Raw genomic sequence first — 133,713 nt, forward strand, 5'->3', positions numbered from 1 at the left:
TTGCCCATTCTGAGCCCATGCACTAATTTCCCAATAGTGAGCCACCTGTAGGACCCACATGGGTAGCCCACTTGGGGAGCCTATGTGGGACCTACTTAGTTGACCCAAGTTCTGCCCCAGATAAGATTCCCATTTTGGGCCTATACCCACTTGGAACCCAGGTACCCCCATCATAACCCATGTTGGTCCCACATAACCATGTTGGCTGCGGTGTGACCTGTTACATAACACAAAACATCTTTCGTTTTGGATCAAATGCTGACAGTCACCTTCCAGAGATTGTGCACGTGATATCTTTAATCTGTCTCGTGCTGTCACTCAAAATAACAGTTATGTAAAAGGGCTCACGTTTTAGGTCCGATGGCAGCACCACAAGTATTGTTGGGAATTTGCATTCAGGCATATTGCCAACTTGTGTCCACTGAGAAATTTTGTTCAGTCTCCTGATCGTGATGAAACGAGGAGAAACGACTCAACAGCGTTCCTGTCACCTAATTCATGCTATGTGTCACTATAATGTTTGTACATATTTATACATTCACAATTGTTTAGGAAAAATATGTTTTGTGTGTTTATTCATTCAAATTTGATGAAATCACATTGTGTAATAATTTATGACACAATTTCAATGCTTTTATCAATTCTTGTTGTTTATTGACTTACATGTCCTTTTTAGGTTGTACAGATTTTTAGGAATATGAAGCATTTGAAGATACTATAAGAAATAACATCAAAATAAACCACCAATGTAGGCACTGGTGGACTATTTCTATCGAGTTCAAAGGGTTAAATACTCAGGCAGACAGTATGAGAAAAATAATGTATTTTTTTTAACATTAAAGCATGTAAACATATTCTAGTAGAAACCCAAAATATAAGTATGAACCTGAAAATGAGCATGATATGACCCCTTTAAGGTGTAAAAATGGTGGCCCTTCATTTCCCTTCTTTAATTGTGACTGGCATTTTCACTAAAACAATAAATTGTCAAAACTATTCCTTTACCATCCATTTACTTAATTTTGACTGTTAACACACGAAAACAGGACAACACGCATTGTAAATCAAACATGAAATTAAAACAGAGAAAAAAAGCACAGCGGTAAACATGAATTAGTTATGATTTACAAATGAATGCAGGGTGAAATGCACAAGATTTCACGGGTGTGGTGAGATCCTTTCCTTTGACTGAATGTAGATAGAAATGCTGGCTAGTCCTATTTACTGATGATAGCAGAAGATAAGCACAGTTGAACGCCACCGAGACAACAACAGAAACAACCAGATTAAAGGTAGCCAATGTCTGTCAGGGATTTTATATTCAGAAGCTAATAAGTCTTCAGTGGTTATTTTTTTTATTAATAGAAAAAAAACAGAATATAAAAGACATATATAACAAGAGTCAATAAAAAAATATGATTTGAATATATACATTTAAGAAGCAGCCGTCAACATTGTTTTTTATGCTGATGTAAAAAAAAAAGTCAGAGTGAGTGTCTTCAGGGTATTTTCATAAATATGTGGCATATTGATGTGTGTTCTCTTCAAATTTCATTGTTTTCATTAATGTTGTTGTTAATAGAAGTTCTTACATTGTTATTATTAGACAAATTGTTTGGGATACTTTCAATAAGGACGTCAGCAAGACAAGCTATTTCTTCCCAGTTCATATTTACACGTAACTTTTCCTTGTCCTCAGTTTTTTCCACCTCCTCAGTAGTTGTTGTGGAAGGCGTTGCAGTGGTTGTAGTGGTGGACAGAGAGTCCAGTGATTTTGTCACTGACTGTGCAGCAACTTTTTCCATCTCCTTCCACACAATGAGTTCTGTTTGCTCCAGTATGGCCTCTTCAAACGCAGCCCTGAATTGATTTCTCTTCGTGCAACAGGTGCTCCACGGAAAGACCAAAACTAACGAGGACACAGCCGTCAGCAGGATGCAGATTAAGCCGATGATCTGCCAAACATATCAAGAGTTCATTTAAAAAACACTTTCCGTGATGCACTGTTTAGTTTATAGCTGACTTTGACCTCTAGAACAGATGTTGTTGTGAGGCAGGAGAAGCTTCTACTCACCATCGATTGGTTTTTCAGGGTCACTTTTCTCGCCTTCTCAACTGGACCGATCTCACTCTCCTTCATACAAGATAAGGTCCTAAAATCTTCTGAGTTGTCGCTCATACAGCACACATACCAGTCTCCGTCGACGAGCACTGACCCACACCAAAGAAATGCAGATGATGCAGCCTGAAGCATGTATACGAAGAACTCAAGGCAGAATTTCCCCGTACAGTTTAATTTTCCCCTTTTAACTGACGAGTGGTAGCAGGTGAATCTGAAGATTCTCCCAATCCGCTTGTCATTCCACATAATCACGCTGGTTATGATGAGAGATGGCAGCACCATGTAGCTGTAGCAGTGAAGTAAGTTCTTGTTTGAGCTGCACGGACATGCAAAGTCAATTTGAAACCAAAGGTGGTAACACAAAAACACCATCACAAGTATAACCTGACGGCCGGCACTCTGCGTAACATAATCTGCACTTGGTAGGTAACCGTAAATTCTCAGGTCACTGTTCCAGGCCATGTTGCTGCACTGACTGGAGGCATCTGATGCAGCGGCAGATACCGTGCAGCATTTATCAGTTTCCATCCAAAAGCAGACATTCCTCCCCTGTTACAGTTCCTCCTACTGCGACACTCAGCACAGAATACAGGCATAGAAATAGAAATAGTGGCAGGTTGTTGTTGTTATGTCAGAGAGTTATCTATTTAGTATGTCTTCAGTGACGCTGTAGTGTAATTTTATTACATGTTCTCTCTGCCATATGAGTAAATGAAGTGGGCAAAACAGTACCAAAATCTTAAAGATCTATAAAGATAACACAACTCCAGCAGTTAAACACACAGCTAGCAGCCCCTAGAGGTCATTTAAGTGCCTACACCAAACAGAAACTAAATATGTCTATGACTAAATGCATTTGCTCATTTAGGTAACTAGAGGACAGAAACAGGTTCCAGGAGGCTTCATGTAGTCAGTCACAAATTAAGATAAATGGATACCTCTCTAACTCTCAGTGGTCACACAGCCTTCTCTCTGAAGCTGTCCTGGTGCAGATCACTTAAAACTGGCCAAACATTGGGGGGTGCCCTGCATGGGAAGACACAGTGTTGGTCTCTAGAGGGAGACAGACGCCCTTTCACTGCGTCATAAAAGTGTGCTCACAGGCGATCAGAGCTGAGTAGACCCACAGCTGATGAGTCAGAGATGCTGTGTGTGAGACTGTAACATTTATAGGCTTACAGCAGGCCGCATATAGTACAGTTACAGTAATAAGACCGTCTGCTCGTTTGTGAAATTTCCTGTTAAATCAGGGTGGGGAGGGCCATGACCTGAGGTGAAGTCAAACATATAACCAAATGAAATATCAGAAAGACTGTTAATTGTGCAAGTATCTGAAGTAATGTGAGTAGAAGTTCCCTGAAACCACTGCAGAATAAATTTATTTGATTATAAAACAGTTTAAACTCTTCATGACTATATATATATACATATATATATATATAAATATATACTGGAAAAACAAAGTTTGGAAACTTGTGTTTGGTGGATTATTTCTCTGTTGTTACAATGCTAATTGGCATTGTATTTTACATCGTTGGAAAGCCTGTTTATTTACCTTCGCAATGATGTCCAACTTGTAAGGATCATGCATTTGTGGGATGAGCAGCACAGCTGATTATGTGGGTAGCGCCCAAGAAAAATTTGCCAAAATGCTCCGTCAATGGTAAACAGTGTATTCTCCTGTTGGTGTTGACTCTTGTTTTGAGTTGTTTGGTGGATTGGATGATTGAACTCTCTATCAGTAACAAGGAACAAACAAGACATATTGGCAATTTGACACTTTATTCATTTAATACAATATGTCAGGAGCCTCAGTAGCGGTGGAAGATCCATACGCAGCCACAACAGCCTGGCACCTCCTCCTCATGCTGGTCACCAACCTGGTCACACGTTGCTGTGGGATGGCGTTCCATTCCTCAACCAGGATTCGTTGCAGGTCAGCCTTCGTGGTTGTGTTGGTCACTCTAACACGTACAGCACGCCCAAGCTGATCCCACAATTGGGTTGAGGTCTGGATTCTTGGCAGGCCGTTCTCTTCTCTCTACTCCCACATTGTGGAGGTAGTCTGTGATAACCCTGGCTCTGTGGGGGCGAGCGTTGTTTCTTGGAGGATGAAGTTAGGTGCCAGATTGTGGAGATATGGGATCGCCACTGGCTGCAGAATCGCATCCCGATATCTCCCTGCATTGAGATGGCCTTCAATGATGACAAGCCTTGTTTTGCCAGTGAGGGAGATGCCACCCCACACCATGACACTGCCCCCACCAAAAGCTGTTACTCGATCGGTTCAACAATCAGCATAGCGTTCTCCACGTCGTCTCCATACTTTGACCCTGCCATCCAAATTTGGCAGACAGAACCTGGACTCATCACTGAACATGACATTCCCCCACATGTTCAGGTTCCATTGTCTGTGTTGTCGACACCAGCGCAAACGGGCCCGACGGTGAAGGGCAGTCATTGCAGGCTTCCTGGTAGCCTTATGACAATACACTGTTTACCATTGGCAGAGCATTTTGGCAAATTTTTCTTGGGCGCTACCCACATAATCAGCTGTGCTGCTCATCCCACAAATGCATGATCCTTACAAGTTGGACATCATTGCGAAGGTAAATAAACAGGCTTTCCAACGATGTAAAATACAATGATCATTAGCATTGTAATAACAGAGAAATAATCCACCAAACACAAGTTTCCAAACTTTGTTTTTCCAGTTTATATATACTGTATATACACACACACACACACAGAAAGATCAGCTGTGTTTGAGTACTCTCTCGAGTCTATCGTTGAACTTGTGGAATTTACATTGTCCCTTTGACTGTTTTATTTGTTCTGTATTGTGATATCAGCAACAAAATATCAATGGAGTTTGTAGAAGGAAGCAGAGGAATCCACAGACCCATCTGGGAAAGTGTGAGTTCTTTTCTTTTTTTTCTTTTTTAGACTTTAACATTACTTTTACATTACATTACAGACTAAACATTTTCAGATGTGTTTAAAAAAAGAGACTAAAACTAAAAGTAACATATCTCATTCTCTTCTAAGGTGCTGTTTGATACACCCATATACACTCTAAAGAATGATTCATGGGGTTAGTAGATAACCCTTAAAGGGACTGTTTGTAACTTTTTACACGTATAAATCTATCGGGTCTGTTTCCTATGCGCGTTCGCATATGCGCGCTCGCGTGTGGCTACACTGGCTACCGCAAAGTTATATCTAGTGAAGCCCGTCTTGCAAAACAGGGTCAACTCTTCCTGCTCCAGCCCCCCGACCACGGTCAGAAGACACAGGGGAGACGGTAGCTTTGGTCTCCAGGGCCGGAGTCGATGCTTAGACAGACCTTCGTCTGGTCAGCTGACATTTCTGCCAAGCAGGTGAAATATAGCGTGATATTGTGGTTTTAGTTGACATGTGTCGCCTCACTGTTTTGAGCGATGCTCGTACATGTCTATTTAGAGCGAGCAAGCGCGAACCCGACGCTGACTTTCGTTGATTTAACAGCCACAGGTGTCGCTGTTAACAAGCATTTCTGAAAGTTACAAACAGTCCCTTTAAAATAAATGTTTTTCAGCATAAAAAATTAAGTTTGTAACATGCACTTGTTTTAGTCAGTTGAAGACTTACTAAAATAAGTCCGTCAAACTGAAAAATGAACAACATTGTCTTTACTTAAAAATATATTAATTTAGAATAAATACTAAGTCAATGTAACTTGTATCTAGTGAGTTAAGACACTCCAGGTTGGACGTGGTTAGGGATAGGACAAAGAGGTCATGTTAATGTTCAAACTAGCCAATCAGAGCACAGTAGGGCAGGACAAGGCGGAAGATTCTCGGAGAGATGCTCCCACTTGTTATTTGCTGCCAGACCGCATTTATCAACGAGGGGGAGCAACAGGAGTTTTACCTGAATATCAGTCGGGTTACTTGAAATTAATTAATTTTGCTTTGTTTCATTCACAACAGCTGCTTAATGCATCAGCACACATAGGTAGTCGTTTTAATGCTGCACTGAAGGGAAGAACAAAGTCCTATTAGCTAACGTTAGCTAGCAGTGTCTTCAAAGTAGTCTTCTATTTTCAAATTTTAGCACATTGTTAGTTGTAACCCTGCAAAGGTAAAGGGATGGGTTTACTTTTGTTCAAATTTAAAGTAGGCACTGAGTTGATAAAGGTTTGGTCGGTTGAGCCGCAGCTAAAAATGCAATAATGGCGTCTGGGAGGCGGACACCACTTTGTGGAAACGCCATACAAGCAGGGCTTGACATTAGCACAATTCAGCGGTGGCTAACGTCAAGAGAGTCACTCTTACTAGCCACTTTGGCAGGCGGCATATTAAAGCTACAGTATATGCACGCGGCCGCATGCAGAATGCACGGTATGTAGATTGATGCACCTATGCGGAAGTTCCGCGCGGAAACTTTTAGCTGTCACCCGTCAGCAGCATGTGCTGAGGTTAACACAACAAGCGGATCAGCGTGCGAGAGAACGGGGCGGTGTGTCGGCGTTGCTTTGGGAAAGTGTTCAGTGTTCTACAGTGTACAGAAGTGTTTGAAATGTGAGTGTTGAAAGAGGAGATCCCGTTTTGTTCATAGTCTCAATGAGTGAATGAAAATGTAAAACCTCAGAAAGAAAGAGAATAAGCATGGGTCTGTTTCTCAAAATGTTTAACTATTAAATGTATACAGTAGCTTATTTAATTTTTATATGCGTTGAATCACACTTTTAAATGTTATTTTTAGGTTCTGAAAAAATAAAATGATTTATATTACAAAATGTTGATTTGAACATAAAGAAAGTTAGTCTTAAAAACATTGATATTCTGATTTGGTGTGAGAGACCTTGAAAGGGAAGCAACTGAGTTGATGCTGGAGATTATTTAAGAGTGAAGTTTCAAAGCTGACAGTTTACAGCTGAGCTGTCTGAACAGCCATGCAGGGTTCAGCATGTGTGTGTTTGTGTGTACAAAGCAGATATATACTTGAACAAACTTGTGTGCTAATGTCAGGCTGTTAATATACAGTCTCTGCTCTGTACACACCTAAAGCCTATATTGTAAATGTTAGAGGTGAACACATTTGTTGTACAGATACTGATATCTGTATCTAATATCAGACATGGACAAAGCCAGCCCGAAGGAAATGTCCCTAAAAAATTAACTGCTGTCCTAAAAAACGTCAAAAAGCAGACAGCTGTCCTCAAATTCAGCAGGAAAATGTAACTTATGTAAACTTTTGTTAACATACAGCTTGCCTACATCAGCACTGGATATTCACGCTGGATGCTAGATATTTGTTGACGCTAAGTGGCCAGTTTATTGGGTCTACCTAGCTAAAAGTAATGCAGCTTTACAGTGGTGCTAATTACACTCTATGATCATTTTGGAGGATGTTTGTGATGTTGAACTGATATTGTGTTATACTGAGGTGTTTCTTATACTCAGTCTACCTTCACTGAGATAAATGGCGTGGACACAACATTAGAACCACCTCAGTATAATGCAATACAATTTTACAAGCACAAAATACAGCCTACAGTGACCATGATGTTGAATCAACACTTCTCTGACCATGATTAACCTTCATGAAGGGTGGATTTATTGGAGGACTGTTGTGATAAACTGCATTAGTTTAAGCCAGGTGTATCCAATAAACTGGTAATTGAGTGTATGCTGTTTACATTCAGTTCTGATGTTTGTATTATTTCTATTTTTGAAGTACAAAGTTGTGAGTGAAGAGCTGGATACATTTCAGGACATTGTTTGACCGATTGTTTCCTGGTGAAAGTTTTGGTTACTGTGCTGATCTCATTGGGAATGAGGGACATTGAACATGGTTTTGTGCACACACCATAGTAAAAAAATATTCATGGTGAAAAGAAGCTAGTTGGACAAAAAGTGTTTAAAATGTCTAAAATAAACTGTTTGATCATAAAAACTGGAACTGAAATATGTTATGTACGATTGTCAACTCACACCTCCGGCGGAGCTTTTCTGGCATCCCTGTGGAGGTTGGGGGCATTGAACCCGAGTGGGCGATGTTCAAAGCTTCCATTGCTGAAGCTGCGGTGGTGAGCTGTGGTCTAAAGGTCTTAGGTGGCTCAAGGGGCGGCAACCCTCGAACACCGTGGTGGACACCGGTGGTCAGGGAAGCCGTCCGACTGAAGAAGGAGGCCTTCCGGGATATGTTATCTCGGAGGACTCCGGAGGCAGTTGCAAGGTACCGACAGGCCCGAAGAGCAGCAGCCACTGCTGTGACGGAGGCAAAGCAGCGGGTGTGGGAGGAGTTCAGAGCAGCCATGGCGAAGGACTTTCGGTCGGCACCAAAGTGCTTCTGGAAAACCGTCCGGCACCTCAGGAGGGGGAAACGGGGAACCATCCAAGCTGTGTACAGTAAGGATGGGACACTGTTGACCTCAACTGAGGAGGTAATTGGGCGGTGGAAGGAGCACTTTGAGGAACTCCTGAATCCGACCAATACACCCTCTATTATAGAGGCAGAGCTGGAAGCTGATGGGGGACCATAATCAATTTCCCTGGTGGAGGTCACTGAGGTAGTCAAACAACTCCACAGTGGCAAAGCCCCGGGGGTTGATGAGCTCCGTCCAGAAATGCTGAAGGCTCTGGGTGTGGAGGGGCTGTCTTGGATGACACGTCTCTTCAACATTGCGTGTAAGTCGGTGAAAGTGCCAATGGAGTGGCAGACCGGGGTGGTGGTTCCCCTGTTCAAAAAGGGGGACCAGAGAGTGTGTGCCAATTACAGGGGTATCACACTACTCAGCCTCCCTGGTAAAGTCTACTCCAAGGTGCTGGAAAGGAGGGTTCGGCCGATAGTCGAACCTCGGATCGAAGAGGAACAATGCGGATTCCGTCCTGGCCATGGAACAACGGACCAGCTCTTCACACTCGCACGTATCCTCGAGAGGGCCTGGGAGTATGCCTATCCAGTCTACATGTGTTTTGTGGACTTGGAGAAGGCGTATGACCGGGTCCCCCGGGAGATATTGTGGGGGGTGCTGCGGGAGTATAGGGTGAGGGGGGCACTTCTCAGGGCCATCCAATCCCTGTACGCCCAAAGCGAGAGCTGTGTTCGGGTTCTCGGCAAAAAGTCGGACTCGTTTCCGGTGGGGGTTGGCCTCCGCCAGGGCTGCGCTTTGTCACCAATCCTGTTCGTGATATTCAAGGACAGGATATCAACGCGTAGTCGGGGGGAGGTGGGTTTGCAGTTAGGTGTGCTGATGATCTCATCACTGCTTTTTGCAGATGATGTGGTCCTGTTGGCATCATCGGCCTGCGACCTCCAGCACTCACTGGATCGGTTCGCAGCCGAGCGTGAAGCGGCCGGGATGAAGATCAGTACCTCTAAATCTGAGGCCATGGTTCTCAGCAGGAAACTGTTGGATTGCCTACTCCGGGTAGGGAATGAGTCCTTACTCCAAGTGAAGGAGTTCAAGTACCTCAGGGTCTTGTTCGCGAGTGAGGGGATTATGGAACGTGAGATTGGCCGGAGAATCGGAGCAGCGGGGGCGGTATTGCATTCGCTTTACCGCACCGTTGTGACGAAAAGAGAGCTGAGCCGGAAGGCAAAGCTCTCGATCTACCGGTCAATCTTTGTTCCTACTCTCACCTATGGTCATGAGGGCTGGGTCATGACCGAAAGAACTAGATCGTGGGTAAAAGCGGCCGAAATGGGTTTCCTCAGGATGGTGGCTGGCGTCTCCTTTAGAGATAGGCTGAGAAGCGCAGTCATCCGTGAGGGACTCGGAGTAGAGCCGCTACTCCTTTACATCGAAAGGAGCCAGTTGAGGTGGTTCGGGCATCTAGTACGGATGCCCCCTGGACGCCTCCCTTGGGAGGTGTTCCAGGCACGACCAGCTCGGAGGAGACAACGGGGATGACCCAGAACTACGCGGAGAGATTATATCTCCACACTGGCCTGGGAACGCCTCGGGATCCCCCAGTCAGAGCTGGTTAATGTAGCCCGGGAAAGGGAAGTTTGGGGTCCCCTGCTGGAGCTGTTGCCCCCACGACCCGACCCCGGTTAAGCGGTTGAAGATGGATGGATGGATGAAATATGTTATTTATTTTGACTTAAGTGAAATTATTTACTAATTCTCAAAAAAATTAAGGTAACAATTTGCATGGATGTTTTTGAGTAGGATGGAGTTAAAATAAATAAGTAAGAGCTGCTTAAATAAAGTAATTTGACAACTTAATATCAACACAATGTTTTGGATTAATATTAATTGGTTAAATTTAAAGGGACTGTTTGTAAGATTCAGAAAATGGTCTTAACAGCGACACTTGTGGCCGCCATGTCAACGACAGTCAGCCTCCTGTTGCTTGCGCTCGCCCGTGTGCACGCGCGACCTGAATGTGAATGAGCGTCCGTCAAAACAGCGAGGCAACCTAATACATCCATGGAGGCAACGCTCACTGGGAGTGATTGACATCATGTTGATGGATGATGTAAGTACAACACTGTTATTACAGTTTGACTAACGTTTTTTGTAATTTGAGTTGTAAAGTGTAATATTGTTAGCAGCTTGCTAACTTGCATAATATAGGCTATTGACGTATAACTAATACAATCTTGTTGCATGATAATGTGACTGATGTTATAAATTGCTGTTAGCTTGCTAGTCAGCTAACGATAGCGTTATCAATCGGTTAGTTTAGCTTTCACCGAGAGGTTCAGAAACGTTAGCACAGTAAGCACATAACCTGAATGACAATGCAAACGGTTAGTACTCTAGGTGGAGTATAATACATACAGTAAGATGTGTTGGGGAGTAATACACTACATGTAATTAAACTAGTATTATTTTATCATAAAACTAACGTTTCTGAACGGCAAGTGTCTGACACTGGGGGACACTGTACAGCGAACAAAAGACATTCTTGGCATTTTCCCCTAGTGGGTTATTTTTTATTTTTTCGTTTATGTATGACCACATGCACATTGTCGGATTTATCTGAATAATTCGAAATAACTAGCTGTAGTTACCCAAATTAAATTTCTCCCTGGAGTAGCTTTGCTGTAATTAAACTTCTCCCAGTTAGTAGTAGGTCTAGCGCTAATTGGTAGCTTCCCAAGCTATGTTTTACGTAAATATAGGATGTGTTGCCACACTTCATTATTGACGTGAGTTTCCATGACACATTTCATTTAGCTTATTAGATGCACTAATGTTTCAGCATAGTACAATAAACCCTTTTTTTCTTGTCAAGTGACGTTACTGAATGGGTTTGGCAGTGTTGAGATAAAACTAATCCTGATCTTATCTCAATTATAAACAGATGATAGGACTGAGTGAAGTTAGACTGTAGATAATGTAAGTAAAATGTATATAATAACAGGTTCTAAAGAACAGACTTTTTTGGTATTATCCTTTCAGTCTGTTTTCATCATTTCATGGATGCTTTTAGTTTACCTTGCTGTGTCATTACAGTTTTGTTATGGTCCCATCCGGGCCTCCAGCCTTCCTAGTGTGTCTTTTCCCTTTTTCCCTGTGTTTCCCTGTTTCCCTATTTCCCTGTTTGTCTAGTGTGGGCGTGTCTGGCTGTCTGTGTGTGTGAGCTTCCCCTCCCCTGTAGGCTCTGCTGCTGAGACAATCAACCCACCTGGTCTCATCAGACACAGCTGCTTCCAATCAGGTTCATCTACTCCAGTACAAATAGCCCGGTTCTCCAGTCACTCTTTGCCAGATCGTTGACTCAACCCAAGTGGTAGTTTTGCCTCGGCCGCTCAGCACTATTCTCTGAGTTACTTTGTTCATAGTTTTGATTTGCTTTATCTGAAGCTTGATGTGTTTCTTGTTTCCTGTTCCCGGATCCTTGTTTGCCTGTTGCCTGCCCTGCTCCACCTCAGCCTCGACTTATCCTGCTCATGCACAATCTTTGCTTTTTGGCAATAAAAGCCTTTTTGTTACATCGCCAAATGCGCTGTCTGTTGTCTGCATTTGAGTCCAATATATTACTGATCGTAACAAGTTCACCATTGCTTATTTCACTGTAACTGTCAATCAGCATACCTCAAATGTGGAATGTATCAGAATGAAAATAGTCATTGTACATATTTTCATTCTTTCCTTTCAGGAAACAAGTTCTGAAGATTTTGAACCTTCAGCAGATGAGAGCAGCAGTGACAGTGATGTTAGAGAGGGGAGGGGGAAAGGCTGGGGAAGAGGACGGGGTAGAGGCAGATGGAGCATGGGGCAGGGGAAGGGGCAGAGGTCAGGGAAAGGGGAGGGGAAGAGCAGGAGCTGGTTCAGTCACTGAAGAGGACAGAGTCAGAGTTGCTCACCTGACTGCTGCCAGGACAGCTGAGATGCAGGTTGGTCAGTCATACACATTTTTTCAAAAAATATATAAATAAAAGGTAAACTGTCACTAGAAATATGAATTCAGCCATTCTAAACATATGTTCTTGCTCAATTTCCAGATGGAATTACAACAGCTCTCACAGTCAGAGAGGGACGAAGTTCTTCAGATGGTGGTTACTCGTGTTCCTGGCGGTTTTCTTGACATTATGGAGTACCGGCAAGCGACATCAGGAGCTCTTTTCCCAGACAGAGGACAACCAGATTGGTGTTCATGCCTGAACTGCCAGATAATGCCCACAGATCTTGAAAATAAATGCTGTGGGCAAAATCCAGAGCGATGTCTGAGCAGGACGGCACATATAGAGCTCTTCTGTCTGGATGAGGGCATCCTACGGTTGTCTCGTCAGACATGGAATGACATTCTGGCAATTCGTGACAGCCATGACCCAGGCGCAGATGACCGGGAGTATCGGTACTCTACCTACCGCCAATTTACCATCTGGCAACATGGATGGCTGGGAACTGGAAATGGGTGGTCATTCACAAATATCCTGACCCCTTTAGCCAGTATGTGGGCTACAAGGAAGCACCGTTTCGGTGAATTTGATAACTGTTTGGAGTGTTTGTTTGCGTTTTACCTCCTAAAAAAGATGTTTTGTGTTTTGCTGTTTTCAAAGAAAACTAGATTTCTGTGGAGGGAGGGCTCGGTCACTGCTCAGCTGCAGGGGAGAGAGTGGTGGAGTGGCTCAGAAACAGAGCTCAAGTGAGTTAATCGGGCGCAGCTGGGAGGACTTGGCTAACGACTCTTCTCTTATATGCAGTAGTGCGGGCTGGGACAGGAGGACTGAGATGCCTGGGACCGGCTCTCCAGAGCGTGCCACTGAGATACGACCTCTTTAATTAAATATTGTTTAGATTGTGTGCAGCCAGAGCGCACGGCACCCGTGTTGAAACTGTGTATTTTGTGTGTACTTAATAAAGAGCATGAGAGCTGGATACCGCCTCCCATTGACTCTGTGTGCTGAAGTGAACCCCGGTAGCAGCTGACAGCTACAATTTTATTTATATTTTATTATTATTACAGTAAGACAATAAGTAAAAATTGTTCTTTTTGTATTTTTTTACAATTTATAAACTTATTTTTTTTTAAAGTTTTTTCTACATATTTATAATAAACAATTGCACTTTAAACCACTCTTGGGACTTCTCCATGCTCCATTCTTTATCCAATCGGTCAAGTCGCTGATGTCATGTCCTTTATGGAGAGAGTATAAAAATAGTAACAATTAGAACCCACACCAGTGTTTCCCCATTCTCAAAAGAAGCTCACTTACACAACTGATAAGTCAAACAGTAGGGTAATTAATTACATGGCTATACATCAGCAGAAATCTCTAAGGTGAAACCATGGGTGTCTTTTTTGCGTGAAAAATAAATCAGTCGGATAATATACAATGAAATGTATTGAATTTACAGTGACATATAATCCACAGAAAAGGAGCTTGAGCATGAGAGGTAACAACAATGATAACAGCACTAGAGATTAGTTTATCTTGCCACTACAGGGCATGATTTCTAGGGCTGACTTCTCGATTGTTGCATCAATAATAATCAAACACGGTGGCTCCTTGTTGATAGATCAGATAAGACTGTGTGCAGGTGTTTGACATACCTGTCCTCTGCGGATTTGGGCCTGGGCCAGTTCAGCTGTTGTTGGGGGCTCAACTCCAGCAAGAACACCAAGAGTCCGTGGGTCATCTGGCCTCAGACTTCTCCGTCTTGGGAGTCCCCCCACTGCCTTCAAACGTTTGCCCAAAATGTTCTGCTGCAGCTGAGGGATGTAGCTGTAGTCCTTAGCTACTTTCACAGTGGTGACACGGTAGCGTTTGGACTTCTTGTTGTATACTCTTTTTTTATCTGAAAGACAACAATGTACTATTAGCTGACAGTCACAACATACTCTGTTTTTGTGAAATTACAACAAACCACCCTCACTTCAGTGGTGGCATCATTCTCTAGTGACGTTATTGAAATCTCCTCAGATTTCATCAGGCAAACAAACAATAATGTTTTCAAAATAACTTGAAAAATATGACTTACGCAACTTCACCTGTCTGGTTTACATGCACTGGCTGGTGGTTGTGGTGGTTGTAGTCCAGTGCAGCGAGGAGGGTCCGTGCTTCGTACACTGGAGGAGAGAAGGCAAACCACTTTCTAGCATACATGAGTACATGGTTCTGGAAAGACTCCAGATCTGAAGTTGATCTGTAGAGCAAAGGAACATTTTCAACAATCAAAAAACAATAAAACTTTAATGGACTTGTCACCGTAGCACAATCCTGTGATACAGGGGCATCATATTCATAACACCGCTATCATATTACTATTGCCACATTCACCTCTTGTAAAAACTAACAAGTGAGACTTTCACATGAGAATGATGTTTAGTCTTACCGAAAGGTCAGAAACTTCTCAACATCTCTCAGCCAGCGTCTGTTGACGACAATCTTTGAGAGTGCCTCATGTGCTGCAGAACCAGACACCATGCAGTCTTTGCCATGGCTCGCCGCAGGCAGTGGTTCATGTTGACATCTGCCAAGGCCCCATTCCTGCACGCCCGTGACATGATGTAACACCCCGCGCCACATACCCTAAAATCAAATTGAATGTAGAATAGAAATCAAATTGCTGTTTGATGGAAATCTTCATCCACCACCAACAGAACATATCGGCTTATCAAGCAATCGCTGTAGTAGGACACACATTTCAGTGTACATAGAGTATGTTTTATCAGTGTTCATTTCACATAAGCACTGCAGAGAAGGAATATTGAGACACTTCGCATGCACATTGTTCCCACTCTTACCGCATGAAGTTTCTTGGTCAGATTTTTTGCTGCATGCCAGATGTCCAGTGAATGGATTACACCAAAATCTTTGTACCCCCCTTTCTCTGGGTCTGTAATACAGTAACACACACATACAGACATTCACACACAGATCTGGACTTCTTTTCTCCTACCACAGTACACTAAACTTCACTTTCTTTTGCATTTATACATTTTTACTTTTGACAACCTGGACTTTTGAAATGGATTGTAATTATACTTTGGAATTGCATGTTGTAACCTTGTTATGTTGGACTTTTCATTAGAGATGGCAAGTGACATTTGTGGTAAGCATTCCAATGTACTAGTATCCATAGTAATTGTTAGAAATGATAAATAAACCACTGGAATCTATACTCACTCAGCAGTGCTGAAATCTGCATGTGTGCATCGGTGACAATCTCCTTGATTTGGAGTTCCCCCATAAGCCTGTCAAATGTCTTTATGAAGGCGTGCTTCTCCATGACAACACTGTTGCGGTCGGTCTGCCTCTTGTCCACTGTGACTACACTTATTATTGTCCATGGAGCCATGCTCCATGGTAGTGTATGTACAATATTGAGCAGAGTGACCTATAGAGAAAAGATGGCACTATAATCTGAAGTGTTGATTTGTATGCAAAAACATGTTTTATTGAACACAGTAAAGACATTTTTAAAAAGGCCATCACATACCTGGGGAGTCCATCCTTCCGTCAGCTGAAACCGATAAAACAAGCATGTTGATAAGCTGTGACTGTGTGCATTATCTAACCTGGTAGATAATTATCAAGGCATTTCAAAAATTTGGTCATGTCACATATATGGCTTAGCTTACAATGAATAACAGCTGACGTTAGCAGGCTAGCCAGCGTGTGGCATCAAAGTCGTTGACAACAACTTATCAAAATCTATTTTCAACTTCTATGGCTTTACAAATGAGTGCAAAATACAGGAAATTGATAATGACAAAACTATCATTATCAATTTACTGTATTTTGCACTCATTTGTAAAGCCATAGAAGTTGAAAATAGATTTACACATTGCAGTTCCTCACTTACCAAGGGCAACAACACTGTCCTTTGTGTGCAGGCGTTCAATGACCATAGCCTTCTTCTCCTCCCAAAAGTCCTTCACAGCTTTCACACAGTACATGTCCTGTACTGCATAAAATGTTGCAGGCACCGCCATACCCATATTCATGAAGCAGAAGAGGAGGGCAACCTTCGTGAAATTATAGCCAGAAAGCAGTATGTTGGTGGACAGCATGAAGTCCCCTCCTTGCATTCAGTACTTCAGGACTGGCTGGTTGTTCCACTTCCAAAGTTTATGGCCATGTTTGAGGAACTATGACAGGGAAGACAAAACATTGTCCAGTCAATTACATGCACAGGATCTTTTGAACATTAATGCTCAACATGGCAAGCTGAACTACTACCACAATTTAATATCAAAAATCAAATACCATCAAATCACTGTTTACTGTACACTACATCTATGAGCTATAAATGCGAGTATGCACTGATTTAGCTGTTGGGCAGGCCCTCATTGCGGCATCAAGTGAAACAGGCATAAAGTGCTGTGCAGTGTGGAATGATTAGGGTGATTTCTAGCATTACATTTATTTATGAATGTTATCTTTCAGCCTTTCGGTCGGCTCTGAGAGCAGCTGCTCATTGCATCATGAGTCGTGCAATCCTTTGAATGGGAAAAAGTAGATGATATTAGGAAAGTAAACTCACCCACTCCACAATGGTTGCAGTACCCCTTGAACGAAGCTTCACCTGAGAAGGTGAAACACCATCGCATTCAGCACCCGTCTGGTGGTCACTGTAATAGCATTTCTTGATGGGCAACTGGAGGAAGGTGGCCAGTTGCGTCAAGCTGCTTTCGTAGGTGATGCATGCACGCTGGTCAATGATGTCCACTTCACAAATGACTCGCTCCAGGCGAGGGAGGGAGAGCATGTCACAGGCCAAGAGATGCTCTGTGTCATCAGTTTGTTCTGGCTCCTGCGCTGGTGTATCCCCACGGTCGTGTATGTCCAGTACACTTTCCTCAAGACCAACAATGGGGAGTCTATCAATGGCCTTCTGTAAAGCACCACCAGCTCTGTGTGGGGAAAAAAAATATGTAAAATGCATATATGCAGAATGAAATACACATGGAAGTTATCAAAAATAGAGGATTGAAAGACTGTTTATATCTTTTAGGTATTTATATGGCCATGTTAGACAATATATTACTATAGTACAGACCGCACAAAGATAGGGGGGGCAGAGTCGACATCAGATTTGTCTGAAGCCACTTGGTCCTCCAACTCAATTCTACAATAGCAAAAATGATGACAACAAAAAAATCACTACCATGCTGTAAAATACACATGACAGAAGACAGGATGTGGTGAAGACATTTGTTCCACTTACACGGTGTTCAGAAGGCTGTTTGCCTGTTCTTCATCCACTAGTACAGAGTCCCCCATTTTATTATTTTCTTAAAATCTACTACAAGTACAAAAACATGAAAAGGTTAAAAAAATAAACAAAAAAAAACAACTTCTAAAGAAAATCTAATTGGAGAAACCTCATTTTTTAAACATTTGTCAACTTAAAAACTTGTGTACACAATTATGGCACTTAAGAAATCCTTTTAAATAACGTGGAAAAAGTAGTTGGAACAACTTAATTTTAATGAATAATCAACTTAAAAACTAGTGTTTATGCAACCAAATTTTAAATAAGTGGTATTTGATTGTGGAAGAAAAGCTAATTTGCCTAGCTCAATTTAGCCTGCTGATTGAGCAGAATTTCATTAAAAGTTGTCATAACTTTAAAAAGTTTGATGCAAATGCTTCTGTTTATTTATTTTTTGAGCCAAAGCATTTGTTTTTAGAGTGCAGCTCCAAGGCAGACAGGTTACCAAGAAACATAAAGTTGGAGCGGATGTAACAGTAATATGGTGTTATATTTATCAACTTTATCAACTTCTGCTGCAGTGGGACAGTTGAAACAACTTGGTTGTGTAATGTCTGATAAGGTGGGGAATGTTGTTGAATTGGGTCCTGCTGTACCTCATGCTCATGGCGGGTCCACAGTTGAAGCAGTCAGTGGCGGTTCCAGCCATGCTGGGAAATTTGAAGCTTGGCTCTGTATGTGAGGCAGAAAGCACTAGTGTAGAGATGCACACGACCTCCTGATCAGGAAGGAGCCCTGAAACATAATTAGGTCATTTAGATCTATAAGACAGTCTGTTTTAGTTTGAAGAGTCTCATTTTTTATGTTGGCTGAAATCAAACTTGTGAACTCTGTTTGTAAATGCTGGTCCTGAAGCTAAAAATAAATAAAAATGAGTTGCTAAGCCTTCTGATTAGAGGAGAGGAGTATCCTCTAGAGTTTAGACCACAGTTTTAATCAGTTCAGGTAGCTTGAGGTCCTTTTGGGCCTCCCTCTGATGAAAAAAAAATAGTGGCAGCTTTTTATACATCTTTGGAACTCAGATTAACAAAAACAAGGACTGTTACATTTAACTGTAGAAAAACAGTTATTTACTTTGAAACTTCTGGAGTGGACTGACCAGTGCCTGGGTTCTATACTGAAGCTGAAGTTAGTCTACGTATTCAGCTGTGCTGTTACTACAGTATATCCCCGGCAGTGGAGAACCGCCTGCCTGCTGCAACAATCCTCCATTAGCTGATGGCTGCCTCGAGTGGATGTGTGGAGGCCTCTATGTACCAGCAGTCCGAGCAGTTGTGACTCTGATGTCAGCTACAGACCTCTCTTAACCCCTATAGGTTGTGAGTGTATGCCAAACACTTCATGCAGTTGAAGTTGTTGTTGATGAAACCCCGATGAGAGGGTCATACTGTAAAGGACAGAGTCTGTTGTATTCCGTACAGATTGTAAAGCCCCCTGAGGCAAATTTGTGATTTGTGATATTGGGCCATCTAAAAATGACTTGAAATGACTTGACGTACATTTTCAGTGACAACTACCGAATGTCAGTTTGTGAGCTGCCACTCATCTCCGACACTGTGAAACAACTCAACTATGTTTTCACTCGTGTGGCTGGTTTGTAGAACATGAGTCTAGAGCGGCAAACGTGACAACTGGCTGAGTTGCATTGAATGTCCACAAATCACAGGAGAATGCTACTCTAGTGACTTCAAGGCTTCCCTGAGCTTTTCTTTTGTGTCCTGTTACAGCTGAGACACCACTAGTGGGATGACATCCCCAATTTTGTGGATCATAAACTGAAATCCATTTTTAGCCACAAAGCTGTACAGATGAAGGTCTTTTGAAATGAGACAGGCTACGGAAAGTTATTTTGTTTTGTCCATTGACTGGAAGCTTTGTGAAGAATTATATATTTCATTTTTTTTTAAAAGTTATGAGCTTAGACGATTTCCAGGTGAACAGTTCTCACTTCACAATATGGTACATAATATTGTGAGTAGTTACTAAGGAAGCAGGAAGACCTGGACTACTCGCAATTTTTGTGTACTATATTGTAAAGTGCTACCCAGTTCTCTAGTGATAGAGCCTGTTAGGTTGTTGAGTCTCAAACAACAAAGACTAGTCCACTGCAGAGGTGTCAAACCGGACCTATAAGACCCAGATTGGTTTTAATTAACTTAATTTGACTCGTGTACACACAGTTTTGACCATTGTTGTTGGAAAAGCTGAGTTACAGTATGTGAACACAAACACCACTTCCTTCGGTTTCCTGTGAGAACTGACCTTTGACCCCTACATCTTGCTCCCAGCATCGAGTCCGACACATGACATCCCCTGGGAGCTTGACGGCATGTGCTCTACAAGGTCCCTGCTTTCCTTTCCTAGATTCTCTGTATATTTTTTTAACTCTTAAAGTCTAAAAATACACTGGAGTGCGGATGTTGCTGCTGTGTTACATAAGCTTGTGGGATTGAAGTGTCAAGAATAAGAGGTTGTACAGAAAGTTTCTGGATCTTAGTTCTTACAAAGTAAACAATCATGGAAGAAAGGACAGTTTCCTGGAACGGCTTCACAGAGGAATATCTACACAGAATTAACTTCAAGCTTCATGTTTTGGTCACTTTTTTAATGTACTTGAGGAAAAAATGTCACAGGTTTCCTGGGCTCCACTTTAAAAGCTAACACTAACATTAATGAAGTCAATAACTCAAACTGTATTTAGTCTGTTATCCAGAGATTTATGTATCATAGCAGAGTGATTATTCCCACAGTAAAAAATGTCCCTTCATCCCCAGAAATGTATCCTGGATAAAGTCTCTGTCAACCTTTCTTTCTTACACATTCCCCTTTACGACTTTAGTTGTAATTTAATAATGATCATTATTTGTAATACTTGCTATGTGATTTAATGAATATAGATGCAATGTTTCTCGTCAAAGGAAACAGCAGTTTATATGTTCGCCATCATTTTAGAATCATTTTAGGTTGAGGAATATCCATGCGGTGCCTCTAACTGTCCTGGCGCCTCCTTATATTGTATAACTATGGATAAGATCCAGACCAAAAGTTTGTGTGCAAAAAAAGACAAAAATGGCATACATAAAAAAAATATCAGATTTATTATTAAAAGTGTGCGCATGTGTGCAAATTTAACTTTATAAATCACAGTCAACTTGAAAATGTGTGCACTTGGACAAGCCTTATATACCGGCGTCCAATACAATGGTCAATGCAAAAACATTCATGATATATGAATATTAACATACAAATTGTTCCTGGAGAAAATGGCAGTGTTAGAAACACAAGAATGTGTGAGAGGCCGACGGCTGCAGCAGCTGTTAATGCAGTCGGTGCCTTACCAGTACCATGACACAGAAAGGTTGGCAGGTGAGGATCTGTATGTTGCCCAGCCAAACGATCACCAGCTATCTTCATGCAGAACGGCGCTGGTGAATTTGTGGACCTTTACGTCCCACGTCAATGCTCTGCTATAGCAACAGAATCATAGGAGTTACTGTACAATTCCAGACATTTAACAAAGTGGTCAGACATGGAAGTGAATGCCTTAAACACTTTGCTGCACACTGCTAGAGTATGGACTGGTGGAGGCACACCGGAGCTCACCGCTTGGTATTTGTTAACCATCTGTACAGTGTCTTGATACAGAGCTGATGAAATCACAAACTCAGTATCTTAAAAAAAACAATAAACACTGTATGCAACGCTATAATGCATCACCGCCAAAACAAACAAGTGTTTCTCTTATTTACAATGAGGTGATGTGTGCATGCAAGTGGTGAAGATGTATCAAATGACATGGCTGGAGAAGGCAGGGAGTGCGTGGCAGACCCTGTCATGTGTTCTGAAAAAAAGCTATTACAAAACTATTTGATGTGATCTCACATTTCTGATGAACTGATAATATTTCTATTAGTTAGTTATTGTGGTTGAGGTAAAAAGCAATGAGGCCCCAGGACATAACAACACATGTGTTTGGGGGAAAGAAAAATAATACCGAAGCATTGGCCGGGACATTGCTCTGTCCCTGGAAAGATAAGATAATATAAGAGAACTTTATTAAATCCGAAGGAAGAGATTGCTCAAAATTACAACAACATAAGATTAAAAAGCACAACAGAGTATTTAATATAGTGTATAAGAAGTAATACTAACACCAGTGCAAAATAGAATAAAAACAAAAGTAAGATACATTTGTAAACTAAGCAAACTAAAGAAAAAGTAATATTGCGGATGATATTGAGAGAGTATCAGAAAAGTAATAAAAAGCAATATTGCACATGATATGGATATTATTGTTCTCTGTCCGATGTTTCAGCTGCCCAAGAGCTGTCAAGAACTTTTTTATTCCCCCCCTTTTATGCAAATTTGGTTTCATTCTGATGATGTTGCCCTGTTGAACACAGCAGTGTGTTGCTTTCATTCATTCAGTGAACGATGTAGACGACAAACACAGACAAAAGAGTCTCAAAGCAGACTGGTAGCAGTGCCTCCTGCAGCAGTCTTGTAGTGTAGTGTTGTTGCAATTTAGTTGTAAATGAAAGAAGAACGGTTACAGAGGACTTATTGAATGTTTATATTCAGCAAGTCTCACGCAACAGATATGCTCTCATTTTAATATGCAACTGTCTGCACCGGTTTCGTGCTGCTAAACTGCAGTCCCCTGCGTGAAGCTTCATGTTGACTGTTTAACACTTCCTCTGAACAGAAACTGACAGTCCTGCTATGTTTAGTTCCATTGGCTGTTAGCTCTTTTAGCCAAACACACCACACCACAGACTCTCTCTTTCCGTCATAAGAAGACGCGCACCGTTGTAGTCAGTGCTCGGTTTAGTTTTACATAGGCCTATATACATATACATAGTACTATACATGCAATTGTCTTACCTAGGCGTGCAAATCAATGGAGGAAAAATTCGGAATCCGCCCAACAAGAGTCCAAACTGAAGCAGTTGTTGATCACTTGCAGCCCCTATACCAGCCAGTAAAGAATAGTGAAGAGTCAGCAGAAATATGTTGTCAATAAAATATTGTTTTCAAAAAGTGTCAGTCACCGCAAGCATGAGAGGCCCTTGAGCATACAATCATAAATGAGCACAGAAAATATTATGCTGATGGGTCCGGCAGTATGTAAGATTAGCCATGGACAGACAGACACATGACCGAATACATAGTCTCCTGGCAGAGATAACAAGAACAAGTAGTTTTGCTGTTGAGAATTTCAGGCTGCTCTGGCAGAGATATACCTGAAGAGTAGAGATGGCGGAGTGGAGAAAAGAGATGCGTGAGAGTTGATCCAATCAGTGGTCCGTTGGACACTGGGGGACAATAACTGGTGGTGGTGACAGCAGAGGTTGTCCAGGTTGTCCACTACAGCAGAGGTAACAGTTGGTTGTCATCTCTGTTTTCTAGTACTGCCACTGCTGCTGTCTGTCACTGGATCACTGAGGGTCCTCAGAGCTGAGCATTAATTCATTTAGTCTGCAGATAAGATATCGTGTAGCACACACACACACACACACACACGCACGCACACACACACACACACAAGCTTCTGTTGATTTGTGTGTTGTTTGGGAATGTTTTCAGAGCCATGTTGTCATTTGTTTTCTTTACATGTAATGCATCACATTTGCAGTGATTAGTAGCCATCGGCGGAGTGAGGGGGAGAGAGAGAGATGTATTGGGGTGACTGATCTTGTAGTGATTACAGTTGAGAGGGAGGGCACCTTGTGTTCATCAGAGTTTTATCGTTGTCTAAGTTTAGATCTTGGCTCAAAGACGGCTTCTCAAGTAACAAGGCTGCAGGCTCACTCCAGCCACTCCGCACCGAGACAGAAACAGAGCTCCACGCAGAGCTTTAAAGGGAGACGAGCAAAGCCACCGAAAAAAGTGGCAAGTCGCAAGAAAATAAGAGGAGAGGCAGGAGAGAGGCCGTTAATGCCAGATGCTATCATATAACATTTCACAGAAAACACAGACAGAGAGAGAAGAGGAAGAGGAGGAGGAGGAGGAGGAGGAGCACAAACCGGACTATTCTGTTTGGGAACAACTCTTCGCCACATCAGTTTATCTCTGCTTTCTACCTGCTAGGACTGGACAATGACAGAGGAGGCAGAAGTGGGAGTCGACCTCTCTCCAACCTCCGAGTCTGAGCAACAGGCTCCACATTTTCTACAAGATGTCATCTTCCACGGCAAGTTTAAGGTGAGTGTCCCCACAAGAGACAAACAGAGCAGAAACTGACAGCTATGGAACTAAATGAGGGAAGATAGACAGAGCTACTGAATGAAGTCTCTTCAAGTAGAGATGTGCGGACTGTCCACAGATACTTGTTACAGGTAACACTATTACAGGAAGTTTATTATGATTTGGGATATTAGTAATTGTAAAAAAATAAATCACAATGTACAATATATGTTCATTTTAAGCTAAGAGCTTAGAAATTATTAGTATTTTTACATTAATGCATAACGTATGGGGCAGCCATAGCTCAGTGGATAGAGTGGTTGTCCTTTAACCATAAGGTTGGCGGTTCTCGATCCCTGTCTACATGTCGTAGTGTCCTTGAGCGAGACACTGAACTCCAAGTTGCTTCCCGGGCACTTGAGGGCAGCTCAATGCTCCTACAGTACTTAGGATGGGGTAAATGCGGATGTCAAATTACATGTATGTACTTATTTGTACATGACGAATGTCATAAAAGTTAAGTTTCCAAAGATACAATATGTCAGGCAGAACTTTGTGAAAATATGTATAAAATGATACCCAAGCAATATATCTTTCCATTTGATGGAAAGACAAAACATGACATGACACAAAACTAAACATGAAGTCTTTTGTTTAAATATTTCACTAGTTTAAATTTTTCTGACTTCATTGTGTCAAGGGCAGTACAACAACACAGGCAGTACAATGCAATAAGAACAAAACAAGCAGGAATGAAATGAAACATAAATTACTTGAACAAATATACATATTCCTCAAGACAGCACCAGATTTTCCTGCCAGTTTTGCTTGTTTATCGCGACCAAAGCTTTTCAATTATCGTCTGTGTTTACATCCAAACGACATGACAATGGAGCATTTTAGATCTTGTACATTTAGGAATCCCACTGCATTTCTTACTCATAAACAATAAGAGTTGCCAACATAAAGTCATATAATACCAGATTCCCCCGGACAGCGTTGACGATTTGTCACCCTGAACTATCATGAGGAAAATCAAAAGAAAGTTCCCTCTGCTTATTGACAGGAGAACTAACTCTGCACTTAACTGCAGCTAATGTATGACTCGTCTCTGGTGGTCTGGGCAGCGGAGAGCTCATAAAAGAAGAGCTGGATTAGAACTGCAAGAGAGGAAGGGACATGGGGCCTGCTTCATGAAACATCTGTACACACACATTTCATCTTAACGTGTGTTAACTGAGAGCTATGGAAGCCCTGAGAGGCAAGTGAGAAAAACAAAATTCTGGTGGTCCTTTTTTAAAGTCTGATCTAAATAGTTTTCTCTCCTGTGTTTACGATTTAAGAACAGAAAAACAAAGATGGTTTTGCCTGGATAATCTTTCTAAGTTTTTTCCACCTGTGAAAACAGGTGTTGTTGTAATACTCATTTCAGCCGCAAGAGGCTGAAGTGAACCACTACCTCATCTAACTATAAAGTAAGAGATGTGGGTGTCCTTCGCATATCTCGAGAACTGTTCCTGTGATCTACTTCACACTTGTTGGGTCTATTGCTGGGGACCCAAGGGAGTGCTTTGTCAAATTTGGTGCAATTCGGACATGCGACATGTTAAACATTAATAAACTTTGAATAGACAAGTGAACAGCGCTCTAGAGGCGGGGCTTCAGAGCTCTGCAGACTATCCGTCATGTCATCCGCAGCATCTGGAGTCAGTGTGCAATGAGCGGTTCTCAACAAAGCTGCAAACAGCACTTCCTTGGGACCAAGCCATTGCCACACGCTTCGATACGGGCACAAGCCTGCAAGCAGCGACACTGGGAGGCTACCGGCAGAATAACATCAATTGTCAATGAAAATTCCTTTAAAGGTCCCATATCATGCCCATTTTCAGGTTCATACTTGTATTTTGGGCTCTACTAGAACATGTTTACATACTTTAATGTTTAAAAAAAAACTTTATTTTCCTCATGCTGTCTGCTTGAATATACCTGTATTTACCCTCTTTCTGAAATGCTCCGTTTTAGTACATTTCACTGGAATTGCAACAGAATTTTGTTGCTAGGCAATAGCTTGGGTCCATGTTTACTTCCTGTCAGCTGATGTCATTCACATCCACTGCAACAGGAAATAAACTACGACCCATTTAGAATGTTTACGTTTAAAACTTTGAAATGGTCTATATATTGTAGATTTGTGACATCACAAATGGACAGAAATCCTGACGGCTTGTTTCAAAAGCTCAGTTTCTGGATCAGGGTTTGTGTATTTCTCTGTGGATTAAGCGTTTCGATACTTTCATATATAAAAGCCACGAAAATGACATTTTTCTTCAATATGGGACCTTTAAGTGTTCAGAAAAATGAACCTTGTGGTGAGATTGTTTGTCAGTTTTTCATCACGTCTCCAAAATTGTTCTTCCTAATGCAAAACTTGTCTGTTGACTTACTTAATATTAGATGATGGTGCATGGCATAACATATATTTTTGGCACACTTGAATACACAGATATCATTTGAATTGCTAAATACTTAACTGTGCTGCCTGGTATGTGCAGTAGAAGGTTCTCCAGTGCTGCAGGTGTGTGCACAATGTCTCTATGATAAGTGTCCTGTCCTTGAGTCCTTTACTGTGCCCGACAGCTGACAGATGTTTTTTGGTTTCTAATTTTAAATAACACTACTATTTTCACTTCCAAACATGTGATACACAGACTCGTCACCCTACTTAATTGTCCACCCATCCGAAAAGTTTATCTTGGTCAAGGTTGTATTAAAAGCTGGCATGGAATGTCAGATGTATAATCTTATTCTTTGATGAAACAACACACAGACCTTCTGTTAAAGTAGACAGAGCTCCTCAAGAGCCACATACTGTAAGACATCAACAGTTTTTTCAGGCTGAATAGTACTCACCATGACCAGAGTTGGGATTCAATAGAATATCAAATCTGATTAAATTTAGCTTTCAACATTTGTGAGAAACTAAAGTTATAAATAACAAAACCCAAGAGCTTTTGTCAGCTGAGAAGTCAGAAACAGTTTGGGTGGCAGCCTTGTTAATACTGAGTACCCGTAGGTCCAACCTGAAAATGAGATGAGCAGCAGAATATATGAAATGTTGATAAAATGCATCAGACACATTACAAATTAAAGTGGCAGTAGGCAGTATATTTTTGGCATCATTGGGCAAAAATGCCACAATAACCTTTCAGCATATTGTAATTCAAGTGTTCTGAGAGAAAACTAGACTTCTACTCCTCCTCATTGCTCTGTTTTCAGGCTTTAAAAAATCTAGCCTGTGATGGGAGACTTTGACCAATCACAGGTCATTTCAGAGAGAGAGAGCATTCCTATTGGCTGTGCTCAGATTCCACAATGGCTACCGCGACACAAACTTTCTTATTTTATAGCTAAACAGTACACTACAAGATGATTTTGAAAACATTTGAGGAGAGAAATAGGCATTAACGTAACAGAATATTGATTAATATTTGATCAGCGCTGCCTAGTTTGATCGTTTGGTCGGAGTTCACGAGTGATTGACAGCCGGCTCTTATGGACGGCAGATGGACAGTAGACCTCAGATCAGCTCTGACTGCTTGTTTTAGTCCGGTCTGTGAAATCTTGCAGATGCCGATAGGAGCACCGGAGGACACAGAGGCACATGATTTTTTTCAGGTTACCTGTCTCATGTACTACTGTCACGATAATATAGCGACCGTTTTATAAAAATAACTTTTTTTAATCATATTTGCTCCAATCTCGCTTACTTCAACTTTAACACAATCAGCTTCATTAGAGGAGGAATTGCCACTCTGGTTTTGTTGAACACCAAAAACACAATCCACAGTGTGATGTTTTTGATGTTTTCATTCCTCCATTCCTCCTTCAGAAGTACCTATAAGCACTTGTGCTCGACAGAGCTTGAAGTGGAAAAAAAATAGGTGCCAGTACTCCTCTTATTCACATAACGGCGTGTGTTTCGGCTGGTATTAACAATCTCTTGCAACTTATTCCTATTTATTTTTTATTTATTTAAGCATGTTATACTGTGTCAATCAAGTTGGTGTGTTTGTATATTTACCTATAGTGTTAATAGTTAAAGTGCTTTCCTGTGTTATTTGTAGCCTATAGTAGGGTATCATTCATGGTTTTAGTAGCAGTGTCCCAATCAGGATGCTCCTACATATTATGCAGCAGGATAAAGACATATTCTGAATTTCTAAAGTGAATAAAAGTCACTGGGAGATATTAGGTTTGGGGGTCCTCCACCAAGCAAATTTGAAGGTTTTTGACATAAAACTATTACATTTTAGATAATTTTGGGCCATTGTTATTACTAGTTAAATGATTATTTTTTATTATTTACTCACAGCCTTCGTCTGAATATTTAATTCTTCTGGAAATGTTTGCCACAAAAGAGCAGATTCAGAATACGTTTAAATAATGTTATGATGAACATTTCACTAATTATTTTACAAAAACGACGTGAACATTGTATTGATAAATTACAGCACCCTTGTTCTGCAGTCCCGTGAGTCGCCTCGTCCAGACACTCAACCCATAGTTTTTATGTTCATACGGCGTATGAGGCGCGGTGCAAATATATCGCTATTATGAATTTCCCAGAGAACCTGATATGGCAGAGAAGAGTTCTGGCAGCTCGTGAGAAGTGCCGGTGTGCAAGAAAAAGTTACGGTACACCAAGGAGTAAAATGAAGTGCTGGTGAGTACCAAGCCCCGGTGCTCCATAAGGAATTGCTTACACTGGCTTTTAGCACCCACTAAAAGTGAGAAGCTGCTACATGAATGTTTTCTACGATGCTCTTAGCTCTGCGAAATAAAAAGCTCAATAAGAGGTTTGTTAGGGTCAGAGGTAATCCAGGTATTTTGCCAACTGTGAACTAGATCCAACATGAAACCAGCTATTGGAAGCCAACCCTATCCATGACTAATACTGTAAACTGATCTTCAAGTGTAAAATGGGTGGAGTTCCCCTTTAAGTATTGGTGCGTGCTCTCTGTGTAGTTTGATCTGTAGACACCTTACCTCAGATCTGCAGCCAGGCGTTATAAGTAGACGTCATTAGGAGAAACACTGTAGGCTCAGGTCATGAGATAGCTCATAATTCACACACTATTTATGTCTCATATAGAATTTACTAGGAAGCGCCACAGCATAGCAACTGCCACCCCTGCTATGGCACTCAACTGCCCCCCAAGCTCCTGAAATCATCATTTTGAGCTATGCCATCCATCCAGATTCTTGAAATGCATACACAAGCAAGTTTCACACAAGCAAAAGCTAGACTGAAAGTAAGGCTGAATCCAAATGTCTGGACTTCACCGCACTTGCAGACTGGCAAACTTAACAGCTGCATTCTCAGGTCTGTCCAAATCCACAATTCAAATCCACTCATTCTTGAGGTGCACACTTCCCCAGACGTCACTTGGAAAATGACCCATAATCCATAGCAATATGGATACGACAATGTACGACGGAGTATTAGGGCCACATTGAGGGGGAAAAAATCTGAGATTTCGAGAACAAAGTCATGATATTACGAGAAAGAAGTCGTAATTTAATGAGAATAAAGTCTTTTTGATCATCATCAGCTTTGATCATCATCAGCTCTAAATCCTGCATTAAAAAAATATGAGAGAACCAAAACTGTTCACATAAAGAAACACTTTTGTCTCACCCCTCCCTGCCTTTCCCCATGTCTCAGCTGCTGAAGGCTCTAACTCCAGAGGAAAATACCCAGTGCCAACATGGACTCTACTTCCAAGACGGTCAGCGGCGAGTAGACTACGTCCTCACCTACCCTTTGAAGAAGCCGTCCGGGGGCCGCTCCGGACGACAGTCGTCGCACCTTCTCACTGAAAATGCTGTCGCCCGCAGCCTACGCCGTGGCCCCCGTAGTCGCGACGAACATCACCGACATCACCAAGCACAAAGGGCGAAAGACTCGTCATCCATGCCATCGTCACCGGTGGGCGACGTGGAGCTGGGCTGTCCGGGAGAGACCTCCAATGGTCAAGAGGATCACAAGATGTTCAGGAGGGAGGAGTTTGAGGGAAAACTGAGAGACATGGGGCTGGAGCTGGAGAAAGATGAGGAGGTGAGTTTACATCTTTATTCATTTATTCTTTCCAGAAACACCTCAAATCTATTTCTCAAAATGTCTGTAATCTACTTTACACACATGTACAGTAGGGCTGGCCTCGACCAAACAAATTTTTAGTCCACTACCACTCATACGACTTTGTCGATTAATTGATTAGTTGATTTAATGGACGGATCTGTGAGTTTCTCCACAAATAATCACATAGAAGCACCACACGTCTTGTGTTTGTGCTCATAAGTTTCTTGAGATAAGTCATTCAGCATGAAAAAAGCATAAAAAAATTACTAATCAATTAAAGAAATCTTAGTCGAGTAAGATCAAAACGACCGATTAGTTGACTAATCGACAAAGGGGGGTGGGGGGGGCAACCCTACAGACACGTTTCTGTATAAAATTCTAACATAACATTCTATATGCAAAATTGTTGGCACAAATCAATGTACCAAAGTAGGAAGCACTGGATTTTGGAAGGAAGAAAAAACAAAGCTGCACTGGCCTATAGGGGTTGAAGTGTAAAGGCCCAGACACACCAAAGCGTCATCAAAGAAATAGCGGCGATGAAGGCTGACTGTTGCGTCGCCTCACGTCGCCTGTGTCTTGGCCAAAAGTTACACTCGGAACACACCACAATGACTACTGTGTGTTTTCAACTCACGAAAGGGTTAAAGTTCGAAGACAACGCCTGCGGCAGCAGGTAGCGGTAGTCTGAGGCATGTCCGAGGAAGGCAGATATACAAGCCGTTGTTAGGATACGTACATGAAACAAAGCAGCGTTTGATATCCATTTTCATGCCACTCTCACTCACCACTTAGCTTCATTCCAGATGGCCATGTGGTTGTGTGAATACTTCTGTTTTGTTGTATTTTAGGCTCAATTGACGATGTGGTCTGATCTGGTATCTCCCTGAAAAGGTTCAGTAAAGGGACTTTGAAAACCTCTCCTCTCCTCTCCTCGCCTCTCCTCTCCTCTCCTCTCCACTTCCGTGTCTGTCACCTGATGCCATTAGGCCCAAAAAGACTTTTTCCCATAGACTTACATTGGGAAAGAGACGTCTGTAAATCAGAGTATCATTTTTTTGAGGTAAATCAACTTCCAAGTACGAACACTCTAATAGCCCTTATTTAAATCATTAAGTCCTAAAAGTTCAGCCGATTCCAAGGTTATTTCTATTCCTCTGTTCATGTGAATGAGCTGGGAAAGGCTGGGAGGCGGAGTTAAAGGAAACGTTACTGTGTCTGCTCTATGGGCCAAATGACTGCAGAAGATCGCCGGAAGATCTGGGTACTTTATCACTCGGCAGTCGAGACATTTTGGCTTCATGCGCCACTGAGCAACTCTCATAGGAATGAACTGGAGCCTCCGACGCTGTATCCAGTTCTCTTAGTACATCCATGTCCTGCTCTCCTCTCCTCTCCTGCTCTCCCCTCCTTTCCTCTCCTCTCCTCCCCTGCTCTCCCCTCTCCTTGCCTCCTCTCTTCTTTCTCCTGATCTGTCTCTCTCTGAGGTCTCCTGTCCTCTTCCATCCATATATTCCATCCATGTCCCCTCTCTGTCTACCAAGGTAAACACTTAATAGTAATATGAATTACTGGTATTCTTCAGTGATAGTAATAGCTATGTTTTATAGACCGTTTCAACGGAATTGCATGGCTTGGCAACAGCTTGGGTTGATGTTTACTTCCTGTCAGCTTGTGTCATTTACATGCACTGCAACAGGAAATAAACTGTGACACAATTGGACTGTTTACGTATACTACTGTGAAATGGTCCATTAACAATCTAGGTACGGGGACCTCGGGCTTCGCAGAGGAAACACTGGTACTTCACTACTTGTGAAGTAGTTTTCACAAGTAGCCTTTTTTAGTAATAACATTTTTAGTGTAGATGTGGCCTCGGCTTTGTTTATTTTTAACTACAAGAAGTTCCACTCGAAGTTCCACTTGGAAAGTCTTCAACGATTTAGGAGGCAGACAATTTTTGTAAAACTATTTGCAGGGTTGCAGCTTAGATATATCTGTGTATCAGCCGCGTAAAAGTGTAAACTGATATCCTGTCTACGTATAAGATATCTTAATGCCAGTATATAAATAGAAAATAAGACTCTCCACAGCAGTGACTTGAAATGGCTGACCTGAGGTTGCAAGTGCATAGAAGGGCTTGATTCCTATTTTCCTGAAACTGGGCAGACACAAACTCAGATAGAGAGGAAAAAATACAACATACACCCCAAGTATTATTACATAGTCCCAAATATGCTGTCATTGGTAGCGTTAACTTAGATGGTCCAGTGGAAACATTGTATTATTCACAGCTGATGGAGTCTCCTCACATTTCTGTCACAGCTGTATGTAAATGTTACCTGTTGCACAAACAGCTGGATACTTTGATGCTTAGAGTTCATGTTTCAGAGTAGAAAGAAATGACCATAAAATGAATTGCTCAGATCAGATTCGATTTCTGTAGGTTCGGTAAGGATGCAGGTTTTGACTTTTTATGCACCAATTTATGTCTAAATGTCTTTATTATCCCCCCGCGACAACGTAGTCGGGGTATATAGTGCTCCGCGTGTCCGTGCTTCCATCCGTCCGTCCTTCCTTTCGTTTCCGGAGTAGAACTCGGAGGCTATTCAACTTAGGAATTTCAAATTTGGTATGATGGTTGACAGTGTGGTCTAGTTGTGACTTTTGGAGGTTAGAAGTCCAGGGTGCCCATTAGTTAATTAGTTAATGCCCATTAATTCCATTAGTTCCAAAAGGGCAAAACCTTTGGCCCTACTTTAGTATGGGTCAAGCAGTGAGCGGGGGTTTGTGAGCCATGCTCACTTTTGCCTTGATTATGTAAAGGAATCAAAATTCAGGCACCAGGTAAAAATTCAAAATGTAATAGAATATAATGCAGTAAGCATTCTGTATTGCTTTCAAATATGTATTCTCCTGTACATTTCCTATTCTCATTTCATGTTATTTCTGCTGAGTCAGCACACATGTAGACATGGTTTACTCTTCCCTCCTCTTTTGTGTCTTTTGTTTAGGGTTAGTAACCTCTTTAAAGTCCCAGTGAATTGGATGTTACAGTGTCTTTAGCTTCTGTACTGTGACGTATTCCTCAGTGAAACAGACTATTTAAGTGATGAACAGTTACGAAAGGGATTTAAAAGTTGGCGGGCTAAGAACGAGCGAAAATACGAAGCTACAGAGGACTGTGGCTCCACACCGTAGATGTATAAAAAGAACTGGATACAGCGTTCAAGGCTGGGCCCCGTTCATTCCCATGAAAGTTGCTAAGTGGTGCATGAAGCTAAAAAAAGCTCCACTTCTGAGTATAAAATTACCTGGATCTATTAGTGTATTTTACAACTTTAGGATCGAATGATTTAGATAAAGGATATTACAGGGGAATTACACCCATTTTCAAAATTCATACATGTTATTCTCATGGTCTAAGACATGAAAAATTCTCTCTGAAATCCAAAAATTGGAGTGATATAAATTCTGGAACTGCTCCATAAACAATGTATTGGGAAAGATGGTCTAGATGACACTGAGAGCACCTATAGGGGATGTTCTGAGTATATGGGAACAATTTCTGTTTAACAACGGAAAACACTACAATAGAATAAAGCTAATTTGGGTATAAGAAAAGAAAACAAACATTCTGTGGGTCCATGAAATCAGTCTCCCATTCATCGTCTATGGAGTAGCTCTGGACTTTACCCCCTATGACCTATGACTTACTTCTCTGGTTTCTGGCTTTGAGAGAGAGGAGCTCATATTCACAAATATTGATTGAACTTTACTAGGCCATGGAAATAACATATGGGAATTCTTATTTCGAGTGGTGTTCCCCTTTAAAGTGTCCGTACTGGGAAGTTGATTTACCTAAAAAAAACGCAGATTTACAGACATCTCTTTCCCAATTTAAGTCTTTTTTTCTGGAAAAATTAGGACTCATAATATTATGACTTAATTCTCAGATTATTATTTTTTTCCAACAGTGTACTACATGGTAGTTGATAGAATTCTGCTTTTTGGTTTATCTATCTGACGTATTTTTGTAGGCCAACCCAGAAGTTAGCATCTTCCCGGGTCCCTCGACAAAGAGCCAATGGGATTGTTCCATTGGGTTTTGGATTATTGCAGAAAATAAGCTCTGTGGCAAACACATGTTTATGATACTTACACGTTTTGTTCCATACGATAATCTCCACAAATGAACACCACTTTTATGACTTTTGAAGTGTGAATGTTAGGATATAACTACACCACGGTCGCATGAACGAGAGTACACACAACGAGGCTGTAAAGGAGGACGAGTCGGCGTGATGGCGTTTAGTAGTCTCATTTAGTATCTTGTTAACAATCGCCTTTTTAAGACACATAAACGCTTCAAAATTCACAAGTAGGATATTTATTGCTGTATATGTTAAAATCTCTTCAGCTTGTGTTAACCACAGACCTTATTTCAGGCATCTAACTAAAAACCCAGACTTCAGGACGAGGGAACCAGAAGTGCTAAAATGCTGACTCATGTTTAGGATTCATTCCTTCACCACTCATGTTTGCGGCTGTATAGCGTGTTTACTCCCATGCTCCCCCAGGACTCCTCCTGCAAACATTACTTTTGAGGTTGCATACTGCCCCCTACTTTGTATTGTTGCGTCTATGAGTCACAAAAGTCCTCTGCTACTTTAATTTTTTTAATGCGAGGAACAAATGCATATGTTCTAGACATTGAAATATACGCTTATGGTTTAGTCATCTGTTTGAGATGCTGCTTGATCTGACACAAACATGACTTTCAAACAGTCTGATTCAATGATGAAAGGTCAGTGAGGTGGGCAGTTTGCTAATATTTCACCTATTGGTCAAGAAATCTGTTCCATACCAAGCTGCAATTACTTTCAGGGTGTCAGCTAGTCCATGTGCATTTAGCACACAGGGAAAATTGATTTGAGTTGACTCTGTCCAAATGACACAGCATATTCACAAAACATTATGAAACACTATAAAGAAGCAAAATGGTCATGAAAAGATTATGCTGAAGCTTTTTGTTGAGATAGAGAGAGAGAGAGAGAAAGAGAGAGAGAGAGAAACTGCAGTTATTAATTATGACTTCTATTCTGTGTCATGAGCCCCAGGAGATGTGCCTTATTGTTCAATGACTGCATGGGAAATGAAAGCAAAGAGCCTGGGAAATAGAACAAACAAGTAAAGCTACTCAATCTTTTGAAAAATAATGACAAATCTAAAAGTAATATTATAACGTAAAAGTAAAACATGCAAAGCCCTATAGCTCAATTCATTTAAAACCCTTTACAATGTATTCCTATTCAGACAAATACGGTAGAGTTAGAAGTTAAGCCACAACCAGTAAGCAACGCTCCGATCATTTGGTATTTTCCCGATCTTTAAATTCTCTTGACCCATCTGTGTGGTGTTCTGGTGCCCAGTGCAGAGAGCACAGGTTCGGAGAAGAGGAGCAAACTGTTGGGAGGTTCAATCAAATTGCATGCCTGACATCCTCCTGGATCCACCTTCTCACATATGTTCACATTATATATTATTTTTTACCTCCGCCAAGGCCAAAGTCTGTCTGTTAGCAGGATTACTCCAAAAGTCCGTCATGGATTTGAATGATTTTTTTTGGAGGGGTGGGGTGTGACACAATGAACAATCCATTCGATTTTGGTGGCGATCCAGATCATGATCCAGATTCAGGAATATTTTTAAGGATTCCGATCAGCCAGAACATTAAGACCTCTGGGTATATCACATGCGCAGTGTAACTGATGACGCGTTGATGACGCATGACCCCACCTCTTTCCTTCAGAGAGAGAGACAGAGAGAGAGCGGGGGGTGGAAGGAAGGGGGGAAAACTGTAGATTCGCCGTTTTTTCACATTAAACTCAGTGAAATTACAGTTGAGTTCGACCAAATCACACTTGGTGATTGTTGGAAAGAGTAACGACGACGGTTTAGGTGAGTTTTATTTTGTTTCTTTCCAGTTTGAATGAAGTGTTTTACGATGCTCCGCTACGTACAGCTGATCTCACCATAAACAACAATACACGTGGATGATGGTGCAAGCCATGAGAGGGGGGGCAATCTTGGCAGAGGTCTGCGCTCTCCAAGTGCCATTCTAGTTGTCATATGGATTGTTTATGTCGTATCTTCGTTATGTTGTTACTCTGTACACACGACATCTATTGCACGTCTGTCCATCCTGGAAGGGGGATCCCTCCTCTGTTGCTCTTCCTGAGGTTTCTTCCACACAAGGGTGTCGTTTCATGTACAGATTGTAAAACCCCCTGAGCCAAATTTCTGATTTAGGGCTATATAAATAAAATTGACTTGACTTGACTTCATTCCATTATATTTTATTTTTTCAGCCTTTCATGTTTTATTCTGGAAATGCATTTCAGTACAAACACCGCTGTGCCAAATTTTGCGATATGATGTGACAATTTACAATATGTTATAAAGGTAGAACTAAGCCTCCTCAAGCATTCTGGTGTTACCTCTGAGTGAAATATTGCAAATGATGTGTGAATGTTGGCAGTGAAGACAGTGAAATAATTTATATGGCCCAACAAGCAGTTGGACTCTGTAAAACTTTCTCCAGTCATGGTTCAGATTGCTTAGTGGGTTGTCCACAGTGCTTGTGTGTGCAAGTACTTGGTGCATTGTTGCTTGTCCCACCTGGTATGTAATTTTTCAGGTTTTTTTGACATACAATGTTCTATTAATTTTGAAAAGTTTGGTAATGATGACATCACAACATATGTGAGTTGTATACAACTGAGTCATACTTTTTTTGTTGTATGTCTCTTAGACCAAGATTTCAGGAGTGGGATTTGTGAAGATTCATGCTCCCTGGAATATTCTCTGTCGAGAGGCCGAGTTAATGAAGCTAAAGATGCCCACCAAGAAGGTAAGACTCACTGTCTCTCTCCGTTTTCTGTTTGGGTTAAGAATGAAGCTCCCATTTTTCTTTTAACACTATTCAAGTTACCCAACTTTTTTTCTGTCTGAATGTATGTGTGCAATGTAAAGAAAATGTTTCGAACAACTGGAGCTTTGTGCTGATTGCACTGACTGTACAGTGTATTAGAGTAAGGCATCGTTTTTCCCATCAAATACTTTCCAAACATTGCAGTAATGCACATAAATTTGGATTGCCTCACCCATTTATGTGGGCGTATAAATGGATGCCCTGAGATGCAAAACACCATAACAAAATGGAAATCCAACAACATTACAGAAAACAATGATATTTTAGGAAACATAGCAAAACAGAAAAGACATTAACAAAATAGAAAACAGAAAAACCAAGAAGAAAACATTTCGTGAAACACAAAAAACATCATTTCAGAACAAAAACGTCACTGTAGTGGAGTAATTCAAGTTTGGTCAGTGACACAAATGATATAGTCTGCACATATCCAGATCAACTAAATATTAAAAAGAGAAATCATTTTTTTTTAAACTGACCACTTAGTGAGAAAATTGGGCTTGTTTCTACATAAATGATTTGTCACTGGGTGGGAAAACGCTATGGGAGGGTGTTTCCTCCAGGTGTGTGTGATTGGTAAGGGCAGTGGAGTGTTCACTGGAGTGGATACTACTTAAGAGGGAAGCTGCAGAATGCACCCTGACCTGTAATCAAATACAGGTTCAGAGCTGTTGCTGGGCGGTGCAGGCCAAAGCTTGGGGCTAGGGGCGCACAGCAGTCAGAGGAAAATAGATAAATAATAAAACTAAATACATACTGTACGTGAAAGGCAATGAAACATGTAGATTGGGATGTTGTTTTTTTCTTCATTCATTCATTTCAGTTTTGCAGTTTTGACCGAGTCAGTAACAGTCTGTTGCAGGTTTAAATATCTTTGATAATGCTCCTCCTCATGGCTCTGTATTCAGGCTTTAAAAAAATCTATCCTGTGACGGGAGACTTTGACCAATCACAGGTCGTTTCAGAGAGAGATCGTTCCTATTGGCTGTGCTGCGGTCATGTGACCGTAACTTGGCGTTCCTTCAACAGATTTCACAATGGCTGCCACGTTTAAAACTTTCTCATTTTACAGCTAAACAGTACACTACAAGATGTTTCTGAAAACATTTGAGGGGAGAAATAGGCATTACAGTAACAGAATATTGATTCATACTTGATCAGCGCTGCCTAGTTTCACCGTTTGATCGGATTTCGCGAGTGATTGACAGCCGGCTCTCATAGACGGCAGATCAGATCAGCTCTGACTGCTTGTTTTTCTCCGGTCTGTGAAATCTTGCAGATACCGTTAGGAGCACCAGAGGACACAGAGGCACATGATTTTTTTCAGATTACCTGTTTCATGAACTACTGTCAGGATATAGTGACCGTTTTATAAAAATATTTTTTTTTAATCATATTTGCTCCAGTCTCACCTACTTCAGCTTTAAGTGATTCCATACTTTACGTGTAGTGTTTACCTCTCTGGATTTAAAATGTGAGGGTGCAGGTCGTATCCATACGGACCCTCCGTCGTTTTCTACGTTTTGGCTCACTGTGTTTTGTTTTGGTTGACGGATACGGGACGTATATGACATCACTTTACTCAGACTACAACAATAAAAGCGGAAACTTATTTCTACCTCCACATAGACTCAAATGAAGCAAATATATTGATTGGAGAAAAACAAAAAAAAAAATGCGATACATACTGTATGTGAATCAATTTTTTCCCACCCCTACTAACTACGCAGACGCAAAGGTGCAGAGAAAAAGGAGAATTTTGAGGAGCTTTAAGAACGTTGGTTTCCCCCCAAGGAGAAACCTGCAGTATACCAGCATAAAAGATCCAAACGTTTCCTCATTACGATTCTACGTCATCTAATGTCCGTGCAACCGTGAGATCTCTTGAGGAAATACCAAGCACCGCCCACCAGCCAGAGCACAGCCAATAGGAACTCTCTCTCTGAAATGACCTGTGATTGGTCAAAGTCTCCCGTCACAGATTTTTTAAAGCCTGAAAACAGAGCCATGAGGAGGAGCAGAAGTCTTAGAATTACAAGATGCTGAAAGGTTATTATGGAATTTTTGCCCAATGATGCCAAAAATATACTGCCTACTGAAGCTTTAACCAATTCTGGGTGAAAAAACAATGAATGAAAATGTTTCCTGCTATTACATGATGGCACTTTGCTTAAACTGGATTGTGAAAAGTCTATTAATTTTTTCTACTAATGTGTTTTTGTGTTCTAAAAGTACATCATACATAAAGGAACCCTGATTGAAGTGTGTGTGTGTGTGTGTGTGTGTTTGTGTGTGTTTTGTGGGTTATTTCTAGGTGTATGAAGTCAAACAGTTGAGTGGTGTTATGGAGAAGATCAACTCCCTGATCAGTAAAGTTGTGGAACCTCTCCACCCTCATGTTGAGGAAAGTCAACCCAAGAACATCAAACACCTGTCACACACTTTCTCCAGGGAGAAACAACACCTGTAAGTGCATCCTTCACATAGAAGGAACATTTTGTACAGCCACCTTCACCCTTGGCCTTTCCAAACCAACCTAGAGCCGGTCGCGGCGCACCACCACCGCGCACCACCACGGACGAAACGCGCCCGGCGTGGGCCAGCCCTCACTGACCCACCTAGCGGGGCGAAAGTGCACCATTGTAAAGGAAAGGGGTGCGCTAGATTTATAACACAAGACAAAACGAGAGCATCATAGTGAAACTATGGTGAATATTAAATACTCTCTCAGCCAGTCACATCACTGATCTCAACTGTGCCATTCACAAACGTGACAAGGACAGCTAAGCAAACGGAAAGCTTCACCTCATGAATTGTGTGGATGGTTCAGAACGTCACGACATGAACACATATCACCAAAAATCTGCACCCAAAGACAGATGGAGGACGCCTTTTCATCATGCAGTTACTATAATAACGATATAAATAAAAAATAAAGAAATTGATTGGGTGAAACCGTTTATATCGGACCAGCGCTATTTTAGCAGTAATTCTAATGTATCTCAGCTCGTACCTGGTCACATTGTAGTTCATGTTACACATAAGCATTGCAGCTGCATGAGATGCTACTTTTGCTAAAAAGAAAGTTGGAGGAGGCTGTGATGCACTCTGGTAACCGGATGTCTCCTACATAAAACAGTAGAATATTGAGTTATAAACGACCAGTTTGATGTGTGTAGAGGTCGGTATGATTATACTGTGACAGCCTGGTGTGGTTTCTAGGTGATTTAATGAAGGTAAACACAGTGAACGGCCGTGCGTAATAGGAATGTGAATCTTTCGGCATCTCACGATTCAATTACATTTTTTGATTCTCGGGGTCACGATTCACCATCAAATTCATTATTCTTCATCTTTCGGTCATCATACTACACAGCACGAACAAATACAGGTTGTGTTAAAACAGTGATTTTTTTCATATTAAAGGGACTATTTGTAATTTTCAGAAATGCTTGTTAACAGCGACACCTGTGGCCGTGAAATCAACGAAAGTCAGCATCGAGTTCACGCTTGCTCGCTCTAAATATACCTGAACGAGCATCGCTCAAAACATTGAGTCGACACACGTCAGCTAAAACCACAATATCATTCTATATTTCAGCTGCTTGGCAGTAATGTTAGCTGACCAGACGGAGGCCTCTCCATGAATCACTGCTGATCCTAGTGTCGGCTTTGCGCTGAGGCAGCGGGGCTCCGCAGCGAGTAACTTTGTCATCTCCGCCCGCAGCCGGAGTGAGCAGGGAAGACACCGGCACCCGGTCGGTAACGAGACGACAACGTTTCTCGCTGTGAAGCCCCGTCACGTCACCAAACAAAGAAAATCTCTGTTGGTCTGGAGGAGCTGCAGCATTTATTTCTGCACAAACGTCCACTGTACACTCACTAGATATTCTCAGAGCTAAACTAACTCTTCTGCAGTGTGGAGCGAGTACGCGAGACGCGTGCTGTCTGAGTGAAGGCAAGCAGGTAGAGGAGGAGAGTACAGCGGACACACGCGAGCGCGCATGTGTCCCGACCCGGCACATTTATACGCTTAAAAAGTTACAAACAGTCCCTTTATAGGTCTACCAGAAACAAAAGGGATTATTCCCACTGAGCTGCTGGATGATGTTTGGTTTGGAACATTTCAGGAAATTGATGGATCCAAAAATCGATTACGTTATTTTTAATAAATGTACAGACAGTAACAAGTGTGTGTTTTTTGTTTGTGTGTGGATTTTTAATTAACAGGTTTGACCTCTCAGACAAAGATTACTTCTTTGACAGCAGAACAAGGAGTTCAATAGTAAGTCCGCTGAAGTTTGTCTGTTGTGTATCTACCAACACCGAAATATCCACTTATACAGCCAACACATTTTTCTTATGGATATAAATTATATCATAAAGTAAAACCTTCCAGTTGTTTGTTAGAAAGACCAAATTAACAAAGTGTTTAAAACTATGACCTCAAAACGTAATTCAGAATGCAGTTTAATTGTATGGGAACGTCATTTTGTAGGAGACAGGGTTGTTTTAAGGCCCAGACACACCAACCCGACATCAGAGAACTAGCGGCGATGAAGGCCACCAGTTGAGTCGCCTCACGTCGCCTTTTTCTTGGCCGAAAAGTTGCACTGGAACGCACCGCAAAGACTACAGCCAACGGCCGGTAGTCGACAAAACCCTGACACTGGCAGACTAGAGCAGACGGTGCAGAGCACACTGAAAAAACTAGGCCGACGTAGGCTCACCAACGGCCCTAAACTGTCTGAGGGCCGACCGTCAGCTTAGTATGTCAGGGCCTTTAACATCAGCAAAGCTAAGAAGGAAGCCCAGTCTGGCAGCTGGTTGTTGTCCACGATGATGGGAGGAATTATCGCCTCTATCACAGATTGTCACAAAGGATAGTATTGAACAAGTATTGTACATTGTGGGTTTATCCAAGTCCTAAATATGTATGCATTTACAGTATTTATTTAAACTTTTAGCTTTTACTCTCAGTCCCACAGAAGTCATGCACTGTCAACTGTCAGAACCATGAATTCCTGAAACCACCAGGAATTTGGTTGAGGTTATTATTGCTATTGCAGATTAGATCTTTATCATTGTTTTATTATAGTGTCTATAAATCACACTTGAATATTTCCTATGGGTATTTTCTTCAGCAGCATGGTGAATAAAGTTCCATTCTTCTGTTTTTCACTCTCCCTTTCAGGTTTTTGAAATACTAAAAAGAACAAAATGCAAGGCCAAGTACAGCATGGGTAAGTCTGGATCTCTGTCTCTCTCTCACAGGCCTCCTTGTGTAGAGCGGCCAGTTTGATTGAGTCTATAGATCTAAGCCAGGTGAGGGCATGGACGGATTATGAGACATGGGGCCCCTGGGCACAGACATGTAGAAGGCCCCCCACCCTGTCTACATTGGAACAAGACACCCAGATTCAAAGACTCTCAAAGAGTCAATTTTTTTTTAAATTTTGCATCCCTTTTGTGGTCATTTTGCATCTCTTATTATACGTTTTACATTTCTATGCAGTTGTTTTGTGTCTCTTTGTAGTCATTTTGGGGCGTTTTAGTTGTTTTGTGTCTCTTTTGTGATGATTTTACTTTTTGTCATTTGTCACAGATTTATCGGTCAGTCGATATTATTGTTCGATATTGGCCTTTTGTAGATATATGCTGAATCAGCATTCCCACAATTAGACCTAGCAATGCCAAGATTTTAATCAGAGCAAATATTTTAATTAAAAATACAATCATTTATTTCCAAATCATTTGATTTTTGTGTTTTTATGTAAATAACCACTATAGATGATAATAACAAAGTAAAAGGATAACTTTCATCATTTTTGGCGATTTACACTGACTTCGGTAAGGTTGAAATTATTTTTCGAGACTGTTCCGGGAAGAAAAGTGGAAAAGGTTAGCCTGGAGCTTTGTATACCAGCTGCTATAACAAAACAACGTGTATATGGCTCATTGCCAATTGGTATCGATGGCAAAAACGTGATTGGGGCATCTCTAATTATATTATTAAATGATTATATAATTTACATTATATACTATATTAGATTAGAATAGATTAATAGCATTGACTTGGAAGTCGGTTCGTTGTCCCTTCTTCTTCTTCTTCTTGCCAGCGTAGTGAAGCTTCATTTAATATAGATTAACTGGTAGTTTAGCTCACTTTCCAAGCAGCTTGCCCAACACTGCTTATAAGTAATATAATTCAGAGGCCTAGAAAGCCTCAATTACCCTGCTGTGGTCCCATTTACTGATCCCTGATCTGTGAGATGTGGAACCCGCGTTAACACCTTCGTCTGTGTTTGTTTTCTCCCGGCAGGTATCACCAGTCTCCTGGGTAGTGGTGTCTATACAGCAGCTTACCCTCTTCATGATGTGAGTAGTACTAACCCGGGCACTAATAGGTTATCATTATAGGTGGCACTAGTTCCAAATCATGCTTATATGCTTGTGTTTTGAAGCCGTTGTAATCAGTCACATTTTTGTAATCATCAGAAGATGATTTGAAAAGATGCCAGGACTAGAACACAACTGCACAACTCCACCTGTTCTTCAAACTAGTCCATCTCAGATGATTAAACTCGGTTTACAGTCTCCGCTCAGTGTGCACAGTAACTAGCGTTAGTGTTTCTCTTTCCTTTTTCAGGGAGATATTAATGAAGAGAGCGCAGTGCCCAATGACAGAAAGGTGAGCAAGTTGTTTTTAAATGTATAGAAGCCAGTAGCAAGTCGTCACAGACTGTTGTTCGTGTTTTGCATTTGTATATGAGTCCACACTGACACACACTCTAGGATCACAAATTATTCTGTCATAACTGCAACTTAAACCTTGAAAAACAAGCAAATTGTGTCTGGTGAAACATGCTTATTGTATGTCAGTTCATGTGATGTATTCTTTTTTTGTTCTCTTGCTATGTGACCATACATGTTGATCGCTTGCTGCTGGCATCCACAGGTAGGGTACCCATTGTCGTGGTTCCACACAAAAGCAACCTCTGTTAACTTTTTTTTTTAACTGGTTTGACAAAATAATCACAACTTGCTAGCTTTTTCTGAGCTTTACGCATACTTACAACACATGCAAGGTCAAGAATGAACTCCCTTGCTCATGTCTAACTTTCTTGCTTACATTTTTTACAGTTAATACAGTAGATGATACACAATTTGAGCTTAAAGGTCCCATATTGTAAAAAGTGAGATTTTCATGTCTTTCATATTATAAAGCAGGTTTAAGTGCTATACATATACTGTTAAACTATCAAAACACTCAATATACAGAGAAATACACACACAGCCCGTATTCAGAAATTGTGCGTTTGAAACAAGCCGTTAGGATTTCTGTCCATTTGTGATGTCACAAATATACAATATATAGATCATTACACTGTTTTAAACAAGCATTCTAAATGTATCCCAGTTTATTTCCTGTTGCAGTGTATGTAAATAACATCAGCTGACAGGAAGTAAACATGGACCCAAACTGTTGCCTAGCAACGCAATTACGTTGCAATTCCGCTGAAATGCACTAAAACGGAGCGTTTCAGACAGAGTGTTATTGCAGGCATATTCAGGCAGACAGTATGAGGAAAACAAAGTTTTTTTGAACATTACAGCATGTAAACATGTTCTAGTAGAAACACAAAATACAAGTATGAACCTGAAAATGAGCACGATATGGGACCTTTAAAACATATTTCAAACTTTCAGATATGGTGTGGTAAGATGAGTGCTGTTATTTTTTTCAAGTTATCCTGTTATATTTATTTGAAAAATTACAGGATAACTGGTGACATATAGAAAAAGACCCAAACCCAACAATGATTAATCCTACTGACGACTATTGTGTATATCCAAAGCTTGCTTTATCTTCTCCCTCTGTGCCAAAGAGCTCCATTGTTGGCAAAAAAAACTATTAAAAACACACCAATAAGCCACACCAGCCACATTTTCAAGCCAGTCACAAACACATTGTCCTACAAAATGTACTGTATATTAATCCACTGCTGAAAATAGTCCCGAACAAATACACTATTTACAGCATATTTATAATTACATTAAACCAATCATTAGAGCCAACAGTACGGTTTAAAGTTGTACACATGCGATTCATTTTATAGACAGTTACAGTCAAATGATGATGATCTAAATGATAGAGGAGTGTGTTTGTCATATGAACTATACATCCAGGGGCTAACCCAACTAACATATTCACTGTCAAGGAAACAGGAAAGGGAACTTTGCCCAACCGTTGAATTAAAGACAAATATGGCAGTAGAAAGGCTGAAGGCATGATAAAACTGTACAAATAATGCAAAAAAATACTGTTGATTGTCCTCCTCAGCTTTTGTATGAAGAGTGGGCAAACTACAGTGTCTTCTACAAGTACCAGCCCATCGGACTTGTACGGTAAGGACATATTTCTTTAGGTATAGAATTTACTGCCAATCTGCCTTGAATGGTAACTCTGATATTAAAGTCCCCCTACTATTCATCAGCCAGGGCTTTTATTTTGAAGGACTGTAATTCTAGCTCATCGATTTGTACATATTCAACTTGTGCTTTACATCATACACTATTTTATAGCATGCCAATAATTATATACCACAGTGTAATCCTTGATATTGCCACCGGATTCAGGTTCATGTTCTAATCCTACTCATAGATATGCCACCATGAATGTGAACATTTCAGACATTGTTGAATTTGTTGCAAATTATTTGTCCATGTTATTTTGGTAATGATTTATGGGTGTGTAAATAGTACACTTTGCTGTACGGAGCCCCCCTAGATGATGTACTTTGGTAAAGTTGGAAAGATATTGACTGATTCAAACTTACTGGATCAAGTAGTACCATCAAAACTTGAGGGAACGAGTTACTAACTTGAGGGAACGAGTAAATACAATTTTCTCCTAGGGGTCTAGAGGGGCTCCGTATTTACTTTTTTTTTGAAGTCTTAAAAAGCATTAAATCAGATTTCAAAAAGTGTGCAGATACCATACGAGTTGTAAAATCCGTGTGAGTGTGAGTGTTACAAACTGTTTTGTTTCGGCGTCTGATAGGCCTTTAAACACATCATTTGTTACTCCAGTTGGACTTCCTAGATTGGATTTCATTATCTCACCAGTACCTACAACACCGTTTTAGCGCAGGGCTGTTTTCGATCTGAATCCCTGCTTACTTTTTACTCTGGTCAAGCAAATCAGTATACCGTTCAGATTCCCATGTCCTGATACCAACATGATAGTTTTGCCTGAATAATCTAAATGATTTGCATCTTTTTTTGTGTTTAGGAAGTATTTTGGGGAGAAGATTGGTCTGTACTTTGCTTGGTTGGGTCTGTATACCCAGATGCTGATTCCTGCCTCTCTAGTCGGGGTCATTGTGTTTCTGTATGGATGTGCAACAGTCGATGATAACATACCAAGGTAACCACACACACACACACGCACACCTCTATTTCCTACTTGATTGTCAGTCTGATTTCAGTCAGTGACAATATTTTACTCTGCAATCCCAGAGATGTGAGGATCTGCAGAGAAATCTAATAAGACATCCAGAGACAGTGCTAACAGCGCTAACAGCACAAACAGTGCAAACAGTGCAAAGAGTGCAAACAGCGCTAACAGTGCAAACAACGGCAACAGTGCTGACAGAGCCTGAGGGGGAACCGGAGGGTGGGTGTTAGCATCTGCGACGACGCCGTCGGTCGGGACGGCGTTATCAGCCATAACCGCTGTATGAGAGCAGTGCAGAGCGGCTGCCGTGAGCTAGCCAGTGGGGCACGCTCACATGCATGGACATGCACTAAAAGCACGCATAGCCAGCCCGGCGATGTAAACAAAGCACGGAGAAGCTTGGATTATAACACACACAGAAGGTTTGATGCTATATTAATGCTCTGTATATCATATAAAGGTCCTCTAATAAAAATTAAAAGTTAATGGAGAAATTAAAAAAAGGAAAAGAGGAAGAACAAATACAGAGAGAGTGAGGACAAAGGAAATGGTTTGATGAATGAGTCGGGAAACTGAGGCCTCCTCTCTTTCCTCAACCTGCTTCTCATCATCCACAGGATATTATGACATATACTGCCGGCACACCTCTGCACTCAATGCAGACACACACCACACACGCTCAGTACTAAGTACTAAGTGTTAATGTCAGAGTCTCACCCGGACACCGAACCACACAGTAAGACAAACCAGACCCCCTGTCTGTCTGTTTCAGAATGGCCCCATTGAGTTCATTCATTGTGTGACTGCTTCAATGACACTGCCTGATGGAAATCTCCATAGAAAGCAACATCTAAGGAGGATATTAATAATATACCAATATTAATCTTCCAATATTTTCAGATCTGGAAGGTTCCAATGAAATAGTTATTACCATTATATGACTTTTTTTTATGTTTTTCACATTTTAAATATAACTTATAAATTTTTTTTCAGTTAGCCTGACGTAATTTTCTCTCCACTGAGTTACTTTTGTTACTGAAGAAAACGCCTAAACTTGATGTTGATTGTGTGGCAATAATTTGTTTTCTATTTAATTTCAAAATTGATTTATTTATGCGTATACTTAAGGAACACTAGAGCAACAGCCCATTACGATTTGATAAGATATATGATGTTTTGATGTAATTAACCTCTACCCCCAAAAGTCATTGGGGGTAGAGGTTAATTGTATTTGAATTAATCCTATAATTATATTGTACAAGAGTTTTGGCAGATGAGAGCTTCAGGATGGCGACAAAGTTTGTAAAGTGCTTGCAAAATATATTCCCAAACTGGCCAATCGGTGGCACAACAATAAAAGAGCTTAAAATATGACAAGTCATTTAAGGTCTGACGCTGCCCTCTGGAGTGTCTTTGTAAACAACCCTTTATAGGGATGTATCCTTTTTGAAATGTACTCTGTCTTTGCTAAAAGTGTTTCCCTTTCAGCTGTGGCCCTGCTCGGACCTGACATTAACATGAGTCATGGGCTTGGCCTGGCATTAGAATGCATCTCCACATGCAGAGTATGTGTTGACCACTTGTGATTGGATCTCACTCCCCCACTATATATATACAAATAAGCAGGTATATCATTTCCATTGTTGATTTTAACTAGTGGGAGGCAGCAGTAGTATTAGCCTACATATATGTGAATTTGGGTACATTTTGACAGGTTGATTTTCCCTCAAAAAAGGAAAAAGCTCCATATAGGCGGACCTTCAATGTGGCCCAGACCGACTCCAAATGCGGTCTGGGTGATTGGATCTCAACGTTTCCTCAATCCATCCTAAAGGACATTCTTTGCCTCTTACTTCTGTTGATTTTTCACATCTCCTACTACTCTTTTTATCTCTGTCTTCATGGAATATAGTGTCCTCTGTCAGGCTGGTCTCAAAATACCGGACGTCCACCCAGGAGACTGGCGTTCGTGTCCCGTGTGAAACCAGAAATCAACGTTGATTTGTTTGTCACGTAACTTACGTACTTAAGTAACGCCACTTCTGGAGTTATTTTAATCCAAACTAAGACCTTAATCTGTTGCAGGCTGGTCTCATACACTGTTCGTAGCTATATCTACAAAAGCTAATGCACCGTAATTTGTGTATATCCCACAAAATCAATTTGTGTGTAATTCATACTCAGGCAATATAATGGATCATTGTCCAGACTACGTGCCAGACACAGTACAGAACATGTGGTGGTGTAATTGTAGCTGCTTTCGTAATGATTGCCCTGTTTGTTGTTGCGGCACAATAACGATGAAATGATGAACGTTGAAATAATCCCACCACTTTCAGATCATTTCAGTATACAGTACATGTCAGTATTTATGAAACATTAATGTGTATTTCAATGTTGTGATATGGGCTGTGTGAATGTGTGTTTGTGAACATGGGTGGTGGGGTGGGACTTGATGTTTGTTTGTGTCTTGTTTTCCAGCATGGAGATCTGCCACCCACGGAACAACATCACCATGTGTCCTCTGTGTGACAGAGTGTGCAGCTACTGGAAACTTAGTACTGCCTGTGCAACGGCCCGGGCCAGTCACCTGTTTGACAACCCTGCCACCGTTTTCTTCTCTATATTCATGGCTTTGTGGGGTGAGTGAACACACATCAGAGGCCTGTACTACGAAGCGAGTTCAACATACCCAGTGTATCTTCTCGTTATCTGGCTTAACTAGCCCTAACAAACGAGATCCCGCTAAGCGGTCCTACAAAATGGGTTATCAACTCGGTAAATCAACTCAGGGTTTGTCAGTCTGGCTACGAGCGCATTCACATGAGCGGGGCGGTGTTTGCAGCATGTGACCAACCACAAACTTGGACAAGTCTACTGATTTGCAGACAGACAGACAGACCGGCAGAGCGTCACATTTTACAAAGGAAGAGCAAACTATATTAGACAAATACGAATTGCAGTGTGCCTTTGTGTATTTGTCTAATGATATTCTGTCTGGTTCAAAGCTGCCATGTTCATGGAGCATTGGAAGAGGAGGCAGATGAGACTGAACTATGAATGGGACCTGACTGGGTTTGAAGATGAGGAGGTGAGTGGTGCCCAAATGACATGGAGGAGGTGAGCCAGACCTGTGTGAAGAACCCCATCAGCTGTATTATACATGTTTTGCTACATGTCATACAAGTTGGCGCAAAGTTAAAGCTGATTCATTTATAATATTCAAGATTTAAGTACTGAATTTCCCCCCTTAAAGTTACCATGATAAATAATATCCCAGCCAGATTTCTAAGAAATTAAAGAGTATTTATTTTTAGTTTTGCAATGTACTTAAACTGTTTCAATTTTAAGCATTTTTGTCAAAGACAATGGAGGGATTTTTTCATGTTCTAATTAATGAATACATCACTATTAGTAATAGTTAATGGTGTGATCTAGACACACCAAAAAGTGGGCAGTCTTAGAATGTAGTGCAATACTGAGTCTCCACACACACCTATACCTTGTCTCTAAAAGTTGCAGATTGATTGATGGATGGATGCCATATTACTGATATTGAAATTGGTTGGTACTAGCTTACGTACGTCATTTTGTTTTACAGGAAGAAAAGATGATTGGATTTTGATATATATATATATATATATATATATTTGTTTGCATATATTGTTAAATAGATGTGCAATATGACCTAAAATGATCTAAAAGGGTTAAAAAGACAATTTGCATTTCATCTCGACTTAAATAGATTTTGTGCAAATCTGTCAACTTTCAAACCCTACAATTTATTCTTGTGTAATTCCTCTTCAACACAGTAAAACATGTGATGAAATGAATGTAATAATCGGAGTTAAGGTTATCCTGGCTGTTTTTACTAACACCCCCACCTCCCTGTCCACCCGTCTCTCTCTCTCTCTCTCTCTCTCTCTCTCTCTCTCTCTCTCTCTCTATCTCTCTCTCTCCCTCTCTCTCTGGATTTATTTTCACAGGAAGCTCTCAAGGTTTGGATAAATTCCTATTACTAGATAAACTCCTCTCTTTACTCCTGTAGCCTGTCTGCTGCTGCTGCTGCCAACCTCTGATCATAAAACATCACAAAATACTCATGTGTGTTACTATAAATGGTATTTGCAAATGGAGCCTTATAATTACATGGTGTACAACATAATTGAGGTTATCTCTATCAGTATACTTCATAGTTGTTACGATATTTTTACAAAATATATTTTTACAAAGTCAACTCCATCTTGCCTATCCAATTAGTAGCACGTCTGACCTCTGACAATGTCTTCATATAGCATTAGAGTTCCAGAGATGCCAAATCTAGACAAAATGCAACAAGGACAAGTAATCCCAAATTCAGAGCTCAGTGGCAGGAATACAGGAAGTATACAGCCTAAACCATTCCCAATGAACTGAATCTGAATCTGCGTGACCCAGACATAAACAAATCTGTGTCTTCACAAAGTTGGGATTTACAAGGATTGATGCTAGTTTAAGTACTGGCCCCACGGGCCACCAAGCCCCTAAACTTGGAGGCCAAAGTTAATTTGTGTAGGCCCAAATGTAAACTTAATACAGAAAAGGTAATTTAATGCAATAATTTAACACAACCTTCATTAATTGTGACATTACAGAATTAAAATATGGAATTATTTGTTTTAATTGAAATCACTTGGCATCAGTAGTTTTAATTATGTATTATAAGCTGCTTAGAGGTAGTGTTAGGAAGTTAAACGGGTCATAATTCCCCTCTCTAATATCTCTTTTGTATTGCTGTAAAAACATTTACTTCTAACTGTATTTATGCAAGTTTCTCAGTATCTTTCTCCTTGATGGGGCATTATACTGTACAATCGTATAAAGACAAGTTTTAATATGGAAAACTAGAATACACTACTAAACATAAGAAGAATGTGTGCGTGTAATGCACATGAGAATAGCCAGTCCCCCAATCAATTAGAACGTAAAAAGTGAAATAAATATTGTTAGCTAATTTTTTGAAACACAACATTGCTGAAGTGAACAAAGGACTTTATGTTTACTTCACATCAATACTGCTCCGCTAACTTTATCACTGTTGCTTCTTTCTCTGACAGTCACACTGAATGGGGCCTGGGATGGATGCCAGAAAACAATTTACAACCACAGGAAATGGACAAAATAAGGCAAATAGGATCCCCTTAAAATATATTTCTGTCCAATACAACAACACACAAATTACAGCCTCAAAGATTGTGATAGGGTGGAGTCACACTCTGATATATACATAATATTTACCCACACCTGTAAAATGTGTCTGACATTTAGATTAATTTAACAGTCATAACACATTTTAACTCAAGAATATGAGGAGTTTCATTTCAGAATCCCACTCCCAGGTTCCATAAACTGTTGCTATCAACCTTTACAATATGATAATGTTTCCTCTCTTGAAGCACTGTGATTATTTCCTGATCTTTCACCTCAAGCTTTTTTTCTTCTGTTCACTTCTGCTCCAGCTGTGAGTGTTCATTTCACTTTCTTACACAATGTTTCATTTAAAATCTGTTATGTTAAAATACTACCGGTGGTTCTGGGGGGTAAGTATGGACTCTACTATTGTGCTCATGTGTTGTCTACCTGTTGTTCATCCCTGAAGCTGTCAGAGAAAACAGCTGCCACCTGTTAGAGGTAGGAAGGGTTGATAGAGTTTGACGGGGGAAAGGGGCGTGAGATGTTAGGAGGGGTTGATAGGGTGTGAGTGGGGTTGGAGGGGGGAAAGGTCTACCCAATTAACTCCCCAGCTCACAGCATTACATTCACTTCTCCTCAATGCTTCCGTCTTTTGGCTCAGAAGAGTCCGCCTTTAGTGCGAGCTTCCTGCCATTTCGCCACACCCTTGAGGTTCTTCTCTTTTACTTTCAACTGCTCTCCAGTCTAGCATTTGGAGAAGGGTTGTGTTGAACCTTTCTGCTTGGTTACCCTAGGGTGTTGGTGCCCAACACCTGATAGTTGCTGCATACGTCTTGAATAGGTTCTCAAACTTGGTTGTGATAGGGTGGATTGGGTACTCAAACTGTGGAATAAAATCACATAAATTTCTTTTCTGCAACTGTCTTTCCTGACTTATTCTGAGTGCCATAGGGTTAGGAAACCCATAGATTTAAGTAGAAGTAGCATAGGACTTATATTTTGACCGCTACTCATAGACGCAACAATGCCTCCGCTAATGAACGGGGCAGTATGCTACCTCAGCAGCAATGGTTAACAATGAAAGAAGAAGAAGTAATGTTGAGGCTCTGCTTCCACAGATAAGGATGGTAAGGGGACTGCATTTATGAAATATTTTTCTACCCTAAGCGCTTTATAATTTGCCTTTCATTCACCCATTCACACACACACACACACACACACACTCCCACACCGATGTTGGCGGAGCTGCTATTCAAGGTGTTTGCAAAGGGAGAAAAGTCGCTACTGGTAGTGTTTGAGATTATACCATGGCTCTGTAAACAAGGCAAACGCTACTCAAGTTACTTGTTGGATGTTAAAAAGTTCCTCCCTAGTGAATGTAACCAGAGAGAGAGAGCAGAAAGCAAAATATCTTGGATCTCTAATTAGAATTATTAGAATTTGGTGGTCAAAGGTCACTGTGACCTCAGAAAAAAATGTTTTTGGCCCTAAATCAAGAATTCATATGCTAATTATGACAATTTTACACAAAAGTCTAACGGAATAAAATTATGTAGTGATGACATTTTGAACAGACATGGATATAAACCATGGTTTGTGTATGTAAACTGTAAACTGGTTAGCGGAGGTGTACAACTGCGTGGTGCTAATTCTAGTTCAAACTGTTATTCATTTGTCCAACAGTTATTTGATTGCATTAAAAATTTTAATTTTCTTCCAAGTTAAATAAGGTCTTCTTGCACAGCACATGTGTATTATGTGATAGTTGTTGTTCATTTAAATGCCTTTTTGAAACAGCTCTTGGACAGACTAGTCTCTTCTACCATACATACCCCATCTGATATATACTTGTGTTTCACTGTTTACTGTATTTCTGCCATTTCTGTTTGTGTCACCAATACAGGACCACCCAAGGGCCGAATATGAATTCAGGGTCATGCAGAAGTCACTCAGCAAAGATCAGAAATCACAGCACAAGGTAATTATATGGTAGGCTTTACATATTTACATCTTTCAAGTTATATGTGTCACAAGTTCAATCCTTTTTTAATTTTTAATTTTTACTTACGTTGCTTTTTGGAGCCTTTCAGTTGTTTTTCGCGTCTACATTGTTTCACAGATAGTGTGTTGTTTATACCTTGTTGCCAGGCTGTAAATATTCGATCAACAATTTGTAGGCTATAGTCGGGATGCAATAGATTAATGTATTGTACAAATACAGTTAAAACTGTTGACTGGCTCCAAGTTCGGAGGCACATGATTTAACTCTGCTGTTGTTGGTTGTCGAGGCCATAAACTGTCAGGTTGAGCAGTTGAACATAATGCTAGTATTGTAGGAGTTCAAGAATCCGTTTTCCATCAGCATTTTGATTCGCATTCAGTTCTACTGGAATTCAAGCCGTGCTACTACTAGGACGTTTTTTGGTGAGAAATTAACTTTTCTGCTGCTGTAATAGTCCTTGTTCAACACTGCACAGATGACTTAAAGGGTAACTTTGGTATTTTTCAACATAGACCCTATTTTCCCATGTTTATGTGTCTAACGCCGGGACAGACTGGGCATGTCAGGAGCATGTGGCGGCTGCGTGATACACGCGTCAGGTGTTCAGACCAGCTGCGTTTCTGCTGCTGCTGCTGTCAGCCCTGTTTTTCTACGTAGAGTTTGCCTTTCATAATGGGCATTTCATTATAAATGTAATTTATATTTATTTTAGACAGAGAAAGGTTAAGAAACGTGTGGTAATTTGTAAATTATAGTAATAATCCACAATTAACTAGAATGAACTATATTCATTCATGGAGCTGTGCAAGTCACTGCATGTTCTAAAAGACTGTCCTGCAAATATTTCAGAATAAAAGCCTTGTGTTAGCAAATTAAGGAATTCTGTCCACAGAAAAAAAACGCTTCAGGGGTTTTATTTTGAAATGAAAGCAGCAAGTGTTAATTGCACTTTACTGAATTTGCATGTTGCAGGTGTAGTGAACTTATTTTTATTTATCTATTTTTAGATTGAAAAGCTCACATGTCGAGACCGCTTCCCAGCCTACATGACTAACATTGTCATGATGCTGTTAATGGTAAGAACCAAATCCTCTGCACACTGTACATCATTGATGATTCACAGAAACGTTGTGCAATGATTATTTCTTTTTCCCCCTCAGTCGTATTCTGCTTGTAATCCCGAAAACCTTTTCATTGTCAGATTGGCGTTACGTTTGCCATTGTGTTTGGTGTGATCCTCTACCGTATCTCCACCAAAGCCGCTCTTCATATGAGCTCCAATCCGGTCACACGTAGCCACGTACAACTGACGGTTAAAACCACTGCAGCCATCATCAACCTGGTGGTCATCCTCATACTGGATGAGGTGTACGGAGCTGTGGCACGATGGCTCACTGTGTTAGGTAAGTTAGGTGTCGAATGATAATAGTGGACAATGGGACTTTTTAACAAAGGGAAATTAGTGGGTCACACTGTTACCCTTTTATTCACGGTTCAGGGACCTATTTTCTCGATTTTGTTTTTGACCAATTCATCTGATATAACGGGGTTGTGCATGTGCATTTATAGACTGTAAATTGAAAGTGTCAACGAGGTATTTACAAAATGTTCACCGCTCAAAGCAGGCAAGTTCTGTTTTGGTTTTGGAGATGCAAGGTTTTATTTTAAAAGTGAATTTCTCTTTTGTAAACAGTTAGTGACTCTGTAGCACAGGAAATTGTATTCATGCGTTTTTTACTTCAATAATTAATACGATTGAATTCATATATTTGGTGACAATTACATGCAACAATATTGCTCTAATGCCATCTTTAAAATATAAAAAACAACCATTTCAGGATTGTGTCTCTCCCAGGTGTATAGTAGTGATGCACTGTAGTTTATAGGAACAGTAAAATAAAATGACATGATACACATTTATAGGACCTTTTATTTCTACTAAAATATGTTTAAATGGATGCACTGGCTTCTGTTTTATTTCAAGAAAAGAGTGAGAATACAGATAACTTGGGGATGCAGAGAGTTCATGTCAAGACCTGTTATCCATTGTTGTTATACCTACTCTAGGATACGTACAGTAATATAACAGGTCTTTCACACAACTCGTGCAGTATAATCCAAGTCTCATTTATCCAGTCGTATGCTTGTTGCTTCCCAAACACATGCATCTTCGCTAAAACCTTACTGTTTAAATCACTTCTAACACTATGGTCTCATGCTTTTGGAGGCGCGCTGCGAGTCTGTGCATTATTTTCCGCACTGAAAATTCACATTTCAATTGATTTATATATATATATATGTGTATAGTATAGTTAGAGCGATCAACAACCGCTTATATGGATTAGGGATGTGCGGGATTAGTCGACTAGTTGATTAAATATTGCTACCCTCGCTAGTCAGCACCAGAAATACTACTCTGTTAAACTTACTGACTTCCACGCCACTGCATTCTCCCGGCTCCCACCTGCCACCACCTCCTCTTTCCAAAATAGCTTTGATTGAGGTTTTCTAATGAAGCTTCAAATGCCTGTCGCCATATATTATGACGTTATCTCCCATAAAAAAATGCAACAATTACAGAGACGTTACAGAGACAATAGAGGGCTGAGCGCCATGTCACTCGCTGTGTGTTTTAGAGAGAGAGAGAGAGAGAGAGAAAGAGAAGGTGGAAGGTCATAAAACGTGCACACTAAGATACTAATGGTAGTCTATAAGCGATGCCAAACCATGACTCCTCTTAGACCACAGTCCCCGCTGGCGTTTCATCAAATATTACACCACACACTGGGTTTGTGAGGCACATTCCTAACCGGGTGACCGGAGCAGACACCCGGCGGTTACCCTCCTCGTTTCCCAGTGGGAACTGGACACTGGACTCGCCCTTTGAGCCCTTGGAGCAGGTGAGCCTGGACATGAGTCATGGTCAAGAGGGCGGAGGATATTTTTGCCTTACCCCAGCACCCCTCCTGCATGTCTATCAGCGAGGATAGTGACATGGTGGAACTGTGACCGAATCCATCTTTCCAATCCATCAAGGTCATCACTTCCATAATGGATGGATTTGCGCTGGTGTTTTATAGTATGTGATTGGGTGACTCAACCCGAACTTGCTTTTTGTGAGAGTGATGGTTTATGAATTGGTTTTATGAATGAAGCATGTGGCCAAATGGTGGAGGATATGTTATGAAAAGTAACTGTACTGCCTGTTTTTCATTGCAAATTGCAAAAAAAAAAAAAAAAAATTGTCTGTTTCTTTTTAGAGGTTCCTAAAACAGACAAGAGTTTTGAGGAACGACTTATCTTCAAGACCTTCATTCTCAAGTTTGTCAATGCTTTCACCCCCATCATCTACATTGCTTTCTTCAGGGGAAGGTTAGTAACCTCTCACCACCCTCATATAATTTCAATAAATGGCAAAAATGATAAATACATGTTTGAATATAAAGAACACTTGATATCTACTCTTACTATTTCATTCATTTTTCCCTCTAGACTGGTAGGTAGACCAGGCAGCTACCTGTACGTGTTTGAATCCTACAGAATGGAAGAGGTGAGCTTTACACTTTTACAAATTTATCTGCAAACAAAACCTTCTGTAACCACACGCTGGGATTAGAATTGAGGTGCTTTTTACATGCTTATAACAATAATTAACACCTTTGTACTTCACTTAGACACTTACATTGGCACTCTTACCTTGGCAAACAACCTTGGAAATATTTCATAAAACATACACGTAGTACTGTTAAAAAAATAATTAACAAATCCTTTCTACTGATACTTTTTGTTTGGCGTGTATTTGGGGTTTGCAGTGTTATGTACTGCTTCCAGGAAATAGCCACAGCCGAGAAGACACTGACAAAAGCTCTCACCTTCTCCCGCCTAGTCAACTTTTATAAATTGCCAAACTAACAACCAGCCATTCTCAGATTACACACATAACACATGTTTTTAAGGCTCATTCTATTCTTTTTACAGTAAATTTGACAGTTTCAGCCAAAAAAAAATCAGATTAGATTTAAAAAAATAAACGAATGTAGGGATAAAATGTGAAAATATAATTAAACAGTGAAATTAATAACTTTTTAAAAATGCTTATTGCAGCCTCGAGCAGTCTCTCTCTGGCTGAATGCAGCTGAATATCCAATTCACCCAACACTGTAAAATGTACACTGCAAAAAATCCTTGTCCATGATTTTGCAACTGGAGAATTCAGCTCAATATAGCACACACGGAGGAATCCATTGCTTCCATTGAATACATTTACCATCAACACTGATTGGACATCCACATGTGGCAAATTTCTCTTTTAATAAGATATTAATACTGATCAACACTCCTTTAAACCCTTACATACTGTATACAGTATTTTGGTTTAAGGCCTACTCGTTAAAGTGCCTTTTTGCTGTGGTGGACTGTAATTCTGGACTGTTTTACAGTGTGCTCATGGAGGCTGTCTGATGGAGCTGTGTATCCAGCTGAGTATCACCATGGTGGGGAAGCAGCTAATTCAGAACAACCTTTTTGAGATTGGCGTACCGTAAGTATGCATCACTTTAAATTGGTCGTTTATCATGACAAATCACATTGGCATGAAGTACATAAGGCCTAAACCTGAAATAGATTTTCTCAAATCCATTGTTTCTTTTTAAAAGCCGTTTCTCACCAGTGCGATGCGAAAATGCAGGGCGGGAAATACGGACAATCCAACTATGCACACCGCATCCCGTGCAAATTAGTTGCATTGCCAAGTTCCGTTTTCGTTAATGAGGCCTAAGGAGCTTCCTTCAAGTGCCCGTATCCACTTCACACAACAAAAACACAGACAGAGAATGTTTATGGGACTAATGTTAACTACTCAATACATAAACTAATCGGACCCCAAATTTGATGCTAACGCTCGCTGTTGTGACTAGCCCCGTTGTCCGACCAACATATAGCGTTGGCAAGTGCATATCAGCTATATTACCATCTTCATCGTATTCCAGCCGCTTGGCGAGCTCAAGCCATATATTGTCTTTTATTTGGTTCATGAGGTTGGAGTGTTTGTTGTGCATTTTTGGGTGTTGAGAAGGGGACGGCCCATTATTATTCCGAAAAAACTAATAATCCGAAAAATTTCCCATTGGACTGAAAAAGTCCATTTGTCCGACAGTCTGTTACCCCAAAAACAAACGCCGGCTGTCCCAAGGCCCATTGCTCTGGACATACTCACTCTCCGTGCAACAAACAGAAGGACAAGGCTAATTATGCAGAATGTGTTCACATTTCACGCGTATGTGTGTGTGTACGTGTTCCTCAGCAAGCTGAAGAAGCTGATTCGCTACATTAAGTCAAAGCAAGGGGCTTTTCAAGAAGAAGAGAGAAAGAAGAAGCTGCAGAGATACGAAACGGACCACTTCCTGGAACCATTCGCTGGGTTAACACCTGAATATATGGAAATGAGTCAGTACCCTTACACACACTCACTACTTTGTGTCTGCAACAGTAGACAAAGGCAAAAGCAGAACATTCACAAGTATGATTTTATGTGGTCTTAAAAGGTTATATATAATATGGGATTCAGAGCACTAATATAGCAGCAAACAACTACTGTTTACCCTCTGTAAAGACGTAGAGGAGTAATGTCTACCTGAGCAGAGAATGAAGTCCCTTTCCCTCTCTGAGTGTTGTAATCTGAGCTTCTCTGTGTTTTGTTTACGTAGCCTGGTTAGCTGCGCGTGCATGTTAGTGCATGTGAGTCTCCCCCACTGGCTAGCTCATGCCTGCCACTCTGCATTGCACTCATATGACTGTTACTGCCAATAACCGACGCTTGCTCAGTGTCTGATACCTACGCATAAGTAAACCAAAAAACGAACTTATCTTACATTGGAAGTTTATTTTGAAAAGACACTGTATGCATTCATATCTACACTCAACGTATTTTTCATCTCCATCTTATCATGTTTAAGCAAGGTCTGACATATGCACACATTCTCACAGCACTTCCGGTTTTTGTATGTTTTTATGCCTCCGCACCGGGGACAGCCGTCGCCGGAGGCATTATGTTTTCGGGCTGTCCGACCGTTCGTACGTACGTGCGACTGTCTGTCCATCCGTCACATTAACGTGAATACGATATCAAAGGAACGTCTGGAGGGAATTTCTTCAAATTTGGAACAAACATCCACTTGGACTCAAGCAAGAATTTGATTGGATTTTGGTGGTTAAAGGTCAATGGATAGACATGGATATAAACTGCAACTTAAAGGCAGGGTTGACGATGTTATCCAGTATACACTATTTGTTATATTGGTTGAAATGGTCTTTACACCCCGACAGCGATCCATTACTTATGAGCTCTGAAAAAGGACCGGAAAAGAACCATCATCTGTAGCTGCTGTAATCCTGTAAAAACGTCTACCGATCACTGCCTCGTGGTCTGCTTGGAAAGAACCAATCAGATGTTCAGTAGTTACGATGCGGCGGTGCTCGTGCATGTGTGTGGGGGGGGCGTTGCCGGGGGTGGGTTTAGACGGAGCTCCTGAGGCGATGCTACTTTCAAAATTATGCTAGCTTTCCAAAATCGTCGACCCTATCTTTAACTTTTTGGCGAAGGCATACAATCGCGAGGCGGTATTTCTAGTTATTTCTAGTTTATATGATGGAATGACTGGTTTCCAGTACAATGCACCTTAATAAGTAGTAGATGCATATACTGCTAATCAACTGTATAGGGCTTTAGTAACTAAAGTGTCTTTACATCATGCTAGGCTGGAACCAATCACAGATAGAAGGCTGACAGTATAGAGATGACTTTGTAATATATGATTCTCTCTTCTTCCATGTCCAGTCATCCAGTTTGGTTTTGTTACATTGTTCGTGGCATCCTTCCCCCTGGCTCCACTCTTTGCTCTGCTCAACAACATCATTGAAATACGACTTGATGCCAAGAAATTTGTTGCTGAGTTGCGAAGACCAGTGGCAGCAAGAGCCAAAGATATTGGTGGGTTATATTCAACATACTGTAGCTCTAGCGATAGTAAAGGAATACAATGAGATCTTGGTGAACTGTAGAAAAAAAGAATCAGTCTTATCTGTAAAATCCAGCAGTTGATGCATATTGTTATGTCTACAGGTATATGGTACAACTTACTAAGAGGGGTAGCAAATGTGGCCGTCATCATTAATGTAAGTAAAAACATGAATGTATTAATTGATTGCAATGCATGTACTGTACAGTATGAACATATTCTTACTTGCTTTGACTCTGTACTCTGTACCATCACATTGATTTGAAACAATGCAGTGACACACTTTAATTTGAGAGTGTTTACATTCATATCCATATGCAAATTGTAAACCTACATCAGTACAATAGTAAACTGCAGTGCTATTTAGCACTGTCGGGGGTTGTGAGTGAATAGAAAATCACACTGAGTGACCACGCCTGGCCATTGAGGCTGCTGGACACAGACAAACCTGGCTTCACAAAAAAAAAAAACAGACTGTGGCACAGTTCTGTCTGCTCCTCCAAAACATCTTGTGGCTGAATCTACCACGTGTGAGCAGAAACCAACCACTTCTCACTCCCAACTCGTCAAATACCGACACTTGGTCAGTGCCCCTCGGTGTCTGATACCGACGTACCGAGGAACCCTTTAGCGTGGGACACACCAGGCTTTCAACTAACTCCAATGTAAACACATCCACGTCATTATCAGACGGTCAGAGCAACAGACTTTCACCGCCGTTCGTGTCCCGTGTGAAACCAAGTCAATGTTGACTTATTTTACCTTACTTTTGTTTCGTAACTTACATACTTAACGTCGCGTACATAAGTTACGTAACAAATGTACTTATTTAAACCCAAACCACAATCTTTTCCTAAGCCTAACCAATAACTTTTGTTGCCTAAACCTAACCTAGTAAACCTAAAACTAGGTAAACCTCCTTTGGAAGTTTATTTTGAAAAGACACTGTATGCATGTAACGTCAGGAAACTGTATGTTTTCTGTGAACACAAAAGTTTATTTTGAAAAGACACTATGCGAGCATAAACTGACACGCCGTCCCTGACTAGTTCAAAACCGACGCTAGAGGGGTACCTAGATCATCATAGTTTGAGGCATAGGGCCACTGACCAAGTGTCGGTATTTGACAAGTTGGGAGTGAGAACGTGTTGCTGAAACTCACATGGACTTTTTAAAAGAATAAATTCTATGATCACATTTTTAAGTCCACAATAAGCCCATAACCGTATCGTTTATGCTAACCAAGTTTCTTGGGGGAAACTTTGAACTGTACTGACCGTGTTGACTTTTCATGACTTGACAGTGGACCCCATTGTTGTCATTATCATTGTACAAATGTTATAAGTTCTGAGGATCTGTGAATTTTCTCTTATTTCACCCTGATATTTTACGGTTGTAGCAGTAGATATGACTAAATAATCTCAACCCAATGTTACTAGCTTTGTCAGAGCTTTCAACACATCTCACAGTCTTCATCAGCGAATGTCACCAACATTCAACACGTCATGCGATGAATTGTCATATGGATGTGAGGAGGTGGTTATCCCTGTAACCCAATATGGTCTCTGGCATCGGATTAACTGTGCAATTTGATCTTTCTCCGACCGTCCGCCGTCTCCTGGTTGATGACCTTTGACCCTGTCCTAGTGGATGCTGTGAGTGGTTTTGGTCTGGTGTTCACAGACAGCTGATGTCTGTTTCTGGTGTTCATTCGGTCTCTTCTCCAGGGTCCTCGTTGTTTCACAGATGCAGTGTTCTCCACAGCTGTCACATCATGACGTTGTACACCTCTCCGGTCTTCCTCTCAAGAGGGTCCTGTCTTTAGGATGCACCAGCAGAGATCTTAAGGTGTTGAATGGTTTGTGGTAAGTGCTGACTCCCTGTCACATGAAAGTTATCATGTGACCAGTGCTCCACACTTGGGTGATGGGATGACACCTGAGCCAGTTTCATTCGCTGATGAAGATTGTAAGATGCAGTTGAAGGCTCAAAAAGAAATCTAGTTAGTGGACCTTGACTTGACCTTGATTATTTTGACACGCATACTTATCCTGAGGTCGGATTCCATGCTCAAGGGTAGTAGTAGAGTTTAAGATGTTTTAACACTCATGCTTAAGCCTCAGTTGTAGACACCATAATGTCATCTGAGTGGTAAATAAGGTCACGAAAATGGTGTGAGAGTCACAGGAGTCGCCTGAATCACAGTGTGAAACTATCTCTGAAGGGATATCAGGATGGCAATATGGGCTACATTTTCAAAAGGCAGGAATAGGGAGGTGCCTTTAAATGTGATGTCACCAATGGAGGTGCTGATCAAGTTGAGTAACTCGTTTTGAATTGTTCCAGATGTGTGAACATTATTTTTTCTTGCCAACCACCTGGCGAGGCATGGGTCACCTTCTGCTATATACTTAAGTAGTCGATCTAGATTTCCCCTCACTCGAGTCATGGCCCCCTAAGCCCTGTCTTGCCAACAACTTCACAATACCGATTATTTTCAAGAGGCATTCCCCTGCTTCCTCTTGCTGTGATGCAGCCACACTAGCCAGCTGACATTGAACTGATCTGTCTCCATACAGATGGGTAGTTATTGCAGCCTTGTGACAATCGGATTTTTCATGTAAACTGAATCAGTGGCTTTTCTCTCTTGAAAGCCTGCTGATAGAAATGTATGTTCAGCGGGGAGGTATCACCACAGCACACACCCTCCACACCAGAACGACACGGAGCTATTGGAAGCTGTTGTACCACTGTGTTTGGAATGTCAGGACAGTTGTCTTACTGACTGCTTAACAATGAATTTAGGATCTGGTTGATTTGGTTTAGTTGTTGAGAATGGTTGGTTGGAGGCGTGTCTAACACCTCTGTGACCTGCACCACAGGTGAGAAAAGGCTATGCTTATTGTTATACCTCCGCGACAACGTAGTCGGGGGTATATAGCGCTGTGCGTGTCCTTCTGCCGGTCCGTCTGTTCGCGTGTCAGACTTTAGTTTCCGGAGCAGAACTCGAAAACTATTTAACTTGGGAACTTCAAATTTGGTATGATGGTTGACAGTGTGGTTTAGTTGTGCCTTTTGGGGGTTAGAAGTCCAGGGTGGCCAACATTTTTTAAATTTTGGCCAAACACTGTGATTTTTTTTTACTTCAATTTCGTTTCCGAAGTAGAACTTTTTTCTTATTTTTCTCATACTGTCTGTCTGAACATACCTGTATTCACTCAGTCTGAAACGTTCTGTTTCACAGTTTGTGGGTTGGTAGACACCTCCAGATATTTCACATGTTCCTGTGAGATGCAAAGCAAAATGGAAGGTGGGAGCTGCTCTAGGTCATGATGCATTCAACCATTAATAATTAGACTTATGAAGACTGTCTATTCTGTTTCTCAAAACGGACACCTTTATGAGCCATGGCGCACGCAAAAAAACTTTTAATACAACCTGTTAACCAGCAGTTATTGCAAGCTGCTGGCTGCTGAACACTATACTTTATGAGAGCATAAATACAGGTTAATCACAGCAGATGTGTGACATATCAACATTTAACATGAATGTTCACGTAACTATACATCATATTTGAGATTTCCACAACTTGTGGTACTGTGTTAGCATGTTATAACAAATCTTTGACTAAATATCTGCAGGCCTGATGTGTCTAAATGGATTACGATTACTTATCCATTGCAGCCCCTGTATGATATGAAATACAGTGAGAGAATTCACAAGCATAGACACTGCTGCGGGACTCCTACTGTAGAGTGAGGTTCCACTTTGTGACTCCTGGTGGCAAAAAAGACAAGGGCCTGTTGGATTTTATGAGGCTGGAGAATACTGCGGCAACCAAACAGTGGTGGAAAAGTAGTACACTTTTAAGTGCTACCACTGTATTCCAGAACACCATAAGGAAAGGGCCTGAGTATGCTTCAAGCTAAGTGTTTGTCTGTGTTGGCTCATCTAACATTCCTCTGAAATAGGGGGGGTTGTGTTGGACCACACATCATATGAACTAATTTGTTTCAAGCATACTGAACCCAGGAGCATGTCCAGGGAGTGCTACGAGCCACCCCTGAAATCTGATTGGCTACCCCAGGTGCCAGCTCATTATCCTAAACTATGATTGGCTATCTACTCAGTAAGAGACGGGACCTTAGTTTGTGTTGACGAGGAAACTGACGATTAAACCAGCCTTTCGTTTGGGGTAATTCAGTCTTAAACCTAAGAGGTTTATTATTCTGAGGTAGCTAAATTTTAAAGGCTCAACGAGCCGAGAGAGGGAGAGAGAGCAGCGATGGTTGAGTGAGCTATAGAGTGAATGAAGAGAGGGAGTGACATTAGTGAGAATTACGTTCTAAAGCACAAATAAACAGCCACACCTCTGTACAACACCGTGCAAGCCTGCGAGAAGGTGTCACATTGCCAGATTTTAAAGGAAAGCAGCCAAAGGGCAGGTTTCATCCTGTCCTCTCTGCTCAGTGAGTGTGCCTTGGTCAAACTGACACACCGGTAGCAGCACACAGCAGAGGAGTGAGAGAGAGGAACGGGGGAAAACTGAAGCGCATAAAAACACACAGCAATGTAACAACCCGTTGTTATCCGTCAAATACGGCCGCTTTTTATCTGACAGAGCTAAAGGGGGACTTGTGCCTCGGTATTGCTTGACAAAGCGGCCGTATTTGACCTTGGGATGAGAACGCCCTGCTTATTGGCTGGGGGTTACACCCCCACGTGATAATGAAAATAGAGGCAGAGGGTATAGGCTCTCTATAGATACAGACACAACCACACACTACTTGTACGTCTTAAGTGATGATTTAGAGGATTTCTTTTTGTTAGTCTAAAAATAATTTTTGAGGAAAACGTTGCATATTAAACCTTTAAACACAGGAATGTAAGATACTGTAATGTTATTAAGTAGATATTTATTTTCTGAGATTATTATGTTGAGAGTAGAGAGTTCTACTGCCTGGGACTTCCCAGGCTTCATCAGTTTGCATGAGTGACGAAAACATCTTCAACTAAACTACCACAGTCCAGTCGATTGTTTCATTTCAACTTGACACTGTATGTTGTTACATTCGTTCCACACTGTCTTGTTTACACATTCTAACTCCCATTTCTGTTCCTAATCTCTGAATCCCCACCCCTACCACCACCCTCCCAACCACAATTCCCAGGCATTTGTCATCTCCTTCACCTCAGACTTCATCCCTCGGATGGTCTACCAGTACATGTACAGCCCTGATGGCTCCATGCATGGATTTGTCAACAATACGTTGTCCTACTTTAATGTGAGCCACTTCCAGGAAGGCAAAGAAACCATGGATCCGTTGTACCTTGGCTACCACGTTGAGATGTGCAGGTGGGAAACCAATCTCATACCATTGTCATTTTAAAATGTGTTACTTGGTATAATTAATCAAGTGAGACCAATGTTGAGACAATCCATGGCCTCTGTCTCATGCCACAGTCACCGTTTACTGTGAGGTTGTGAAGATAGTTATCTTGGATGTGATGCTCCCCAGCTGCTGTTCTCAGAGTGCTACAATATTATTGTTCAAAGATCCTGTGCAGCGATGAATAACTCCAGTCCTATCCATTCATAAGCATAATAATAATAATAATAAATTGGACTTATATAGCGCTTTTCAAAAAACCCAAGGACGCTTTACAAAAGGGCACACAAAATCATACTGATAAATAAAACAGAGGAAAAAAACTGTAGCAAGGTAATTAAAACGAGTGATGTGTAGGAAGAGTTAGAGGTCAAGGCCTTGATGAACAGGTGGTGCTTGAGGTGTTCTTTGAAAGTGTCCAGGGATGAAGCATTTCTGATTTCAGGAGGGAGACAGTTCCAGAGGGCGGGGGCCGCGTCGCTGAAGGCTCTGTCGCCGAAAGTTGGCTGGTGTGGGGGGTGGAGAGCAGACCAGTGTCGGAAGATCGTAGTTTCGGGGATGGAGTGTAGGGGTGGAGAAGGTTGATTAGGTACTCAGGGGCAAGGGCATGGATGGATTTGTGTGTGAGGAGGAGTTTATAGGTGATGCAAGTTCTATAAAATTTCCTTTCTTGAGAAATGCTGCATTTTCCCTGTGTCCAAGTATGGGGGTGTTCTGACACAAAACAGTACAATAGCCAAAACCACTCTTAGATGGTCCCGATTCCTCTCGATAAATGAATAGTCCATGGCATCATGGTTCATTTGATTTAACACATTTCCCCTGCCTGTACTTTGGTTTGCCCTGTATAGCTTTGAAACTTGTTCAGTGAGTGGGGCTTGCTGGTCTGGTGTTTTTTGCATGCCTAACGTAGGTGCTTCCACTTAACTTTTTATACCAACGTTACCAATAACGGTTGCTCAATATACTACGTCACTTGCTCTGCGCGTCGTTCGTTGTACTAAGTCACTTGCTCTGACCGAATGCAAAAACGTTGACATTCAACGTATCCATATTTTGCAGAAATGTACAATGTCGACACCTTTTCCTGGCGACTGCGCTGGTAAAACCTTTCCACTCTGATATTTAGAGAAACACAGAACATTAACCCTTAGATCCTGACGCCGTGTTTGGAGATGTAAAAAATCAATGCACTTTCTTAAGTTCTTTGGAACTCTGGGTCACTGGATTACACTCATGTGGGTAATATGATTATTAAAAATCTTTGAATTGAAGACAAAACAAAAAAATAACCAATAACCAAAAAATGTTTTATTTTTGTCTCTAAAGGTATAAGGACTATAGAGAACCCCCTTGGTCCACCACTCCATATGAGATCTCGAAGGAATTCTGGGCAGTGCTGGCTTTCCGTTTGGCATTTGTCATTGTTTTCCAGGTAAGGTGAAACATGCAGAAAAGTAGGAAATAGATTACTAGAGCTGTTCATATGAATTTATTAGAAATTGTATGTAATTAGGACAAACCTTATTGAATATTTAATTGTAATTGGTATGTAAATACTCTGGCATTGATATACTGAGGCGTAATATAACTATTTTTGAACGAACAGAGCCAATCTAGTGTCAGTCAGAACAACATTTTTAACAAAATCATGTCCTGACAGAACTCAGCTCGCCACAAACGGTAGATTTGCTTGTACGAATGAACCAAATCCATGTGGAGCTTCTGTGTAGCTTTCAACTCTGGTGATCTCATAAATATGCATTCTTTATCGAAACTGTATTGGCTTTGTGCATAACATGATGCTAGACCAGGGCCACTATGTATTCTCTCTTTGAGGAACATTTTGGTCTTAAGTAGATGGAAGGATGGACAGGATTTATTGATCCCAAATTGGGAAATTCTAGTTTTAAAGCAACAAATACAAAGTACATATATATATATATATATATATATATATATATATAGTTTAGTATCACTCATAAAACCATTTTTTAAAAGTGTGCATATGTTTTAATTGTGACCTGACAAGGGACTGCAGATGGAAATTGGCTTTAAGCTAACTCTGGAACAATACATCAAATAGTAACATTCATGATTAATACTGTACATGGTCCCTTACAAATAAAATAAATAGATAAAATAAAGTTTTATACATATGCCCTGTTTAATTTCTGGGTCACCCGAGGAGTGAGGAGCGAGGACACCCCCGGTCTTAACCCCGCTAAACTCAAAGAGGCAAAGTCTGTTTGGATTTGTTCAACACGGGCAAGGAGATATTTATTTTCCAAGGAGTAGTCAAAGGCAAATTTCTGTTAGGGTAGACACATTGTATTGATTTCAGCAATAGTATGAAAGCAGCAGCAATGAAAAGAAAAGATTTACGTGTGGTTTGGGACAAATTTCTACTGCTGAGGTGCAGAAACACAAATCCAACTTGATCGTTCTTTACTTGGGTTATGTTGAACGTTTAAATATATAATCATATATTTACAATGCTATATTGTTGGTTAGGATTGTGGTTTATAGGATAGGATCACTGAATTACACCATAGTACAATTAATGCATTCACAACTACCCAAACGAACCGTACCAGAGTTCAATAAAACAGACTAAATGTTGGCTTGTGAAGCAACAGTTAAACGAAAGGCTGTTCCTGCTGTCAACGCTTAAAGGGACTATTTGTAACTTTCAGAATTGCTTGTTAACAGCGACACCTGTGGCCGTTAAGTCAACGAAAGTCAGCGTCAGGCTCTCACTTGCTCGCTCTAAATATACCTGAACGAGCGTCGCTCAAAACAGTGAGGCGACACACGTCAGCTAAAACCACAATATCACTCTATATTTCAGCTGCTTGGCAGTAATGTTAGCTGACCAAACAAAGGTCTCTCCATGAATCAATGCTGATCCTAGAGTTGGCTTTTCCTGCCTCAGCGTCGGTGCCAGAGCTCCGCAGCGAGACACGTTATCGCCTCCCCGACCGGGTGCCCCAGCCTCCCAAATGCGCCCGCAGGGGAGACACCGGCACCCGGTCAGAGACAATAAGGTTTCTCGCTGCGGAGCCCTGTCATTTCACAAGACACGGGAAACCTCTGTTGGTCTGGAGGAGCTGCAGCATTTATTTCTGCACAAACGTCCACTGCACATTCACTAGATATTCTCAGAGCTACTAACTCTTCTGCAGTGTGGGGTGAGCGCACGTTCACGACTAGAGGTGGAGCGAGGATGCGAGAACGCGCGCGCTGTGTTAGTGAAGGCAAGCAGGCAGAGGAGAGACAGCGGCCACACGCGAACACGCATATGCGAGCGCGCATGTGTCCCGACCCGGTACATTTATACGGTTAAAAAGTTACAAACAGTCCCTTTAATTAGAGAAAACAAAGAAAAATGACATGATTCCCTTCCATTTATCTCTACCAGAATGTCGTGATGCTGATGAGCGACATTGTGGACTGGCTGATTCCAGACATCCCTAAAGACATCAGCCTCCAGATCCACAAGGAGAAGATTCTATTGGTAGACCTTTTCATGAAAGAAGAGCAAGGCAAGATCCGTAGATCTGAGAGCAGAGCCTCTACAGGGGGTAAGGAGAACTGCAGCAGGAGCAACAACAACAACAACAACATCACAATGGCTCAGCCACGCTCGGGACTGCACACCAACAGCACTAAAAGCCTCTAATGCCCGTAACAATGAATTCTTAGTTCAGTGGAGTAGTTCTTTGTGAGCAAGTCTTGCTAGCAGCCTACTAGCTCAGGCCAACCTAAAATATGTGTTTTTGTCCTTGTTCAGAACATTCCAACAATTGGGAGAGCAGCTGGCTGATGAGGTGTGAGGAGAGCAAAGGTGAATGTATGGGGCCAAATATGTTGCAATGTGCGTGAAGAGTTGTGAACCTGTATCTCAATTCATACGTGCGTATTAAGATTACGGGAATCTGTAAATGTGTTTTTAGCTTCGCGTGTGCAGCATTTGTGAATGTGTACACAAATCTGTAAATTCGCACACGGATTTGAGAATATGTAAGAATAAGGCATGCTCAGATTTGTAAAGTGTACGTAAATCTCTAAATGTGCAAAAGATTTATGCATTTGTACAAGAATCTGAAAATGTGCGCTCAAAAAACTCAATGTAAATGGATTTTTATTAATGAGTGAAAAGTGCAAGGGGGCCGCGAATTACTCTCATTATTTGCGTCACTAAAATGTCTCAATTTACTGGGGAATACTAAGAATACAGATGTAAATGAGCTCTTGCAAAGGTGCCACTAAATAAATGCAGAAAATGTTTTCTGTTTCTGAACTTTTCCTTGAAGGTAAGACACATTTTGGAGCTGCAAGTGTGTATTAATCTTGCAAGAGGCAGCTATTTGAAACGGAACAGGTTTGAAGCATTGCTGCTCTTATGTGTCGTGTCAACCCGTTCTCGTTCCTAACTCGTAGCATACGGACGCTTGATCAGGACCCCTTCGTGTCACTTTTTAACACACTGGGTATCCCTTGGTGTCACTTAGGTTTAGGCCACAAAACTACTTGGTTAGGTTTAGTAAAAGATTGTGGTTTGGGTTAAAATAAGTATTAATTACGTAAGATACGAAACTTGAAGTGGCATAAGTACTTTGTGTAACGTACTTCCATTGATCCATCCATTCATTGTCTACCAATTATCCGGGGGGGGCAGCAGGCTTAGCAGGGTATTCCAGATGTCCCTCTCCCCAGCAGGGCGTAACATACTCAAAAATGCAACATGAACAGCGGCCTCCTGAGTGAAAGTCCTGTGTTTGTTTGACCCATCTACCCCGGGACAGTTGCATATCTGTAACCACATTTCCTTTAGGCCACAAACTGTATAATCTTGTACTTATTTTTATTGGGAATTGGGGGGTGGTGCAAAAACATTCCCGTGCCCCAGCCCCTCAACACCCATTAACCTGTCGGTTTCAGACTCAAATTTTGGGGAACTTATTCCCATTTGATGGAATGGTGGATCAGTGTTTAGTTTGTGTGGCTGGAAAATGGCTTGAAACTGTATCCCAGCCGGCTGCCAGCTAGAGAGCCTTCGGTTGGGAGTGGCAGTTTTAGATGGCTGGCACTGTATCTGGCCTGCTGCATCAGAGTGACTTTGCGCCAGAAATAGCGCAATGTCTGAGACCCAATTTTCAGTACAATACCAACAACTTGCTCTGCGCTGCCACATTTGCGCAATGTCTAAGATACAATTCCACAAATAGCAGGAACTCAGTTTGTGCTGTCTCATATGAACGAACCTCCCACCAGTTTGCTCCTCTCCTCCCACCTGTGCACCATGCACTCTACGCTGGGCTCCAAAACTCCACATAGATAGGCAAAGAGAATTGTCCTCCGGTGCTCCTAACGGCATCTGCAAGATTTCATATACCGGAGGGAAACAAGCAGTAAGAGTTGATTTGGAATGGCAAATATGAATCAATATTATGTTACGTTAATGCCTATTTCTTGCCTCAAATGTTTTTAGAATCATCTTGTAGTGCACGGTTTAGCAGTAAAATGAGAAAGTTTGTGACGCCGCCGCCATTGTGAAATTTGGTGAAGGAACGCCAAGTTACATGACGGGAGCACAGCCAATAGGAACGCTCTCTCAATGAAATGACCTGTGATTGGTCAAAGTCTCCCATCATGGGCTACATTTTCTAAAGCCTGAAAACAGAGCAATTAGAAGGAGCAGAAGTCTAGTTTTCTCTCAGAACACTTGAATTACAACATGCTGAAAGGTTATTATGAAATTTTTGCTCGATGATGCCACAAATATACTGCCTACTGCCACTTTAAGAGACGTTTACAGTATGTTAAAATGACCCCAGGGAAGTGAAGAAGAGTTTGGTTGTAACATTATATCAGCAGCAAAAGTGAACTGCAGTCAATGAAGCCACGGCCTGTAAAGGCCCGCTGCAGACAACATGTTCGACTCAGTTGGCAGAGCCCTGAAGTCCCGCCCCCGCTGCTTCACAGAGCGCCATCGCTTGTTTATTCAAAGTTTATTAATATTGAACAGTGTGTCCAAATTGCACCAACTATGACACTGCACGTCCTTCTGCACATTTACAGATCTCACACACGATAGGAGAGTAACAAAAGTTGCATGTTAAAAGACAGCCAATTGTAGACGTACTTCAGGGGGAACAAAAGACTCCTCTGTTTTTCCAGCTCATCAGGGCTAAATACTTCAATGTTTCACTTATTAATAATTTTACATTGAGTATATGAGTACATATTTTCTGAATCTTACATACATACAGTATACAAACATCTATAGAAATGTGTCTACATATTCTAAAACCTGAGTACTCATTACAGAGTTGTGGACACATTCATAAATTTGAGCACAAGTCCAGAAAGCAGAAGCAGTTTCACAACAAAATGATTTTGCTACATATTTGGCTCCACACAAATGTTCACTGCAAATGTCATAAATACATGCTGGTAGTGTCCCAGCAGGGAAACAGAAGCATGAAGAGTACAGGCACGGTGTAAAGAGTGCCTGTAGCTATGCAGAGTGATGTGTGCAGCGCATATGCACTTTTTCCTGTAATGGATGATAGAAAAATGTCTCATTATTGCAAGCGTTGCTTCATTTGCTATAGTTTTCTAATAAGTGTAACTCTGTATTAGTTCTCTATTCTTGATATTATATGGTTTGCATGCCACTGTAGCTTGGCATTTTTAGCTAACATTGAAAAAGAAAAGACTTGCTTTACTCTCCAGAAATGTTTCTAACTATTTTGAATTTTAATGACAATACATCATCTTGTACCGTGAGTGAAGCAATGATGCAGTCTCTCCTGCTTAATAAAATTTGGAGAGGAGGAGGAAGGAAATTCTGAGTTTCCATGTATTCTCTGAGTAATATTTATATATATATATATATATATATATATATTAATACATAGCATCTTTACTCAGGCAAGTATGATTCCCTAATAATAATGAAGCTTTTAAGCTCTCTCGCACACCTGGAAAATAGAGAATTTATAGACGGGTTTCTTGTATAGAAACATTATTGGGTGTGTGTGCATTCAGGGGGCAAAACCGCTTTGGCAGCCGGTCACAAGATTGTAGTCAACTGTTGTAATCAATGTAGATTTCACATTGTTTGTAATTCTTGTTGACTATACTAGACCCCAGCAGAGTCCAACCACCAGATACTATTATCATATGAGGTATGAGATTTGACATAAGTATGATTTGACTTGGGGGCCGGGGTCTGTTTTGGTTGTTACGTGAGTCCCTCTTGATGGCTGCCGCCAGACACTTTTACCTTAGTGATTCCTGAACAGGTAGAACGTAACGCTAAAAGAAACGTAACGTAACGCTAAAAGTCAATACAATATTGCAGATATGTCCAATTCAAGTTCAAAGGAACGTTAGTTACCACAGCCGCTTGTTGTTGTGACCACAGGGGAGGAGGAGTGGCTGCCCCCCGGTAGACTAGCAGACGTCTTCCCTTCAAAATGTAACGTTACGGCATACCGGAATGAGCTTTCTCCCGTCGTAGTAACGTTACAGCAATTCAGAACACATGAAAGTTCATGTAGAGGGTAAACCTTTCAGCTGTTCAATGTGTAAAAAAGAATTTACACAGTGTCAATCACTGATTGAACACAAAAGAACCCACACAGGAGAGAAACCCTACTGCTGCTCAGTGTGTAACAAATGTTTTCACAGGAGAGGAGTATGGATCATCCGCACCAAGAGTCACATAGCGGAGAAACCCTTCAGCTGCTTGCAGTGTGGAAAAAAGTTTGGTCATCAAGCATATCTGAGAAGACACGAGAAACGCCACTCAGCATAGAAACCATTTAGTTGTTGGGTCTGTGGGAAATGTTTCAATGACAAAGGACATCTTAAAAGACACATAAGACTGCACGTAGGAGAGAAACCATTTGGTTTTGCTGTTTGTGGGAGAAAGTTTATTCAACAGAACCATTTCAAAGCCCATAAATGTGTCATCTTTCCCACCGATCCTTAAAAATGTATTTTCAAGACGACCCTCAGCCCCCATAAACTGTTTTTCTGTCACTGTTGGATATTATTTATCTGGGACTCTATAGCTTAGATTAATGCTACACACAGTGTAAATGACTTGTCTAAGACGCTGAAGGAAGTTGAATTTATCTACACAACCCAGAATTATTTTGTGAGTGATGATTGAATGCAGTTAACCTCTTCCGTTCTTTGAGGGCACCCTTGGCCGACATTACTTTTTTCAGAGGCTGTAACAGGTTCAGTTTTAGAGCGAGAGGGAAGGTACTAGTATCATATGAAAGTAGAAACCTCAGGAATCCATCGCTACCAACCATGTCATGCTCGCATGATGGGAAGAACACTAAATAACGCTACAAATTTGCGCAAAATTTTGGCGGGGAAAAACTGTCATGGCCATTTTCAAAGGGTTCTCTTGACCTCTGACCTCAAGATATGTGAATAAAAATGGGTTCTATGGGTACCCACGAGTCAACCCCTTTACAGGCACACTGACACACTGAAAGCTGTTGTTGCCTGTTGGGCTGCAGTTTGCCATGTTATGATTTGAGCATATTTTTTATGCTAAATGCAGTGCCTGTGAGGGTTTCTGGACAATATTTGTCATTGTTTTGTATTGTTAATTGATTTCCAATAATAAATAAACATTATATCGATATACAGTATACATATATATTACTTATAATACTGATAACATAAATTATTTTAATTTCGGATGAAAACAAATATTTAATTCCAGGCTTTTTGCTGGTGCAGCTACTATTTATGGCCTATATTTCTGGATATAATGATGCATCATATTCTATGAACCGATCATATACTTTGAATGTGAAATCTGCAAAGTGTAGTTGTCAAATAAATGAATACATGTGGGGTAAAAATACATTTCCGTCTGTTATGCAGAGTGTACTACTATGATGAGTACTTGACTGAATGTACTTAAGCTACTTACCACCACTGAACAATCCTTTTTCTCCATCACACTGGTCAAGCCGGTTGAATACCTGAACCATACATTTGATCTGCAGAGGGCAGCAATGCACTTCTGCTGCGTCCAGAGTGTCGGTTTTGAAAGACTTTTATTTTGAAGGGTGTGAATAAAATACTTCCGGATTACGCCTATCCAGTTTTTCCGGTGCGTTTGATATAGCAGCAGCAGCAGCATTAAAGTTGTGTCTGCCGAGCCTTCCCTTGTCAACTCTACAGCATGCTATACGTGTGTTGGATAAACCTGCCTGAATGGACCTTTTTTAAATGTCTTTCTCTATTATGTCGCCTGGTAGTCTGCTAACATGTTGACGTTAGCTAGCTCAGCCCGCTAACTGAACATGGGACTCATTGTGTCAACATAAGACGAGTAACGCAGGATATCACTGGATATGAGGTGACATGCTCACTTTACCATAATTATATGTTAACGTAGATAACGTTCCCTAACAGTAAGGTACCATCATATGTCTCTGTGTGTACAGCGTGGAAGAGAAACTTAAAGTTTCTGTCACTATATGAAGATGTCTAAAGTCCAGATGTTGAGAGAACTGGTGAACCGGAGACAAAGTGCGGCTGCTGAGGAGATCCTGGATCTGATTGAAAGAAGCAGAGGAGAGATCACAGACTGGTGTTATTCAGAAGAGGAGAAACACCGACAACACAAACTACTGGAGGCTTCAGGTGATTCACTCAGAGCAGGTCTGTAAACATTATTACTGTTACTAATGTGTGTTTTGGCTGATCCAATGAATTAAATACAATACAATCGTACAATATCATGAAGCAGTCTGCAGTGAGTGAATGCAGCTTGGGGATTAGAGATATTAGGAGTATGCTGCCTCGGTAGAAGCATTATTTCACAATTCCTACTGGTTGATCCTCATCTCTATAAATTGTGTTTTCAGGTCACTATGCTGAGTCTCATGTCATTTCTGTTTCTTTATCAATTTAGTTTTATTCTTGTGGTTGTATTTGGGCATGTTTAAAGGGATAGCTCAGGTGTTTTTGAAGTGTGTTTATATGAGGTACTTATTTGGGATGCTAATTTTGAAAACAAAATTGAACCGATAACTGACCCTCATTAAAGCTGAAGTAGGCGAGATTGGAGCAAATATGATTCAAAAAAGTTATTTTGTCCAGATTGTGTACTGATGGGTGGGAAGACGGCAATTGTGCTTGCCAGGTATAGTGTCAGATCATATATCAGATCATTGTGTAATGTGCATGTGCATTATATGCATATAGCACATTGTTGATTTGTGGTAGTGGGCTGTGGTTATGGAGAGCTTTGACAAATCTCCACCATCTTACCCTCATTACTACTGGGGTATCATCATATCTCCCAACTAGGGGTGTAATGGTACACAAAAGTCACGGTGCGGTTCATACCTCGGTTTCGGAGTCACGGTTTGGTGCACGTTCGTTACAGCGGGGAAAAATGCACAAGGATCCGTTTCTTTTTATTTATTTTGAACAGACAGTAGTGAAAGTGTCAAAGACAAAATCCTCTGCTGGGGACTGAGGTAACGTTTTGCCCACTGGCGACTTTGGTAAACTATTTTCATTATTCATGATCGGCACATCTGGATCTTGAATGTGCGTTAGCACGTTGGATGTGTTTAAATTAACATCCCTTACAACGGTGGAGCAATGGCATCACTCCTCCCTCGTCTTATACACAACTCTCTCTCCGTTGCTGTTGTAGCTGACCGGGAACCCGTAGGCAGGTCTTCTAGCTCCGGTGTACACCAATCCGCTTGTTGTGCTAACCTCAGTACATGTGTCTTACGACATACGGCTAAAAGTTTCTCGGCGGAAATCGCACTTGTGGAATTTGTTGATTCTGTATTATAATTCACTTTATTGTGGTCTCTTTTTTTTTTCTCTCTCCAGAGCCCCCACACATTAAAGAGGAACAGGAGGAACTCTGGAGCAGTCAGGAGGGAGAGCAGCTTCAAGGACTGGAGGAAGATGATATCACCAAGCTCACATTCACTGCTGTTTTGGTGAAAAGTGAAGATGAGGAAGAGAAAGCTCAGTCGTCCTCACAGCTTCATCAAATACAAGCTGATGAACAGATAAAAGCTGATGAGGACTGTGGAGGATCACAACCAGCCAGGAGGCTGAGAGTGTTAGTGAAGCAGCGACTAACTGCAGCCGTTGAAGAGATATTTGGGTTGTTTGAAACAACGTTAGCAGAGTATGACAGAGAGATCGAAGGTCTACAGAAGCTGCTGGAAGAGGCTGTAAAGCTTGATGGCCGGGTTAACACAGCAGGTACGTAGAAGGTTTTTCAGAAAGTAATCTATTAAACGACCAGTGTGTAACAATTAGGAGGATCTTTTGGCAGAAATAGAATATGATATTAATAACAGGGCTGTCAAAGTTAAATAACGTGTTAAAGAAAATTCGTTTTTTTGGCAAGGAAAAACAGGCAAGGCCCTTTTCAAAGGGGTCCCTTGACCTCTGACCTCCAGATATGTGAATGAAAATGGGTTCTATGGGTACCCACGAGTCTCCCCTTTACAGACATGCCCACTTTATGATAATCACATGCAGTTTGGGGCAAGTCATAGTCAAGTCAGCACACTGACACACTGACAGCTGTTGTTGCCTGTTGGGCTGCAGTTTGCCATGTTATGATTTGAGCACATTTTTTATGCTAAATGCAGTACCTGTGAGGGTTTCTGGACTATATTTGCCATTGTTTTGTGTTGTTCATTTATTTCCAATAATAAATATAAACATACATTTGCAAAGCAAGCATATTTGTCCACTCCCATGTTGATAAGAGTATTAAATACTTGAAAAAACATCTCCCTTTAAGGTACATTTTGAACAAATAAAAAATGTGTGATTCATTTGCGATTAATTGCTTTGATTAAATATTTTAAAAGATTGACAACCCTAATTAATACGTATGTTTTCATTAGTGTATAATCACCTGATAATAAGAATCGTTGTGTTTTCGTTACCATGGAATGAATCATTTATATCTACATAGGGTGCGGGTCCTCTCTCCACAGAGCCCGCCATGTTGCACCGCCATGTTTCTACGGTAGCCCAGAACTGACAAACCAAACTCTGTTAACTTTTCCTGCTTGGGCCAGAGTCGATAACGTTACTCGCTCCTGTCACCGCCGCTCTCTCTCTCTTGCTTCACCACTCACTTCCCACATACACACACACACTCTACACACTGGCTCTGCTGCAAATTACCTACGCTACTCATACAAGAACTGGCTCTAGAGAGACGACTGGAATTCCTTGCTTAGCCCGCTGCCCCCGCGACCCGGCCCTGGATAAGCGGAAGAAAATGGATGGATGGATGGTTTTGTTTCAGTTCACAACCGGTTAGGGTTTTCACTTTATTGAAAGCTTGTTTCTGAACTCTTGCTCCAGTCTGTCCTTATCTTTGAGAATGTCATAATTACCATTGTCTCTGGTTCCATGAATTTAACAATCAAGAAACATACTGTATACCCTATATTTTTTGTCCAGATTATCACAAATTCTATTCTAGATTGAATACAGACCTTTGTGAATTCATCAACAATCAAATCAAGCTAATTCAGTCATCCACATATGAAGAACAAAGCCCTTGTCCATGCTTGAAAATATATTTTCCTTTAGTGCAGCAGCCCAAAAACACCAAACAATTTCCTGAGCTGAATGCGACCGATCCGAACTCATCTCGTCTCAATATCAATGTAGTTACTAGATTTTAGTCTGAACAGTCGCTTCACTCATTAAATATATGGCATTTTCTGTGTGACATATATTTTACTGAAGGGGAAAGTTATATTAAAGTCTAATAATGTCGAAAGACGTTAGCAGGGTAGCGTCTCCTGAATAATACACTGTATTGGCCTGATCAATATCAGTTAAGTCTGTTCTTGTCCTTCCTGTTAGATGATCCACAGCTGTTGGCGATTAAAGAAGAGGTATCGTCTGAGCAGCAGGAGTGGAGGACCAGTCTGGACCAGAAGGACCCAGAGCCCCAACACATTAAAGAGGAACAGGAGGAACTCTGGAGCCGTGAGAAGGGAGAGCAGCTTCAAGGACGGGCGGAAGATGATATCACCAAGTTCCCATTCACTGCTGTCTCTGTGAAGAGTGAAGATGAAGAGAAAGCTCAGTCCTCGCAGCTTCATCAAATACAAGCTGATATACAGATGGAGACAGGAGCTGATGGAAAGGACTGTGGAGGATCAGCACCAGACAGGATCTTTTGTCCAGCTCGTGATTCACAGCAAGAAAGTAATGAAAAGACACATTCTTCTGATCATGACACTGAAAACAGTGATGATTATTCACAAGAGATGAGTCAAACTCTCTCAGGGTTAGTAACTCCAGTGGAGGAACTCTGCGCTGGTAAACCGGTTAATAGCATGGACAACATGAGCGTTGACCCAGGAGGGAAACCATTTAGTTGTTCAATTTGTGGAAAAGGTTTTAGTCACAAATGTGATTTAGAGAGACACTTAAGATTTCACACAGGGGAGAAACCATTCGGTTGTGTCTTCTGTGAAAAAAACTTTAGTGAAAAGACAGATTTGAAGAGACACATCAGAGTCCACACTGGTGAGAAACCATTCAGTTGCTCCATATGTGGTAAAATATTCAGCCAGAATGAAAACCTGCGCAGACATGAAAGAATTCATACAGGGGAAAAACCGTTCGGCTGTCCAGTTTGTACAAAGAAATTTACCCACAGTGGGGCACTAGTTGTACACACAAGAATTCATACAGGAGAGAAACCATTTAGCTGCTCACTCTGTGGAAAACGGTACATTGACACAGGAAATCTGAAGAAGCACATGAGGGTCCACACTGGAGAGAAGCCTTTCAGTTGCAGCGTTTGTGGAAGAAGATTTAATTTTCAGTCTCAGGTCAAAAACCACAAGTGCTCTGGTGAGAGCAGTGTAACTTTAGCCCATCATTCATGAGGAGAAACCATTCCAGTCAATGCTGGGATTAGGGATGCAGCCAAACACGAATGCTGCTCACAGCTTGTGTTAATGTAGATTACGCATCATTTTCAAATAGTGCCCAGGGCCTTTATTAGCTCAACTGCAGAGAGAACTAGGCCTTTATTCAACAGCTTATATTAGAGACGGGCCTTTGAATTTCCCTGTTTTATAAGTGTACTATATCATAGTTTAGTAAGAGGCCTTCCATGTTTACCAGTTGTCTTGATAATTCAGTATAATGTACATTTCCACAGCACTAAATCCATTCGTACAACAACAGAGTAATGTCATACTCATCACTGCTGCTCTTACCTCGTCTTCTTAGCAAAGAAACTGTTTTTGTTTGGCAATCATTTCCAGTTACTTATTCTTTGCATTTTTTCCCCCAAGTGCTACTAAAGTACCGTTAATGAAACTCAACATTTCCTGCACAAATTGAAATGTTTTCCAGTGGCTAAACGGGCATAATCATTCCCATTTCTGTTGGGCTATTTTATTTATTTTTTTAATTTCAATTATTGAAATTAGTGAGTGAACAAAAACATTGTGGTAGTAGTGCGGTATAATACAACAGCAAACACTCCCTGAGCAGCTCCTAATGAAGAGCAGCTGGTGTATCTGTTCACTGTGCAGCCAAACAAACTGGCATTTTAATAAAGGAGTCAGTCAATATAAATTGCAACCGTGATTTCATTTTGTACACTTGTGCTGCTGTGTGTAGTTATACTCACAGCAGAGGACATGGTGAAAGGAGTTGGAGGTGTCCAGACTGTCGCCCGCAGCTCACTATGGTTGCTCCTTGTTCCCTTACTCCCTGCAATATTTAAAATGGATCAGCTCTCAAAAAATGACATGGTTGTAGGGGAGTGAACACTTTACAGTAAGTTGATGGTAACGCTGAGTTACTTGCTGCATGATTTCCTGTCAATCCTGCATGCAAGTTTAGGCAAATTGAATCCAGCGTGGAAATGATACCGCACTAATAACAAAAAATACTTTGTCGAGAAGAAATTACAGAATTACATTCAATGACTATTGCTGAAAAAACGGCGTGCATAAATGGTACCAACAACTGACTTCATGAAAATGTTTAATTTATCATCTATTCTTTCCTTGTATACATACAAGAATGTTCTGGGTGGATGTAGCCAACTTTCTACAAACGAAACTTAAGATTAGTGTTGAAATGAATGTTTGATGTAATGATATATTTTAGACAAAATAAGATTGCATATAATATGCTGTATATAATACAATTATTTATTATTTTTGGAAAATTTCCATAAGAATAAATAGTCAGGAACCAAGCCAACTTTCCTGCATTTTATTAATGAATTTAAACAGTATAGCACCATCATAACCTTTATTAAAAACAAAAAAATGATTATTAAATGATTATAATATGTATATAAATTAAACACAAACCCTGGCATTATGAAATGTATATGGAATTATTTTTGTTCTGTCTTCTTTTTGTCTTTTTTTTTCTTGTTCAACTGTCTATGTATCTGTACCTTTGTTAATGAGCATGAATTCAATAAAGAAAGCATTAAAACAAATAAAAAATAATAATTACAGAGCCTATAGTGTAAGTGAAGTTGGATTCTCTTAATAATTCTCTTAAGTCCTTGTGAATTCTCCTTCTCATCTTTCCTTGACCTCATGACATTTACCATCGAGGTCAAGGAAAAGTGGTTAGGAAAAGACATTAGGACGTCATTTTTTGACCGCAACCCGTGTCCTAACAGCAAGCGTTACGCTACGTCATGTAAACAAACACACACATTTAATATTCTGTGATAGGCCTGTTTACTGGAAATGACTTACAATATAGCCAAGAGCAGGAAGGAAACTTTCAGGTGATCTCCCTCCAGCCAGCTGTCACCTTATAAGAGGAGGAGGTATCGTATAGATAACTCCTCATTTCCATACTTGCCAACCCTCCCGATTTCCCACGGAGACTCCTGTTTTTCATTGCCCTCTCTCGGTTTCCTCCCAAGGTCACAATTCTTTGGCAAGTTTCTAAGAAATAAAAAGGCAGCAACCAAATTTATGTATGTAACAGGCAGCATTTTTATTTCTGTATAAGTTGAACTTGTTATTCTTGAAGTCACTGACAATTGAGAAATACTAAAAACTTTTTAGTAGAAAGTGTTTATTTGTGCAAGTTTAGAATGAAGAATAGTTACATTTTGCATCTGCGTGTTTACATTATTACTTTTTCAAATATACTTTCACACACATACGGGCATTTGGGGTGTCTGCCATTGTTGTTGGAGGTACAAACACTGGAGGCGGAGCTGCAAATATTAAGCATTGTAGCAGACGGCGGCAGGGTAGCGTGATGTCACTGTGTGTAAAAGAATTAAAACTCCATAATCTTTACTCTGCTTTCATGCCATAATTTGCCACACCGCCTTTTTTAGTGCACAGCGACTAAAGTAGATCCTGAAATTAGCACCCCTCTAGAATCTACTTTGAAACAAGAATCATTTTTAATCGAGAATCGATTTTTTATCAAATCCTAACCCCAAGATTCAAAATCAAATTGAATCGTAACATAACCACAACCACATATTATCAGAAACAATAGTGTTGCCTATATCGCGTGAATGCCATGCCTGATTACTAAACTGGAAACACTTGTTTGGCCAAAATTGTGATTATTCGGTTACAAGAAACATTAAAGTTTCACAAAGACATACCTTTGCTATTACCATGGACAAGCTTTTGGCGGATGATCACTTTTTGCCACGACAGGGGCAGCTGTGTTACTGACACAATAAATGATTTCCAAAAAAAAACAAAGAAAAAAACGCTCATGAATGCGTTGAGTGAAGAGGCACAGTGGTGGACTGACAACATGTAAAGAACAACAATGCCATATTCTCTGGTTAGCTTATTTTGAAGACGTGTACAAAGTGATAGATATACCAACATGAATATTTGTATTGTTACATTAGCTAACCTATAGATTGTGTCTGAAGACATCACGTCGCAAATAGGCAAGCAGTTTCCACTAAGGGTCAACCGATGTGTTTTTTTCAGGGTCAATACTGATTGTTAGTAATCAAAGAGACCGATAACCAATATGCATTTGCAATAAAATTAAAATCCTAATGTCAAAATGTAGAATAACACAAACTCCAACACAAAACTTTGTTTAAATGCCTTAAAGTATATGTTTAATTAAATGCTGCAAAAGAGAACATTCAACGTTATCTTAAAAAAAAAGAACCATTGCTCTTCCCTTGCTAATATCTACTTTGCATGTTTTGCAGACTTCCATCCCTGGTGTTGGTTGAGTGTAATACTCCCATACAGCACTTTTAGACCTTTTCTTTAGTGCATCCATATACAGTATAGATAGATAGATAGATAGATAGATAGATAGATAGATAGATAGATAGATAGATAGATAGATAGATAGATAGATAGATAGATAGATAGGAAATACGTTTGCCTGGAGGTTTATCATGAAGAAAGCAGTGAAGTTGTTGAGAATGACGATGATTTTAACAGCCTCAGGTTGCAATAACTGAAGCGGTGAATGTTGTGCTCCCTGATATACGGACTGTGGCTCAGGTAAAAAAAGAAACAACTGGATAATAAAGATGATGCGAAAAAAGAATAACACAACAGAAGAAAAAGAAGGAAACAGGTGGAGGAGGAAGAGGACCACCTGATCTGTCAGCCTGCAATTACTGGACAAGCATCGGTAAATTATTACTATGACCGAAAGAACTACATCGCGGATACAAGCGGCCGAAATGAGTTTCCTCAGGAGGGTGGCTGGCGTCTCCCTTAGAGATAGGGTGTTCGAGGCACGACCAGCTGGGAGGAGACCACGGGGAAGACCCAGGACTAGGTGGAGAGATTATATCTCCACACTGGCCTGGTAACGCCTCGGGATCCCCCAGTCAGAGCTGGTTAATGTGGCCCGGGAAAGGGAAGTTTGGGGTCCGCAGCTGGAGCTGTTGCCCCTGCGACCCGACCCCAGATAAGCGGTTGAAGATGAGTGAGTGAGTGAATGAGTGGGCATCCATAAGTGGGATATGTCCAAGAAATGAGGGTGAAAGTGATGTCATCCAGCAAGGACTTTCACTCAGAGGTAACTTATTTTTTCATACTTCATTTGAAAACTTAAATAGAAGCTTTGAAATATAAATATAAATATATACATGTACAGTATATTAGAATATATAATATATTCTAACTATGACAATAATTGATGAGGATGAAAGGGCATCAATTTCATTTGGCCAATGCATTAGTAAAATAACAGTGTTATTATTGTTTTCTATTCAAGTCTTTTTTTAATGAATGTGGTTTAAATATGAGATGCATTTAGTTAAAAGGTGTGTGTTTACATGAAGACAGCCGGCCAGTCCTTCATCATTTGTTCGTACAGTACGCATGGTCTGAGGCAGCTCTAAATTTGTTCGCAGAATAAGAACAAATTCAGGTAAGAAAATATTGATGAATCCCGGATTTTGTGTAAAACATTCGTACGGACACTTTGTTTGTGAATGAGGCCAATTGTCCTTGTTACATTCATGCCAATAAAGCATAGTGATGGACTGAAGTTTTGACGTGATACAAAAATGTTCTGTCATTTATGTTGTTCGTATACCTCAACCACTTAATCCATCTGGGATGCTTAGTAAGACATTGAAAGTGGGAACGGTCACAGTGTCAGTTCTGTAGTTTCATTTACTGCTGCTGCCCTCAGCAACACACTTATGGTTGTTCACACGTGACTGCCTCGTGAATCTTTTACCACAAACACCACAACTGAATGACTTCTTCCCCGTGTGGAGTGTCATGTGTTGTGTCAGATGTCCTTTTTGTATAAATTTTTTATCACAAACTGAGCAGCTGAATGGTTTCTCTCCTGTATGGGTCTTCATGTGTTTTAATAATGACTGACTCAGACTAAAACTCCCGTTGCACACTGAGCAGCTGTAAGGCTTTTCTCCTGTATGAATTCTCATGTGTCTGTGCAGACCTCCACTCCGGGTGAAGCGTTTAGCGCAGAGTGAGCAGCCGTATGGCTTCTCTCCTGTGTGGCTTCTCATGTGTGAGCACAAACTTGTGCTCTGCCTAAATCTTTTACCACAAACTGAGCAGCCAAAGGGTTTCTCCCCAGTGTGAATTCTGATATGTCTCACAGCATCACACTTATAGTTAAATTGTTTCTTACAGACTGAACATCTGAAGTTTTTTTCCCCTGAATGAGTTCTCTTACATGTGATTAAACATACACTCTCTGTGGATCTTTGAACACAAACTGAGCAAACGAATGGTTTCTCTCCGGGAGGATTTTTTCTTTGGCTCGGCACACAGTCCTTGGGTGCAAATATTTTACCACACTCAGAGCAGCTCAAAGACTTCTTGCCAGTGTTGCATTCTTTATCACCTTCAGGAGCGCCATTGTTTGTCAGTGTTTTGAAATCTGACTGAGGTTTCCTTGTCTCCTTCCACTCATCGTCACTGTTTTCAGTCTCAGTCTCACAGGAGTCTGAAGTCCTGTCATCCGTAGCTGGTTGACTGACAGACGAACCTGCCTGGGTCTTCTTTAATAACACAGTGTCAGCTTGTTCAGAAGAGTCTGGAGTCTCATCATCATTAGCTGGTTGTAAATCACTATCTGGATCTAAGCTCCTGGTTGGTTCTGATCCTCCACAGTCCTCTCCATCACTCTCTATTTCCATCTTTTGAGCTGAGCTGCCGGCTGGAGGTTCTGCCTCTGTGTTCTCTTCTCGTCCTTGATGAAGCTGTGAATCTTCACTCTTCACAGGGACAGGTCCTTGAAGCTGCTCTCCCTCCTGACTGCTCTGGAGTTGCTGCTCTTCCTCTTTAATGTGTGGTGGCTCTGGGTCCTGCTTAACATCTGCAGATAACACTGAAATAACAAACAAATTAATGCAGACACATTCGGAAAAATTTGATTATATGTTCAACACAACTCAAGCACACCAAGTACAGCAAAAAATGAAGTAAAGTGTGTGAGAAGAGGGGACACTACAGCCTGACTTACAGTATGGTGACGTCATCTCGGACTGGAAATGTATATTTACAGTATATTTACTATTTACCATGACCACATTCTTTCTCTAACCTTGAGAGAGAGAGAGAGAGAGAGAGATAGAGAGAAGGTTGCACAGGTAAAGGAATGTGAGAAATGACATCATTGTTTTGTCTTGCTTTCTTGTTTTCTTTTTGTATGACAAAATGCAAAACCAAGTGAAAGAGGCAATAACTCAGAAACCGTTTTAAGCTTATTAAAAGCGAGCTAACGACCTACGCTGCTTCCAGTGTGTGTGTGTGTGTGTGTTGGTGGGCTGAAATAGAGGATGACAGACAGTGTAGGGAGAGCACAGCTTCTCACAGCGCCAATGTGTCTTTCAAATAGTCAAATGATCAGTGATGGAAACCGACTTATCTAGACTTCAGTTTTTTGCAATAGTTTCAGTTGTAGGCAGACTGAATGGATTCAGTGTTCTAACTACACTGTGGCTTTTGGGGCCTGTTTTCAGGCAATTGTGGGGTTGAACTAAAAAGCTCAGCCGACATAGAAATATGCATTGAAGTTAACACATAAAGGTATTCAGTGGTTGGATCAGTGTTCTGGAGGCGATCAGGCGTCAGAACTCTGGTTAGCTTCAGGTGGGGAGAGAGGAGACTTCATCAGGCTATTCTGCCTGTATACAAATATTATTAAAATATTACATACTAAGTGCGAATTTTGGGCCTGTTTATACACGACCAGTCTGTCACTGCGTAGAAATTTGTTATGGGAGGGCAGTGTCTGAAATTAGCACCTGCCACATGCAGGTGAATTGTTGGCAGTGGTGGGTGAAATCGTCAGACCATCTGGCACTTTGACAGACAGGGAAAACGCTAGTGATGGGAATAGAGAATCGGTTCCCGTCGAGAATCGGTTCCTAGTTGTCCGATTCCTTGGCATCTCATGCCTCCATCTATTGATTCCTCTTCTATGCTTTACGACAGTTACACATGCACAATGACGCATACGAACGCTGTATCATGTTTCCGTTTGTTTGGGACTAGAGACACAGCGGAGAGGAAAAAAAGCAGAGGGGCGCACCCTATGTTTCCTCTGATAATGCTTCATTGTGAACAACAAACCTGTGTTGAAATCAGCAGGAGGAGAGTTAGTAACGTTACCTGTTAGCAGCCGGTGGGCAGCACAGTCCTGCTTGGTTAAATAACAGAGCTACTTACGTTAACGGAGGTGCCATTAAGTTATAATTATGAGGCGTTCAAGCACTGCTCAGTAAAAATGACTACAGGGTGAAGGTAAATTACGTTATCATGATGTGTTCAAATGTAATCTTCTAAAATATATTTTTTTGCGAGAAACTTGAATAAACCCAGCGTCGGGCTCGCGCTTGCTCGCTCTAAATAGACAGACACAATATCACTCTATATTTCACCTTCTTGGCAGTAATGTTAGCTGACTAGACGAAGGTCTCTCCATGAATCACTGCTGATACTGTTTTTGCCTCAGCGCAGGCTCAGGCAGCGGGGCTCTGCAGCGAGAAACTCGTCTCCCTCCGCACACCGTCACCCGGTCGGTAACGAGACGATAAAGTTTCTCGCTGCAGAGCCCCGTCACTTCACAAGACACGGAAAACCTCTGTTGGTCTAGAGGAGCTGCAGCAGTTATTTCTGAACAAACGTCCACTGTACATTCACTAGATATTCTCAGAGCTAAACTAACTCTTCTGCAGTGTGTAGTGAGAGCGCGTTCATGTCTAGAGGTGGAGCGAGTACGCGAGAACGCGCGCCCTGTCTGAGTGAAGGAAAGCAGGCAGAGGAGGAGAGGCTCCGGCCACATGCGAGCGCGCACATGCGAGCGCGCGCATGTGTCCTGACCCGGTACATTTATACGCTTAAAAAGTTACAAACAGTCCCTTTAAAAGGAACTGTTTGTAACTTCTTACACGTATAAATCAATCCGGGTCGGTGTCCAATGCGCGCTTGTGTGTGGTTACGCTGTTCAGACTCAGACTCCAACACAAACTACACGGAAGCACCAAAATCGCAAAGTTCTTTCTAGTGAAGCCCGTCTTGCAAAACAGTGTTGGCCGCGGTCGGAGGACCTGGGGGAGACCGTTTCTTTGGTCTCCAGGGCCAGAGTCTCTGCTCCTCTGCTCCTCTGCTCCTCTGCCTGCTTGCCTTCAGTCACACACCGTGCTTGTTCTTGCTATTTTGCTCCAACTCACGTGCATGCGCGCACACTACACACTGCAGAAGAATTAGTTTAGCTCTGAGAATATCTAGTGAATGTACAGTGGAAGTTTGTGCAGAAATAACTGCTGCAGCTCCTCCAGACCAACAGAGGTTTCCCGTGTCTTGTGAAGTGACGGGGCTCTGCAGAGAGAAACGTTATCGTCTCCGACCTAAACTCCGGTGTCGCCCCTGTTCCCTCCGGCCGCGGTCGGGAGGCTGAAGCAGGAAAAGCCAACACTAGGATCAGCAGTGATTCATGGAGAGACCTTCGTCTGGTCAGCTGCCATTACTGCCAAGCAGCTGAAATATAGAGAGATATTGTGGTTTTAGCTGACGTGTGTCGCCCCACTGTTTTGAGTGATGCTCGTTCACGTCTATGTAGAGCGAGCACGAGCGCCAGCAACAGGACGCTGACTTTCGTTGACTTCACGGCCACAGGTGTCGCTGTTAACAAGCATTAATGATTCTTACAAACAGTCCCTTTAATTTAATATATATATCGAACATTGAATGACATCAGATCTAAAATGTTATCCTTTCATTTCTTTTCAAAAGTGGCAGTTACAATTTCTGAGTGGCAGACAAAATAAAAACCTGCCTGCCACTGTGAAAAAGGTTAGTTTCAGACTCTGTGGGAGTGTGTGTGTCCTACAATCGCTCTACTCAGAAATCTTGTTTTTGTGGCTGACATAAAAGAGGAAGCTGCTTCACAACAGTGTGTGATCAGGGAGGACAATTCAGTCCTGGACAGAGGGGACACAGAGGGGACACAGAGGGGACACTCTTTAACTGCTGCACAGACCAGTCTGGAAAACTGAAATATGTATGAAGATCGCCGATCTGACACCATGAGCCATCAGCCCTTCCTGACAAGTTAACATGACATGGTTGGCTTCCTTATTAGGCCGTCATATGATACCAGGATGTGCTCTCGAGCTGACCTGACTGAGCCTCTTGAGACGGTCATGTCGGTCTGGAGAGGAAACACTGAAGTACACTGACGTCCATGAAAACCACCAGCTTTGACTTTTGGTTTTCCATATGAACAAATGGCACAGGAATACAACAACGTGTAGCTAGACGAGGTTTACTGTTAACTGACCTGCTCTGTGTAGCTGAACTTCAGGCTGCAGCACGGCGTCCAGTAGTTTCCGGTGTCGCTGGTTCTCCCGCTGTGACCGACACAGTTCCTCCTCATAGTCTGCGATGGTTCGTTCAAACAGTCCAAATATCTGTTCAGCAGCCGCGGTTAGATGTTCATTCACCGCCACTCTCAACATGTCGACTTTAGACATGTTTATATCGATATATGGACACCCGGCGGCACGATATCTACGGAGCTAAAACTCTTCCGTGTTCTGAGCAAGGCCTACGGAGAGGGGGTTGGTTCACACGTCAGCAACGCGTCATATCTTTGGGGGTATTACGCATGCGCGGTAAAATCTGGCCTGTTTAGTTTATCTGATGTGATTATGTCTAAAAACAAATATTAAACAATAAATCATGATGGGATTTATTTAAAGTAATAATCTCGAAGATTTTCATGTAAATAAATGTCTGTTAAATCACCATCTGTCACTGGAGGAGGTAACACGCTGGTGATTGAGCCTATGGCCTACTGATATGGAGGACGGAACCTGCCAAAATAAATTAAAAAAATAAATAAAGAAATGGCTCGATAAATAAATAAATAAATATGTCATTAAATGGAGCAAGAACTATATTAAAAAGATATGTAGCCATTAAATAATTAATTAATAAAATGTGACATAAATTGATATTTATAATCTAATTTAAAATTTGCCTTTTTATTTATTTATCTTTGTATTAATTCCCTTATTTATTTATTTTTTCTGATTAATTCTCCCTTTTATTACTTATTTATTTTTAATAATTTTTAAATGTATTTATTTTTTTTATTTATTTTTTATTCATTAATTTTTACATTTATCATTTATTTATTTTTGCATTTATTCTTTATTTACTTTAATTTATTTTTAGATGTATGTATTAATGTAATTTTTGCATTTATTTATTTATGCACTCTGATTTTACCTTTGCATTTCACCCCTTATTTATTTCTGTATTCTTTTCTTTGTACATTTCTTTATGCATTTCTGCTTAATTATGCAAATGAGGGGGCTGTCACTCAACCTGTGTCATGGGATCAGACCATCATGGGTTAGAGTGCAGCATATACTGCACCCATTGTGTGTAGTCACCAACCTGCTGACCATGTGCCCAAATCATAATCCGTACTTTTTTGTAAATGTTCACTAAAAGGGTGTATGAGTGGAGAAGGGGTAAAGTTCCAATCCACCACAGCAGGGAAATGGGATTTGATAACTCCAAGTTGCTCTTTCATTCCAACACTCTAACTGTAATTGCAGGTGGGAAAAAAAGGCAAGAGTTCTCATTGTTGCTGCTGCACCAGTAACTCTGGGTGATCAGGGTTCCCACACAGAATGGGCATGAACTGAATTGATTGTGATGGAATTTACCATTAGAAAAGAGACACACTATTTAGTTTGATTATTCTGATTTTATTTGTCTCTGTGGCTGTGTATTAAAAGACTGCACAGCCTGCAGCCGACAGGGACATAAAACTATGAAACTGAGTAACAGACTGAACCTTAAAATTCAGACTGAGAATGACCTGATGCATCCTTCATCTATCCGAATGACTACTGGACCAACAAAAAAGAACCAGATGAATTCACAGATGTTTACAAATGTAGCTGTCACACTCATGAAGCTATTGAAACAAACAAGTGTATACATTTGTGAAATTCCAGTTCAACAAAACAGCTAAAAAATGCAAAACAGTCTTTTTCAGTTAGTTATAACAAATGGATGCTTGAGAAATCCTTCTCAGCAGTCCCCCAGTAAGGTCATGTTCAGACCAACATTAGAAACTGCTCATTCTTTTCAATGAGACCACTGCGTTGGTGCTAGAGCCCGACTGATACCGGATTTTTGTGGCTAATACTGATATAGATATTTGATAGTTAAAAAACAACAATCAATATATCAGTCAAATGAACATATAAACATGTCTGGTAAAAATCTCTTAAACTGTGACTAATACATTTACTGAGCAGTGTATTTTACAGTGGAAAAATATACTTGTCAGTGCTCTCTGGTGGACTGTGTAATGGAGTCAAGTCAATTTTATTTGTATAGCCCATAATCACAAATCACAAATTTGCCTCGGGGGGCTTTACAATCTGTAAAGGATACGACACCCTCTGTCCTTTACAGTACGACCCTCTCATCGGATAAGGAAAAACGTAACCAAAAAAAAACTTTTAACGGGGAAAAAAAATGGAAGAAACCTCAGGAAGAGCAACAGAGGAGGGATCTCCCTTCCAGGATGGACAGACGTACAATAGACGTCAGGTGTACAGAGTAACAACATAATGAAAATACAACATAGACAATCCATATGACAAAAATTAATACATATAATGTGAGCATATGTGAGAAGGTGGATCCAGGAGGATGTCAAGCAGCTTCCCGGCATCGCCAAACAGATAGAGCCAGAGCAACACAACCTCCTCTCGACGCCAACCAAATAGAGCCCGAGCAACACAATCTCCTCTCGACGCCAGATGGATAGAGCCAGAGTAACACAACCTCCTCTCCACGCCAAACAGATAGAGCCTGAAAAACACAACCTCCTCTCCACGCCAACCAGGTAGAGCCCGAGCAACACGACCTCCTCTCCACGCAAAACAGATAGAGCCCGAGCAACACAACCTCTTTTCCACGCCAAACAGATAGAGCCAGAGCAACACGACCTCCTCGCCACGCCAAACAGAGAGAGCCAGAGCAACACAACCTCCTCTCCATGCCAAACAGATAGAGCCAGAGCAACACAACCTCCTCTCCACGCCAAACAGATAGAGCCAGAGCAACACGACCTCCTCTCCATGCCAACCAGGTAGAGCCCGAGCAACACGACCTCCTATCCACGCCAAACAGATGGAGCCCGAGCAACACAACCTCCTCTCCACGCCAGATAGGTAGAGCCAGAGCAACACAACCACCTCTCCACGCCGAATAGAGACACTGTTTCTACATGGCCTCAAACATATCTTGTAGACATTTCTCTACTGACATTTCTTGCTCCTTACTGTCAGAAATATATGCAGACACCAATATCTTTGATACAATAACTTGTGTGCATACTATCTGCCATGTTCAGGTATCGGTCGGGCAATATGGGACGGTGGGTTCCCAACACAAAGGGCTTCAGCAAAAAAACACAGGGATGTAAAACAAAAAGCACTAGAACCCTCTTATATGGTGCACGCATTGGCAGCGGATCATTTGCAATGTAGTGTGAGCTCAACCACATCATTCGCAGAATATCAGTGAATATTAATTCTATTTGTTGCCATAGAGTGTGTTTTCCATCTGTAAGCATGCCGCATTGTAGGTTAATGATCATTTATTGTCGCTTGATGGCATGTTACAGAGCAATTAGTGATTGCAGTCGATCTGCAATACATCCTTTGTGTGGTTGAATTGTTCGTTGCGTCGCTCTGAATAATTGTTTACAGGGCGCAGTCATGTTGTTGAGCATGTGTTGTGTCTAGTTCTGAGTACCACTGTCCCCATATGGTTATCCCACTACTATGACACCATGCCTTGGTCAGTCAAATACTTGTGCATGTTCCTGGTACATCAATTTGTAAAATGATGAATGAATAGAATTCTATCTCACTGTTGAGATAGAGTATACAATTATTGCCACCATGATAATTTCCAGAGTTGTAAAATCTCATCTTATAGTATTCTAAACTATAATATTTCAAACTCAAGGACTCCCCGCACAGTACTTCATCGTCCAACCAGTAGCTGACGCAACAACCCAGCCTCTAGCGTGTTAGTTTTTTTCAAACGTAGTACCATTTGTGGTCTGAATGCAGCTTTACCCAAATATCAATTTGGAAACACAAACCAGGCAGATTCACACGTTACTGCTCGCACCAGCACACTTATGGCTTTTAACATGTGACAGCAAACTAAAATTCCGTCCACAAACACTGCAACTGTATGGTTTCTCTCCTGTATGAACTCTAATGTGTCTATTCAATGTTCCCTTTTCACTAAAACGTTTCACACAGAATGAGCAACTAAACGGTTTCTCCCCTGTGTGACTTCTCAAGTGTATAACTAATGTCTTCTTCTGACTAAAACTTTTGTGACACATTGAGCAGCTGAACGGTTTCTCCCCAGTATGACTTCTCATGTGAGTCTTCAGATTGACCTTTGCACTAAAACTTTTGTTACAAACTGCGCAGCTGAACGGCTTTTCCCCCGTATGGCTTCTCATGTGGGCCTGCAGATTTCCTTTGCAGCCAAATCTTTTATCACAAACTGTGCAACTAAATGGCCTTTCGTGGCTGTGGGACTTATTATGATTCGAAGTGCTCTCATTTTTCAGCGTGTCTGAACCTGACTCTTGTTCTCTTGTCTCCTTCCAATCATCATTACTATCCTCAGTCTCTGATTCACAACAGGATAAAGATGGCAGCTGATGACTGCTGTCAGTTTCTGTTTCAATCTGTTGAGCTGAGCTGCACGCTGGAGGCTCTGCCTTTCTGCTCTCCTCGGTTAGCCTTTGATGAAGCTGTGAGAACTGAGCTTTCTCTTCCTCCTCTTCACTCTTGACAGAGACAGCAGTGAATGGGAACTTGGTGATATCATCTTCCTCCAGTCCTTGAAGCTGCTCTCCCTCCTGACTGCTCCAGAGTTCCTCCTGTTCCTCTTTAATGTGTGGGGGCTCTGGGTCCTGCTGCTCTTCTTTACTGACAATCGGTGTTTCGACATCTGGAGGTAAAAATGAAATACAGACATACAGCTATTAATGTAATGATACTTTATTAATTGTCAATCATGCTTTTCATTCTTCAGGGTGCTTCTATAAGCAGCCATGGGATGGGGTCTAAGGCTACATTCAGACTGCAGGCAAATCCGATCAGATCTTTAAGACAGAGCGCTAAGCAAAACTGAGGAGAGGCTTGTCGCTAAGATAATAATAGCTGGTCCATCTTAAAAGTCAGTCTTCGGATAAAAGAATAACTAAATAAGATTACTTATTACATTGAATACATTCAGTGACAGCTTTCAGTAATTGACAGTAGGCATGGGCGGTATTACGGAGTATTATACCAGAGTATTAAGTTAGAGTACGGACCGTATGGTTTTCAATACAGTCATAAATACAGATGCTCCGCTTTCTATGATGCTGTATTGATGTGATGTATTGTGGTGCACAGTACACGCCACCAGAGGTCAGTCTCTAGTGGTGGAACAGGCAGCTGACCTGAGAAAGATGGCGACTGCGAGTGGTGGGGATAATGTTATGCAAATAAATGCCTCTGCCTCTGGGTATTTTGGGTTTAGTCTTCTCCCAACTACAAAAGCAGTTTACAGTCACATGATTTTATTCAACTGCCAGTCTGTCACCACCACCCAGCCGCGCATCATTGTTCAGCCAGCTAATGTGTCGGTAATGTAGGTACCCACTGTGTGCATATTAAAGTTATGGTACGTATCCATAGGGGCGTTTTTGGACGCAAAAGGGGTCGTGTCTCTTCCCAGCATTGGACTCTTGATGAGCTGCCACTAGGCACTAAGCACTAGGCACCTGATTGAACGAACGCTTTCACTCGTGGGCTACTCCCCCTAGCTTTCTAACCAGAACCAACATGGCGGCTCGTTTGGAAATTTTTTTGTTGTATACCATGAAAATTGTTCACTGAAATGTGTTTCTAAAAACATCTGAGGTGAGAAATAAGCCATGAATTCGCTGAATCTATCATCATTTTAGATCGGCAACGGTTTTTCGGGAGTTTCCAGAGGCGGGGACTCGTGCTGGACGCCCCTGATTTGATTAAAGTAGCCTAGACCTCAACTTTATGCAAATGAGGAGCGTCCAACAAGACTGGACAACAAGACATTGTCTATGCAAGCTACATAGACAATGGCCGTGCGTCATTTAACATCAATTAACATGCGTCATGAGTGGTCTGACCACAAGTGGACAGCTTTAAGTACGTCTGTGCACACCTGGCATTAGAATGCGTCTCCAGTGACCAATCTCACTTCCCCGCTCTATATGCAAATAAACACGTAGTAAACACATGGCTAATACAGCAGACACTGTGACGTAATGTTACAGGAATGTCAGTAGTAGGGAAAACGCTAGTGATGGGAATAGAGAACTGGTTCCTAGTTGTCCGATTCCTTGGCATAAAACAAGCCACCTTGGGCTCTCAGAAATTGTGAAGGGCATATTCCACAATTTTATGACATGTTATAGACCAAATGATTGATGGATTTAGAATTGTTTATGATTAATTGTAAAAAGTAATAGTAATAACTGTTTCTAAATTACGTCAAACGTAGTTAGGCATACTGCAATTTCTTGTTACTTAGCATATAGTGATGTATCTCTATATCATAAACTAACAATTATTTTTCATTATTGATGAACATGATTGATTCATCCTTCTACACAGAATGTCAGCAAATAGGAAAACATTCTCATCACAAGTTCTCAGTGCAGTTGGTATTTGGACAAGTCTTCAAATGTCTTCTTTTGTCCAAATTTACTATTTTAAGATTTAGCATCATAGAAGACAATTGACTTATGCACTAATCAAGTAACTGTTTTAGCTTTTTTCCAGGGTCCAACTGGTCTCTTTCTGTATTATACATTAATAACAATATAATTCAGAGCAATTCTCTTTCATTTCATTCATTCATTTGAACTTTGCGCTTTTATTATGAAGGTCTAAATCGGTCAACTTCCGACCTGGTTTATTTCTGCGCAGCTACAGGAGCCCAGGCTACAGATGAATTGATCCATGATGGTCTATACAGTCTTCCGCTAACAGACTGATAACACTCGTCTCTGCGCAGTATGAAGCATGTTTAAGGGTTTAACCTGTCACTTTTCTTAAACCTTCAGCATAACGGAACAAGCTCCCACGGACCTGCTGTGTTTCTGTGGACGTCAGGTTTGACAACATCCTCCAGCAGCCTCCGCTGGCGATCAATCTCTTCCTCGTAGTTTGAGATGGTTGTTTCCAGCAGCCCGAAGATCTCCTCTACAGCCGCACTCAGTCGGTGGTTCACAAAAGCTCTCAGCGTTTGAATCGTGGACATTGTTTACACAATAACCGGCCAGAGAGCAGCGGATAGCGGTGATTTCTCTTCCTCCTCTTGCTGAAAGCCTAAGGAAGGAGGCTGGGACACGGTGGACACGGGTCATGGGTTATGACACATGCGCAGTGTAACCGGAGCTGCGCTCGGGCGTTGCTATTGGTTCAATTTCGGCGAGTGCAGACCAGATTTTACTGCGCATGTGTTATACCTCTAAAGATATGACGCGTGTCTCCTTCAACAGGCCTTGCTCTTGCTGCCGCTCCTCCCGCTGGGTGACACGCCGGGAGCCCCTCCTTCACTGCACTCAGTCCCTACCCACACACGCACGCACACACACACACACACACACACACACACACACACACACACACACACACATACACACACACACACACACACAAACAAACACGCACACACACATACACTCACAGACACACACACACGCACGCACACACACACACACACACACACACACACACACGTACACTCACAGACACACAGACACACACAGACACACACACACACACACACAAACACGCACACACACATACACTCACAGACACACAGACACACACACAAACACAAACACACGCACGGGGAATCGCAACTTTTTTTTTTAATATTTTATTTCAAAAGTTCAATACAATATAATCGCAGGTTCAGATAAAACATGCTGTGAGGTGCGGTGCTAACCAATGAACCACCGTGCAGCTTAGGCAACTATATGCTCTATTCTTCAATCCATTTGAGATAATAGAATGCCTAAAAACATGATAGTTGCCAAGGGAAAAAGATCATCCTGTACATCTTTTGTATCTAATTGTTCTCCAACTGTCTTAATCATTCTGAAACTATAACACAACAAATGTTGAGGATGAATCACTTTCTCTCCTGCCACCTAAAAAAAGGCAAAAATGATATGATGTTACTATATAGTTAGTTTTGTAACACAGTGTACATTTATGAGAAAGTTAAATTGAATGCCTTCTCATTTCTACAACATATTTTTTTGTTTTAGGACAAAAAAAGCATTTTCAAGTAAATTACAAGAAGGCCTACCTCAAAATTGTACTTAAGTGCAGAACTAGGCTTAATGTACTTAGTTACATTCCACCACTGCTAGAGCACAAAACTGTTCTTTTAACAGATCTAGCCTCTTAATTTTGCTTTTAAAGTGCACCAGATTGATCCATTTAATTCTAAAATGTAAAAAGATTTCTTACAGTGCAGCATGCCCCCAGACCGCCCCTACAGGGTCCAAGGTCCACCCAAGAGAGTCTCATAAAATCCTAGATGGTACCGTCTCCGCCTCATTTAGAGCCAGGAAATAGCTGTGTGGGTGTGACTTTTTGCGGTGTCATCACCATACAAACAATGTGTTTATGATGAAATTGTTTACAAGAGCACAACATTGTTTATCGAGCCTCTTTATTTTGCTCTCATTGTCCACCAAAGTAATGCATTTAACTATTTAAAATTTAGGGTGAATATTTTTTTCGAATATCGTGCTGTCTTATCGAAACTGCAAATCAAGGATCTCCAACAAAGCCAAGTAAATGTGGTCTTCAATACTCTGAGTTGAATGTTAGGCCAAGAGAAGAACATTAACTCAATTAGCTGATATTAGATTTCTTGAGGGAAAAGCATAGTAGGATAAACAACATGGGCATATATTATTTGATGGTACTTTATTTGATCTGCTCCTGCTCAGTATGTTGTCCTTTCCTCCTCTTTTCTTCTTCTCTCACTCTCTAAGCTCCACTCCTTAATTCCTGGAAAAACACCCTTATGTCTATAGTCCATAAACTAGTTAGCTTGCTAACTAGCAAATTTGCTCACTGAGATGACAAGACTGAAACTTGACATACACAAGACAAGAACCCCCCCTGTGGACGGACCTATAGATGGCGATATTTCCCCAGTAATACAGCTTTTGCTCCATTGATTTGCTGGTCCAGTTAGAGAGACTGTGGGGAATCGCCCTGCCTGATGGTCAGGCTGGTTGAGCTCCAGTGATCCTGTGTGGAGACGGGAGAGATTTCCAGAAGGACAGCCATCACTGCAACACTCATCCACTACAACCTACTCCCTGCATATACTTTGTCACTCTTTATATTACTACTAGTATTACTACTACTATTAAATCTTTCTGCTAGAAAGGCTTTCTGGCAGAAAACTCTTCAGATATTGTTAAATTAAGTAGCATATTTAACTTGGCCAGTGTAAATAGCCAAATAGCTGCTGTGTGACTGTTCTCACCCGTGTGCAAATAGACACTCCGTATTATTATAGGCTAGTGATATAAGTAATGTAACGCAATGGGAAATTAAATAATGTTAGATATGTTTCTACTATATGTGTGAGTGAGACTGTGTGTGTGTATTAAGGAAACAAAAACCCACATGAATAGATAATTATGCAATAATCCATGTTTTGGGTTTTTTTCTAACTCGAGGTGATCTGCAGCACAATTAGGGTGAATTAGCCTAATAATGTGGGACATTTTTTGCATTTTATAGTTCTGGAATATATTACGATATGAAGCCAATACGTTAAATCAACATCCAGTACCACTCCGAAATCTCCAGGATGTGTCCTAATCAAACCAAAAAAGAAAATGCAGATATCACATTCATAACAGAAATGGTAGACATATTAGTACTCCTAGTGCCAAGTTGTCTCAGACAAATTACTATTTCCTAATGTGGGACAGTCATGTCCAAAATGTGGAACACTGAAACGTCTGTTAAAAGGCTTAAATCACCCTAATTAATGTAGGAAGGCTAAATGTGCAATGACCCCATGTTCAGTAATTTTACCACTTACAATATTATTGCTGTTACAAAATCTAGGCTTAAAGGTGTGGATGTTACATGAAGAATCAAACAACATCAAACAAACAATAAGACTATAATAGTTTTAAAGTATTTAGTCATATTAAAAAGACATTAAATAGCCTTTATTATCATATCTGTTATGCAAAGAAAGCCTAATTAAATGCACAGCTAAAAATGTGCTGTGAATTGCAAAGTTCAAATGTTAAACCATTAAAATGTTTTCATTTCACTATACAGGGAACACATACAACCGTAATAGACAGAGGGCCTTTTAGAAGCCAACACATCAAACCTTGAGGCAACACATTAAACCTGAACCTGCATAAAACCATTGTTTACCGCACACTGCATTATGGGTAATTATTGAATAACCTATAATTCATAGGATTAAAATCAACAACCTGCAGAAATTACAAAAAAAACACAACTCATAACTCAACTCCACTTTAACAGAGATGCAGCCACCTCCAATTATGGAATATAATTTGCACTTCACCTTAAATATCTTAAATAATTCATTAGAAGACTAAAACGATAAATAACCATTATTGCACAATTCATACTGTGACCAGCAGCTGAAAATGACTTTACTTTATCAACAAATCCAAAAGGTCTGTATCCCGAACCAAGTTCAGCTTAGTCAGTACAATCATACGTCCAGAATAGAAAAAGAAGCCGTATAAACTATTGTGAATATGTTAAGTTCAAAGTGAGGTAAGACTGTTTCTGCTGCCAAAGAAAAGAGGAGAAAAGTAATTGCCTGATGAGGTCTATCTGACCGAAATGTTGCACTGCATTTATCATTTTTTTGGAGCTAATCAACACTGTGTGGGTTTTTATTTTTCTAATAAAAGACAACAGAGGGTATACTTTTTATTTCCAATCATCATCACAAAGTCACCTCCCGCTGCTCTGTGCTGCAGTGATCGAATATGAGCGTAAAAGCATCTAGACTGTTAGGAATCTTGTGGGGAAGAAACTAAATAAAATGCAGCATAAGAACCTGATTCTGATTATGTATTGAGTGGTAAACTATCCCTCCGTGTATTAGAAGTTCTGGTTTAAAACTGGGATGGGCATATCGGAAGCCTAGAACAGCAAAAATGATTCGACTGACCTATAAAAATATCTGTTGCTCTTCTGACACTTTGATGTTGTAAACTCAGTACTTTTGTCCATGTCGGGATCCTGTAGGCAAAACAGTGAACATTATATCACTGTTGCCATCACTGATTACTAACAGAAGCTTTAAAAGAATGATGTTATTTCAATTTTCGTTTTAAAATAGAAAATAGAAAGACGAAGCAGTAAGAACATTATTGAGAATAATTATGTTACTGTGACTCCCATAGTGTAAAATATAGCTTGACCTTGATTATATTATTAGGAAAATATCGAAATGGAATTATATTCAGAACAAAAAATAATTTTTTCACTGTAGATTAAACTGTGGCCTCCTTCTCTTCTGGTCCTTTTCATTGCTACTCTTGTTAAATCAAAAGGACCACATTAAAGCTGAAGTGGGTACAAATGGAGCATATGATTAAAAAAAAGTTATTTTTATAAAACGGCCGCTATATCCTGAAAATAGAGCATGAGACAGGTAATCTGAAAAAATCATGTTCCTCTGTGTCCTCTGGTGCTCCTAACGGCATCTGCAAGATTTCACAGACCGGAAGAAAACAACCAATCAGAGCCGAGCTGGAGCCTTGCCGTCTCTGAGCAGCTGTCAATCACTTGTAAACTCCGACCAAACGGTCAAACTAGGCAGCGCTGATCAAATATGAATCAATATTATGTTACTGTAATGCCTATTTCTCGCGTAAAGTGTTTTCAGAAACATCTTGTAGTGTACTGTTTAGCTGTAAAATGAGAAAGTTTGTGACCCGGCAGCCATGTTGAGATCTGCTGAGGAAATACCAAGCACCGCCCACCAGCCGGAGCACAGCCAACAGGAACGCTCTCTCTCTCTGAAATGACCTGTGATTGCTCAAAGTCTCCTGTCACGGACTAGATTTTTTATGTCAGAAGTCTAGTTTTCTCTCAGAACACTTGAATTACAATATGCTGAAAGGTTATTATGGATTTTTTGCCCAATGATGCCAAGAATGTGTTGCCTACTGCAGCTTTAATTTCTGCCATAACTGGACACTACACCACTAGAAGGCAGCTTTAGTCAAGTCCTCCACTGTTTGTCTCCTTTGAAGCTCTGTTGACTTCTTCTTCTGTCCCCTCACTCTACCCCAGGAGAGGAGACACTTCAGTCCTATAAAGCATGTTTGACACATGCGCTCTGAAGGGTTTGCCGTTTGCCTGTGTTGGTCTACTGCAAAGATGGTGTGAGTGTGTGTGTGTGTGTGTGTGTGTGAGAGAGAGAGAGACAGAGAGAGAGAGAGCGAGAGAGAGAGAAAGAGAGAGAGAGAGAGAGAGAGAGAGAGAGAGCTTTAGTTAAAAAACAGATGGGTTTCAGGTCTATTGGGAAAAAGGGGGATTTTGTCAGCGAAAACTGATGAAAAGTGCACCTACTCTAGTGTCTGCAGACTGCTTGTGTCTGATCAGGGAGAATGTTACAGTAAAATATATGATCGGATGTAAATGGTAGGAAAGAAATGAAGCCGTAGACGGACTGTCTGTTGTTTTTCTCTTTTTGCTTCGTGGTCAGTGACCTGGATAAAAAAAACTTTTTGTGACAAATAGAAAACCTGAAATCATTAAGTGAATGTGTTTCAAGTTTTGATCCAGTGATGAAGACCACAGCTGGCAGAACTGAATCTGAAACACCGTCACGTCCTCTTGTCCTCTCTGTCCCTTTGTTTGACAATAATAGGAGAGGTGCTACTTTGTGTGAGTCAAATTTAACAGTATTTAAAGGGGACATATATGCTCATTTTCCGGTTCATGTATTTCTACTAGATTCTACAAAAACATATTTGCACATGCTTTAATGTTCAAAAACACATTATTTTTCTGATAGTGTCTGTCTGATTATACCTGTATTCACCCTCTGTCTGAAACGCTCCATTTTAGCGCCTGTCTCTTTAAGCCCCCCTTTCCGAAAAAGCCCAGTCTGCTCTGATTGGCTTGTGAGAAAAATATGGCACACCTTTGCAAATTCTCAAGCTGTGGGTGGAGATACTCTTATGGGAGGCAATATATTCTAATGAGTCTGCATGTGACATAAGAAGGGGAGCCAAAGCTGAATGGTTTGTTGAATCACATATCTTCTGATCAAGGCAGCAAAAAACTGACTGGGTGGTCTGATGTCACAGTTTGTGGGTCGGTAGACACTCCAGATACCCAAATGTATGTGCACAAGCACTGAAAAGTGAGTTTTTCATGATATGTCCCCTTTCAAGTGTGTATTCTAAAAAAGTGATACTGATAGTGTCTTAAGTGGACATGTGGTCTTTGAAACTCAGAAGAACAGAGTTTTGCTAACATGCAGTTGGTTGAAAACATTATGTTCTAGTTGTATTTCCTCTTTTCACAAAAGGCGGAAATTACTTTCACAACACAGATTGGCAACTCATGTATCACAGTTCTCTGCTGGACTTTATCTGACTCGGTAGGCCGGTCACCTTTCTGTGACACACTAAACAGACATCCCAGAACTAGCAGCGACGACTGTTGTGTCACCTCACGCCTCCTGTGTCTTGGCTAAAAAAGTTGCACTTGAACACATCACAAAGACTACAGTCAATGGCCAACTGGCATGCTGCTATATGCTATATGCTAACTATACATGCTGCACTTGTGTGAGAGGAAAGAACTCTCCATGCCAGCAGGTGGCGGTAGTCTGTATTCATCATTCAAAAAGAGAAACCGGAAGACCGAGGACTGCAGATATACAAGCCGTTGTTATGATACGTACATGAAACAAAGCGGTGTTTGTCGACCATTTTCCCACCACTCTCACTCACCACCTCATTCCAGGTGGCCGCATTGTTGTGTAAACTTGTGTATTGGAATGATCAAATGAGATGAAGATGAAAAATGAGAAGAGCCTTCTGTGCTTGTCCTCTTGACTTTAGCCGTTTGCTTGCTTTCCTCACTTCTCTGCTCTTGCACTGCCGAACAGCCAATCAGAGTGATTTCTCTCACTGATGGACTCCGCCGCCAATCCAACATGCTCAATTGGTCTTCAGGCCCACCTGTATAGAAAAATAAATTGACTTCCCACACTCAGAGCCATCTGATAATAAGAACTGAATAACGGATCCAAGGATTGTGCTTATTCAATCCATTGAGAATTGCTCGCCTGGTGCATATGCAAAAACAAAATTCTAGCTTCTGGGTTTACTTCCGCGGTATGCAGCCCACTGCATAAGTGCAGTAGTGTTTCTCCCGCTGGCCCCGCCTTCGTCTGTAGACTTCAAAGATTTTTCTCGCTTTTCTCGGCTCAAGGAAAGTGTTACAAATATAAAAACCTTCATGGATAAAAAATTCATAATAGAAAGAGTCATGATCAACCTTGTTTGCAGTTCAAGGTGTCCTACAGTTTTCCAGTTTTTCTCTTTTACAATAGTGGTCTATGGGGAAAATACCTTTTGGGCTACAGGGGGATTTTTTGCTGCAATACTTCCACTGGAAAAAAAAAATAGAAGCAAGGCTGAGCGGCTGTATCCAGGGGTGCATCCCAAGTCTCTTATTTGACATTTCCTCGCTCCTCGCTTCAAACCTGAAGTCGTTCTGGTCCTCCATCTTGAAGACTGTCTCAAAGCTCTTACAGACGTGGACAAAATTGTTGGTACCCTTCCGTTAAAGAAAGAAAAACCCACAATGGTCACTGAAATAACTTGAAACTGACAAAAGTAATAATAAATAAAAATTTACTGAAAATTAACTAATGAAAATCAGACATTGCTTTTGAATTGTGGTTCAGCAGAATCATTTTAAAAAACAAACTAATGAAACTGGCCAAAAATGAAGGTACCCTTAACTTAATATTTAGTTGCACAACCTTTTGAGGCAATCACTTCAATCAAGTGATTTCTGTAACTCTCAAAGAGACTTCTGCACCTGTCGACAGGTATTTTGGCCCACTCCTCGTGAGCAAACTGCTCCAGCTGTCTCAGGTTTGAAGGGTGCCTTCTCCAGACTGCATGTTTCAGCTCCTTCCACAGATGTTCAGTAGGATTTAGATCATAGAAGGCCACTTCAGAATAGTCCAATGTTTTGTTCTTAGCCATTCTTGGGTGTTTTTAGCTGTGTTTTGGGTCATTATCCTGTTTGAGGACCCATGACCTGCAACTGAGACCAAGCTTTCTGACACTGGGCAGCACATTTCGCTCCAGAATGCCTTGATAGTCTTCAGATTTCATTGTACCCTGCACAGATTCAAGACACCCTGTGCCAGATGCAGCAAAGCAGCCCCATAACATAACCGAGCCTCCTCCATGTTTCACATTAGGTACAGTGTTCTTTTCTTTGGATGCTTCATCTCTTCGTCTGTGAACATAGAGCTGATGTGACTTGCCAAAAAGCTCCAGTTTTGTCTCATCTGTCCAAAGGACATTCTCCCAGAAGCTTTGTGGCTTGTCAATATGCATTTTGGCAAATTCCAGTCTCGCTTTTTTATGATTCGGTGTCCTCCTTGGTCGTCTTCCATTAAGTCCACTTTGGCTCAAACAGCGACGGATGGTGCGATCTGACACTGATGTACCTTGACCTTGGAGTTCACCTCTAATCTCTTTGGAAGTTGTTCTAGGCTCTTTGGTTACCATTCGTATTATCCGTTTCTTCAATTTGTCATCAATTTTCCTCTCGTGGCCACGTCCAGGGAGGTTGGCTACAGTCCCGTGGACCTTAAACTTCTGAATAATATGTGCAGCTGTAGTCACAGGAACATCAAGCTGCTTGGAGATGGTCTTATAGCCTTTACCTTTAACATGCTTGTCTATAATGTTCTTTCTGATCTCCTGAGACAACTTTCTCCTTAGCTTTCTGTGGTCCATGTTCAGTGTGGTACACACCATGATACCAAACAGCACAGTGACTACTTTTCACCCTTTAAATAGGCAGACTGACTGATTACAAGTTTGAAGATACCTGTGATGCTATTTACAGGACACACCTTAGTTTAACATGTCCCTATGGTCAAACTATTTTACATCTTTTCTAGGGGTACCATCATTTTTGTCCAGGCCAGTTTCATTAGTTTGTTTTTTAAAATGATTCTGTTGAACCACAATTCAAAAGCAATGTCTGATTTTCATTAGTTCATTTTCAGTAAATTTTTATTTATTATTACTTTTGTCAGTTTCAAGTTATTTCAGTGACCATTGTGGGTTTTTCTTTCTTTAACGGAAGAGTACCAACAATTTTGTCCACGTCTGTATTTCTGCTTGGAGGAGCGAGGAGGGATCTCTGAGGAGCCGTGAGCGAGGATACATGACAGCAGCCCTCACAGAAGTCTTTTACCGACCGACACACCCCTTATTGGAAATCAGTTATTGATTGGACGCTGCAGCCAGCGCTGGCGCGTCCATGTAGGCTAACTAGGCAGTGGCACTTTGGCAAGGGCAGCAAGAGATGGGCCAACTATGAGCAAAGTCACAGAGTCACCAACAGCTGTAAGTGCAGGCTCGTTTCCATAGACTGTATAAAAAATGGACGTAGTCTCTGTGACGTCACCCCTAGATTTTTGAAGAATAAAAATGACGAATCCAACCTTTCACCGTCTTGGCAGTGACGATTTTTATTTACTTATAGCCTAATAACATCGGACACTCTCGGTCCACACATTGTTAAATATGCACTTCTGTTATGCCATGTAAACAAACCACGTACCTATCAGCTGTGAGCTCCAGATCAGACTGGAGAAGTATAACCACTTAAATATGGGTGACTCTTCCGCGATTGGGTTTTTTAAACAGAAAACACAGGTTTTATACTGTGATATTTACTGGAAATAACACAAACAAACTATTCTCAACTGGGTGAACATTACTTACATTCACATGTAACACAAGGCAAAAGAAAAGAGCAGTTTGAGAAATGTAGTTTTCTACAACTATTACACACAGTCTGCTGATTCAGATGATTCTCCCCAGGGACTACAGGGACTTTTAACATTAGTAGAATATTACGTAACTTTTTCTGAGGCTGCTGGCTCTCCCACGGCTGAACAGAAATGTTGTTGCCATCAGGAGCACACAGCTTGGCACAGGATGAAATTCATCTCTCATAGAATTTGTAGTTGTTGATCTGCCAAACCAACATGTAATTCTCACCTAGGCTATGTTAGCTTTCTACCTGGTGGAAACAAATGTTTTTCTGGAAGGAAAAGCTTTTCGTCTACATGCACTTCTCCTTTAAACAATAAAAAGTGACTTGGCAGAAGATTGTGAACAGTGTTCTGTGGTCCTGCAGCCTCTCTAATGGCTGACCAGCCAACAGAAGCAGTAAATTTCACTAATGACTTTCCAATGGTCTTTAATTCTCCATTTAGGAGGAGAGGAAATGTCAGGGCCGATGGAAAGGTTAATGTGACTTTCACCCACTAATAAACATGCCTTGATCAAAGAACAATGCAATTAAAAGCTTTCTTTTATTCACTGGACACACACGCACGCTCACACATATGCATATCCACAACCACATAATGCATGCGCACAGATATCACAACCATTTCCCAATTAGATTTTCAATTTTGAACTAAATGGATAAAGTTAATGAAATGGTCTTTCGGAAACAGTGATGAATTTGCAAAGGGGAAATCATTCCGATTGGTCCAAAAATGTAATATATTTAATTACAACAATTTAAGTACATCAGATTGAAGGGCTGTTATTAAATATTAGCTAGAAAATAGAATGATCACAACAAAACGGCCGCAAACTGATGAAGGGGCTGATGATGATACTGAATACTAGATGATGCTGCCTCTGCAGCTTTCTCAGCCAAGGAAAGCTAAATGTAAACTGTAGTTTTTAATGCCTTGAAGACATTAAAACATTATTGTTTTGTGGAAACCCAACAGAATGAAATTGATTTCAGGGTTTTGGGTCTATAAAGATAATTTCTATCATTTCCTAGGCCCAGGGTTTCAGAGGCCCCAAGAAATGTTTCCTCTCTTAAGGGTAACACACTCCGGTGACATATGATGTGCTTCAAAACATCTGCACCCATTGTTTTTTATGTAAGCCCACACACTGTGTTGACATGCGTCATTGCAGGTTTACAATGCATTAGAATATGTCACCAACCTGTTCTCACTCCTGACTCGTCAAGCTCGGTCAGTGCCCCTCGGTATCTGATACTGACGCACCGTGGCACCCGTTAGTGTCCGTTTGCGACGCACCAGGCTTTCAACTAACTCCAATGTAACCCATCTGCATCATTATTAGACAGTCAGAGCAAGTGACGTAGTATAAAGAGCGAGAAAGTCCACGAATTCGGGGAAGAAAGGTCGGATCAGTCAAATAAACACAGGACTTTTCATCAGGAGACCGCTGTCCGTATCCTGTGTGAAACCAAGTCAACGTAACTTCTGGATATTACTAACGCCAGTTACATGACAAACTATTACAAATTATTTTAACTCAAACCACGATCTCTTCCTAAACCTAACCAAGTAGTTTTGTTGTATAAGTCAGTGATTCCCAAACTTTTTCACGTCAACGACCCCTAAACTGACACAAATTAGACCATGGACCCCCATTTGATAAGATTTTGTCCCAGGGTACATCTGATAGTTTCTTTTGCTTTAAAAAAAGAAAAGACATTTTATAGGTCCTATAAGGCTTTGTTCCAGGGCTGGGCCAGAATGAGATAAGAGGAAGGAAAGTGTGTTGTTACTGCTGACAAAAGACTGAGGCAAGCTGCTGAGCTGTTCCACATCAACTGAAGCATGCCATCCATTCCCACAATACAGCGCGCACACACACACACACACACACACTGAAACCCCGAACACATGCAGAACACCAACAGAGGGACTGCTGGAGCAGCTGGAGGCCCACTGACCCAGAGAGAGGAGACAAGACAACACACAGTCAGTGGAGAGCTGGAGAGTGTGTGCCAACACGCAGTCTCAATCTGCCATTGGGTTTTTTATTTTCAAGCCAGCGTCACACGGATAGCCGTTTGATGTTGTAGCCAGGCACAGCGACATTATTCAAAAAGGAACATAAATAATCTGTACTTACAATTGGTTTTTGCCTCACTTAACTATTTATCTAACATGTCATGTTGCTTGTATTTTTCCTAAGAACTTGATTTTGTTGAAACTCACCTGTGAATTGGGTTTTGGCATTAGTTTGGGACGTGTCAGGGATGGTGTGTCAATATACATTCATTACATGCATAGTGTCTTTTCAACACAAACTTAAAGTTTTCACAGGAGGCAACACAACCACTTAGGTAGGGTTAGCAAATAATTGTGGTTCACGTTAACTTCACTGACTATAGCGACTCACAAGACTCACGAGTCACGTGACTAACGACTGATATGACAAAATAAGTAAACGTTTTACAAGGGCCACAAACAGCGTTCGTTTCCTAGTTGAAAGTCCTGTGTTTGTTTGACCCATCCAACGTCCCCTCCCACCCGCCCTACGCAGACTTTCTCGCTCTTTATACTACGTCAGTTGCTCTGACGGTTTAATAATGATGCGGATGGGTTTTCATTGGAGTTAGTTGACATTCCAGTGAGTCACATACAGTCGCTAAAGGGTGCCTCCGTGCATTGGTATCTGATGCCAATGGGCACTGACCAACTGGTGGTATTTGACGAGTTGGGAGTGAGAAGAGTTGGCTATGGCACTAGCTCTTGAGCTATAATCATTCCTTGTATTTCATAAAAAGCAATGACCAGCAATTCATCCATCAATTTAAAGAAATCCCCCATCTGCTTTACTGAGTTCAGGTCACAGTGGCAGCGGGCCAAGCAAGGTAGTGTATACGTCCTTCTCTAACCCGTTCTCACTAACCCGGAGGAGCTCTTAAGGTGTGTGCAGATCAATTGGCAGATGTCCACATTGTTTCTGTGCCCAAAAAGTTAAAGACCCTCTGTCTGAATGACTACCACCCAGCAGCAATCACCTCCACCATCATGAAGTGCTTTGAGCGGTTAGTTAAAGCCTTCTTCACCTCCTCCCTCCCTGACTCACTGGACCCACAGACCAAATAGATCAACTGACGACGCCATCACTCCTGGACCACAGGAACACATAAGTGAGAATGCTTTTCATTGACTATACTTCAGCATTCAACACCATTGTGCCCTCCAAGCTTGTCAAAAAGCTCGGAGACCTGGAACTCAATACCGCCCTCTGTGATTGGATCCTGAGCTTCCTGACGGGCTGACCCCAGGCTGTGCACCACTAGGCACCACCACATCCTCCACTGTGACTCTCAACACCGGTGCCCCTCAGGGCTAAATGCTCAGCCCTCTCCTGTACTCCCTGTTCACACATGACTGCGTCTCTGGGACGATGGTGGAGAGAGTCAGCAGCTTCAGGTTCCTTGGGGTTTACATCAGTGAGGACCTGACCTGGACTCATCACACAGACACCATCACCAAGACGGCGAGCCAGCGGCTCTTCTTCCTCCGCAGGCTGAGGAGGTTCAACATGGGCTCCAGGATACTCTGCACCTTCTAGAGGTGCACCATCGAGAGTATCCTGACCGGCTGCATCACCGCCTGGTGTGGCAGTTGAACCGCCCTCAACCGCAAGGCTCTACAGAGGGTGGTGAAAACTGCACAGCACATCACCAGGATGGAGCTGCCATCCATGGAGGAGCTCTACACCCAGCGGTGTAGGAAAAATGCCAACAGGATTATTACAGACCCTAACCACCCCAGCCACAAATTGTTCTGCCTGCTGCCGTCTGGAAGACGGTACTGCAGCATCCGGTCCCACACAACAAGGCTCTGGGACAGCTTCATTCCGCAGGCCATAAGCCTGGTGAGCTCCTCAGCTCCTGAGCTCATCACTCAACACTTTACCACTATACTGTCATCTTAGCTCTATATACTTTATATACTCTACTTACTATTTTACAAACTGTTTACACCTAGCTTATCCATTTGAAATACTGTTATTTTAACTTGCACTATTCTGCCTTTGATTCTCATTTTGTTTTTTTCTTGTGTGATTTTCCTTTTTTAAATATACATTTTTAATGAGCATTGTTGAAGGGTACCTGACACCAAAGATTTTCATTGCCAACGACTGCTTGCTGTAATTGTTGTTCATATGACGAATAAACAAACTTGAAACTTTACGTAACAAGCGTATTTATTTCACGTAACAAACATAATTATTTTAACCCTAACCAAGCGGGTTTTATTGCCTAAACCTAACCAAGTAAACCTTAAAACTAAGTAAACCTACATTAGAAGTTTATTTTGAAAACAAATGCATGTAACGGGCAGAAACTGAAACATTCAAAACTGAAGCTAGAGGGATAGCTAGAGCGTCCTAGGGCCTCTGATCAAGCATCTGTATTTGACGAGTTGGGAGGGAGAAGGTGTTGCCTTCTCCCAAGTGATGTCCTCCAGCTCCTCTTGAGTGACACTGAGGTGTTCCCGGACCTGATGGGATATGTAAATCCTCCGGCATATTCTGGGTCTGGCCCAAAAACACCTCCAGAGGGAGGCGTCCAGAAGGCAGCCTGATCAGGTGCCCCAACCAACTCCTTTCAACGCAAAGGAGACACGGTTCTACACCAAGCTCCTGCCGGATGTCTGAGCTCCTCACCCTATCTCTAAAGCTACCCTGCGAAGGAATCTTATTCGGACTCATGCATATGTGGTACCATTCTTTTGGTATTTACCCAAAGCTCAAGAGCATGGGTGAGAGCTGGAATGTAGATTGACCAGTACATTTTCACCACGACAGTCTGGTACAGCGTTGCAGCATCAATCTGCTTGTTGGTCTCACGCTCTCCTCTCACACTATTCATAAATAAGTCCCCAAATGGGACACTCTTCACACCTCAGCAGAGCCTTGAGATTCTGTCCACGAACAACGTGATCTCATCCCTATTCTTCATATTTCGCTGCTTGGGCAGAAGCTCCCGGGCAGCCTTTTGCATAGTATGTTGCTGCAGAAGGTTCAGCGTTGTAATATGCGGTTAACGTTGTGAGACGGTCGTGGTTAGGTTGAGGTAATAAAACCACTTGGTTAGGGTTTAAAAAAAAGATCATGGTTTGGCTAAAAATAAGTATATCTGTTACGTTACTTAAGTTACAGATGTAACGTCATGAGACATGTGACATAACGTCGTCAGTCAAAATAACTCACATTGTGATGAGGCACAACCGTCCAAATAGCTCATGGTAGCCCCCCCCCCCCATTAAAAACTTGAAATAAGAATAAAATCTTACATTCTTCTTGTAGTGCCTCACAATCCCCAAAGTTCCTCTCAGCTTACTGTTTATGGTTTGAAACTCAACAGCACTCAGTTGAATTTATCAGCTTAATGGTGAAGAAAAAAAAACTGAAACAACATGCAAATTTCATCATCAAGAAATTAAAATATCCTGTTTTAAAAAAAACTTCATAAGCTGATCCTCCCCAGCCGACTCTGTTGGTAGATACGTGTGTGTGTGTGTGTGTGTGTGTGTGTGTGTGTGTGTGTGTGTGTAATAGTAAATTGCTGACTTCATTAAGGCAGGCCTCCTCTCCTCACTCATTTAATTACAAGAGAAAAGGTTAGTGCCACAATGCAATTTACCAAATGTGATTTCTTAGCAGCTATTAACTGTGCGTGTGTGTGTGTGTGTGTGTGTGTGTGTGTGCGTGTGTGTGTGTGTGTGTGTGTAGTGACAGAGAGGGGGAGGGAGAGGGGGAAGGCGGGGTCTTTTTGTGCTCTGTCTGAGCGTTTGAGTGTACGTGCATGTGTATGTGTGTGTGGGGGGATGTTCAATTCTCCAAATGCTATCAAGTTCACAGGCTGCCATTTACTGTTGTAGAAGATTTTTTAATTTCAATTTTTTTGTGGAATGCACACGTAACTCAGGTAACCAATACCTTTCCCCTTCGCTCGGCAGTAATTAATCAGAGCAGCGCGTTTTGGAAATAAACAAAACCCGAGTTAGGAAAAGTTGAGACAAACGGCTCAATCAGTCACAGTCTGGTGGGATGTGTTAGGAAAACATCACTGCACAGCCACAGGAGCACAGTCAAATTGCACCAGGCTCAAGGTTTGATATATCAGCAGCTGGATTCATGTTGGTGCAGTGGTTAGCACAACTGCCTCACAGCAAGAAGAACGCAGGTTCAAACCTGGCTTGTGTGCGGAGTTTATTCAAGAAATCTGCCATTATTTCCTTTGGAATGTCTCTCACTGACATCGTTGAAAACTCCATATTGACATGCCAGGTGCGAAAGTTTGACAGGCCCAGCAACAGTAACCAAGGGAGGAGGGGCTTAGCAAAGTGTCAAGCTTGGTTTGTGCTCCCCGTAGCAAAGCCAGAATGAGATGCGCGCCAGAAAATTACGTCATCACAGCTTTTGCGCGGTGCGCGAAGGCTCTACAAGTTGTCGCGGTGCTCTGACGTGCAACTCTGAATTTTATTAACTACCGACTAGCCGACTGAGCGCGCTGTGCGTTTCATTTCAACACGGACGCCTTCGAGGGAAGACTGGCCGAGCTGGTTCGCCTGTACAGACATCTCTACAACTGTTCATTGAGAGACCACAGGGACAGTCACATGACATTAAATACTTGGAAAGAAACAGGCAACACACTGGGGAAAGAAGAGGCTTTCTGCTGCAGGCTGTGAAAGAATATGAGAGATCGTTGTGTAAAAGTTAAAAAAAAAGGTCTCATGGAAAGAGCGGCGACCCGAGGGGAAGCACTGAGAGACGGAAAGTAATTTAGACTTGGAGGTAAGCGACAGTAATAATTACAGTACACAAATGCAATTTGTGGCGGTACGTACGACGGTGTTTAGTGTTTACTACAGTTGCCAGGCAACCTATACTCTCCTTTCCGGTACCACTTGTTGACTTCTTGCTTATCCACAGAATATTTTCTCTGTACGCCTCCTGGTGTTTCGGCGCATATTGTAATCAACAACATGCTGAGCTTAAACGCCGGCGTCTCGCGCGAGTATAAACAAAGCTTCAATTGTATTCAGCTTAAGCACTGGACCTCCCTCATCAGAGCACTGCAGCACTTTATAATGTCTCATTAACATAAGAATAATACACCAACAGACTACATTACAGACAATATGCAGTGTTTTAATCTCCACAGGAAAATATATAAATATAAATAAAAAGAAAAATATGGGTGAATGAGGTTACCCTTACCCACAAATACCTCAAGGTCACCCTTGCGCAAGGCGTAGTACCTGATAGCCTTGGGTGGGTGGAGCTCATTAGCCTTGGTTGGCAGTCCGCCTAGGAGAAGGAAAACTCTGATTTCCAACCCCCACTGCCTTGTGGCCATACCCACTCATGGGAAAGGCTTTGGGAGTAAACCCAGAGGAAAATCTGGAGCCGGAGTCCCAAAGGCAGCTCGTCTTGTATACAACTTTTCTTTGGCAGCTCCTACGACATGCTGCATGGGCAACAGCCTGTCCTCCATATCGCACCGCCCAGGCTAGCATCCTACCCATCTGACGATACTGTAGATAACACAATTTTAATACAAAGACTTCGCAGTGTAGGACTGTCAGAACAAACTGTCCTTTGGTGTAATAACTATTTATCAGGCAGATCTCAGTGTGTGCAGGCAGAAGGCATCACTCCCAGCTCCCTTAATGTAACTAAGGGTGTGCCACAGGGATCAGTCCTGGGAGCACTTATTTTTATAATAAATATCAATAGTCTTGGTGAAAATGTTCCCAATGTAAAATTTCCCTTTTATGCCGATGACACTGTGATTTACTGCTCTGCGTCTTCACCAGAACAGGCTCTCTGTCAGCTACAGCTTGCTTTTAATACTGTACAAAGCACCCTGTGTGGCTTCAAACTCGTTTTAAATGCTGACAAAACAAAACTCATGCTGTTCTCAAATGCAAAATCTAAGCCACTGAATCTCCCACCTATCACCACTTTTCATGGCTCTGAAATTGAGTCTGTATCTCAATACAAGTACAATTGTGATTGATGATTCTCTGTCTTTTAAACCTCACATTCAGCAGCTGGTGAAAAAAACTAGAGTTGAAACTGGGTTTTTATTTTAGAAACAAGTCTTGCTTTTCCTTCGAGGCTAAAAAGATGCTTGTCGCTGCCACCTTTATGTCTGTGCTGGACTATGGCGATGTTATATACATGCATGCATCTTTTCAGAGCCTACACAAGCTGGATACTGTCTACCATGGAGCACTGAGATTTATTACAAATTGTAAAGCCTTTACGCACCATGGCTCCTTGTATGCTCGGGTAGGATGGTCTGCCTCGTCCACCCGTAGACTGAACCACTGGCGTGTTCTTATTTATAAGGCTATTCTTAGTCTGCTTCCATCTTACCTACGGACCTACATCTTTCAAAAAAGTACGGGAAGTTACTGTCTTCGCTCACAGGACTTAATCCTACTAACTGTTCCCAAAGACCGTACTGAACTGGGAAAAAGGGCATTCAAGTATGCTCCTCCTGGAATCAGTAACAAAATGACCTGAAACTTGGAGAGCTGGTCTCACTGAATGTCTTTAAAGTGCTTCTAAAAGATTTGGAAGCAAACACATCTGGTTGTAGATGTTTTGAATGCTGATGAATGTTTTTTGATACCTTATGATTCTGTAATTTGCTCTTTGTCTTCATTTTCAATTGTTATGTTTGGTTTTATGTCTGCGACTGTGTAACTGTGCTGCTGCCTATCTTGGCCAGGACACTCTTGGAAAAGAGATTTTTAACTCCTGGTTAAATAAAGGTTAAATAAAAAGTTTGCATGGATATGCTAAATAAAATGAACAAATAATAAATAAATGTGTTATGCATGGGCCTGTTGAGAGGATTATTGGAGGATGTTGGCACCTCCATCATGTTATACACACACATCAGTGAACTATGAAAAAACTATACAATTCTTCCTTTAAATTTCATACACACAAAATGCTTTTGAGCTCTCTCGCTGTAAACATTTGCATTTAAAAGACAATTTGAACATTTTCTGTGATGTGGCCCCTCAGCCCCCTTCTCTGGTCCTGTTAGTGTGTCAGGGTCTTTATCAGCTAATTGTTAATCATTGACCTGCAGTAAGCTGTTAATTGAGACTCTGCGAATTAAAGATAATAGTCATTAGAGCGAGGAGAGAGATCACCCATCACACTGAGACAGGAGATGTCACAGCTCTAAAGATGAAAGATGGCTTGACCATGAAAGAAGGGAATGGATGAATATGGCAGCACACTGTTCCAGCTGCTTTTCTGAAAGATGGTACAGCAAATGAATTTCCTGTGCAGTAAAATAATTGAATAAACTTTTTGTCATATTTGCAGTGAAGCTGACAGAGGTCTTTTTCAGACATATAATAAATACTGTGTGTGTGTGTGTGTATGCTTATATTTTATTATTTACACCTGCTAAGATGCAGCCTGTAGAATGTACAAATCTCTGATGCAAATCTCTTTATGAAACCTCACGCAAGAGTCAAAGTCGAATCTCGAATTGAAGCCCAAACCTAAGCCATTTCTCTCAGACCCTCCAGTCACTTAACACATTTAATCATATCTCAAATCACACTTTTATTCATTTTGTCAATTGTATTTGTTTTTATTGTACTACCTTGATTTTAGATAGGTCTAATTTTTCTACTTCTATTTCATTCATGAATGCAATTGGGGGTGAAAATGTGTTGTTTGTATAGGCCTACCTGTAACATAGTTATATATTCCAATATTTTCCTTATCTGAACCATTACTAAAGACACACCATCCATCCATCCATCCTCTGTAACCCCTTATCCTATTCAAGGTCACGGGGGGGAGGGGGGGGGGTTCCCAGCTGACATTGGGTGAAGGCGGGGTACACCCTGGACAGGTCACCAGACTATCACAGGGCTGACACATAGAGACAGACAACCATTCACGCTCACATTCACACCTACTGGACGTTTAGAGTCAACAATGGACCTAACCTGCATGTCTTTGGACTGTGGGAGGAAACCGGAGAACCCGGAGAAAACCCACGCTAACATGGGGAGAACATGCAAACTCCACACAGAAGGGCCCCAAGCCGTGTTCAATCCTGCGACCCTCTTGCTGTGGAGGCGACAGTGCTAAATACTGCACCACCGTGCAGCCCATAAAGTCATGTCCTACACTCCCTCACTGTTTCTCTCCGGCTGTAGTCACTCTCCCTCTGCGAGTGTCGGCTAAAACAGTTTGGCAGATTCTACCTGCTTTTCCAAGACGTGAAATTTTCTCTGCTGTCATAAATAGAATTACCTTAGAATACATATATGTCATGAGCCCAAACATCCAGTCTGTGTATCCATTCAGTAAATATGGAAAAATGCAATTTAACTGAAAAGAAGGGCCACGAATCCTTAGTACATATCCCCATAAGAGTTTACTCCAAAGAACTACTCACCAAATTTTGGACAGCAACGTTTACCGTGGAATGGAGACAAAGGGTGGGCTTGACTTTTGCTGAATGCAATTCTCTGTATACCACTTATTTGTGAGAGAAAATTAAGCGAAACATAGAATTACCACCTTGTCTGTCTGCTGTAAACCATCCATCAGGCTTTGTAGACCAACTTTGAGGTTCAACTTTGACTTACTGTACTGTAGCTGTGTGCACACACAGTTTTTCCTGTGCAGTGAGGGATCATGACATTTCAGGTGTGATCACTTGACCTCAAAATTAGTTTTTTACAGTGTGTACGTGTGTACATTGCAGCAGGTAAAGTCATATAGGGTAAAACATGAACAACAACGCCTGTATTTCATCACCTGCTGAAAAATACAGGCCAACCATGATTACATTAAAATGTATCTAACATGGGTGATTCAATTATAAAAAGCCCTCTCTGTCATCATGATTTGAGTTATTTTCATGAATGACATTCATTTTCTAAATGATGGTATATAAATCCCCAAACTGCGCGGTCTTCAGCTGACGACACCAGTAACCAATTTACATTAATGGTCCAATTTGACCTCAGGTGACTCCGATTCATAGTCATACAGACTGGGTTTAACACTCCTGTTTTATCCTGTTTTCACTCAGGATGTATTAGCAACACTAATATCTCATAAATGATATTAGTAATTGACTGGGTGATTGCATGGTAAGCCCGTCTACAGTTTTTAAAGATGGGGCACCAATAACCAGATTGCATTTCTGGGTCAGTTTGACTTGATTGGACTCATATTTCATAGATCTTGATGAATATTAATGTGACTATATATTTTTCTAACTGTAAGACATAAAAACCTGGACAGCACAGCATGTAATAAGAACTATTAAATAAGAAGCTGATCTGCATATTGTAATGCCTTTATAATCAAAGTCTGATTGAATTTACCAGGACACAAAAAGTAAATGATGACACTGAAAAAATATTTCCACATATCAATGGTAACGGTATGGGAACAAATGGAATGTGTTTTGGATGTTTCTCGAAAGGACACATGAGCAATGATTGCAAAAGTCGCCTGACATAATGTGTATAACAAACTACACCCATGAGTTCTACACATACAGTACAATGAGAAGATGAAAAGCCCAGGGACAGGGCAACGTCCAGCAGATGAGAAAAAATAATAAAGTCATAATTTAATGAGAATAAAGTCAGAATATTTTAAGAAAAAAATCGATCTGTCTGCTGTGCATCACGTTATTGCTCTGCGCTCTGCTGTTTTGGTGGTATCCCCTAAGTGGACTTTCTCGTTCTTTATACTACGTCCGCTGCTCATAATTGAAAACCCGGTGCGTGCCATACAGATGCTAAAGTGTGCCTCGGTGTGCCGGTATCAAACGCTGAGGGGCCACTGACCAAACTGCCGTATTTGACGAATTGGGAGTGAGACCAGGTGGGTGGGGAACAGCACATCAGTGAAACAGCAAGGTCCCTGGAATAGAGACTGAATGAACACCAGAAACAGACAACCTCAGCTGTCTGTGAACACCCAGACCACGCTGCATTAGACCAAAACCTCGCTGCGTCGACAAGAAAGGGGTCAAAGGTCGTCGACTGGAAGTAAGTGAACGGCAAGGCCTATGGAGAGGGCTGGGCGAACACGGGTCTTGGGGTATGGGGTATAAACACATGCGCAGTGTAACTGGAGCTGCTCAATTTCGGCGAGTGCAGACCAGATTTTACTGCGCATGTGTTGTACCCCAAAGATATGATGCGCTGATGACACGTGACCTCTCCTCTTTCCACCCTCCTTGGTGAACGGCTGGAGTAAGATCAAGGAAGACATTCACATACACCATCTCTCATCTGAATATGGCAAGAAGTTGTTTTCTACAGAGTGAGTACAGCATGTGGAGGCTCTTTGCCCAACAATCAGTGAATGGATGTAAGTGAAAGAAATGTTCCTGAGAGTGACATAATCAAGCAGTGTGTGTGTGTGTGTGTGTGTGTGTGTGTGTGTGTGTGTGTGTGTGTGTGTGTGTGTGTGTGTGTGTGTGTGTGTGTGTGTGTGTGTGTGTGTGTGCGTGTGCGTGTGTGTGCGCTGCTGCTGGGTTAAGGACTTACAAAAGCAAGTCAAGGGCTAAGCTCCAACTCACAATATTGTAAAGACAAACTCCAGCCCCTCCCTCCTTGAAGTAATTACTGTCCATTTAGATGATTACCTATAATTACTTGTTAGCTGTCAGCCTCAGACAGAATCTCAGCTTCTGGGACATGAGGAGGAGGACGGGGAGGACACGGAGGTGGAGGAAGGTAGAATTGGAGGAAAAGTTGGAAGGGGGCAGAGGTGGTAGGAGTGGAGATGACAGAAGGAGGAGGACAAAGAGGAGGGATAGCTGGAAAAGGAGGAGGAGTGCATTGGGGGTGGCGGTGGGGGGGGGTAGAAGGAGATGGAGGAGAAGCAGAGAGCAGAGTGTTGACATGTGTTTCTGTCAGCCAGGGTCAAGCGGTTGCTGTTTCTTCTTTCAGCTGCTGTCCATCAGAGAGTGCCGGTGAATTAAATCTCTTCATTTGCAGAGATGAAGCAGACCTCTGACAGCAGCAGTAATTGCAGGGCTACTGATCTGCTCTCTGATGACAGTGATGCTGTTTTTTTCCACAAGTCATGAGACAGTCAGGTGGTACTTAGATCGTTTCTGTTACCGCAAGCACTCATTGCTGTGATGCTGTTGCTGCGTGTTGAGCTAAAATTCTCCTATCATAATCAGTATAATAAATTGTCAAATAAAAGTCAGTATTCAAATAATGTCAAAGCCTCAAATGATAGCTGGGGTGTGTGACCGCCCAGCATGAACAAATAACAGTTGGTCCCTAAATGTTTGGTAAAAAACATTGAAGGGAAATGGGATTGCTTCTACCCTGCTGGTAGAGTTACTAATTTTAATAGAAATAATAGTCTTTTTCAGGAATTAATTTCAAGTGCTTCTTCTTTGTCATTCTTTTTTTTCTGTGTTGAGTTACTATGAATGAAACTTCCTGAATATATTTCAAATTAAAAGCTGCGTCGAAATATATATTATGTAAAAACAGCTAATAATATGACAAAAATATGATATAAAATGATAATGTAATAACCTGCCTATAATGTTTGTTGGTTATTTTTATCTATCAAATGTAATAACTAATCATATGTTGTAATAGTAAGCTAAAATAAAATGATTAAGTATAACGCACCACATATCATGAAATTTAGGTACATTACACTAAAGCTATGATATGTGCTCAGCAGTTTATTACATTATAGGCTGATTATGACAATATCCATTTTTATCCAAATTTAAAATATAAATTTAAAGTCAATCTTAGCTGCCCATCACTTTTTTTCATAATATTTTATACCAAATCATAACCCAGGCAAATAGAATTAACATTCAGGAACACATGAAAAAAAACAAGAAAGCAACATCAACAACAAAAAAACAGAATTGAGAATTGTACTTGTTTTTTCAACCTGTTTTTATACCTTTCAGTATATCCAATAAATAAATCTGATATATGAAAAAATATGTAATCTACATATACAGTGTATATGTCTACATATGTCTCACACATACAGTATGTGCGTATAGATATGATGTACATATAAGTCTCCACATATATATATATGCATATATGTCGGATATATTGTAAAATATAGCAAAAATTGCCACTTTTATATATGTTTCATATATTTTTCCAGATATACACATATATAACAAATATGTGTCTATTGCATAAATGTTAATATGTGATTCAGTTATACAATTACTCATATTAGGGATCCAAATACTGTATATTATAATATAATGTTCTTATATGTAACATTTATGTCATCGTTACATGTATAGTACAGAAATATAAAATCCTCGATATTCATAAGAAAAGAGACAAATAAATGTTAACTGTTTATATTAAAGAATTCATCTGAGAGCAATTGATAATGTAGGAACAGCAGACAATTATACAATAATCATTTGCATGTGCCAAAGCATTTGCGTAACACTTTCTATGACGACCATATGTGCAAAACAAATATCTGAATCTCAAACATGTCCATATATGTAAAGTTATGTACCAGTATTACAAATATATATATGTTCATAAATGGCCATATATCACATTTTAAAACAACTGTACAGTATGTGCTATGTGACTGCCTCATAGAATGAAGAAGGGATAGAGAGATATCACTGCATTACACATCGTGATGTGAGGACTACAAAGCAAAGATGGATGGACAGAGGGAGGGAATGATGGAGGAAGAGAGAAGGAAGTGTATGAGGAGGGAGGGATGGAGGAGGGAATGGAGAGATATCACCCCGTTACAGACGTGAAATTAAAAACATTAATAAGACTAATAGAGAACACAGGACAGAGTTTAATGTTCAGGTCAGCATCATCTGATCATACATTAGCCTCCGTTGCTTCATTCTCATTCACTGCCGATAGACAGGCAGCTATAAGGAAACCACATCTGAACGTGTGGCTGACATGAACTGGCTAAAATATGAACACACTTACAACTGCCAATTATAGTAATGCTTTTAACACTGCTGCTCTGGATTAAATTAACTGCAGGGCCGACCCCTGGCATATGCAAATGCCGTGTAAAATGACTGTGTGGAGCATTCAGATGGCCCTCTAAAGAAGAATGACGGAAGAATCAGCCGCTTCAGCAAGTGTAACACATTGACAAAGCCCTCTAGTGGCCGTAGCAATGTAGGAAGTCCATGGATGGATCAATCCTATGAAAGTTGCTCAGTGGCGCATGATGCCAAAATGGCTCGACTTCCGAGTGGAAAAGTACCTGGATCTTCCAGCGATCTTATTATCTTATCAGCCATTGGGCCCATGGAGCAGGCGCAGCAGCGTCCACTCGGTCACATGGCTCGGTCAGGGGGGCAAAGCCGTCATGCTGTCGTCACGGCTTGCTAACCCCGCCTCCCAGCCCTCGCTCCAGCCTCGGTCTGGGTCTCATTCACATGAACAGAGGAATAGAAATAACTCTGGATTCAGCTATTAGTGCATTTTACAACTTTTAGGACCTAATGATTTAAATAAGGGCTATTAGAGTGTTCGTACTGGGGAGTTGATTTACTTCAAAAATAATTATCCACTGAGTTACAGACGTCTCTTTCCCAATGTACGTCTATGGGAAAAAGTCTTTTTGGGCCCAATGGCATCACGTGACGGACACAGAAGTTGTAGTACCACCGTTTGGCCCATATAAAAATTGGCATCAACGACCGGCACTCTTCCTGGGGGTTTGATGAAGTCAGGTAATGTTGTTGTCAGACACATGTCAGAAGGGCCGTAAAGTGTGGTCATAGCTTGCCAGGAAAATAGTGGATGCAGCTTCTGGAGATGGCTAGCTAGTTAGCTAGATAGCTTGTCCTTCTCCAGAGTGGTGGGGAGGGAGGCAGAAGGACCGTTACATCCAGTGCTGCCACTGGCCACCAGCCAGCTGTTCGGCTCTTTTTCTGTTACCAGTGTAGCACTGTTAGACCGGAAGAAAACCAATCAGAGCTGAGCTGGAGGCATGCCGTCTCTGAGCAGCTGTCAATCACTCGCAAACTCATATCAAACGGTCAAACTAGGCAGCGCTGATCAAATATTAAACAATATTCTGTTACTGTAATGCCTATTTCTTGCTTAAAATGTTTCCAGAAACATCTTGTAGTGTACTGTTTAGCTGTAAAATGAGAAAGTTTGTGACCCGGCAACCATGTTGAGATCAGTTGAGGAAATACCAAGCACCGCCCACCAGCCGGAGCACACAGAAAAAGGCATTACAGTAACAGGATATGCCTAGTTTGACTGTTTGATCGGAGTTTGTGAGTGATTGACAGCTGCCTCTGTTGAATGAACAGCCAATAGGAACGCTCTCTCTGAAATAACCTGTGATTGGCCAAAGTCCTCCGTCATGGGCTAGATTTTTTTAAAGCCTGAAAACAGAGCATGAGGAGGTGCAGAAGTGTAGTTTTCTCTCAGAACACTTGAATTACAATATGCTGAAAGATTGATGCCAAAAACATTCTGCTTACTGCCACTTTAACAAAGTACTGGCAGTACCTAAATATATCCAAACAAAATGTAATCACACTGTAGTAGCTTCGAGTAGATATTGTACTGCAAAAAAGGATACTGTAGAAAACAGATGAACAACTCTGTCAGTGGGCATTTCAATGATTCCGTATAAACTTTTTGCAACTTGCCAGATACGTCAATTAACAATGTTTCTTCATTATGTTGATAAAAAATGTAAAAAATGTAATCTGGGCAGGAATGGGAACCAATGCTGTTGTTTTTCCTGTGAGGACAGTTTTTATTTCCAAGCCCTATGAATATGAGAGCAGGCAGAATGACTCTTGTAGACAAGTAAAAGATTACAATTTACAAACATCACAATCTCGTTCAAACGTGACAAAAAGTAATATATAATACAAGTACACTTTCTGTTCCTGAACGACAGCAAAGAGAAGAAGCAAAAGTGTGCTAAGGATTTTATATATATAATGTAAAGACTATTTCTAGGGCTGACTGTGTTGTCATGAAAGATCAAGGTGAAACATGTGATTAGTATGAACATGAACAGGCAGCAGGTGTTATTATTCTGTCAGCTATATGGAGAAGAAAAGGAAAGCTTTTATTTAAACTGAAGGTGAGTTAAATGTTGGAAAGGAGTTTCTGATGTGAAGTTAAAAAGATCAGAACAGGGTGGTGCCAGCAGAGAATGTTAACAAGAAGTCCTTTGATCAATTAATCAAAAAAAGATTATTGAATTTCCTAAAGTTTGCAGATGCTATTAGCACCCAGGTGTCCGTAGCCAACAACACTATTTACACCCGACCCAGGCAGATTATATACTGTAAGCGTTCAGGGCCAGCCCTAGACTTTTGGGAGCCCTAAGCAGTGATTTGGTTTGGAGGCCCCTCTCATTGTAATGTGTTGCCACTTTATTTTTGGCACTGAACCAAGTTGTGTATTGTAAATATTAGTTTACGCACACATAATGTACAAATAAGCATGTAAAGACCAAGTGAGACCTATTAGTAGCAACATCATCTTTAAAGGCCCAGTGTGTAGGATCTGGCGGTATCTAGCGGCGAGGTGAGAAGATTGCAACCAACTGAAGCCTCTCCAGTGTGCCAAGTTGGAGAACAATGGGGGTTGATGTGAAAACGTGAATGTCCCCCGCTAGAGCCAGTTGGAGCAGAGCAGAGTGTGTTTAGGAAGTGAGTGGTGAAGCAAGAGAGAGAGAGCGGTGGCAATGAGAGTGAGTAACGTTATCGACTCCGGCCCAAGCAGGAAAAGTTAACAGTGTTTGGTGTTTCCGTTCCGGGCTGCGGTTGAAACATGGCGGTGCAACATGATGGACTCCGTGGAGAGGACTCGCTCCCTATATAGATATAAACAGCTCATTCATAAAAGTGTAAATTGAAGTGAAACTGACTAATCACTTTTAAACCAACAATATCACCAATTGTTTATTTATATTATAATAAAAACAGTTATTTATCTCAATTTTTGTCTTAAAACCATTGTGATGTCTGATGTGTGTTGTGATTTGCCCTACCAAATTTTGCCTAGTGCACCAAAAGGGTTAGAGTTAGAGATGGTTTGCTGACATCAAACTTGGAGAGGACAAAACAAAGTTTACCTGATTGCTGCTCCCGCAATTCACTCTTATGGTGTTTTTTTCTCTTTCTGTGAACAGAAGGATGGTTCCGCTACGTCCTCTCATTGAAGTTGCTAACACTGACACGCGCTTTGAGATGAAGCAGAGCCAGGCCCCTTGTGTAATTTGTGGGCCTTGCATATAGTGAGCGCATATATAGGGCCATCCGGCTCTTTCATAAGCTCTCTTGTGAGACATTTCAAGCACTCTTGGGGGCCCTCTGGCAGTCACGGGGGCCCTGAGCAGCCGCTTAGTTCACTTATGCATCGGGCCGGCGCTGTTCGAGGAGGAGAAGAAGGGTCATCACAGGTTGCACGCTGTCGGTGGCCCAACTCTGGAGATGGTCCATCTCGGGCGCGGCACGGCACAACTCGGTGCGCTAAAAGTGGCAAAGGAAACGTAAATCATCACGGCATGTTTTGACTTGGCAAGGCCAATATTGCCAATGGAAAAGCCCAATTATTTTGTTTGAAGCATACTGAGACCCGATCCATGAAAAGGCCCCAGACTGAAAGTACACAGTAGTATGTGTCTGCATACTTTTCACCATAAAGTATATAAGGGATAATGCACAGTGAGCCAATCATTGTCACGAAATAAACCCCCGACAGGGCGATGCGGAGGGGTCTCTGAAGCCCTGAAGGGGTTTATTTCACAACAATGACCCTCTAGCTGTACATTATCCCGCTCATTACACAGCTACTTACTGAAGAAATCAATAATTTGACACAAAAGCGGTCCACCAGAGTCCGACATCAGAACTGCGCCCATAGCAACGGTCTGTTATACATAGCAACGGTCTGTTATACATAGCAACGGTCTATTATAAAGAAATAACAGACCGCAGAGCACCGTGATTGACAGAATCGGGATCGAATATTCAACAGAGCGGTCTAATAATATGTTCTAATATTGTTATTTGTGTTTGAATTGCATCAGTATTGTCTTATCCTGAATATTTGCTAATGTCATGCCAATAATGCACAGTGTGCACTGTACTGAAGCTGAGTGGGGGATGAAGTGTGGGAGAGTGATCACAGGAGTCGCACACACACACCTCCCTCTCTCTCTCTCTCTCTCTCTCTCACACACACACCCTCATGAACAAACTCTCAGCTCTCACCACTGTAGTTCAAACCCTTCATCCCCTCCCCTCCACTCTCTCTCTGGCAGTCTCTCGTCCCTCCCACTCTCCCTCCCTCCCTCCCTCTCTCCTCCCTCCTCCTCCTCCTCAGAGGAGCAGCTCTGTCTCTCTCTGCACTTGTCTCCTCAGTCAAGGAGAAACTAATTGGAGGAAAGAATAGAAGAAAGGAGCTGTTGGAAAACTAAACGAACCAAAACTTTACTTCTCTACAGCATGCCACAGAAAGGTAGGCTCGCTCTCTCCACTCTCTCTCTCTCTCTCTCTCCCTCTCTCCTCTCTCTCCCTCTCTCCTCTCTCTCTCTCTCTCCCTCTCTCTCCCTCTCATCTCTATCTCTCTCTCTTCTCTCTCCATCATTCTGAGCATGGAGTTAAAAAGTTTATTTAGCAGACAAGGACAAGATGAAGATGGATGAATTTGGAGCCTGGGGCTGAGAAAGAAAGCAAAGACAGACTTGTTTGTAGGCTAATGTTTAGGAAGAAAGAAAATGAAAGAGGGGAAAAAGAAAAAAACTGTTTAGAAATTAAATTATTACAACAACTGAACAATTCAGCAGCTCTAACAACAAGAGGATCAACAGGAAAAAAGGAGCAAAGAAGGAACAAATTACTGTTTTAAGGGAGAGAGTGACAAAAAAAAGGAAGAAAGCTTGTTTTCTGATCACTCCCTCTGCCTCTTTGGTGGCACAGATGTGTTGTGAAGCAACCGTTCAAATAGACAAAGAGAGAGAAAGTAGAAAAAAGTTTGGATTTCTTTTAAATTTATTGGAAATATAAGTGATTATTCATGTCTAAGAGAGCTATACTATTAAATCTGGAATTTCCTGTCAAAGTGTAAAATCAACAGATGCTTTTAGTTGCTGCTTGAATTAAAATAATATTAATAATTAAATCTAAATAAATTACTCAACATGCCACTATACTCACATTTCCATAACATTGGCAGTCAAACATAAAGATAAAGATTTGTTGTGTTAATATGAGAATTCTTATTCGGGCCCACAGTAATTATTGTGCTGAACCGGCCTCAGAAATCCAGTTGTTTATTGTATTTGCAGCTGATGCAGCTGTTGAAGGCCGGCCTGCAGGGCTCGGTTCCGGGTTATCCCCACACCCTCATCCAGCCCCTCCAGTCCCTGAGAGACTAACAGAAACAACTCAACCAAACTAAACTAAACAACAAACAAACAAACAACCCCAACTCCCTCCGCTTTGACGCTCGCGCTGAGATCGCGTGGTGATGCCGCGCGCTCAGTCAACATCATGAACTCATGTTGACGGCTGCAGGGCGCGAGCAAAAAAACATGGAACTCCATGTTAGAACGCGGAGGAAGCCACGTGCAGCCTGAGAAAAATATAGGCGCGTGCGTGTGTAGCCTAAATATGAGCCGTTTAAAGTCCTGCTTTATGTAGAAAAAAACATCATTTTCTCCTAAATGCGCTTCTTCATCTCAGCGAGTATTGTCCCGTTTCATGGAGTCCAGAGATGATTGTGAGCAATCTGTCAAAAGAGTTGATGGATTATCGCGCGTTTGGAGATTTTATTGAACTCTATAGATGTCAGACTTTATGATAAGACTGTTATATGTATTTCACCTTTCATTTATATTTATCTCACTAACCCTGACGCTCTCAGCGCTCATTTATTGTACCGAACCACTCATCTGCATGACTGAATTTCACATTTTACATACCGTCATTGTCAATTCGCCTCTATGCATCCCCACAAATAATCATACACGTCAAGTGAACGCTGTTTTAAACTCTTTTTATTTATTTTTTATTATTTATTTTTTCTAATATTCTGGCCCAGCCATTATCTTTGTTTCTGAACTTTATAAAAAACATCCAAATAGGTCATCCTTAATTTTGTATGTGAGGGAAAATGTAGTTCTATTTCACCCGAACATTACAGGGTCAAACTATACAACTCATTCATTTATTTGTATCTTGTAAAAACCTCCATATCTTTATTATCGTCAGCTAAAAATGTGCATTTGTAGAATATGTCTTTAATTGATGGGCTATTTAAACGGACGGTCTGTGGCTATATAGTTATTTACCCTCATCCTTTTATTTAAACCTATAAAAGGTTATTCAGTGAAGGCCCATTTTTTTCTTATTATCTGAGTTGTAGGCTACTGTATGGAGGCCTCGACTAAGAATAAGTCAGTGCTTGAAAGGCCTGCACGATGACAACTCTCAGAGAATGGAAAGAAAAGTCAGTAAACATTAAAATATTCGTCTTATGTGTTGAGATCACATTCAAAAATCGTGGAAAATGTGGTCATGATTATGGAGTGGAGTGGAGTGGGGAGAGGGGGCTTTATAAAATCCCAAACCAGCATAATATACAAGACGATAAAGTGCGTCTTAATTGATGATCTAATTAAGTCAGCTGTTAATTAACGTCTTAATTAAATCGAATCCAATTAACTGCATGATTAATCAGGTCGGAAGTGAAATCATCCAACATGTGAATCTGGAACATTTTGTTGTGTGTGTGTCAGAGGGATGTGAGCGAGCTGCTCCCAGATGTTCTGATGAAGACGCGAGATGTGCACAAGCGCCTCTGGATCTGCCGCGCGCACCTGAGCCACAGTTTTATTTGTGACGACAGTGAGCAGAAGCAGTGGAGACGTCCAACCTTATACCAACAAGCATTTTTAGTATGATAACTATCATACAGAAATCATCATTTTTGTCTTTCTTTTTTAAATTTCAGCTTGTATTTGATTTTTTTTTTTGAAAGTGTCATGAGAAGCTGCATTGGCTGAATATAGTATATTCATTAGGGGCACTAAAATGATAAATAGGCCTATCGAAAAATAATTACAGTTGGCTATATGTGATCTCTTGGCTGCTGCTTTGTATCATAAAAACAAACTCTCAAACCTTTAATCTGGAATAGGCTGTGATACAAGACTGAGCAGTATTTACAGCTTGACTTTGATCCACTGGGTCACATTCAGATCATTCAGCTGATTTCATTTTCATGGAAAAAGTTTTTTTCTAGCTTTTTTTTGTACTGTTTTTTGACCGCAGTCGAGTTGATTGAGTCTATATCGCCATTGTAACAAAAGTTTTCAGGAACCTGCTTTGGTGCAGCTCATATAGCACAAACACAGGAGACACATCTATAAACGCATCATCTACAAATTAAAAATATACAAAACACAATAAATAAACGCTACTAATATAAAAACGGCCGGCCTTCATATTCAAATCAATGGGACTTTTTTTTTTTTTATCCTGGTGAAGGTAATTATTATTATTATTATTATTAGTAGTAGTAGTAGTAGTAGTAGTATTAAAACTGTGTAGGCCTGGGCTTACTTTTAGGTTTAGCGTTGACAAGTCAAACTTCTTTTGACCGGCTGATGGATAACTTGTGAAAAGAAAATAGAATAATGTGTTTTTTTTCTGAAGTTTTTGTTGAGTATTGACATAACTGGTGATATTGCCATGTTTTCCAAATTGCCCTTAATGTTGAGGCTACTCTGTATAACGTGCTTCTACTGATCTCATTGGGAGATAGGCCTACAGGCGACTGAGAACAGCAACAGCAGCTTTAACTCAAAACTCTATTGGTGTGTACGCCTACAATTATTACAATATTAAAATAATAATATTAATAATAGCCTAATAATAATAATGCATTATTATAATAATAATGCATTATTATTATTATTATTATTATTATTATTATTATTATTATGAGCCTGCAGTGGGACAGCTTCAGTTCTCTAGAGTTATAGGTAAACCAGCCTCAGTATATATCTCCTCTCAGTGTGTTCAGCAGCAGCAGCTCTGTCTGTGTGTCTCTCGGCTCTTTTCTACTCATATCAGCGCGCTGAATGCGGCTGAATGAAACTTTTATATTGTCATCAGTGTGTTCAACAGAAGTCCTTTATGTCACTTGTACTGGTCAAATTGGGCTCCCCGCCGCGGTTTTGTGTCGCAGGTTTTTTAACGAGCCGCAACTAACGAGGCAACGACACCAAAATCCCGTCAACACACAAAGCCTGGCGGGTATTTAACCGAGCAGAGCTGCGGCTCCGCTCCTCCGGCTCTTTGTCTCCTTTCACAGGCAGAAAGGCGCTGAGTTATAGCGGGGACAAGGTGCCTAGAGCCGGCCTCTCTGTGTCTCTGTGTCTCTGTCTGTGTGTCTCTGTGTGTGTGTTTGTTCCTGTTTGGAGCTGCTTCATGTTCATTATGCAGGTTGTTAATGACAAGAGCTTCAGAGAAGTAGCTGCTTTGAAGCCTTTATTGGTTAGCTTTTTTTAAGCCAACCTAAAAGGGCTTTGGTTTGGAGTATTGGGATGAGGTATAATGAATGTCATGTGCTTTCTATACACAGAATTAATGACAACAGATAGTTAAACTGGTCCTCTTGGTAATTATCCCCACACATGCACCTTTTTTTTTTTTTTTAAATGGAAAAACAGTTACATATTTATGGATATGTGAGATTTATTGATGATTATCTACTGAATCTCATTTTCATTTGTGTTTGTGGCAATGTAGTCTTTATTGAGATGTTACAGTATAGTAAAGAGAGGGAGGAAACAGAACTGGAGACTTTGCTCACACAACTAGGACACCAACAGTTATCAGTAAAATAATTTAGAAATTGCACAAAATATAGAAATGCTGCATTGTGACTAAATGTGGGGTCGTTATTATTATTCAGTCTCAATCTCATTTAGTAGTCACTCTGATTTCCTTCTTTTTTTAATCACCTTTTTTGTCAAATCTGGCAAATTTTGGGCTAATCCAAATTGCTCCGAATTGTTCTGAATTAAATAAATAATATAAATAAAGAAGAAAATATTAAATAGATGATAATATAAATAAATACAGACAAAATGAAATATTTCCTTTTTTTTTTTTAAACAATTGCTTATTATCCTTATTTATTTGCTTTGATGTATTGCCATTTTTGTATTTAATTGCAGTATTTATTTTTTTTCAAAATGTTCTTGTTGCAAAGTTTGTTTTTATTTCACAGCACATTTGTTACCAATGATCATCCCACTAATCACAAACTAAAGTGTTGATCTATCAATCAAGAGAAACAGTTGCTTTGGTCTTAATGAGCAGACAGGCATCAGTTGCAATAAACTCTGTTATTGTGAAAGGAAGCAGGATGAAATACAATTTCATAATAATTCACAATGTCATGTTATAGGCTATTTTGTCTGTATTTAGTCATGGATGATTCATTGCATCCCCATAATTTTGGCCCTGGAATTCTTCGTCTTTACAGCAATAAGAATATTTGTCCAAACAGGTTACGGGGTGAGATTCAGTCTCTCCGTAATAACTGTGAGAGATTCTGTCTGTAGCTAGATGAGAAGCATTTTTAAGATGTCACTTCAGGTTGGCTGTGTTCTATAGGACTCATTGTACGTCTTTTACACCTGCATGACTTCTCAGGAAAAAAACAGCCTCTATTTTTGATATTCTACTCTGAATGGTATTGAATAATATTTGGTGAAAACTTTGGATGTGTTCTGACTTTAGCCCCCAAAGATGCTCCTAATTGCTGAAGTTTATATTTGTACTTGAAAAACACACTCCCTGATTATAGTGCACAACAGCTGTCCCTCAAAGCAAATGCTGTCTTTTGGCTCACTGTTGATGATCACATGTACATTTCAGTTCATCCTCAGTAAGCAAGGTGCTATCAGGAGGCTTTACAAGCATCAGATATATTCTTTTACAGCGTTGAAATGTATATTCAGCATGAATGCAGCTGGTTCAGATACACACACAGAAATTGTGTCCAACCGACAGAAGCACAAACACAAGAAAAAAAAATGTAGAGAGCATTTCTTCTGCATGAAGCGGGCAGCCTCCGTTTCGACTGATTAACAAAAGCTTGTCTTTTATTGACAGTCCGTAATGTCTCCAAGAGAAAAAAATAAAATGGACAGATCTGTACAGTACAGAAAGAGACAGAAATGGAAATCCTCCAATCTTCCGTGTAGAAATCCCCTTTTAGCTTTATGACCAAGTATAAATACAAACAGCTTATCCTTCACTGTGTTATAGACATGAAGCTACCATGGCCCGCTTTTCAGTTTGTGGCTGTTCACTGGACCTGAGTGTGAGAGCTGGACTCCCAGAGTGGGACTTAAGTCTGTGCTCATAACTTTATGGACATTAGCATACATTAGCATATGAACCAATAACAGGATGGCCTGGCATACAGCCATTTGGTCCAGACAGAGTCTCTAGGGTTTAACTTCACCTCAACATGATTTTGTATCTGATAAAAAGTTTCCTCCAAATCGCTACAAACAAATTAAAAAAAGAAAATTATTCTATTTTTTGTGTTCCCTCTGCTGAAGAAAAGTGGATTAGACAAGACTAGACGTGTGGGGATTGAAGAGGATACTTTCTCTTCCTTTACTCTGACTCAGAGTGTGGGATGTTGTGTTGTGTACTGTCCATACATGTTCTGTACATTATGACACAGTGAAATATTATTTCTATCTCTGTACAGATTTCAGAAGTCAAACAAGCTGGGAGACTGGTGTGGCCTCCATGATGCAAAACAGTGAGTTACATCTCTAAAGTATTTATTGTTATTATCATTTATGCCTTTGATATTGCTGTATCTATAGCTAGAAGTGTGGTGAATGATAGTATTTGTGAGGACAAAATCAGCAAACCTGCAAACCTGCTGTCACTCACTTATCTGCTGACATTAAACAATTCATGGTTTGTTACATCTTGGGTCTTAAAGCGGCTATAATACATTTTTTTATAACACTGTACCAAAAGACAATGTGACAATCTGAAAGGGGTCACTTGTAGTGATGAACCAGGGCGTTAATATAAGACGACCAAGCGGCGGTAATTGACGAGTTGGGAGTGAGAACAGGTTTTCTGCGCAGCAGGCAGCAATTTTCAGTGAAAAAGTTCCGCTACACTGCCTGCTCAGATCTATCAGTTCTCAGCAATTTTTTGGTGAATACAGTGTTATTATTACTGATAGAAATGATGGACCAAACAACAAAAATAAGGCCCAAGTTGTAATAAACTGGAATTACCCTTCATTGATTTGTGTAAAACAGACCTATATTTTGAATAGGGATATGTTGAGACATATAAAATGCAGACCTTCCATCAATAACTCAACATTTTCAGGCATGTATGTGAATGTATCTTAAAGTTACTGTGAGGAACTTTTAAATGTTATCAAACAGTCTCAATGTAATACTGATGCCTCTATATGACCTACATATAGACCATCAGAGAGAAGATTCTATTTCTATGTAGTTTTTCTTAATGCTCGTCATCGGTGCCATCGAGTCAGATTGCGGCGAAATCAAATGAAATCATGCTGGTTCACCATAAACTCCTTTAGCTCAGACTCCAGCCACCAGCACACCACGGACAGACCCACATCCGGCTTTGCTCCCACCTTCGAGCTTTGTCGGAGCTTTGTCGGGAGGTGGAGAGCTCCGCGCCCGGCAGCAGCGGCTCCTCCTCCCGCCAGGAGCAGAGCTTCACCTCGATGCTCCACTGGAAGCATACACCGACACCACGCTCCTGGAGGCCCAGGCCGCATTTCTGAGCCCGCTGGAGGGAAGGGAGGCACGGCAGAACCAGAACCAGGACTGTGCAGGACAGGCTGTCAGACCCTTCAGCAGTAAAATTAGTTTTTCTGAGATTTTCTAAAGGCACTCTCGTTCTCGGAAACATGCTTTTGTCCACAGGGACCGCCAAAGTCAACACAAAATCAAAGTTCCTCGTAGTAACTTTAAATTAAGACAGTCATCTAAAGTTACCGATAAGATCTTTGAATATCATTGATGATACTCCACCTCATTTCTTCTTCTTACTGCGGGACAAGAGGTCCATGCTGTCTGCAGTGAAGGTGTGTGTATTACTTCTCTCTGTGTGTCTGTGTTTGTGTCTTTGTCCTGCATCATCTCTCATCTGA

The 133,713-nt window shown here is 41.1% G+C and overlaps 4 protein-coding genes across 9 annotated transcripts; 2 read left to right on the plus strand and 2 right to left on the minus strand.

The window, feature by feature from the left end:
- Positions 1 to 23,594: 23,594 nt before the first annotated feature.
- On the plus strand, positions 23,595 to 70,819 carry LOC119486706 (anoctamin-1-like). Of its 5 annotated transcripts, XM_037767015.1 has the most exons (25): positions 23,596 to 23,993; positions 29,701 to 30,093; positions 36,932 to 37,030; positions 39,426 to 39,577; positions 41,342 to 41,396; positions 42,306 to 42,354; positions 43,434 to 43,489; positions 43,761 to 43,802; positions 45,456 to 45,520; positions 46,407 to 46,541; positions 49,053 to 49,213; positions 49,580 to 49,662; positions 50,558 to 50,569; positions 53,647 to 53,721; positions 54,753 to 54,821; positions 54,947 to 55,148; positions 57,006 to 57,117; positions 57,238 to 57,295; positions 58,185 to 58,285; positions 59,048 to 59,190; positions 60,581 to 60,733; positions 60,866 to 60,918; positions 65,933 to 66,117; positions 67,481 to 67,586; positions 69,573 to 70,819. In XM_037767015.1, exons 1-25 carry the CDS (start codon positions 23,889 to 23,891, stop codon positions 69,831 to 69,833), a joined length of 2,925 nt encoding a protein of 974 aa, XP_037622943.1. In that variant the 5' UTR covers positions 23,596 to 23,888; the 3' UTR covers positions 69,834 to 70,819. The 5 variants fall into 5 exon arrangements, 4 of the variants coding, with proteins under 4 accessions (XP_037622945.1, XP_037622946.1, XP_037622943.1 ...); XR_005206580.1 differs by lacking the exons at positions 67,481 to 67,586; positions 69,573 to 70,819 and adding an exon at positions 62,489 to 62,626 and having other exon boundaries at positions 23,595 to 23,993; positions 65,933 to 66,071; XM_037767016.1 differs by lacking the exon at positions 50,558 to 50,569.
- Positions 70,820 to 75,303: 4,484 nt separating this feature from the next.
- LOC119486882 (zinc finger protein 771-like) lies at positions 75,304 to 81,712 on the plus strand. Of its 2 annotated transcripts, none has more exons than XM_037767372.1 (4): positions 75,304 to 75,554; positions 75,643 to 75,859; positions 77,054 to 77,437; positions 79,073 to 81,712. In XM_037767372.1, the coding sequence occupies exons 2-4, from the start codon at positions 75,676 to 75,678 to the stop codon at positions 80,107 to 80,109; spliced, it is 1,605 nt and encodes a 534-aa protein (XP_037623300.1). In that variant the 5' UTR covers positions 75,304 to 75,554; positions 75,643 to 75,675; the 3' UTR covers positions 80,110 to 81,712. The 2 variants fall into 2 exon arrangements, with proteins under 2 accessions (XP_037623300.1, XP_037623301.1); XM_037767373.1 differs by having other exon boundaries at positions 75,643 to 75,841.
- A 2,335-nt stretch (positions 81,713 to 84,047) lies between these two features.
- LOC119486883 (zinc finger protein 135-like) lies at positions 84,048 to 89,776 on the minus strand. Its single transcript, XM_037767374.1, has 2 exons — positions 89,495 to 89,776; positions 84,048 to 86,038 (listed from the first exon to the last, which is right to left on the minus strand). Exons 1-2 carry the CDS (start codon positions 89,685 to 89,687, stop codon positions 84,843 to 84,845), a joined length of 1,389 nt encoding a protein of 462 aa, XP_037623302.1. The 5' UTR covers positions 89,688 to 89,776; the 3' UTR covers positions 84,048 to 84,842.
- Positions 89,777 to 92,313: 2,537 nt separating this feature from the next.
- LOC119486884 (zinc finger protein 333-like) lies at positions 92,314 to 96,681 on the minus strand. Its single transcript, XM_037767375.1, has 2 exons — positions 96,402 to 96,681; positions 92,314 to 94,230 (listed from the first exon to the last, which is right to left on the minus strand). The coding sequence occupies exons 1-2, from the start codon at positions 96,571 to 96,573 to the stop codon at positions 93,368 to 93,370; spliced, it is 1,035 nt and encodes a 344-aa protein (XP_037623303.1). The 5' UTR covers positions 96,574 to 96,681; the 3' UTR covers positions 92,314 to 93,367.
- Between the last annotated feature and the right edge of the window lie 37,032 nt (positions 96,682 to 133,713).

Source organism: Sebastes umbrosus, chromosome 4 (assembly GCF_015220745.1).
Source record: "Sebastes umbrosus isolate fSebUmb1 chromosome 4, fSebUmb1.pri, whole genome shotgun sequence".
Lineage (NCBI taxonomy): Eukaryota > Metazoa > Chordata > Actinopteri > Perciformes > Sebastidae > Sebastes > Sebastes umbrosus.

Coding starts and splice junctions, on each gene's coding strand:
- LOC119486706 (XM_037767015.1), top strand. CDS start 23,889: ATGACAGAGGAGGCAGAAGTGGGAGTCGACCTCTCTCCAACCTCCGAG. Junction 43,490..43,760: donor CAGCTTACCCTCTTCATGAT/GTGAGTAGTACT, acceptor TTCCTTTTTCAG/GGAGATATTAATGAAGAGAG. Junction 59,191..60,580: donor ACCTGAATATATGGAAATGA/GTCAGTACCCTT, acceptor TTCCATGTCCAG/TCATCCAGTTTGGTTTTGTT.
- LOC119486882 (XM_037767372.1), top strand. CDS start 75,676: ATGAAGATGTCTAAAGTCCAGATGTTGAGAGAACTGGTGAACCGGAGA. Junction 75,860..77,053: donor AGGTGATTCACTCAGAGCAG/GTCTGTAAACAT, acceptor TTCTCTCTCCAG/AGCCCCCACACATTAAAGAG. Junction 77,438..79,072: donor TGGCCGGGTTAACACAGCAG/GTACGTAGAAGG, acceptor CCTTCCTGTTAG/ATGATCCACAGCTGTTGGCG.
- LOC119486883 (XM_037767374.1), bottom strand. CDS start 89,687: ATGTCTAAAGTCGACATGTTGAGAGTGGCGGTGAATGAACATCTAACC. Junction 86,039..89,494: donor AGTTCAGCTACACAGAGCAG/GTCAGTTAACAG, acceptor TTGTTATTTCAG/TGTTATCTGCAGATGTTAAG.
- LOC119486884 (XM_037767375.1), bottom strand. CDS start 96,573: ATGTCCACGATTCAAACGCTGAGAGCTTTTGTGAACCACCGACTGAGT. Junction 94,231..96,401: donor CGTCCACAGAAACACAGCAG/GTCCGTGGGAGC, acceptor TTTTACCTCCAG/ATGTCGAAACACCGATTGTC.